At 39.9% G+C, this 143,541-nt stretch overlaps 13 protein-coding genes and 1 long non-coding RNA gene across 25 annotated transcripts in view; 5 read left to right on the forward strand and 9 right to left on the reverse strand.

The window, feature by feature from the left end:
• Positions 1-28,964, reverse strand: part of LOC111258912 (uncharacterized) — a 51,591-nt gene extending 22,627 nt beyond the window's left edge. Inside the window, exon 1 of one of the 2 annotated variants that reach the window (XM_022830491.2) lies at positions 27,335-28,964. In XM_022830491.2, coding sequence (XP_022686226.1) covers positions 27,335-27,598 — 264 coding nt within the window. In that variant the 5' untranslated portion in view covers positions 27,599-28,964. Of the gene's footprint in view, positions 1-13,039; positions 13,770-27,334 lie in introns of those variants that run through there. The other variant, XM_022830492.2, reaches the window with a different exon arrangement.
• On the forward strand, positions 15,809-20,981 carry LOC111258914 (uncharacterized). Of its 2 annotated transcripts, none has more exons than XM_022830499.1 (7): positions 15,809-15,842; positions 17,337-17,542; positions 17,865-18,034; positions 18,188-18,301; positions 18,541-18,604; positions 19,547-19,622; positions 20,154-20,981. In XM_022830499.1, exons 1-7 carry the CDS (start codon positions 15,824-15,826, stop codon positions 20,189-20,191), a joined length of 687 nt encoding a protein of 228 aa, XP_022686234.1. In that variant the 5' UTR covers positions 15,809-15,823; the 3' UTR covers positions 20,192-20,981. The 2 variants fall into 2 exon arrangements, with proteins under 2 accessions (XP_022686234.1, XP_022686235.1); XM_022830500.2 differs by lacking the exon at positions 15,809-15,842 and adding an exon at positions 16,390-16,481.
• Positions 28,965-35,307: 6,343 nt separating the features above from the next.
• Positions 35,308-39,712, reverse strand: LOC111258917 (uncharacterized). Of its 2 annotated transcripts, XM_022830501.2 has the most exons (6): positions 39,333-39,711; positions 39,085-39,141; positions 37,739-38,141; positions 37,282-37,441; positions 36,928-37,070; positions 35,308-36,726 (listed from the first exon to the last, which is right to left on the reverse strand). In XM_022830501.2, exons 3-6 carry the CDS (start codon positions 37,856-37,858, stop codon positions 36,640-36,642), a joined length of 510 nt encoding a protein of 169 aa, XP_022686236.1. In that variant the 5' UTR covers positions 37,859-38,141; positions 39,085-39,141; positions 39,333-39,711; the 3' UTR covers positions 35,308-36,639. The 2 variants fall into 2 exon arrangements, with proteins under 2 accessions (XP_022686236.1, XP_086823767.1); XM_086967641.1 differs by lacking the exon at positions 37,739-38,141 and having other exon boundaries at positions 39,333-39,712.
• A 1,491-nt stretch (positions 39,713-41,203) lies between these two features.
• On the reverse strand, positions 41,204-50,405 carry LOC111258919 (uncharacterized). Of its 2 annotated transcripts, XM_022830509.2 has the most exons (7): positions 50,298-50,405; positions 46,871-48,903; positions 45,627-45,686; positions 45,101-45,252; positions 44,612-44,737; positions 42,828-43,822; positions 41,204-42,307 (listed from the first exon to the last, which is right to left on the reverse strand). In XM_022830509.2, the coding sequence occupies exons 2-7, from the start codon at positions 47,132-47,134 to the stop codon at positions 42,183-42,185; spliced, it is 1,722 nt and encodes a 573-aa protein (XP_022686244.1). In that variant the 5' UTR covers positions 47,135-48,903; positions 50,298-50,405; the 3' UTR covers positions 41,204-42,182. The 2 variants fall into 2 exon arrangements, with proteins under 2 accessions (XP_022686244.1, XP_022686245.1); XM_022830510.2 differs by lacking the exon at positions 46,871-48,903 and having other exon boundaries at positions 50,298-50,391.
• Positions 50,406-50,453: 48 nt separating this feature from the next.
• On the reverse strand, positions 50,454-81,561 carry LOC111258918 (neprilysin-1). 6 transcript variants are annotated; one of them, XR_015310363.1, is made up of 20 exons: positions 80,959-81,561; positions 70,671-70,794; positions 70,132-70,339; positions 66,948-67,169; positions 66,387-66,470; positions 65,771-66,084; positions 65,487-65,555; positions 65,056-65,163; positions 63,989-64,113; positions 63,422-63,508; positions 62,313-62,416; positions 60,386-60,504; positions 59,738-59,911; positions 59,276-59,426; positions 58,085-58,215; positions 57,712-57,909; positions 54,383-54,529; positions 53,150-54,058; positions 52,626-52,889; positions 50,454-51,902 (listed from the first exon to the last, which is right to left on the reverse strand). XR_015310363.1 is itself a non-coding variant. In XM_022830503.2 (18 exons), the coding sequence occupies exons 2-17, from the start codon at positions 70,728-70,730 to the stop codon at positions 54,413-54,415; spliced, it is 2,271 nt and encodes a 756-aa protein (XP_022686238.1). In that variant the 5' UTR covers positions 70,731-70,794; positions 80,959-81,561; the 3' UTR covers positions 50,454-52,889; positions 54,383-54,412. The 6 variants fall into 6 exon arrangements, 4 of the variants coding, with proteins under 4 accessions (XP_022686238.1, XP_022686237.1, XP_022686242.1 ...); XR_015310362.1 differs by having other exon boundaries at positions 50,454-52,889; XM_022830503.2 differs by lacking the exon at positions 53,150-54,058 and having other exon boundaries at positions 50,454-52,889.
• Positions 67,515-85,483, forward strand: LOC147753717 (uncharacterized). Its single transcript, XR_015310365.1, has 3 exons — positions 67,515-69,450; positions 83,968-84,363; positions 85,145-85,483. It is a non-coding gene; the product is annotated as an uncharacterized LOC147753717 (long non-coding RNA).
• A 5,026-nt stretch (positions 85,484-90,509) lies between these two features.
• Positions 90,510-92,024, reverse strand: LOC111258927 (actin 403). The gene has a single exon (XM_022830519.2). The coding sequence runs from the start codon at positions 91,941-91,943 to the stop codon at positions 90,813-90,815; it is 1,131 nt and encodes a 376-aa protein (XP_022686254.2). The 5' UTR covers positions 91,944-92,024; the 3' UTR covers positions 90,510-90,812.
• Positions 92,025-96,558: 4,534 nt separating this feature from the next.
• LOC147753718 (actin 403-like) lies at positions 96,559-98,062 on the reverse strand. The gene has a single exon (XM_086967642.1). The coding sequence runs from the start codon at positions 97,985-97,987 to the stop codon at positions 96,857-96,859; it is 1,131 nt and encodes a 376-aa protein (XP_086823768.1). The 5' UTR covers positions 97,988-98,062; the 3' UTR covers positions 96,559-96,856.
• A 1,630-nt stretch (positions 98,063-99,692) lies between these two features.
• LOC147753719 (actin, alpha skeletal muscle-like) lies at positions 99,693-100,536 on the reverse strand. Its single transcript, XM_086967643.1, has one exon. It carries the CDS (start codon positions 100,489-100,491, stop codon positions 100,165-100,167), a length of 327 nt encoding a protein of 108 aa, XP_086823769.1. The 5' UTR covers positions 100,492-100,536; the 3' UTR covers positions 99,693-100,164.
• LOC111258925 (actin, cytoplasmic-like) lies at positions 100,536-101,278 on the reverse strand. The gene is given in 2 exon segments (XM_086967644.1): positions 100,536-100,693; positions 100,696-101,278. Coding segments are annotated over 2 exon segments (732 nt in total). The 3' UTR covers positions 100,536-100,544.
• A 6,632-nt stretch (positions 101,279-107,910) lies between these two features.
• Positions 107,911-109,386, forward strand: LOC111258923 (actin 403). Its single transcript, XM_022830515.2, has one exon. The coding sequence runs from the start codon at positions 107,990-107,992 to the stop codon at positions 109,118-109,120; it is 1,131 nt and encodes a 376-aa protein (XP_022686250.1). The 5' UTR covers positions 107,911-107,989; the 3' UTR covers positions 109,121-109,386.
• Positions 109,387-111,540: 2,154 nt separating this feature from the next.
• On the forward strand, positions 111,541-116,736 carry LOC111258920 (uncharacterized). 2 transcript variants are annotated; one of them, XM_022830511.2, is made up of 9 exons: positions 111,541-111,853; positions 112,070-112,117; positions 112,537-112,667; positions 113,004-113,116; positions 113,285-113,448; positions 114,744-114,957; positions 115,472-115,544; positions 115,640-115,805; positions 116,524-116,736. In XM_022830511.2, the coding sequence occupies exons 1-9, from the start codon at positions 111,554-111,556 to the stop codon at positions 116,632-116,634; spliced, it is 1,320 nt and encodes a 439-aa protein (XP_022686246.2). In that variant the 5' UTR covers positions 111,541-111,553; the 3' UTR covers positions 116,635-116,736. The 2 variants fall into 2 exon arrangements, with proteins under 2 accessions (XP_022686246.2, XP_022686247.2); XM_022830512.2 differs by lacking the exon at positions 112,537-112,667 and having other exon boundaries at positions 113,029-113,116.
• Positions 116,737-116,826: 90 nt separating this feature from the next.
• LOC111258921 (uncharacterized) lies at positions 116,827-131,894 on the reverse strand. 2 transcript variants are annotated; one of them, XM_022830514.2, is made up of 5 exons: positions 131,374-131,894; positions 125,320-125,861; positions 124,870-125,004; positions 124,552-124,667; positions 116,827-117,162 (listed from the first exon to the last, which is right to left on the reverse strand). In XM_022830514.2, exons 1-5 carry the CDS (start codon positions 131,612-131,614, stop codon positions 117,159-117,161), a joined length of 1,038 nt encoding a protein of 345 aa, XP_022686249.1. In that variant the 5' UTR covers positions 131,615-131,894; the 3' UTR covers positions 116,827-117,158. The 2 variants fall into 2 exon arrangements, with proteins under 2 accessions (XP_022686249.1, XP_022686248.1); XM_022830513.2 differs by lacking the exon at positions 116,827-117,162 and adding an exon at positions 121,445-123,893.
• LOC111258924 (actin 403-like) lies at positions 119,006-120,270 on the forward strand. Its single transcript, XM_022830516.2, has one exon. The coding sequence runs from the start codon at positions 119,086-119,088 to the stop codon at positions 120,214-120,216; it is 1,131 nt and encodes a 376-aa protein (XP_022686251.1). The 5' UTR covers positions 119,006-119,085; the 3' UTR covers positions 120,217-120,270.
• Positions 131,895-143,541: the final 11,647 nt, after the last annotated feature.

Genomic DNA, 143,541 nt, shown 5'->3' on the forward strand with positions numbered 1-143,541 from the left:
GATCTATTATTTTTCCCAAGATTGTTTAAAATTATATTGTAAAAGTAATTGTTAACCGAGCGGCTACACAGCCAGTGGGGCCATTGGCCGGGGCCAAGGTTGAGCCATTCATATAGACGATAAAAAATGTTGAAGACTTCCTCTTAAGGCTTTGACAAATATGATCATGGACCATTGATGAAGGTATTTGATAAAAACGGGCGTACCTTTGATATGTGAGTCCATATTAGCTACAGTAGGATAGTCGTTTAGGCCTCATGTTGTATATACATTTTTGACGCACAAGAGGAAACCACTAGGTCAATTTTTCATAGGTGCATGCAGATGACGTCAAAATTGTACAATGTTTTCAAGATTGAAAAAATTAAAGCAACGACGGTTACGAAGAGTACTAACTTAGATAGATAATAGAAAACGTATTTGTACTATGTAGCATGCTTCATAATAGAGATGTGAGAAAACTTTATTTACTATTGCGAAATCTTTGACAAGAATATTGACATAACATAAATTTTCGTATAATATTAACTAGGGTTAACCTTAGCAGAATATACCTAATCTGTGTCGGCACAGCGTCTTATACCATTTTTTAATCAATAGATAGAAAATTTATTCTATTTGGGTGATTTGGTTTGGTTCAATAACATATTTACAGTTAGAGAGAGCGAGAGAGAGAGAGAGAGACCAAGCAGCCTCTATGTTTGAACTTTCACGTCGTCGGATAGCTGGATAACCTAGGAAGACTAAGTGCTTTGTAAGAAGCTACTAATCTCGCCAATTTTTTAGCTCCAAATCACTTTCACGAGCAATATCGTATAAATTCGTTCATTATATATTAGATTTTTTACCTGCCCGTATTGTCAACGCGCTCAAGGCGCCATGTATTCAAGTATATATATATTGTTTGTTCCATCTCTGAAGTTGCCTTTATAGAAACCATTGCTAGCTAGGGTCAGAGAAACGTACTGTTTACCCGCCTACCTAAAGGCCAGGAAAAAACGAGCGGGAAAACAATCGTCAACCGTTAGCTAATTTTAATGATCTGGCTGTTTATTTGTGGCTACCGGCTATGAAAAATCTGTTTCAAACAAAGGTGCATTAACAGCACGGGATTGCGGACAAGCTTAGCTTGAACCGGGACAGAAAATTCAAGTCAGGAATTTTCCTTTACGCAGTAGGCGACCAAATGGGCGGCACACCATGCTGTACCACGCCCACTGAGGCTCAACTATGGCCTTTCGTGTCGACGTATTTGTTGGCGCCGAGACAAAAACGCAGACTCGTGAAGGGCCTCTAGATATACGAGACTTACCAGGTCGAAAAAAGGCGTCATCTGGTTTGTTTTAGCAAATCTAGCTTTTTTATATCTCAAAATACCTTTTTTTCACGGGTCACTGTGCCCGTAATGGAGCTTCCCTCATGTTCGCATAATGAACTAATAAGGAACTATTAACAGTGTCAGTTTTCAAGTCGCTATACCTGATAAATGGTTAGGTTATAGCTAGGTCTAGTAAGCTGATTCTTCTATAGATTACGCTAGCTTGCATTTCTTAAAACGCAAGAAATTAAAAATATTCGACGTCTTCGGGGTAGAAAAGTCCGCTTATCGTGAGCGCTAAATTATCTAAATATGTTAAAAGTTATGTGTATCTTCGAAAAATGTTCGAAAAATCTTTCAACAACTTTGCGAAATTCTATTCGTACCATTACTTAGAGGTGCTTAGAGAGAGGCAGTACCAGCGCATAAACGTCGCGGATCCATTAAGTATATTGAGAAAGGTGGCGCCACCTGACGACCGATTAAGCACGAAATAGTATGACGAAATAAGAGCTTGATCGCATCAACAATTTAATTGTAATACGCCATAAGAATGACCATCAGCCCATCATTATAACGGAAAAATAAGCGAGACTTTAGGGAAACCCGCTAACAATCCCAGCTGAATGAGCCTTGCCTAAGCCACATCAGATCTAACACCAATACACGGTCGCGGCATTTCGCGGAGTTCAATCGCAAAGTCAGCGGCGCGCTCCTAGGTCATTCCTTTTGGCAACAAGGACAAGGCAACACGAGGAGAACATAATGCTGCGGGCCATCAAAGCAAATAAAGTTGGTACAGGTAGCTGTCAGAGTACATATACGTAACGTAGGGGTATAATACAATGTAACAATTGATGACCCAGGTACAAATCATCCGCTAAAAATTCGAAATGATAATCATGCGGATGACTTGCATCTAGCCAGAAGAAAATGTGCCACACTTTTGGAGTCTGTGACCTATAGAAGCATTTAATAGTCCCTGTTATTATACTCTATCAGAGCGTAGAAGGCTACCAGAAGTTACGCTGTGCGCTTGCATCGTAAGTTTTACTAGATGCGCCTTACAGAAACCTTTCGCCCTAAGATACATTAATAGAAAACAGGATTATTGTTACAGGGCATTATCAGAACTCTTATGTCTGAGGGCTCTTGCCACAACTTTCAACGACATTGTATTTTAGTCAAATTGTTTGCATCGTAAGCGTGATCCGCCGACGTCCGAAAACATCCTTCGGCGTTATGTTTTACTAAATTCATACAATAAGCCATGCTAACACATCCTAACACTTCGATGACGACGCCCATATTTAAACTCGGACGAATTGATAGGCCTAGCAGTGAGGTAAATACAATCGAACTCATTCAACGTACAACGAATAACTTCACCAGTACGGAACAGTAACGATACGGGTCAACCGGATTACACTGAATAATCTAAACGACAATTAAAATCTAAAATATATATCGATGTTCAGCAAAAACCCTTATGGCCAAATTCTTATTTATTGAAGCAATGAAGTATCCGCTGCTTGACTATACGTAAATACACGGTATACTCAATGCATAGACAAATTACATCGGCTGAGCTACATCGATGTTTTGAAACTCGCAGGAACGTTAAAGAATTCATGGTAGATTACGCCCTGAATATTTGTTCTGGGAGGTGTCTGAGGTTTACTCAAACGACCTTAATTATGCCGCTGCAGAAATCTATCCCAGTAAGTATTTGTGCATGGCACCTTCTACATTTTACTGTAGATTGTATCATTATTTCTACAATTATGAGCACTAACATAAGTCATATGATTCTCTGTGCGAATGCTGCCTTTCAATCCGGCAGGCGCTATCCCTTGCAGACCAAAATCCAATAGCAAAGCCTCATAAAATCTGAGCCTGGAATGACAGAATATGTCGATGTGTTTGCAAAAAATACGACATTGTTTAGCACAGTAACTCCGATGTCACCTTTTTTTTCGCCGTAACACCAAAGCGACCTCAACTCTAAAACATTTCGGAGATACCAGAAATAGCTGCGGTCTTCACGTTGACACCCTTGACTAACGCTCGGTTGATGGCGGCTAGGGCATTTCCGACGAAATCTGAAATTCCTCAATATGCGATACATTATGGCGAGTTTATTGCAGAGCGCGTCCAAGGGACAGCAGGGAGGAACCCGTGAATCTTCTTCCAGTACCTCCGGTTAGTTATTCACAATGAAATTTCGCGTGACTACCGCCGCGATCGGGTACGACGAAGTCGGGTATATGAGAATAAACTTTTAGAGCGTTTCCGGGGGTGAGCGGGATGCAGACCTCTGGAGGCTTTTCCGCAACTCCAACATAGCGACAGATCTGAGGCATGGACACGGACAAACCACAAAATTCATAGTGATCCACCGAACACCTGTCTTTTTCAGCTCTTGATACTTCGTGAGCTCTGCGATGTGCTCTCAAACACCGCTGTGACTGTAGACTGGCTACCAATAAAAGACACACCGCCCCTCTGTCTTCCACACCGCTATGGTTTTCGTGATTGAGTTCGCTTATCAATAGGCTTCACTGCCGTTATTGAGGCCATTGATGCTGTTGTTATACATGAATTATACTAACAAAAGAAATCTGTCTTCTTAGTTGATAGGGCAAATCGTTTTCCCAAATTAGGTCGTGTCACGCACTCCACGGTCTAACTAGAATAAGTCACTTACAGATACACAAGTATAAGGCTTTCAATAAGGGAAAAGAATTTCTATAGTTCAAGAACTTGGTCAGTATACTTCCCCTCCCTCCCTTCATCTCCCACTATGGGGCTTTTTACGAGTCGTATTATTAATCAATCAATGTTCCTTTAGTTGAGGTAACGTGTAGCACCTGAAGTTATGATCACAAGTCAACGATTGGAAAGACTACTACCTAGTCTTGCTCTCTCGCAGTTTGCGAAAAATCACATTGGGTCGCTTAATGGATCGGAAATTGTCCCATCGCTGTTAAACAATAAGCGCAAAATACTTTAATAATTTGTAGATGCTGTGTCTGCCACTGGGTCCATCCAACTGCTCCGTAACCCTTTCGTATCGACCGCATTTGCGAAAGCCGAAAAGTGTTCGAACACACGCGTTCATCTCAAAGTATAACAGGGAACCGGTTTATCAGAAGAACAAACAGAAGAGGCGAATCCTGGTTGGCCAAAGCAGAAATTCGTAGTGCCTCCTACTATGACGGCCAGTACTAGCCTTTCGATAAAGAGGTGAAATTTAGAATTGTCAGAGCGGGAACAAATGAGCAAGGCCCGTATGAGTATTCAGCTCGATTATCGAGCGCACTCGAGACCCTGAACTGTTGTTTTATAGTCTCTACCGAGTATTATTTATATCATGGCCGACGATGAGTCAATCGAGGTGCGTCCCCTAAGCACGTCTCCCCGGATTGCGTACGTAGGAATAGTAAGTATCTATACGGTTAAACATGTAGAGTCGGTTGTACTCTACAGTGGGTGCTGACTTTGGCGAGCCGATGATGTCCTGCTTTTAGAAAAATACTTAACCAATGTCAACGTAGGAAGATTCGACAATGTTTTGAAGAACTGTATGGATCACCAAATCTGTCCGCATGGGCATGTGACGATGATCTGCAAAAAAGGTTCCTCACTGGCCAGAGAAGGAAGACGGTGACGTTCTTACAGAAGGTCGCAAGAACGGACTTTGCAGTTGAAAAATTGCGGGGCCTTCCTTTCAATCCGACTAAACGTTTAATCAGTTAAACATGGTTCAGCTGTCTGTGGATCAAATATGAGTATGGTTGAATCGACTGAAATAGAGCGCGCCCTTCAAACGGGAAGCCATATACGAAAAGAGCCTAAAGCAGCATGAGCCTGCCGGCTGCCTGGCTGACAAGCTGGCCAACGGATGAAGGAGAGTGAGTGTTGCTCGGGAAAGGGTACCGCATACAGACCGGCACGACGAGCCCGATGGGTAAGCAAAGGACTGGAGTGCCAGGTTGTCAGGTGAATGAGACTACAGCGGACCAACAGCAAGCGATTGAAGACTGAGACAGTTTGAGCAGCCAGGATGCATAATATGCACAACTGAACGAACGTAAGACGGCGAAACAACGGTTTACTTAGGACAAGACTGTTCATTTGGAGTGAGCACAATATCGAGACCCAAGGGCAGTGCTGATGACACAACAGCTAACGCTAGCGAACTCGCTCAATAAATGCGCTAATCAAATAATGATATAGAATTGAACAGGGAGGCATTGAGATCGAATGTTGTAATTCGTTAAGGATATTATCGTGTCATTTGCATTACAGAGATAAAGATAACAGTCTCTTCGCTGTTTGGCCATACAAATTACCGATGGGTACATCAAGATGCAGAAGAACACGTATTTTATGTTTAGCTTATAGCTAAGTTGATACTTAAGTTAACGGTAAACATGGGCAACACTTAAGAAGAAATAGCATCAATTTGAAAGCTAAATAATATCAAGTTTGACATTACTAGAGACATATGTTGCTGTAAAAAACTGACAAAAGAAATATATACATATACGAATAGATCCGATCGTAGTGTATTTCTCGATTGGTGTTTCGTTTTAGCATCGGTGAGTTGTCTCGTACTGGATTTCAACTGACCGGTGCCAACGCACATATATACAAATACGTCGGCGTTTATCGTAAATTATTCCTCCTAACTTAGTAATTAGTTGGTACTAACTAACTTAAAGGTTCAAGATACGTGTGAAGAACCAAGCAGAGGACTGGGGTACAAACATCAGTTCGACTGTATTGCCTTCACTACAGACGCGCAAAATATCAATCGGTCTCTACCGTAGCTAACAAGTGTTATTAGTTATTCAGCTCTCTCATTGATGATGAACAGGTATCCATAAAAATTTCAAATGTCAGGACAAGCATTAAGTTGCAGACAATTGCAGTTCAAAGGCGGAATTGAATCTACTAGCGAAAATTTCTTAACAGTCTATTCTTATGGTTGTGTAATAGCTTAGTCAAAGACTTTTTCACTGGTAGTTTAACGATGCTCTAGATAACCCAGTTTACTCTGCTTTAAATAGTCATTAAGAGAAATCATCTTTAAGCGACGATTTGGCGTGATCAGATGACGATTTTCAAATAGACCCTCGAGCACATTGTGTATTTAAGCATTTGTAAATTTTTAGCCAGCAGAACGCTATAAAGGATGCAGTTTTCTCCTGGGAAAATCTGTCGAATAACTTAGACATACGAGATGCGAATACGAATAAAAATGTATCTTAAGATGTACCGTTCTTAACTTCATTTGCTAACGATAAGCGAAGTAGGAATAAAGCAGATATATAACCCCAGACAGTAATAGCTTCTGCATTTAACTGCATACATGCGGTACATCATAAGGTCAGGACCAGAGTAAAAGAGCCAGAGCCCCTTATTATCCCTCTGAAAATTCTTACCTGCTTCCGGTAGACCCATACGACGACGATAATAACGCATAAAAATTCATACTTTGCAATGCGGCCTAACTCCCTCACGCTGCCCAAATTAATTCTTCTGTTAGAAAACAACAAACTTACTGAACGCTTAACAGAGGTTGATATCGTGCAATAATAATAATAATGCACGTACAATATTAGGGTATGCCTGAAACGGGCTCGTTTGGCCGTTACTGTTCAGGTCGCGTTGTGTTCATCATATGTAAACCTACATAATTAATTCCTCTCCATTCAAAATACATGTCACATGGACACATGTATAGATAAGCACATATACATATATATATATATATATATATATATATATATATATATCTATATATATATATGAGAACGGGCAGCACTCCGCGACTGACATACACAAGAGACTAGTCACAGCTCATTTCGGTCTTAGGCATTACCGGTCGACTGTCGCTCCAGCGGGTTAGCCATAAAAGCCAATGGGCAGTTCCAGTTATGGAAGCAATGTCAGCAGCAGCAGATCAGCCTCTACAAGATAATCAATCCGACAGTACCGCTTATATACTGTCAGCTTAAATTCCTGGCAAAAATACATAGCGTGTGCGTATGCCCATTCATCATGATCGACTTTAGTCTGGTAAGGTGTAGGTACCACAAGAAAATGTCTGGAGGTTGACATCTCGTACGACCTTGACAGAAAGATGAAGACAAGAGACCCAGCGAAGGTCCTGTCTCATTAAATGATTTAGAGACTAGACATTTTAAAGCTTTGATTAACTTATCTACTACTTCACTGGAAGGTAAAAACGTTCCGAACACTGGTAAATAGTTACGGATCTTTGTGTTGTAAATTCATTAATTTACAATGCACAGAACTATAATCGAACTTATTTGCGTAATTGATCCGCGCCTCATTTCAAATACCCTTCGTGCAGTTGTTAAATAGAATACGTTTGAAGTGCCTGACTAGACTATGTTATTGTGATGTTTAATTGTCCTTTATAAAATTTGGTCGAGATAAAATTAGTCACGCTCCAGTCATTGAAGGATAAAAAAACGTATGCACGTTAGCGTCCTGCAAAAAATATAAGCACTAAGTAACTCCGACAAAGGCAAAACATTTTGTATTATTTGTACATAACTATAATAAATATCAAGTCTCGATAAGGAAATTCGGGGTTGGTAGTCATGCCTTGGGAGGGGAGGGTCTGTGAAATGTGCCTTCGTTGAATTTCCGGTGCCCTTCTCCCTACGGAAAACTAATCCGTTATCGTCATTTCCTATGTTTTGATTTTGGAATATGATTGTTTGGCCGCCGTTTCTCAGTGCATCCCATAGGGCGAAAGCATTCTCAAAAGTGTTCGTTGACTTTGCCACTAAACTTGGACCAAACAAACATCGTTATAAAACTGCATTCTGTTTAAAATAGTTCTTATGAAATAGTGCAGAGCTGAATATATTATAGAGGGCGGGACCAAAGGTCACCATTCAGTTGGCTTTTCTAACTAGAAATAAAAATGGAGCTTTTGTTCAATCTCAAAAGTACTATGTCGAAAACTGTGTTGTCATGGCTTTGTTGCTGCTGTCAAGTGATGTCATAGCTCATTAGACGCAAATAGAAGACGATATTGAAAGTCTACAATCCTTTACTGCATAATGTTAGTTATGGAAAGATATTGCCACCATATACTACTAAATATGGTAAACTGCCGTCTTGGAGGGTCAAAAATAAGCTAGCTTTGCTATTAATGAACTGGTCTAAAAAAGACATGACCAATTACTTCAGTTAAAAGCATTATCCATGTAAAAATTGACAGTAGACGTTTGACGACTGATCTTTAGAGAAACTGTTTTACCAATAGGATATAAAATTTTTTCATACTTCAACGAGTGCTATCTTCCATGATTATTGTTCAGTAATACACCCAAGACGTCACATTTACGTGAGACTCCAAAACGCTTCACGTTCATGATATTTATTAGTATGTTTTGCTTTTGGCTAATGATGTTGCTCTTGACAGCATACGTTAGGATAATAAACGGAACCCTATACATAACTTGAGTGTATTGTCGATGTAGATGCAAACAGGTTTAACTTAATAGCAACACTGAACTTGATATTGGCTGCGAGGCCGAAAGTAAGGCGAATAAATACTTCGAAATATTATATAGCCACGTACAGTTTCATAGACTTACACCTGTACCGTCTCTTCACAGTCAAACAATGAAGATATTTCGACCTAGGTATGTTCAGGGGTGCCATGGAAGAACAGACATCTGCCTATTCGATTTCTCTGTCTCCAATCCACCAGCACGATCATTGGTTTACATGTTAATTACTGTCCATTTGCATAAAGGCAACACTAGGCACTCTCCTACTCCATTTTAATTTTAAATGAAGTAACAATTAATTGAATTTGGCCTGAGACTATTCACAGACATTGAATTCTTGTAACAAACTGATCAAAAGGTCACTCAATTTTCCCAAACGCTTTCGATGTTTTATTTACTGATTCTACGGATTACTACAGATTTACTGATCGAAAAAATACGTGAGGTTTTTCTGTGTGGACATATCTTACATCTGTTAGCAAGCAGACTATTCCAAAGCCCTCTTCAAAAACTGCATATATTCCCTGGTCTATAATGTCCACAGGTCCATCAGAGGCATGGCCGTAACTCTCCTTTATGTGCGTTGGCGACCTCAAAACACTGCCAAATAATTAACCGTTTATTCAAGTCTCAGCTTGCTTAGGATTTTCCATATTCCATTGTTTAATATACGACGTTGGTTTGGGTTGTAATAGGCACACCGAAGGCGACACGTATTTTGTTAAGGCAGGCTCTAACAAACGTTGTTAGTTGTTTCATGAGAGCAGGCCGACCCACGGGCGATTATCCTTAAGGGGAGCGCAGGTTCGTAAATGTTATCTCTTTATTGTGTACTGTAACTGATTTTTCAGCATCGTGCGGTCGTTATCACGGGTGGTTTGTCCAATGCGACGACCATCGTTGGACCTTGATAGGACACAAAGAGCCCAAGAAGCTTCGTTTTTTTTATATTCGTCAACGAAATGCAGGATACCCTCAAACAGATGCAGGGTTCAACAGGCCTGTAGTGAGTTCAGCCAACAGTGGGCAAAATCCCGCAAGCCCAACAAACATTCTTTTGCCTTCACTAGTCGTCCCAGGCAAACTGACCGTAGACTTTAGCTTTATGGCAGAATTCTGAATAATGCTATACGAAAGAGTGTAACTAAGACAATGTTAGTGAGTCCTAGTTTTTCTTTTATAAACACGTGATTCGTCAGGAACGAACGAACATTTAGCAGAGTCAACATCTGCTACTAAAAACAGCAGAAACTGCTCAACAGATCTGGGAGGGGCTGAATCTCTTGAAGTCGCTATCTTTGCAATGACAGAGGGCAGTAATGCGACGCCTTGTAGGAACCAGGACACAAATAGAGCCTTATTTGAAAGCACGATTATAAGCATTGTATGTGAATGCACTTAGTTTTTGCACAGTCGTCACACAGGGGCAAAGAATCGTGCGGAACAGAAAGTACATGCGCTTTTTATTGACCGCAGGGGCTGTTACAGCAATGTGTACCTTTAAAGTTAAATGGCCTTTTTATTTGCAAGCAGAATATCCATCATAGAGTATCAGTTTCATAAAACTAATTCATAACTTTATAAGTGATATTATTTTTAGCAATTATAAAGTAATTTGTTAAGTAATGCTTATAGCTAGAAGTACTTTGAGAGCGAATCACTTATACCTCAATTACAATTTTCCTTGATAACAGTTGTAACGGTTGCAGAGTAAACAACTGTAACAGTGTTTTACCATTTATCCTGCATTGTGACTAAATCTCTTACTGCAACCATCCAGCTTCGAAACCGATCTCCATCTGCTTTTAAGTAGACATATTGTCGCGTAGGCTTTTATGGTCTCGCAAAAGTTCAAGCACAGAAATTTTATCGGTAATCGTCGATAGAGGAAATCTGCAGGTAAGGTTCAACTGGTCCGCAGCTACCTACCTACAGAATAGCAATACGATGTTTCAGTTTTCAGTTCTGGATCTACGTGGTCATGGCATTAGAGAGAGCATGAAACAAATCTGTCGAGCCTAAGATTCACACGATCTTACATTCAGTAAGCACACACGTTGCCGCTAGACCGTCGCGGGCACCACCATATTGACCATTCGGTGCTATAAAACCATATCTCGTCACCTTTATATGTGTCCCTCGGCTATCGTTCGCAATATTATTGACAGCATTTCTTGTCATCTTCATATTCAACTTTACATTCTTCCCCCATATCATTTATGCCTGTACCTATAGTGGACTGAGCTCACTCCTACTCCGGGAAGATTGCTTGCCAACAGATATGCGACTCGCAACCAAATAAATAATTTGCTGAAATGATCGCCGTCAAAAATGCTTTGCACAAATGTCCGGTTTTGGACCCGCGACTTCTCCAAAGCTTAGCCAGTGATACAAGCGTTGTTACTGCCTCAGCCGTACAGAAAACACTAATTGTATACGTGCTAGTTTCTAATTAGATTCTCCTTGGTTAAAATGGCTTCACTGCGCTTGAAATAATGATCCAAGAGACGTTCTTCGACGTTTTTCCCATAAATCGTGACTGGTTTGATTTTAATTGATTTTTTCAAAAATTAAAAAAAAATCGAGACTTGATGCGAACATACACTTTTTGAAGATCTACTTTTTCAAAAAAAAAATTAGGGATTATAAAATATTGTATATTGGTTAAGTGAATTAAGAAAAACGAGATTTTTTGAAAATGTCGAATCGATTAAGTGGCAGTACTTCAAATCGCTCTGTTTAGAGTCGTTTTTCGAAGAGAGCAAAGTTTAGAGGAGTAACGGGATTTATTTCGAATGCGTACGGAAAATATCATTATAGTATGCTGAAGGTGTGTATACGATATTTTAGAAATCACCACTGTGAGGCAATTTCAACCATAGGTAATATACAAGCTCGACACACAATCGAGGAGCCCGATTTACATATTGAGAATCGCTGTACTTACATAGTGTGCAGTTGTATGTAAAGTACGCCGTATGCTACGTCAAATTCGATATGAATATGGTAAAAAAAGATATGGTTTGATGATCCCAGCCGATTCTTGTAGCCGGCCCATTGCCGGCGTCCATTGAATTGGAGCGATGCGGGAGATTGCTTTGCTAGAAGTGGGTTTCATGCGAAAAGTCACTCGCGTATGGGTTGACTAGCACAAATAGGCAATACCTTCAAGTGACCTATACCCCTGCAGATGCACTATAGCTTAGCTGCTTTGTATTTGGCTTATAAAAATATGTGAACAAGAAACATATTTCTCATAGATGCGTAGATTATCGAAGTGGGGCTGAATTTAATGACAAGAAGTTAGGCTGATATGATGATACATGTGCCAAAAATGCTACTACTTTTGGTTTTAGATCTCGTAAAAAATATTTGCTTAAAAAATTATTGAAAGGACTTTTATTCTCATACTTTGGGTGTAGATATTGCGCATCAATGATCTCACATAGTGCATACGTGGTTGGTAAAGCGATTGACACTTAGCGGCTTATTAAAAAGCAATATCCAATAACATTCAATGGCAAAAATTACCATAACGAAGCTTGATAAATGGATATTTGGTGACTGCAACCCACGGAATCTGACGAGCAATAAAATGACATATCATATTTTAAGTGATTTTCTAACGCCGTCTACTTAAATTTAAATAAACATTTCATAAATATTTTGTCTCATATTTTAATAATGAAGGGATTATTATTGCCAGCCCATGCCACTAACATCGAGGAAAGGCTCACCTTGAAGTCAGAAGTTTCATTAATGAATTGCTCATTCTTACATGGCTGTAGATAAAAACAAAAAAAAAAAAAAAAGAAAATATCCAGCTATATCGGGAATTCTTTGACAGGTTATCTACCACAGACTCAATTTTGAAATTTCATAGCCTTTATAAATTAAATAACTACCGGAACACAAACAGTTTATGATGTTAGTTCACGTATGAAGTCGTTCTTTCACCTCAAAAACGGAGCTAGAATATGCGTTATAGCATAGTTACAAGTGAGTAGCGTTTACCCCATACTTGTGACTGTAGTTAGTAACTTAATTATGTATATAATGTTTAATGTGTGTGATCATATGTTAAACGCCAGCATCCAATAGACGTTCAGTTCCAGGCCAAGTCCTTGTGTCTAATTACTTGCTTGCCAGATCCACTTACCAGAAAACAAAGATGGTTTTAATAGTTGTTTTCCACTCAAATCTGGCGATCGGGGGATTCCGGAACCCTGATTAATTGAAAGGTGTTTTTCGATACGACGATAGTCTTTTAACAATCCGTTAGATTCATCTTTCAGATGTAGCCTCTCTACAACTTTTTTCGGTAACAATCACGTTTCTGCTCACAACGCCAGTCGTTTCGACAAACGGTGCAGTATTCACTGTGTTTATTGTATCCTACTCTGTAATATCTATCCATCTATTTACTAGGCAAAAAGCTTTTGAGGCGTCCTTGCGAAACGGCTAACCATATGAACTGTGTCTCGTTTAATAAGCGTCTAAAGATTGCAATAAAATTTTTCTTGAAGCTTTCAACCTCTGACAGAAGCAGAGAACCACTTTACGATTTACACTCATTAAATCGACACTTATGAAACCTTGCCAATAATGTCGGCGCTTATCGTGCGGTCATGCTGAGAGTTCCTAGCTAAGCTCCGCGAAATCGAAAAACGTGATAAAGAAATCCTGCTTCAACCGGTGCCCGTCTTGACGGAAATTTGCCCTTCGTGAAAATGCTCGCGAAGGTTGGAAGGACGGATGTCTTTTGTGATCCAGAACACAGCACGTAAAGCAACACGTAGAGGAGCATAGCCGTACCTCAATGAAAGGACCGGTTGGAATGAGCCTGCAGACGTGAGTGCCCACAATATGGCTACTAACTCGGCTTATACTGCGGTAGGTACCGAAGCGCCGTGGCACTCCCTATAGTGCTACCAAATACTGCAGGCGGATAGCAATAGCAGGAGCGGACACGTTATGCTCAGCCTGACCTGTGGAGAGCGGAAACGAGGGAGTAGTGGCCTTCCCGGTGCAAAACAATCTTTGAAGAGAAGTTCTAACTGCGTGACCAGGGTAGAACGGACTACGCATGGACGTAGAACGAGTCGGTTTTGCGGCATCGATAGTAAGCTAGCTAACGAGTTAGCTCATTCCGCCACGCCCGCGACGTGACTGCCAAACGCCAGACTACCTTCTGTCCCGCCCCTCGGCACCATTCGGTGTTAGTTTCATTTCCCGGACGTTTGAAAGCATACAAAGATGAAGACCTTTCGTAATAGGGTGACGAAGAAGGATGAGTGGACACAGGAGATCGTATTGCCCTTGTAAAAAACCCTTTTTATTAGTCATTCTTTACAATCATTGTTCTATCGTTTCATCTATTTCCAACTCGATACCTCGAATTGTAGAAATTTCTACGGTGGATTCTATGAGCTAGGGCCATCAGATTTGAAATGTATTTCAGAGCTCACAGAAGAGGAACGTGTACATGTCGTACCGAACGAGGGCATATCAACACAAGCAATGTACGAGAATTAGCTAGTTAAAGTAACATGCAGTTGACCATGGTGATTACGTCTGATAACAACAAGTGAATGACAAGTTGCAGATAATTTATCAGAAGTAATGGGTTTTTAGTAACCGCGTAACAGGAATACTTAAACATAGAATGGAAGCTGCTTCGGCTTTGCAAATAAAAGGCTTATTAGTCGAGGCTTTACTGCAGCTGAATTTTGAAAAACGCACAGTTGTCCTTTCCCGCAAGATGGATATACGGAAATCGGACATCGAGCTTGGAACTCTTCAGAAATAGTCTTCTCGCTCTCGAGGACGAAGTTTCCCACGATCTCAACTGATTTTAATTAAGTACAACAAAGCATTCAAACCGACCCTTACAGCATCCAGAATGACAAAGCTAAAATGTTAGCGACAATAAGACGTATTGAGTCGGGCTCACAAAAAGTGCCAGAAAGACTTTTCTATTAGTTTACTAAAAAGAGAAGAAAAAGTACGGCTCTATCTATAAACGCCACTTTTGTTGACTCTGTAATGCGCGCTTTATCACTGTTTTATTCAGATCATATTAATAAATAAATTACTTAGCCACGGCTTCCGAAGTCATTTATGGCTTGCAACGAATTTGTGTATATCACTTTGTTTAGTTGTACACTGCTATAGCCACCAAGGCTAGGACGTAAAATTGGTAGATAGCTTCTGGCTTTTGGGGATAAGCCATAGATTTAGATCAATCTTTGAGGTAAATCGGTTTCATGCCCCTGACTCGAATTATGTGAGTGATTTGATGGTATATTCCATAGCAAATGCAGCAGGTTATCCAAAATGATTGTGTATACATAGAACACACATCTACACTGCTGTTCAATGATACACGATATGAACAGCGACGGGACACCTGATGCTTACCAGTTAGCCGCGCTAACGTTGTAATTAAGTGTGACGTTACGTTCCGAAAGCATACTGTATACCATGAAAGATCAAACCGCGCAAATTGAATCATGGATCAGTGGAGCATTGTGCGTCGATGCATTGATTCGAACGGATTACAATATAAATGAAGAAGCCGGACGGTCGTCGATATAGATCTGACCATGTAGATACCTGACAAAGAACAATAAACATGAACAGAGACAGGGTGGATAGAATTTTGTTGGCACGCGACTAAACATTACGCTTTTGATCAACTTTTCCCTTACTTCGCTGCGCCTTCATTTAAACAACTTAATTTCAATAATAGACGAACCAATATAAAACCGTAACCGCCCAAAAACCCCAACCGCGTTTCTCGCTCGGAAGTTTCTCGTAGCCATACCTTGCTATCTTAATATGTGCTGACCACGATCAGTAGTACACTCACATTTCTAAACACGAACCAATAAATAGTAAAAAGCTAGTAACACTAACAGCCGATATATAGAGCGTACTTTGCATGAATGTTTTGCCGCAAGGTAAGTACTAAAATAACAGTTGGAAACTTTATTTTACGTAAATTTGTTAGCTGGCAGAAAATTAATGTGTGAAATCACATATATGAAGAGATTGGGTTCTTGCCTCATCATCTCATGATTTACGGTGTGGACAAACTTGATCATTCTTGGTTTCTGAAATAATGAAAATTGCGGCGATATTTTGTAAAATTATCACCATTAAAAAGAATTTGGCTTCCAAAAAACAGTCGGTCTTCCGCGTTAAACTAACCAGTTTACGAAATATTCGAAGCAAGTATATGTTTGCAAAGAATGCTTTTCGACGGTAAATACAATGACCCAAGCGATTTGTTCCACTGAACAGAAGTTAACTACCTAACATTTTGCCTCGATGGCTACCATGCACTGTTTATTTGTAAAGTTAATACGTGGCGGAACATATTCAACAGATATATATGATAAAGACACTGTGTTGCGTGAGCGTGCCTGCAACAAGCAGCTACCACTTAAGTTTTCCCGGGTAATTTTATCTAATGTCGTCTGCTCTTAATGTGTTTATTAATTTTTGGCGGCTGCTCGTTCAGTTATGTCAGTTTGTTCTGTAACAAATTTTCAGTGTGTTTGTCCTTATTTTGTTGAGTTTAGTCGAAACCGGTTGTTGTAAGTCTACGCGTAAATTTGTACAAAACGTGATTTAATTAGATTCGTCTGAGCGAGTGATGGCTGAGACAAAATCATTTTGGAAGAATTTGAATACGACAGTTATTAGCCTGTTGCTCTTCCAACGGCTATCTTCAGCAGAAGGGTTGGATAGGTGCTGCTGGAGACAGCCCACAAATGATTAACGATTATCCTATGTAGTTCTAATAACCGAAAAATGATAACTGTTAAGAAGTGTAATTTATGTTCAACACTGCACACAGATATAAACTGTGCTTGTTTGGTCCGGTGGCTGGACTCAATGGGAAGCCACTCTTGTCTAAATTCATACTAGTTTTAGCAGAGGACACTAGCTTGAACACGAAGACGTTCCAATATGCCGACCGTTATCTCGTTATATAGCTATGCGCATGTTATTGTACACACGATAGAATAGTACTTTAAGCAGAAACTATGAGCGTCATTTTTGAATATGATCAGCAACTTTCAAGAAAAACATTATACTAATTAGTTAAATTCTGCTCACCTGGAGCCCTGATAGGTAATCCGTTCTGTGAAAGCCTAGACGTTTCTATTCATATAAGACCTTCCAGCACAAAGTCGATTTCCGTACAACCTTGAAAAATACTAGTACTACAATTTTTCATTCATGATTATGTAGACAACGTCAGCAGAATGAGTTAAAAAATATTCACTATTATTTCGTCTAAAATGTTTGCTAGCCTGAGATTAGGCCAAATCATTTAGCAAGTGGTATTATTTGACTAAAAAACGTGTCTTAACGAAAACATGATTACTTTATAGATGCTGCTATTTTTCGCAATATTTACTAAGTTTAATGAATTTCTTACACAGTGAAAAACGGAAGTTTAAAAAAGATTAGCAGGATGCCTCGGGGGCCTGAGCTGACCATGTTAGATATGTCGGTGCTCCGTCCGTCGACAGTACCAAACTCCGGTCATCTAAAAGTAAATAAACCAGAGAGCAAAGCCCGAGCTGCTTCAGAGGCACTCGACTTCAGCAAGCTTCGTGGTAAAGCCAAAACCACTGCCATCGAACATGTTTGTATTGCGACCAAAATGCTAAACCTCAGATTAAATTAAACAAGAATCATAACTGTAATAATACTGAATTGAATGTATTGCATTGAAATACATGTACTGGCAAGATTTACTCGTTGAACTTCTTCGATTTTCTGGTTCATTTAAATCAATACGAGACCGATTTCATGTGTGAAACAAATATGACCATAGGATTTTCTATTTTTGGGTAGAGTGCGAAAGAGACCTAAAAAAACACAGGTATGATTTCTTTTTCGCCACTTTCGTTTACCCATGCTTTCGTACGTCGTTGTTTCTTCTCCTATTGTTTCTTGTTACACAGCTCGAAGAGGTGATCGAATCGCTCCCAAAGATCGCAGAGGAGCAAGCTCGGGCTCTGAAAGTCCTTCAGGATCGAACAGCAGCGCTGCAACGCATTCTCTATATTCTTCGGGATGACGCAGACAAACTGCCAATGGACGCTCTTGGCGACTTCGGGGTTCTCGCTACGAAGTACGTATTAGGTAGATAAAACATCTGTCGGATTAATTGTGATGTTAGCTGTACTCATATTTATAAATAATGACTTTTCTTCAAGCAACCTGTATACATCCAAGCCATTATTCAGCGAGAAAGTCTTGTAATGAGTGTCTGTTTCTTTTTCAGTCCTGAACCATTTGCTGCAGCTTTGGAAGAATCAATGAAAAGTTATGAAAATCGAAGCCCTGATAGGAAAAATAACGCTATTCCAGGAAACTTACGCAAAATTCTAAAGACAAGGTGATAGGAATAGTGTACACACTTTGAAATTTTTTTATCTACTCTATATTTGGTGGCAAGCTCACATTAAATTCAGTTTAGAATCGTGATATCCTCTGAGGTTTTAAAAACTTGTTCTTATAGAGCCGCTTTTTAACTTACATATAGAAAGAAGTTTTGGAAAAGCTTTTATAAAAACACCAAGCGTTTTTTTTAGAGTGTTAAAATTACCTAATCACCTTGTATTTAAAAAATTTCAGCGCGTCACTCAATCGCACAACAGCAAGGACGAAGGCATCAAACACTTCTACAAGATCAGCGAAGGTAACATATACATGGCTGTTCGGTCCCGTTTTGAAGATACATTAGAATTATTTTTCTGCGTGGTTTACTAATTAATCTGGTAGTGGTAGAATATGCCACTTCCATTAGAAGTCAGCATACAATACAAGACAGCCTTCATTCCAAGATGTCAAGAAATCGTGTGTCACATATATACATCATGAGATATGATTCCACGGAGTGACTACCTGTGCTGATTACCGACTAGATCTACACAAGGCCTATGTACTTTCATTTCGAATATTTTTGCCAACATATTTGGTCGCTTTATTGAAAGCCCAAAATTAAACAAGCCAACAACGTTACTTTGGTAGCGAATACAGAACGCTTTCTACGTGCGATTTAGAGGGCAATTAAACTAAGGCATTGAAGAGGTACCCCTGCATTTTGTCATGAGGATCACAAGTATTTTCGTTTTAGAGATTTAACTACAATTAACATGAATATAGGACAAGGAATAAATTCATCCTCTACCCAAGTTTTATATGATTTGTGGTACATGCAGGGTAATCAGGAATTGCTGGCAAACTGGAAAATATCTCGAGACGTCCATCTATAATATACTGAGTTAACCTAGACGGGTTGGATGACTCGAATAATTTTCAGTGTGTGTATCAACGTTTACACAAAATACACAGCCGTACAATAAGGAATCCTGCGCCTCCTGAGTTTCAGATTATGTAGTCCTATATATATGGAAGCCAAGTTCGACTCTAAATATATGACTTGGTGTTTTTAAAAAGCTGTTTTCATTTATCGTCAAAACTTGATCAGTTCACAAAACTTAAAAGCAGAAGCAAAACAATTGTTTCGCGATTGTTTGGATTGACTACGAATTACTGACCCATCTATACTATATAATAATACCTATTAAGTTAATAAAAAAGATAATACTAATCGTGTCGTCCTTTGCTTCTATTCCAGGTGAACGCTTCGACCTTACGACAGAATCGCGCACCTTCAAGATCTAGAATTGCTGCTACCCCGTTGAACAAGCAAAGTTAGTATCTCTTGGCCGCATTATTTAAGTAAACGAGTTAGTCGATGATTGACTATTAACGAGGCTATTAGAGGGTTTTGCATTACCAGGGGCAGCAAAAATGCTTGTCTTTGCTTTTGGCGATTATCTTACACCATGGATATATTCAGGATATTAATAAAAAAAAAATCGCAATCTTTCCACATTATTTTTTTCGCCTACACGTCACCGTTTGTGTCAGCTGTATTATTATTTATATTTTCTTCTTCTCGATTACTGTGCGTCATGGTACTAACTGCTCCAAGCCAACTTTCTTTATGTAAGAAAGCTTTGTTGATTTTTTGAGGACGCCGCATTCGAGACAACAAATATTAAGCACATGTCACAACACAAATCTACATTTTGTAGTCATCGTTTCAAAGTAATCAGCTGCAGGTCAACTCCGATCTCACTAGTGAATATAATTAATTAATGATGATTCACTTACATAATTCAATATTAAGGAAATATCTGTCCTAATTGAGAAACAACGCTAAATTGTATACTCGGCAGGTGCCTTTCCGGCAGGATCTAAGAAAAAGGTGAAATGATATGCAGTTTTGCAAATGTCTATGTTTTGGCGCACCGGCAGACATCAGCTGATATCGACGAGAACCTTGACAAGACAGCCTGTTTTAGAGAACTATGAAAAAAAACCTAAAATTGAAGCCTGTGAAGATGCTCTCGGTTAAACGACTGGGGACCGAAACTCGCTAAGGCTATATCTCCCTTGTAATCATATATAGTAGTTTTTTCGTGTCTCCTTAACCACCTTATAGTGATTTATGAGGTGAAGTGAAAGGATGAGACCTCAAAATGTTCGTCACGAAGAGGCCTACAGTATCACAATATCATACGACCCAGTAGGCATATGTATATATCAAACATTAGTGGTATTGTTTTGGAATGTTCGGTTAGTTTATTTGTATTTATATTTGACGAAATTATCTTGACCTATTTTCGCTGAAAGCACTGAATATTTGGGCCGTGGCAGATGTTGTTCATATCTAAAGTAAGGTGTCGAGTATCTGTGTTATGTGCACATATTCAATATGAATAACAGTACTGAAACGTCTGAATTATAGAAACAATTTTCACAGATTTGAGGTGCTCCAGAAATCGGTCATCAGCTCTATTTCATGGACGAGAATAACATTCCCTATACTGTAGAAGTGACAACAAAATCAGGCAGTTCGGATACTATGTTGTAAAAGTGACGATTGAAAAGTATAAGGAATCGATTTATAAATGCGATAAGCCATACATATGAGGTAATCATCTGTACAGTTTTATGAAACAATAAATACATTTGCTTAGCCTGTAGTTGCTTGAATAAGCAAATATTGAAATATCTTTCCTTAGTTTAGTCTTAGCTTGACCATTTTCATCTGTTTTTTTCCAAGAACCAACGTTGACAAAGATTTTTCAAGACCCTCAAGCAGCTGAATTGCAGATTTATCTTATTCACTTAACTTTCATTCACTAACTTAGTTCAAACAGGTTATATTCTCTTACAATTATAGTTATATTTACTTGATAATATGTCTAGTCAATTTAATTAAGAGATCAATATATTTTGGATCATTACTATTACCATTACTTTTTTCCAATGGTTAAAATATAAGTTATTTAAGAACTGTGGAAGTCAATGAAGTGGCGCCACTACGCGGTCACATCAAGTACGATATGAGGTCAGTTTTATACATTACTACCCTTAAAGGCCATGGAGGGCGCTGCTATCTATACAAATGAAGTAACACTGGATCCGCATTGAAGTATGAACTGGACGATTATATAGATAGAAGTGGTCTTGTAATTTCACAGAAATAGCTTCAGCCAAATTGTTTGATTATTATTATTGTAGTCTAATCAAAACCTCTATCCCGTTTATTCATAATCCTGATATGTAGTAATCCTAGTTTTTGTAAGCTATTCATGAACTGATAAGTACGTCTAGATAAAGGTCGAGTCGAACTGTAGCATCCAAGCGTACCGTTGGCTCCCAACTTTAGAGGTCACTTAATAGTTAATTTAGTAGACAACTGATTGCCAAGGACAGCTTTTTGTACAGCATTCACAGTGCGTGGGCTATTGTTATCTTCTATACAGAAATTTAGAGTACGTGTCAATATATTTAGACGTCAAAAATTATTAAAATGAAAAATCGAGGAAAATATACTGGCCTGGCATACGGCAAAACCTTCAATAAAGATCTGATAAGTCATAGGTTCGATCTTTCAAAAATTATTAATTTTGTTAATCTTCAAATATTAGTTATGACACGACGCTGTCTCCAAAAACACAATATAGTTTGAGAAGATCTCGCCAACAACATACATTTTGAACCCCTTTTAACTACGCTGACGTTTAGGTTTTTCTCTTTGATGGGCCATTGAATTTGCTAGTGTTTTTATTTGCAATGTAGCCCTATATGAGTGAACGTCGGCTAAACAAAACTATAACAGTAAGAGTTGGAAATCTCGTCATAATGGCTCTGTCTGCGACTGATGTACGCCAAAGACACACACGTTAAATACAGATCGTTTGCTAAATACCGACAATCATTTTCCCTGTTTTCGGGGAGACAGACGCACCAATGGAACTAAACAAGCGACACGGCAAGCAGATGGGGGGACCGAAGAGGGGTTCGATTGGGGCGTCGTTTTGGCCAACCGAAGGAGACTCTCGGAGTGTATCAGTGGCGTCGTGCTTTGAGTGCATCCGGTTGGAACCTAACAGACTGACCGAGCAGGCCGGCCAAGTTTCCTAGGGTCGCACAGCGATTGAGGCCAAGGACCGATAGCTACAGGATAACTCCTGTAATTCTTGCACATTGGTGATAATCACATTTCTGTCTGCTGCACGCCCATGTAGAAAATGCAACAAATTACTCTAGTCAATATATATGAAAAATAAGATTTTTTGTAAACTATAAAACATCTCTTTAATAAGAAAAAATTAACCGTTATTAAACGGGGCATGTTAAAACTTAACCGTTGAAATATCCAATGGACTATCTCAAATAGATTAAAAAAAAATATTATGGATTTCATTTAGAAATGATATTGGTTATTCAAAGTAGGTTTTGAGCGCAAAAGTACTTTGCAGATATTAAGTTTTTGAATAGAAAGTAAAACTTAATATCTGCTTCTCTACATATATGTGTACACTAGGATAATTATTCTTTCATGCTTTTTTTTCATTCAGATACTTAAAATATTCACAAGTCATCACTATGAACTCATAAAATAGTAGAAATGAAATAAAAGCATCGTACAATCGAAGTTAGCAATTTACTTCATACCTCTATGTTTTATTTACATTGAAAAAAATGCTTAACCTACCATAGTCTTTAGGTGTAATGGATTTTATTCGCAGTAAGAAAACCATTGTTATTAGATGCGAACAACTCACTCAGTTTGTAACAACGGTAAGTAACAAAATAAGTAATCGTTGCATGCGCGGAACTTACTTCTGTCTTAAGCGGCCGTTTATACACAATACCACACGGCACAAAGGCCATTTGTTCATCTTCTGGACTCCACACGCTCACCGAGGGACCAAATTGGACCATCTTGCATGGATCTAAAATTATATTTCCTTTTTTGTTTTAGCTTAAGCAATAATATTCTAGCAATAACCCACGTGCAGTCTCAACGGGTAAGCAGGTTTTTTTGTCTGGTATCCTATAAGACTTCCACAAAGAAACCGAACGCTAATTTTCAATACTAATACACCACTTTTTACACACACAGAACTTGCTAAACAGTGTTTAATCAACAAATTGTTCAGATGTTACGGAGTCTGGACGAATAGATAGAAATCGGTGGGGTTCTTCATAATTTCGACGGATTCATTGCAATTCCTATTTGTTGGACTGCAAATTGGGTTTTACGGAAACACCAATACTTGATAACCACACTGGCTGCACCCTACCCCTTTCCCTATTTGAGTCACTGCCCCTACCAGAGCTCGATGGGAATACCCTCTACGAAACCAGATTTCATGGAAATGACTTGAACCAAACGCAAATCACGGGCTTCGTTGAAACGCTTCTACGTAGCAACTCCCTATCTGTAAATTCAGTGATGTCAACCTGGCTCTGCAAGCAGGTACAGCATAAGATAGAGGCGTTACGTTAAGTCTCTTGCTGTATACGCGCTCAGACAGTTTAGCCAAGCAAAAGGACTGGCTGTAAGCTGGATAACGACGCCAAGTATAAGGGAACCTTGGGAAATATTTTGCTGCACGATCCCATACATAACAGGAGAAAGGATCGTTACTGGACAGAACGTGTCTATACGTACGCATCATGACTGTATATTGGGCGAACGACGACGAGAGAGTTACACTATGAAGTTGTGCAGGTATATGCAGATGTCCCTGATCTCTCCAGATCAATGGAGCGCGAAACATTTTTTTTGTATCCATGTAATATAACCATGGGAGATATATACATTACAGTAGCAGCAATCCCAGGATTCTTACGACAGTGTACTAATATGTTCGACCATCTCTGAATGAATGTGTCGTATAATTTCGCCGGTGCCAGTTTACTGTGTTGGGCTTTTATCGTTACAGCGGTACGGTGTCTGTAGACTGAAAAATATCGATGAACCTATTATTGGACTACGATCATCTACATCTAATTGGATCGAATGCATTTCGGCTACCTCCGTGGATACCATGTACGAATGTGTATACCGTTGATATAAGTAGTTATATGCGACCTTGGGCTATTTTTTTTATTCTCCTCTATTTTGCGTGGTGCCAGCTACTTGTCGCTACGGGGTTGTTCTAAGAAATCTTTCACTGTAGATTGGTAGCAGGGCTATGTAATGCCTTACTGCACAAACATATACTAATGAGAGCATTACCTTAGAGTGAAATACCTTTAGTCTAAAAGTCGTGTATCGTTATGAGACGTATCCTCTGGTACCAAAATGATTTAGATTTCCTTGCGTACGACTACATTAAATGATAAGCGATATATTAGAGATCGAAACTCTGTATAATTACCTCATATTGAGTATCTTGTTTAAGGTTCTGTGAAGTGCTCTAGAAAAACGAAAAAAGAAAACTTTGAATTGATAGATATGCTAAGTTGGTGCTATGGATTCTTTATGGCAACCAAATATATAAGGTTCTCACTGTCTAATCGGTTTTTTAGATAAACGATCGAGCCCCTTTTAGCACTACTAAAAAGACGTACAATTTTCCTGATAAAACCATTTACCTATAACTCATTGTTTTTGAAATAATCGGAAAGAACTAAGATTTCAATCGAATTCGAGAACTAGCCATGTACAATACTAATACTGCTACTAGTAGTGATTTTGGAAGACGCAGTAAATATTAGATCTGCTATATTCATCTAACGTATTCTGAAGGCTTGTTACACTGGTTCGAGTCCTACCGTGTTTGTCTAGTACTTAGCTATAAAGGCTGAAATTACAACCCTGGCATTTACTAACTATTACTAACAGCTACCTGCATAATCATACCTGCATAATGGACGTGCGCACTTCAAGCTTTGCTTTACAAGCAATGAGATTATTTATATACCGTGCTATATTTATCGTTTCTTTCCTTTAGTACACTGTTCGTTGTTGCGTCTCTGAAGATCTTACAAATGCTTATCTCGCACATGGATTTCACAGACTGAAATAATTGGATGCGTTTTACTAAATATGCCAGGTAATCACTTCCGAGATGTATCTGGAACTGAAATGTAGTTAAAATTGGTCAATACCGTCTATTCGCTTATTCAAAGAACACGGCCTCGTGCATATCTGCGAAGTCTCATTATCACTGAAATATGTTTAGTTTCTACTTGCGTAATCTTTCGGGACGAATGCGGCTGCAGTCAGAGATAATCATCCATTTCAACCTGACTTATTTAACCTATTTGATTATTAGGGTGTTAGCTATTTTACTAAAGACGTGAGTAGTGAATTTACTCATAATAGGCATCGTCTAAACGTTATATGTACCTTTCTATAAGTGTATCCCTTACATTAACTAACGATAGAGTTCCTTGAGAGTATACAGAGAGAATACCATTTTCTAGGCGTTGCTGCCTTTTTTCCATTAGATCGTTCCAACGCTGGTTCTGTTCAAGACTTCGGTTTGTTATGGAGGAAATAGTCTGAAAAGTGATGCCCTTATTTGTTCTGCGTATACAGCCATGCTTTCGGATATTTCAAATGCCCGCCCCGCTCCTATCGATTTTCTATATTATCGTTAGCTGATGGTTCCGCACACTGTTCCACCGGCGTTAATTTATTTTCAAAGCTAACATGGGTTGACTCGTCGTGAATCTAAAACCAGATTTACAAGACAATGGCACATGACAACTACTTAACGTACACGATTCGCTTGTGAACTTTAAGGTGGTGCAAGTGGCTTTAGCCGATGTAATTGCCATAATGAAAAATACAGATTGTTTATGACTAATCGGTGCTTCCAGCAGCCTTTGTCGGTTCAGTCAAAGTTAGATCAGTCAATTTTAGCAAGTTTATTGTACCCATTTTATTCAAAAGGTTTTCTGTTGGGAGAAATTCTCAGTTGCATGCATGTGAAACGTTTTAACGGTTTCTCCTAATAACGCCTTCCAATTTATAAAAAGTCAATAAAATTATCGGGTTTAATCGGAACTAAAGTAAATATAATATAATAAAATTGTTTATTCCTTCTTTTTTATTTCTTTTTCATTCCTCTTTTTTATTCCTCCTTCCTAGTTCGAGTCTGGCTAGAGACGTTTGGTTCTGGCGCATGCAATAGCAATGCATGTTCGAGCGAATCCATTCATGAATATTCGCTGCGACTTTCTGCATTCCTACAGTTCGCATTTACGTTTACAAGGGTATCTACGCTGGTGTTCAGCTTGCTGTCCATATTGGTTGGAAATATTTGGGAAAACGACTTTGAATTATCAAATTGAAGTTTATCTCTAATCGTAAATCTTGGGTAAATAAATATTTCTTTGACGATACTACACCAAGTAACATTAAACGAAGCTTTTTTTGTCCTGTTGTTTGAGTTTTGTCCGGGATCGAAGTTCTGACTGCCTTGCGCAGAGTCTATTGAGTCAGAGTTAGGTGTGAAGTTAGCAGGTGATTGGAGCAAACACAGTTTCACATAAGTCTAAGTATTAGTTCGGCATCATAAAATCGGCATGTAAGAAATCAAGTCAAGCTAAATCAATATATATTATATAATAGCAAAGTGCCAGCTTAAAAAGAGAATTTTTTTTGCGCGTTATGCTTTTGAAGTCTCGGTGCGTTTTCCATGAGCGCATGGCTGCAGATGGGAATATGCGCTTCTATTTTTGTTCTAATATGAGTTCTGAAATTGATTGTTTCTCACAAGATTGGGTATAGATGGGATTAAGTTCGGATTTAAAATGTCACATAATTCGACAAGTCCAACTTTCCATGATCCTGAAGTCTAGTGAATTCAAGTTGCGTTATGGTATATACCTATATGACCAACAATAGTATGGAAATTAGGTCTACTCAATTTGCGACATATTGATGGGACGCGAGAAGTCGCTAATGAAAAGTTTTCAGGTCATGCTGAATGACCAATCGGCCGCTTAGTCAATTTTCAACACTCATCTATATCGTATAAGTAAATCGCTTTATATGTACTTTTATGAAATAGATCGCATTGCGTCTTACGTGAATACTTACACGTCCGCAGTTCTTCTGAAGATCTTGCACCATGTTTTTATGCCATTTATTTAGGTTGTCTTCGACAGCCTGAAGCGGTGGTCGTGGGAAAATAAGGTCGTGCTTTACATAGCCGCCGGGTCCGTCAAAGACCCGTGCCTGTAAAATGTCTTGCGCGGCCAATGGGAGCTCTCGCCAGGATCCTGTGAATCCAGCATCTCGTGGGTTGAAGCGATGCAAAGCAAGGGTTGAGACGTTGGCCGACATTACTTTTGCAGATGACATCTTGCCCAAAATGCTCGTCTGACACGTAGTCGTCAAAACACTTCGCTAGAGTCCTTTTCACTAAGCTAGTGCCAAAGTGCTGCAGCTGGTAATTTTTCGCTTACTATAGGATTGAATGTTTGTTTGAGTTACTTCGTTACAAAGAAATCCAACAGTCACTGAGGTTTGTAAAAGGGAGTCAACAGTCACTGAAGTTTGTAAAAGAGACTCAACAGTCGCAAAGACGCACTTTTGATTTTTTATTGACTCCACCTATGAGTTCACTCACAAATGCCACGATTATCCTTGTGGAAACACACTATGAGTTAGATAAAGGGTCACTTGGAGTGGATGCAACCCTAGCGGTAGCCCGATCGAACATGTACTTGTGGACTAATGGTTTTCGGGAGATCATTGCCAAGCCTGTAAACGTTGGAAAAGGTAGTTAACCAAACGTCTCGACTAGTCTCAGTATCGCAGTTAGTTGGTGTCATCCTAAAGCTGCCGGCACCGGCTCTACCAGCCACCGCATACAAACCGCGCGTCAACCCATGGGAAAGGGTAAACAAATGACCCCATTTCGAGACCCAGTTGTTGGAGTCCACCAACCCCATACTCCATACGGTTAGGCTAGTTTGCCTTGTCGCATTGATATCTTTGGATTACTGTTCTGGTGCTGTTTGGCGGTGGGGTAACTCTCTCGCGGGCCCGCACCACATAATGGTGCCACGTTGGATGGCTGCACAGGGTGTCTGATCCTGGACGTCAACTGAAGTTAGTATACGACGCTAACGTTTGCTACCGACGATCACGAGTTAGTGCTGTGAAGCACTGTATAAGGGCCGGAAATAGAGCAGCACCGTAGAGAAAATAGCGGGATAGGCCATACTAGCAAAGCGACCCGTTGCAGAGGTTTAGGTGCGTGAATAATTGATCCAGCAGGAAAAACGACATTGGGAGGCATGGTTCCTACTAGCATCTAGAGCGTGGGACTAAGTGCGGATAGTTAGATGCCGCGCTGGAGATTATGCAGCCTCTCGTATCAACAAGAGCAAAACCCTAGTAGGGTCGCATTGACACATATACATGTAGGCAGTATGCTGTGCTACAATCGAATAGTTAGTGGATACATTTAGTTTTTGGTAACGAAAATTAATCGTCGGCGACTGGATAGATTATATTCTTCTATAGGCAATTCAAATTGTAGCTTCTGAATCATAAAATAAAAACCAACTTGCTGTCAAAAATTAAGCCGTGTATTCCAAATATAAAAAGCGACTCTTCTCATTCATAGGAACTATATAGCTTTTACATTCGCATATTTTAGATGCATTTAAGTCATTTTAAATACTGCTTTGGCACTTTGGAAAATGGCGTGTCTAAGTGATCATGGATTCAAGGTTTGTGACACTTGGTCGTTCGGAATTCAGAGCGTTGACTTTTCGCCTGCAGGTAAGGCGCACTCCAAATAAAATCAAAATATTATAGCGAAAATACTTTGTGTTAATCAAAAAGTATGCAAATTATAAGAAAACACACATTTCGCTGGTGTTTTGCTTTGAATTAATCAGATTTTCGTAGCTTAAAGTCGTTTCCTATTATATGAATCCCTTTATTTATTTCGGATCATGTAAACGCCGAAAAACGATGAACACTGTTAATATCTGTTTCGGTCTCATATGGTATGAAGTTCTAACTTTAACTGCTTACAAACAATATACCTACAATACGTTTGTGCAAGCCATCCTTGTCACACACGATGTGTTTTGATGCTCCTTATTTAGAAGGTCATGCAATAGATGGCATAAATACGATGTAACTTATTCTCATTCTAAAATAAAAAATGATACTGGGAATATCATCAAGTGATTTGAACGGATAATATCAAGTAAATTAGGACTTATGGTTTTCCTGTCTGCATATTCTAGCGAAAGAAAATCACAAATACGGCAACAGTCGTTTGTTGATGTTTTCGGTATAAGCAAAAAGAAGCAGTAGAAACTGCAGCAGGGAAAAACTTCACTAGGGGTTCAGTGTATTTGGGTTAAAACCAGTCAAACAGTAACCGTCAATAAATCGTGGTCGTGGCAACCAATCAACAAGTACCAATATCGAAAATGGCGATGGTTCTTCGAATACAGCCACGCCACCACATTTGTAGGTTATTTGTTGAGTCTGTTGAATGCAACAATAGTACAATTGACTTCAATAGTAAGAATCGTTTGTTGAGGTATCGTGTGTATAACCTAGATAATCAACTCCTAAAAAGATAAAGCTGGACAGTGAGATATGCATATGGATATCGTTATATTGTACATGATATCCTAGATTAGAGAAAAATAGCGCGATGACGTTGGCAGTCGATCCCACAGAGCAAGCAGATAAAATACTTATGTGATACATACTTTTGCTTGATGAATATTGGATAATTCAAAAATTTTTATATAGATTTTGATGTAGCAGAATGTTACAACGGGTTCCTTAGAAAAATCGCTAAATTTCGTCTAATGAATGCCTTATTTATTTGAACGCCTTTTGCTAGCCTGATTCCGTATTTTCAAATCATATGCTTCCCATGATTACACCATAAAAATTTTTGCACGTATCATAAATCAAAATGCCCAATATGCCCCAGTATTCTGTTTGTGTTCTGAGAATGATTTCAAGCATGCATAACCCGAGAAAAACAGCATGCTAAGCGCGATAGTGAACATGATTGTGGGCAATGTATTTGACGTTGCTGTCGGTCAAGATATAATGGTAGCCGAGGAAGTGCCTCAAGTTTTGAAATAATACAAGTGATTTTTGTGTACAGGCAAGAACTACAGAATAAAACAGACAATTTTAAACGGCACCTTGAAAAAAAATCAGAATAAAATCATTTGTATCTATTGGGTACACTTTAATCCCAGCGGACACTTCGTGGGCGTATTGTTATTGTCTTCATAATCATTGATCCCCGAAACTAAACATAAGTGAGACAGAGCGGGTATGCGTATGCCTTTTTTCTATTTACAAGCAGAGACATTTTGATATTTTGAGACCTCATTTAGCTCATCGTATTAACAAATCAACGCTATATCCTCTTACAAAATACGCTTTTTTTCATCGTGGCCGCGTGAAGCTCTTATTCAAGCCATCAATCTCGACTACTCTAAGTGACTGCATTAATTATCATGATTATTTTTGAAAAATGGCTAAAGATTCAAACTTGGCCTCCCAAGCTGACGGACCGCCGTTACGTCATCTCTGAGATATATATACTCAAATAATACAGATTTTCTCGGCTGGGTTTGAAGTCTTGGACTGCAATGAGTTTTGGAAACCGCAAGCTTTCGCAGTGATCACAAGATAGTTTAAAAAACCTAATATACCAGTCGATTGATTCCGTTGGAGCAATAGGAAAGGCTTTTTTTGTTGCCTACGAGAAATGTGCGCTCTATGTCAATATGTCGAACGTGATAACACTAATTGTTTTCGAGTGTAGATGTTGCTGCGCGCTTTTACAAAGAAGTATGCGCAAAAAATTTACACAGGATAGCCATTCTTAAAGATAAGTTGTTTACAAAAAAAACTGTCGTTGTCGTAGAGCTGTCCCCTGAGTTGTTAATTTCCGTACTCTTTTGGTCAAATGGTGAAGCGATCACTTTCTCGTCCGTGAATGAAGCCCTACCTTTGGAAAGAAAGGTGCATTTGGCCCTGATACTGAAGTAGTAAATAGACTAGCGTGCTAATCGAATTTCTGAGCCCCTCTGGAAGATCAAGTAAAGCATTTTATGTTTTTTATTTTCATTGTCCTCCCATTTTTTAGGCCATTAAATCAGTGCACCCAAACGTCTGTGCAAAATTTTTTCACTTTTTTGATATGCGGTACCTACGTTATAACTCAATGCAAGGGCACTCATCTGTACTTACTCAGAATCGTAAATAATTTCTGGATATTTCGGCCTTTGCAATGATATGTCAGTACAGATTACAACAAAGAATAAACCAAATTAAGAATATCAAGCATGGTAAACAATTGGCGTGCAGTTCAATACGTAGTAAAGACTATTTGCTTTCTTAAGTTAATAAAGTATGGCCACCGTTTTGTGTCGTTGGTCTACCATATAAGATAGGCCAATTTAGGTAATTGTACTTTCATAATGGTGCAGTAATACCATATTTAGGAAAACGTAAGATGGTTTGTAGTTGAATATCGACGCACTTCGTTTCGTGCTAAAAGTAATGCATAACGGTTGAATAATTAACCCAAATTAGTTAAGTAGGTCCCTGCTGTTGGTTGTTCATAATTAACATTCTACACCGCCAACTTAATCATTAATCTTACTGCTAAGTCATAGACAGCGTTTTCTTCCGAAAGCATCAACAAACTCACACTTAATGGTCAGTTTAGGTATTTCCCGTTGAGAAAAAGCACCTTAATATGTAGGCAAGTTCAGTTAAGTTTGGTATTGATTCCGTACTTCAGGTATATTACAAAACGCACGTAACGCGAAGCTTTCTATATGAATAATTGCCAATAGTTTGTTTGAAATGTGACCAAGCAATTTTTAATCATTAATTATAATTACATCAACAATTACACGGATTGTGTTTCGAAGATCAATCGAATGTAACTAATCTTACATTTATTCCCATACGTTTAATTTAACACACTACTTAATTAATGGGTACATAATGTTGAATAACCTAATGGTAGCTAGCCGAAATAGTCCGACTACGAGGCTGATGACCCACGCCATCCATCTCGATCCAAAGTTTTATTGATTATCATGTTCTACTTAAAATAAAAACGCCAAAAACCCTACCTTATCATCGCATTTATACCTGTATAAATTATATGAAACAACAAGCCCTAAATGCACAATTGTACTAGTTTCTTTATTCGACAAGTTCTTCCTTACACTTAACATCTGCCGTAAACATTTCGATTAGGTCAACAGTTTACGAAGGTCCTATCAATATCACCAACTAAATTAAAGTAGGTTTTACCTTTATATTTTTTGTCCGGTATCATTTTCAGGCATTCCATCATTTGACTCTATGCTAAATATGTTACCCAGTAAGCTATCATGTAGATTTTACCTATAGAACGTTATGTTTTACACTTGAATAATTCTACAATGCGAATCCTGTGAGAAACCTGTAATTGTATATTTGTAGACAAGCTACAGAAGGCTGACGTTTCATCTTTGTCCTGTTGCTTATATATATGCTTATATGCCATATTGTTTTCAGATGTTTTCATATTAGATGTACTTCGCCTTGTTTACCAAGTTCTAAAATAGAATTTCTGTCACTTTAGTATGACTAATTATTTAGGCCAAATCATCAAAAATCGATTGGGTTTTTGCCGGTATGGAATACCGGCCTAGCTGACAACCTAAAATGTGGTAAATGTACTCTCATGTGATACATGTATAGGGCATTTGCGAGCCTACAACTTAGACGAGGCGAAACTCATTTATATAATACGGTCCAACAATGGTTATTCTTCGGGTCTTGTCGCTGCAACAAAGTAATTTATATTCACCGACGACTAAACTAATCGAACACTCCATGCTCTGAGGGAAAGTATGTCTATATTTAAATTACATTTCGATTATTAGAAATCTAGATCAGCAGTCTACGAAGGTCCTATCGATATAATCAACTAAAACGTATAAAAATATGTATGTTTTTATTTCAAGAATACTTCAGATATTTATTATATGTACATACTTAAAGCTTCAATTATTTACTTTTGTATATTTCGCAGCAAACGACAAATAGATGCTGAAAATAATGCAAAGCTAAGTAATATTTTCCCTCAACGTTCTTTAGTTCGTTAGCCGATCTGCCGTAGTGCAATACACGAGAAAATAGACACCGAGATGCAAATACACCCTGTATGTACATCAGTGTTGGTGCGCTACCAGATCACATCGTCATAAATATATAATATTTAAAACGAGTATATAAACCTTAGCACGCACTGAATGTTAGTTCTTTCTCTGCATTTTTCGTATTCAGTTTGTGTCACAGCTACATGTGGAACAGCCAAGCAAATCTCAAGAACACCCGTAAAGCTCTGGTACTCTCAATGAAGGCGGTCCAAAGCCAACCGTGACATAAGTCCGCCATGGACTTTTTTTAATGCTTTACTGCACTTCGATACGTCAAAAAACGAATTAAAGTGACAAAAATTCCTGGAACTGCATGATTCATGATTTTATAGTCGACAAATCCGTGTACAAATGTGACTACGAAACCTCGATCGTAGGCTGACGTTATCGTTACGTCGCAATCTGTACTTGCACGTAATGCGACGGCCATATTTACGTCTCGTTTTTCAGTTCGTTGACCAACGTGGTACGCCCTGACCAAGTACAGCACATTGGCCGTCTTCATAGTTGTAGGGTCTTAGATGAGTATATGAGTTGTAATCTCTTTTGGACTTTTAATTGTAGTCAAATAGATGCCAGCCGATTAAAATATCGTGGATTAATTATGATTTTTTCTGCTATCACCATGAGCAGTTAATGCGTACGAATAATTTAGTAGTCAGCAATCAAGGGTTGTTATGGTCATAGTCGATTACCGTATAGTCTGCCCTTTATATTTCGCGTTTTCTCAAGTAAAGCTAGTAGAGCAGAAAACATCATTTCTTTCCGGCTGTATCTGTTATTCATCGACATTAAAACTCAAATCAATGCAAAGATCTCCGTCTAAAAGTGGATACAATTAGTAGTAATCCTGTGCTAAACCATAAAGAAAGTAATTTCTGTTCATAGAATTAAATAAAATGAATTAAAAACTTAAGACTGAATTTTTTAAATTAGAGTATATTTAATATTGTTCTTCTATAAACAGTTTGGTAGCATTCTTTTTAATTTGTGTCAACAAATATGAGATTTTTTGTAATTTAATGTCCTTTATTCACTTACGTAATATACACACATGTTATGTATATAAAAGCAAAATAAAGGTAACATTAAGGCGATTCACTTATTTAAAATAAAACCTTTTTGTCGAATTTTTTAGCTATGTAGATTACGAAACGTTAGATAACTTTTCATTCAATCTGTTCAGATAATGCCATATTTTTTTTCATTTTATATGAAGATATAAAAAGTAATGTGAAGCTAAGTTTCTCAATTTCGCAAAAATATCAATTAATTTCGGTTAAACCAAAAGGACGTATCTCAAGGTTGAAAACTTTCGAGACTATTATTAAATACACTTCGCTTTCAGTGGTACAAAAATCGTCAGACTCGAGGTTCTTGGAAAACGCGAGCTTCAGTAAAATAACCCTCTGGGTCCACATAGCAAATATTTACATTGATTCGCGATACGTTCTAGTGGGCTCAACAGGGTATAAATGAAAACCTAACCTAACCTAACCCTTCTGTCTGCTAGTAAGTCCGCCTTAATCACTTATGAGTTTACAAATAACTTTACAGCTTTACAAGCCAGCATCGGCACGTGTTCGCCTAAAAACTAACTAAGTAATCTTTATTCAGTGCCAGAAAGACTAACAGGTGATTAAGATAATAGGAGAAACAATAAATCTACAATTCACCTTTTTCTCGATGCGATGCAACACAGGTCTATAAAAAAAAGGCCACTTTGTTCAGACTAAGTCCCAAAAAAACAGTACGCTAGTTACCGATGGATACACGCTCTGTTTACCTATGGGAATTGGCGATTACGAAAATCGCGATACTAACAATAATTGTAAATATTGCTAAAATAGTAGACAATAATTTGATTTTTATTTTGATTTCGAAAAATTAAACTTTCAAAGTAATCGTGGCATGAATATGAACAGAAAACTAGCGATATACAAAAGGGCATGTTTTTAAGTGACTATTTTTACTACATCTCATAATAAGATCCAAGAATCTTTGTGTCGCGCATAGCTTAGGTCTCTCTGCACTATTATGCCACAAAGTAATAGTAACGAACCTTTGGCGCTTCATCCCTGTGGCTAAGGGAATCATTCCGCGCATTATATATGTACATAGGATAAATATGTCTGACATTTCTTGGTTCATTTTTTGTTTTCTAAATATGAGACAAAACTGCCGATTCACGCCATGTCTTGTTTCTAAAATAATAATATTTTTACTACTACATTAGTGTCATATTATTATAAAAGTGTAGCCTCGCATTGTAGAAAAAGGATTACTGAGGTATTTTTTGCATTGTTTTATTTACCTCTGATTTTTTATACTATTTTCCGGATTTACCTAAGCAGCTGTAATATGAAACTAGTAACTTTTATTACTGATTAAAATCTTTTTTCGCATAGTAATCCAAATAATGTTGGTTCTGTGTCATTCTAAGTTATCCAAAACTAAGTAAAAAATTGTATGAAGATTATAAATAAACAAGCATTTGTGGTACGCGAAGATGCAAGCGCTATGGTTGGTCACATACTCATACAAAATATCATCTGACTATCAAAATACACAAATAGTGAAGAAAAAGAATAGCTTGAGTGAAGAAAATACATATAGCGAAGATAGAACAAAATTGCCTCAATGAATGAACGCGGGAAGGATGTTTCTACGACAGTTAGGGGCAGAAACGTTGATAAGGGCGCTCTATGAAGACCACGCCAATGAATGCTTGTATGCCAATTGTCCTAGTGCACCATTACGGTGCATATCCAATCCTTAGAGCGGCGTCTTTTTTTAAAACTCACGCATACTGCCTAATACATTTAATTACACTTTTCTAAAAAGCATTTTCCAGCAGTTATTATAACAACGTTTATTTATGGAATGGCGCGCACCTAGAGGTTTTTTAACTTTTCATTAAGATAAACGGAAGTAATTGTATGTAAATTCTCACTATTCATATACTGTTTATGCAGTTTTGTTGCCTTCTCACATGCATCACCTTTCATCTTCAACAAAAGTGGCTCTAATCGTTTTCCATCGAGCTAAAATAGAGACATATATATGTTCGCCAGTTGGGAGCAGAATTATACTTTGTGACTCCGTCTTCAATAGTGGAGTTCATTTACTACTTCGTTTTAGTAAAAAAAAACAGTATGAAATTAATTCATAGGCCTAAATGTCAACGAGCATCTGGTTGACTACAGTTTGCCGAACCATTTTTTCACACTGTTGCAGTCTTTTTCGCATGCTCTCTATTTCCTAAAAAAAAAAGGCGAAATTGTTTTAGTAAGAAATCAGTTACACCACGCTAAATACTATGGCTCTTAGGATACCGCGCAAATACTTCTATGAGTACTAGCCTAGACCGCGGAATTTAACTACTGTTTATAAAAAAATGTTCTGGACAAAAAAACTCATAAACTTATTATTGCCTCAACTTAATATATATACATATAATACCTTATTAAGAGTTATTATCTCAGGGCAAGCGTCATCAAATGAGCGCCAACTATTTGTCAGCTGATCGAGTTGCTCAAGAAATTCTTGTGTGTCGACAGGTTGTGCATTTCGAATAGGAGTTCCATCGACCAATTTTAGCAAGTCTGAAATTCATTTGAAAGCTTTTTCGTTATTGACAGCTATTTATGCAGAATATAATTGCGTTGCACCAAAAAACCAAAAGCATGAAGGGAAACTGTTTCAAAATTAGTTCACACGTATCTCGTATTAGGGAACTGTGCTACAGAAAAACTACGTGTGATATTTATTCTTGATGAATTTTCTTCTCAGTAGATTAGAGTGTCTCGCACTTACTAGAAAATTGAGTAAGTTGCTGTACGAGATGCTCTAAGGCCCCGTTGAAATCTTCGCGTTGGTTCAATCGCCTTAAAGCTTCGATAACTTTTGAAAGGCGGAGGCGATTGAGGCTTTCTTCGAGGCTACGTCGCTCTCGTTCGCCGTCTAGAATCCCACCCTTAAATCAAGCCATACAGATAAATCGAGTTAATTGTGAATAGGCCTTTCCTCGTCTTAGGTCAAATTCTTTAGTGCGCTTAGACACAATTAGAGTTACTGCTTTCATTCATTCATTGCTATAGCTGCCTATAACTTATCGCAATAATTAAACGTTCCTTTTTTATTAAACATAGATTTAAGCATTCTCTCTTTGTCTACATACTATGGCGATAGCGGAGTATCGTTCTTGCGAATCTCAGCGGTTCGCACATGCTCATGGCTTTTACTGTTGTTTACAGCGATACCCCGTACTTACTTTTATCTGTTCGAAAACTTTGTTGTGCTCAAGAACTTCTTCACGAAACTCGTCCTCTTGCTGAGATACTTTTAGTTGTGCATCTGCCATCTTGAGAAATTCGAAACGTGCCTGATTCATGTTTATGAATTATTGAAACTGATCGAATCACGTTCAGAAAGTCTTTCGTTCACTAAACCCAATGCTGACGTTTCATACAAGCCAGTAGTCGTTTATTCGTCAACTTTTCACAAGTGGATTGCAAAGGCTTTTACGGAAGTTCTCCCTACAGGTCCTGAAGCAGATACTCAACGTGTTTGTAAATGACCTTGTAAAGCAAACATCCCACGAATCCGAGAAAGAACAACAGGCCCAGGCCGAAGAAAAATTCTTGCTTGATCTCTTTTCGCTTTTGGGCATCGATCTGACCATGAAAATGAGACAGTGAGATAAGAAAAAATGTAGTTCTTGACAATTTGCAGAAGTCCTTAACAGAAGTTAGAGGAAATACGACTCGTTGTACGAATAGACAATAGATACATCCATATTCGAAGTCATCAAAACCTTATTTACTAGGTTAGTTTTGGACAAAGAATGGTCCGGGCTTCTGGGTATCATCCCATTTGTTTTTTATATTCTATACGAATTGAACTGGCTATAACTCGTTACTATAATAAAGGTAAAAGCAAACAGGCTGAAAAGTCAATATCATTTAAACCCTTCTCGCCTTCTTCTCTAAAATCAGCCAAATTGAAATTTTCCTTTATTGCTACGTAGTTTCCAAACTTCCGCCTCTTTTCTTGTACAAATCTAGAATGCTTGCACCTAAATATATGATGACTAATAAAAAAAAGAACACAAAAACACTAGTGATTAAATAACTGAGGCAAAAACTAGCCCCATCGACAAAAACCCTACAGTTTATTATCTGTATCTATTGAAGCTGCTGGCTGAAGGTACAATCATGACATACGAGCCGTCTAACGTCTTACTGATAAATTTGTAAAAGTGAATTAAATGAAAGCTTTTTTCATCACTTATTTTCTATACGGGCTATCGCATTCAGACTGTATATTTTTGCTTCTGTTTTACAGCCACTCGACAGCGAAGGCCTGTCGTAAGTATTTCTCCTTAAACGTGACTTTGCTCATTTGTTAGTGATATTTTGAGTTCTTTGACAAAATTAATGGTTTTCCGCAGTTTTCGAAAGCAATTGGAGTAACCTAAAACGGCCAGGGTTTCAGAAATTGCGCAGAGTTTGGTTCGCTTACTACCCTTTAATTGAGTAAGATAGTTTTCATTCTATTTAAAATTAACGACTAACACGCACGCAGAATCGATACATCGATACACAAACTGTTCCTCACCGAAATGGGTTTGGATGTTTTCGCGTTATCATAAATTTCGGAACTCATCCTGACATCCTGAAAAGTATTAGCATAATAATTATTAGGCTATTAGTTACTATATATAACTGAAATTCTATCAACATAAATATTAGTACGCCTAAATTAAAGCAGGCTATACCTTTCATTTAAAAATAATATTTCTTGTTGGAACAAGTCGAACACATACGACATCTATACACCAACTTCAAATACAATCGAGAACTCACAGCAAAACAAAGCTGTCAACGCTGCTCTAATCCCGCCCGCCTATTCGACCTCGGCGTCCAGCCTGAGATCCTAGAGAGAGCTGATCCACGCTCGTCCGGTATAGTCACGTGAAAGTTCACACTGTCACGTCAGACACAGCCATTTACTCGTTTTGTCTCTCCTTGGAAAATATGAACTACAAAAGCATCGCTGACGCACAATGGAGCCTAGGTAACTTGTTAGATTCTGTAATATTTGCCGGATACAATGAAAGTCGCACTGTAGTAGAGTACCTGTTATACGTTGAAAAGCATAAAACGTTAGAATGCAGCATTGACAGGTAGGCTGCAACCAGTTCGTCCGGTGAACGGACCCCGCTCCGGACGATTTTCGAATGTTTCGATTTCGCTGCGTGCGCGCGCTTTCAAGGAAAAGGCGCGAAACAAGATAGAAGCTTCGCTCATGTTGCTTTTCTCTATAATAGTATTTCAAGGAATATCGTTCTGTTGAACAAAATGCTTGAGATCGCTTGTATAGTTTACGGAATATAAAGTATATAATTATAAAAAAGAAGAAATGCTTGTATAGTTTATGAAACGTCACTTCGTATGTCTCTATAAATAACGTTAGCACCGAGGGGTTTCGAAATTCGAGTGCATCGGTCTATCGTCCGTAATTGGGTGTTTGAACGAATTGGCGAAATTGAGCCAAAAGTCACTACGTGCTTTTCATTCTGACTGCATTATGGTGCAGCGATAACGCGTGTGCCTTCCAAAGTTAGAAACGCCGAAAGTGGTAGAGTTTCGAGACCAAGCACTGACACACTTTGCTTATTGCTGGGGCCGACAATCTAAAATAATCCTGCATGTAAACAGAACGTTTTTCTTAATGTTTTTTATTTTACACCAGTGGGCGTAATTACGCTTCGTATCGTGTTGCGAGGTCAGTCGTTTTAAGCGATATTCAACAATAACAACAACAGATGTAACAACTGAAGCGTTTATTCGTTAAAGAATTTCCCGTTCTTTAGCTAATTGTTTACCGAATACACCAGTGTGATTTGAATAGGTTACCTCGAAATTGCACTTGATTCATGTGGCACAAAAATGAAACCACAGAGAAAACTTGCGACAGTCCTTGTATTGCCTTACTGCGGTAAGCTTACCACGAATACATCTTATGAGTTTTGGCTCATTCTATTCGGTATAATTAGCTGAAGAAGCTGCAATAAACATTTATGTACAAGGAATCTGCAAGAATAAAATACGCTACACAAGACTGAAGCAGAAATACATACTTTTTTGGCCAATTCAAAACCATCCATTAGACTCTGCGACAATTTTCTATTGCACTTATTATTGTTTTCTATTATTACGTTCTGCTGTTAGATAAGAGGACAAACATGCAGTCACTGTTTATAAAAATATAATGAAAAGCAAAATGGCATTTCAAGAGAAAATACATTGAAAAAATACCATTGCAGTGATGCATCAATGGGAAAACCCCGTTCAAGTCGATTTTTCAAAGGCACAGGCATCGTTGCCATTATCTAAACTTTAAGCAGCATAAATAATCATACTTGCTTACGTGGAACTTACACAAACACTAAATTTGAAATTTCATTTCTCCTTATTAAGACGAACACAACGGCTACTGTTCTACACGTCAAGAAGATACAGTTTTACTTCTTACAGTCAGGCTGAGAAAAAGTTATATATATGAACTTTTCGTAGCCTGTGATAAGTAAAAGTGTGTTTAATAATTTGACTTTGAAGGTTGTGAGCTCATTACGTTATGATATTGCCTAACGCTTCACTTTGAAAGCAAGAAATATGTACATTTAGTATGTTACGGCGTATCACGAACTGGGCAATGAAAACACACATGGAAATGAGATATCTGACATGTTTTTTTATTGGCAAGTCAAACCACACCTGCACATTCCGGACGAGTTTAGGGAGCTCAAGCACATCTTACGTGAATTGTATACACATATCGCGTTCTATACACGGCTGTTGGCCACTGACATCTTACTACTCATAAGTGTATTTATCACACCTATTCGTCCATCAGTTCGACATCGAACCTCTTTTTATTTTTATTTAGTCCTCTTTTTCGTCTTTCCCTTTCGCACTGCTCAACACTCATTCTCATTGGTTTGGTCTGGTGTTGTTTTTATAGTAGGTACAAATTATTTACTTTTTTTCCGTATCATCTAAATCTATACGACGTGTAAATTTTAAAGTATTAAATCTCTCCGCGCTCCTGGTAATTTGACTACTGTTATCATTAGACTGTCATCGTATCGTAAACCTTCTCGCTGCGTTCATGTATCAATATACTTGATGCGTATGCATACCTACGAATTTATACTGCAGTCTTTTTTCTTATACCCTATGCTTTCAGTACATGCGTATATCTATGCGACACAGTTGTTCCCTATAGCCTTTCTCTTCCTTATTCACTTTTTTTTTTACTTATTCACCTCAGTACTAATGCCAATAATATTATTTTCGGCGTTTCGACAACTTCCCACAAAAGGTTTTGTCATTTGCTTCGAAACTATTTTTCGATTGATCAATGGAAGTTCGTTCTTCGGCATTAATTCGCATTCGTTACAAATGTCTCTATCGCTACTTATAAAGGCTATGGACATCTATAATGTAATAATGTAATAATTATATAGACAATATAGAGCTTGATACTCGAGCTGGGCAAGATGAATAGGTGAGACCATATGGCCCCGAGACTTTTTTGCTTTAGGTCTCCTGCCACAGAATAAGTTAGTTGATGCTTATCAATCTCTGAGAAAAAATACCGCAGTGTATGTAAAGATATGGGTGACCTTTAAGTGACCACCTAAGATCCATTTAGCTGCGCCAATAATTATATATGCGGTACATCAGGATGCCGGTTCCCATAAGAACTACGAACCCGATTCCAAGTTTCTCAAACAGACCTCGCCTTTGGTGCGCTGCCTCAGAATCAGCAATGCCTAAAAATATAGATGTAAGGTAAATCTGGTTAAGGTATGCCAAACTTAAATTTAACCAACTAAAATGGAGTTTTCAAGAAAAACGCTACTGTTACTTAAGCTCTTGTTTTTTGCTCTAATCTAAAATGACAGATAAGATTTAATGTTATTACTTCAATTAAGTTAATTTTATGTAAAATACCCACTAGCTGCAACCGACTCCGAGTGCCAAATATTAAATCTCGTCGTTTGCAATTATTACTAGCAATTGATTTGATAGAACAATCTTAAGGTACTGCCTTGCGGCTATAAACATCTACGAACCTTTCTTTCAACTAGATTTGTATTTCCCTTTTATCTTATTGACTCCTCTGTTTTTTTATTTAATCAGACCAGTCATATGGTATATGTCGTGTAGTATATTTGTTAGTTGCTATTTTGAATATTGTGCACCGTAGTGTGCGTGGTTTTGATGAGATGCTAACTGCTTTGCTTATATATTATTAGCAACGGAAAAGAAAAACAGCAAAGATGATCTTACCTTTCTTAATGGCCTGAACCTTGTCCTTGATCTTTTGGTCGCGTTGTCGCTTGCGCTGACGCAAGCAGGTTCTATGCTCTTCTCCTGATGCATCGCCGTATTCATCCTGCTTCTTGCTCGACTGGCTTATGTCTGCTGTCTTCTCAGCGTTGCCTCCTTTGAAAGGCTTTGGTTGTTGCATTGTTTCTTTCGAAAGAATTTCCTGTTCAAAGCTCTGAAGATCCTCAGTAATTGTTTGCTGTATGGAGCTTGGCGTCGCCGTTTGGAGTGCGGCTTTAGCCTGAAGAGCCTTCTCGCTTGCCTCCCGATTATTTTGCTGAAAATCCTTTGAGAGATTTATATTGTTTGAAATTTGTTTGTGTGTTTCTTCAGTCTGGCTGGTTTCTAGTCGCTGTTGCGACTGTTGTTGTTCAGACCTTGCCGGGCTGTCTTCAGACGAAATGGGTGAATCCGCTGCAAAAATGTGCCTCGGCGGTAGAGGGGGTGGTATGTCTTCGCTGCTTTCATCGCCGCTGCTCATTTCCGAAGAGACGGCCGAATCTTGAAATCCACTTAATTCAGCAACTGGTGAATTCTTGTCGTTAATGTCGTCGTCCTCATCGTCGTCACTTGATGACACCGCCGTTGAGTTGACAACCATAATTGGCATATTCGAAGATTTGTTACCAATGCCGACTCGGTGAGGTGGTGGTGGAGGGGCATCGTCGTTAACGCCCCGCCGGCTGAGATATGGTGACCTGCCCTGTCGTCTTCTCAGCGCTTCAAGGATTGCTAGATACGAAAAACGCAGCTGTTCGGCAGTTTGAATGAGCGACATTCGGAAGCGCCGCATATCGATGAGAACGTCCTGCAATTTGATATCGCTTTCCGCTCTTCCTTCTTCGATCATTTTCAAAATTGAATCGACGACGCAGAACGTTCCCGAGCGGCCGATACCAGCTGAGCAGTGCACTACGGCGGGACCCACGTTAGCGTCTAAGCAGCCGGAATATCTCCTGGTGTAACAGGAAATATATACAGGGCAGTTTTAATAAAACAAACTTCCAAAAGCGTTCAGTCAGTAATTACAAATATAGCGGTGATATCGTTGTTGTTGCTTGTGCGTTTTTAGAGATTTATTTATTTTAAAGATTATTGGTATCTGTGTAATTATATATAAGAATTTTAATAACCTTTTCAAAAAACAATTGTATAAATAATTTAGTAGCCTTTCTTAGAATTACTTCATCATCACTGTTATTAATGTTTCGTCACGCATAATTACATATATGTATGTTCTCCGTTAATAAGTGGGCTGTAATCTGAATGACCTAAAGACAGGTTTTCAATTGAAACTATTCGAAATATATGTTCCCAACTTCCTTGAAATTCTTCTATTTTCAGCCCACGTTTCGTCTGCAGACGTTTTTTAAAAATCTAAGTTGCATTTTATATAGACTGTCTTTATGTCTACTCAGGATCTGAGAAATTTCTAAGTTGCACGTCGGTCAGGAACTATTTTTTATATAGCCCATGCAAACGTAAAACCCGAACCACTTAATAATTTTAAAAAAACGTTTGAACCATAATAAAAACTGCCACATTTAATTTAGTTATGGCTTCCTTAACAGATAACTCCAGATGAGTTTCAAAGGTGTTTTTAAGGGAATGATCAATCAGGTTTCAATCTAGGAACAAAGCCCTACGTTTCCTCGAAAAGTGGCGCACTTTAAGATATTGCCATGGCAACCTACGAAGAGCCATATTTTTCCGTAGCCTATATATGGTTAATGATACAAACTTACACATCTTCAAGGAAGTCTAAAAAGTCATTAGGGCTTCGTGGAACTCCGAAATCTGGCCAGTTGACATAATGGAAGTGCAGGACGTCTCTAGTGGTATCAATTTTGCTGTCATGCAACTGGAAAGTCCTATGAATCAAAGGAAAAAAAATTAAGTTATCACAATATGATTCCGCAATAAGCAAGCACACAAAATATAGGTATCCACATTATCGTTGATACACAGTTAGATATGTGAGAATTACATGATGTATCTAATCATTACAGCTGGCTTGAAACAAAATACCAGTAGTGGAAGCTCCAACACTACAGGGCAGTCTCAGGTTTTGTGAATTACTGGTAACTTGGCTAACTTTTGATGGTCTCATAGATTCGTGGCATACAAGTATTTATTTCTTAGGAGATGTTTTCAATATCAAGTAGTAGTGTTTCAGGGGAGTTATCAATGTGGAGCATTAACGTTGCAATGTAATCGATCTGGGAATTTCTAACCGGCATATGTAGCTCTCCTTGGTACTTTCCGAAACGAAACTGACTCGAAGATCGACACCTTCGAAAGCGATTTTTTTCTCGTTCGCGTCTGGCCAGTACCGATGGCACTTCTTTGCGTCATTCTCAACCAATTTGTTGAGCATGACGATTCCCTAATAGATGTCAGACGCATACAATCAGTACGTTAGAAAAAGATTCGACATTCGGTATACAGATGGTGGCGCTGATCGTTCCTCACGTTGGCTCATACGTTGTTTGGTTGAGTGTTTTGTTTAATCAACTACACGCGTATTTACACAGAATGTTTAATTCTGTATGCCATAAGTGTCGATTGTGATAGAATTATCAATTGTCTCGAAACCCACTAAAACGTTCTAGAGATTTGTTAAAGATAAATATATAAAATAATTGTATGTATAACGCATTTCTATTTTCTGTTTTTTTTTTAAAACAGAAAATAGAAATGCGTTATAAATACATTTATTGCATATTCAAGATACATAAAACAAAAATTCGGCTGACCAACCTTTGTATTATTTTCCCAAACCATGAGCCAAAAGTGGGGTAGAGTTTCAGCCAGGGGTCCCTGTGAATCAATCAGAAAGATGATTGCACTACTGAATTATTCGTTCGATGCCGATTAGCATAATCTGCTCAACAATAATAACTATAATAATAGTACAACTTGAGCACCGCTCTGTGGCAATTACTGCCTAATATTAAGCTGCCGTCGTTTGCATGTCCGTTCCTGATCTGGTCGTAGCATTATGTGCATAGTGTCGAAGAAAGTTATGCTGTTCATTGGGTGGATGTGGCTAAAGCCGTAAACAGTCAAATCGGCCTATTGACCACGACACGAAATTAATCAGTTATTCTCAAGGCCAAGGTTTCGCTCATTTAAGCGTGTCCTAGATATACATCTGAATAGGCTACTGATCTCTAATTAGTTAATATCAGTGTAAACACCGGCCAAATGCACTGTAGGCAAGTATGGCTTTTCATACCTCGAGAGTCTATACTGGTCTCATTGCTGAAACGTATCACAATGAACGTAAAGCGTATTTTCAACTTATAGTGCACTATTATATAAAAGAATGTGAGTTTTTGATTGGAATACGCACTTTCTGTAACACCAAAACTACACTAGGACATATAAAACGTTCGGCGCAAATAACTATTACCGAAAGGTTGAGGACCAATTTTCTACGGTCGATAATATGCTAGCTGCTGCGCTTGGCGTGAGCCTAGTTGTGTAGCCCTAAAAACCCTAAAACTGTTCTGTATAATTATGCCTAAAAAATTGTCTTTGTCAACATTATGTTTGTTCGATAGTTCGGTGAACCTTATTGCTAGCCACTCATCGGTTTCGAGGATGCTGCACATATCGTACTGGGTCAGGCGAAAATAAACGATAGCAATTAGTTCGTTATTTGAAGCAGTTTTACATTTATATTTATGAGAATGAGTACCACGCCAAAAATACAAAAGCTCTGTCCTTAGTTAGCCTTCCTTTGTGGAGCAGGATTTTACACATTGGAGACAAAGTTGGGCACAAAAGGAAGTCATCCTTAAAGCACAGATCGGCATAATGTTAAGCCATTAATCGCAGAACCCGAACAACCCATGTTAATTGTAGTTTGTTACTCGAAATTCTCAGCTAAGACATTTTTTTCAATTTCGATTGAATTCTGTAGAATAAATATTTAACATTTAAATTTCTGTGACTATCTCACAATGTAACACTAATGAACGATAGGCAATACCAAATACCTGAGTCAGTATATATTCCCGTCCAGCATTTTCCACCGGCACCACGCTCGCATTGATATAATTGACATTGGATCTGTGTAGCACCACCCTAGAATGATCGTACGGGCTGACGTCGGCGTACCGATTTAATTTAAGGTTTTCGGCCTTCTTAGCCTCTTTCGTTGAAAAATCATGCTGCGATGAACGAGTTCGAATGTTTGCGAACACCTTCTGCCAGGAGCGTTCCTGTTCGATTGCGTCGAATTCGCCTTCGATAGTTGTCATCTTGAGTTACTATTTCCGGACAGCTAAACTCACTGCCTAATTGCCTTCCAACTATTTTATGAATGTAGATAATAGTTATTATCGTTGCTCGATCACTGCTACTCTGGAGTCACAAATAATTGAGCATTACTCACTTCACTTGAAGTGCATAAAATACGAATGCGATAGTATTGAACTGGTACGAAAGATTGTCGCGTGCACAACTCCACTAGACTCGCATTAATTTTCAACAGTTGTACCCTTTTCCGAGATGGAAAACTATTGCTTGTATTGATTAGTTTGTTTGTTGCGTTTCCATACGGAAACCAACGATAAAAGGAAGTAAAGATCTCATATATCTGTTAGCTGTTTCTCATCGTTAGTCTAGTCTCAGCAGCACTCGTTGGTCTCTCATTTCTATCAGTAGGTGATCGCTCCTGACGCAAGGCGGCTGCATGCGTCGCTATAGGTGCCAGTATTCCGATACTGTTATGCTGCTACTGCGATTAGTCGCTTAGCTTAAGCAGCATACATATAGTTCTATGCTATACAACAATTAAAACCCCGGCGAAGAGTACAAACATAAAGCAGAGACGTGAGATAGCGCCGTGGCAGATTCGGTGACCAGCGATGCAGCAGAGGCGGCTGTATCGAGAGCGATAGCGCAACAGGTCCCCGCTGCTGTTATCAGTACTGAGTACTACTGAAACAAGCGGTGGCTACGGATCTGCTACAGTGTTAACCTGCGTTTACTATGTAATGACGATGCCTGATTGGCAGTAGTTTGTTGGCAGCTGGCCCTCCTCTTTCGTTTAGTTGTGCAGATGGATGTGTTGTTACCTTGTCCGTTTCTATTGTTCTTTCCCTTTTGCGCTTTCTGTCTCGCTCCCTCTCCGCCCCTTCTCGCCCTCATCGGTCCTACTGTCACTCACGGAGGGTCAAGTGGCCACAAGTCGCCGGATGTCTGCTGTCGGTGGTCACAGAAATCATTCAACCAATTTGGACAGCCGGATCGTCGGGTTACTATTAGACAGACGCAGGTGTCTGGCGGGTTGGTTTAGTTGATAAACTGTCAGTACTGCAATGGTAGTTGTATACCGCTGCTGTAGCAGCGACACGACGACAGCAGGTTGAGAGAATGCAGATTGAAAGCCGAAAACCAAGAGTCCACAGCCGGTAGCGGGGGCGGCCGCTGCTGACGATGGTGCTGGCTGAAAGAACCAACGATGACGGCAATGGCAACAGCACACGATGATCAGGACGATGGCTCACACCACTGCAGCGATTTAACAGTTCCTACTACGCCACCGTGGTGAACGTTGTTCTCCGCCGCCGCCGCCGCTGCTGCTGCTGCTGCTGCTGCTGCTGTTGCTGCTGTTGTCGTTGTTGGTGTTGTTGCCGGCGCCGCCTCAGCCAGCGTAACGGCCGCCTTATTATATAATTCGCTCTGCTTAGATATTATATAGAATATATTTGGTATGAAATTGATCATATCGCTCGGCATCCATTACTGCTACGATTAGCACGCAAGCAAAGCTGTGACGATGACACAATGTTCTTTGCGGCGCTGAGCGATTGCTGAAACGGAGAACACCCGCCCACAACAATGGCAGCACTGGCGCCCATAAGGTGCGAGACGATGAGCTACCGAACTGGCAGCAAACAGCGAAAGCAGCGCGAAACAGCAGCAGACCACAAGTGACAGTTTTGAGTAAACGGTTTGCTGGCTAACAAACTGGTCATCTGTCACTGGTTGAGGTTCCCCGATCCACTGTAACTAATACGTATACCTGTAAGAAGAAAGGCCACGTGAAACGCAATGAGAACGAAGGCATTGACAGCCTTTCTATCAATGACCAGCAATTGAAATGGAGCGGTTGGCTACATGCAGCGCTGCGCTGAGCCGTACCGGCCCCTACTAAGGCGACAACAGCGACCAAAAAGACACACAATCGAGTCGCTTAAAAATTAACTTCTTCTTCGATCATTAAATGCTTAGAAGTTCACCTGCCGCTGCTGTTGTCAATTATGGTCATTATATATACGCTGTTGGCGTCAACATACCTTCACCAACAAGCAACAACAACAACGGAGCCATGCAATATTATATACATGTCTATATAAAGTGCCGCCTGCCGCGGGTTTCATTCCGCGCCTGTTTTGCTTGTAAACACATTTTAGTTTACCTGAGAAGAGATGAAAGACTAATTATAGTTATAACGTTGGGTAGCGGCTAGCTATACTCTAATAGCTATAACCCTATACAAAATACTTTAACATACGTACAATACATGCTGACCACATTTGTTCAAGCATCATTTATAGAAAAATATGCATTTGCAAAATATACACTTAGAGATATATCAGTATGAGCGATGCTAATGTACGTCTGCTTAGTGTTTTTAAAAAGTGGTACGGCGTAACTTTCAAACGTGGAAAAGGAGCGTTGCTGGTTTTCATTGACGACTAACTATATTTAAACGCTCTACGGGGGGAAAAAAGCTTGTATTTTAGAAGCAAGAGTATTTGTTCGATTAGCATCCCTTGGATAGAACTTCAGCAAGCCAACACTCTTAAGAGAAAAACCCGCAACCTAGATCTAGTAGTATAATAATGTAGTTTATATATATATATATATATACATAGAGAGAGAGAGCTCGAGGGAAAAAAGTGTATCATTAACAACTTATTTAGATAATATACGTAATAACAACAACGTGATTTAATATAAATGTGTGCGATCAGGATTGCATAATTTATGGTTTCTATGACGCCGCTGTGCGAAATCTTTTTACTCGAATCTTTCATTATAGAGAGTGCGTTTATGTTTGCTTATTAGAATATACGAGCACGTATGTACGTGATTATTTCAGCGTTGCGTGGCGAATTCGACATTGCCTATAAAGATGATATTAGTAATAACAATAGCATCGATTGTCGAATACCGAAAATGTCGACCAGGTTCGTTTGAGTATTGTCCTTGATCAATTTTTGACAATCGATTATTGGCTACAGAGAGTGTATGACCGGCCGGCGTACACTAAATGTTATGCAGTTTCCTGATTTCGCGATAGTGTATGAGAATAGTTCGCTATAGTACGTACAATATATTCGTATGTACGTTTCGCTGCATACCGACAATAATTACGTCTCAGTTATTTATCTCATAACTATGGTCACTAACCCTTTACTGAAACACTGCGATGACTCTGCTCAAGCAGTATCGAACAATGGTATCGATACAAGCGATAACGTTACTTGCATGACCGTTGTTGAGCCTGCTTGATCACTCCTCATTTCTGTCGCTGCTTACGCAACGAAAAATAACCAGCTCAATTCATTTAACTCTTCTGTTTATTCTGCACAATACGAAGCACACAAACACATGCATACAAAACGAGGACACTTGTGCTTTACACGCAAGTCAAAAATATATGCATCAAATAAAGGCACACACTGAAGCTTCTTTTCTCTCCATTTCTCCTGCTTTTTTTCAGTTGTCGTCAGCCGCCGCCGCCGCCACCACCATCACCGCCGCTGTTGCCGTGTCGTCGTTTTCGACAAACAAATCATTCATCGATTGAGAGTGCCATCGAGAAAGTACAGGATACACTTTTCTGACCGAAGTTGGCTGGCGGGACCAACCATGAGTGAATGATGATCCGATTTCTACGAGTCAGACGATGATCGACTTCGCTCGCTCGACTGACAGTGATCGTTGTCGCTGACGATGCTTCTCTTTTCTAAAGCGGAACACTGCTGATGCTGTCAATCCTGCTGCGGTTCCCTGTACTAATTGTATTGATGATCGTCGCTGCTGCTGCTGCTGCTGCTATGCTGTACCATCGATGACTAACACAAACATCAGACACAGCAGCAGCCGCGACCAACTCACTCCAAAATATTATTGCTCTGCTGATGCTGAACTCGCGGCGGCAATGGCTAAGGCAGTCTGCTCCCGCTATCCGTAGTCAATACTAGTTAGTAGCGGCACTGATCTGCAGCAGGGAAAGCGGTAGCGAAAGTCGTCGCAGAGATAATCGTTAAGCTCTTGTATCAGTCAGCTAGTCAGCCATCGACTGAAAGGGAGTCGAAGAGTGAACAATAATGGGCGAACGACGATGACGACAGGGTAGCAGACGTAATAATAATGGAAGCCAGTTAGCAGAGGCGAAGTAGCTAACGAGGCTGAGAGCCGCTGCTGTTAATGCTGCGCTGACTCCAACTATGTTACTACTCTGCGGTCACTGGGTCCAACTCTAACGCTGTTTCGTAACGGAAATCACTATAGTTGATGTTTCGTCCAGCCGGTGCTAGCCGAGCAAGAATAGCTACAAGAAATTACGGCAAGCTAACGTCGACGATAGGCCATTGTTAATATAGGCCGTTGCTGTGTTGCAGCGGCAGCAGAAGCGGCAATTGCCTCTCCGTAGCTTCGACCAGCGACGGCCGCACAGCGGATACGGCTGTATAGAACGGCTATTGCCCTTTATCCCTTTCTTTCTTGTTCCGCACACTTACTGGCCTTCTCCTAGTAATTAGTTGTGCCCTTCCTTGCTGCTACTAGCTTGCTCCCGTCGTATTGTCTTCGTGGTAGTATCGAAAGTTAATGCTCTCGGATGCAGGGCGCACATGGCCGGCTTCACATCAGATGCGTTTCTGGTAATACGCCGGCAACTATAAATGAGCCACAGCTCAACGGTAATAGCACTGGTTACCGCAGCTCAATGGCAATCCAAAGACAAGGATTATAAGACGAGATGATCCAGAGAAGGTTTTTCTCCCATGCCTAGATGGAAAAAGAAGATCCGAAAGGAAATCGGCATGTATGGCTTTTAAGACAACTGCGTCAGTCGTTAATAATGAAAGCGTTAGGGTATACAATTATGAAATATCAATGGAGTGTTCATAGGAAAGTTTGTTGTGTCACACGCTCCAAAAGCGTAAACAAGCCTGTAGCGGATTCGTTGTAGGAGGGGCAATATCGGAAAACTTAAACGCAAAGCGAATTCCGTGAATTAAATACACCACTCCGGTAGCACTTAATATCCGCTTTAAATTCAAGTATGGGTTATGAGTTCAACTAGTATTAATAGTTAACCCAGTCTCTGCGTATGAAGGTCATAGAAACGGGCCCCTAGTTTAAATTGTTGTTATGTCTAATGATTAAGAAATATTCTATATATTTTTTTTAATATAAATATACTTAAATCTACCCTACATACACCGCGCAGTGAATTCCTTTTCAGAAAAAATAGGTTTTTGATCCGCGGTTGGCTCTCTTCATTGTATAGTGATTTTGCACGTATCTAAAACACGACGTGTTATCATGAATGTCATCCAGGAAACGGTTCACGGCATAACTGGGTGCAGATAAGTAACCCGTCGAAACTCACGTAGAGCAGGCTTACATTGTAGAGAGTTAGTCCCGATTTAAGGCAGTATATGCTATGTTTCTTTCCAAAGGTTTTTAGCTGTTCGGTCTATTTCATCAGTTGAGATACGGACTTACCATGCTTATCCTCTGCAGATGAAAATAGGTATAAGACATCTTCTTTACAGCCATGTTTACCGCCACAGTAAGGAGATCTATTTAGATAGAGATATGTCAACAATAGAGACACTTATTAATAAAATTTTTTATTGTTTCAAAGGTTTTCTAACATTACAATGTATCGCAGTAGACTACGATGTAATATCTCAAGTATGATTTAGTCAAGCTACCGGTGGACGAATTAATCGAGCGGCCAAATTAGTTCAAGACGCGTTCGTCAACCTGAAAGACATAAGAAAAAAGAATGATCTTGCCTTACTCGACAGATCTTACCTTGATGAGTCATACCCTCATGAGAAAGTCAGGTTGGTCTGATGATTGAGTCTAATTTAATTCCATAAAATGAAAGTCGACTTCAAGACAGTTAATTAATAAAGAATAAGAATACTGTGAAAGGAGTGACGACATTGCTTAGTGAAAGGTGTTTCTTATCTAATTAGTACGAATCTGCAGTCACAGCCACCAGTCGGTCTGACCATCACCTGTCGAGTTTATAGTATCTGCGGTCACACGATCACGACAAAGCGGAACTTCTCTGCGGCTAAACACATGTCGATTAGAATTCAGACTGAACATTGATGATTCAGAATTTTCGCCTCTCCATTTTGTAAAAGCGTTTTAATCGTTTAGAGCTTACTATCGAACAGTCAGCACGAATCATTTATTCTTTGAATGTTATTGTATTCAACATATTGCACGCAGCGAACTGCAATGTTTAGAGCCTCATCGGGCAATTATGTCGAACAAAAAGATTTACGCATAAATACTACTGCTACCAATTGCGGTCTCATGCGAACGCTTACTGGAATTTTGCCTGTATCTTGGTAACCGATATAACTCTCCGGCAAACACGTTGAATAATTATAGAAAATCGTAATCATAGTTCTCTCTAAGCATAACAAACACGTCCACAATATTGACGCGTGAATCATTTCAAGTAAATTTTAGAATGACCTTAGATGATTTTCATCTACAGTATACAGAGTGGTTCAAAAGACTCTGGACAGTTTGTTTTTGAACAGTTGGCCATAAGCTTCGTTGCAAAGTATGAAAAAAATTGAAATCACCCTGTAAATTCGAGCTGTCACGCTTGTTCTTGGAGCTAGTTATGACTATGTTTTTAATAACACACTTGCAATAATAAAAAAAAAAAAACAATCTTTCAAATTTCAGCATTTTCATTTATTCTAGTTGCAGAGCGATTTCATTAATTCAAAATGAGCAATATTTGCTGATTTTATCTACACTACAGATTCAATTTCGCATCGGTGTTAAAGCTTAGGCATCCTGTACAGATGTGTCAGCCTTTCTTCGGCCTGTTCGTACGTCACAGATCATCTGTCAGCATTTTCATTATAGCAAAATAGTATCATGACAAGCATCATGATAATCTGTAAATAAGCAAGCCACCACATTAACAGCCAATTCATATCTGATTCGGTAAACAGAATAATGATAATTACACACATAATAATAGAAATAAGAAGCTGACTATGCAACATTCTTTAGTCTTCAATTTACAATCCAACGAAGACCTGTATTGTTCGTGTAGTAACGTGTGACCCGTTCGGTAATTTCTTTAATAATGAAAAAATAGCTTCGTTGCTTATCATGTTTGAGGGTGAACTGTGGCAACGACAAGATAGATAGCCTCTATTATGCTACACAGAGTGTGCTATGATCGCTGTATGTGAATTGGTATTTCGCAAATTTACCTTTTTAACGTTTCCGTTCAGTGCTGCATTTTATTCAGAGCTGCACGAGGCGGTACACACACGCGTTACGCCCACCAGACGATAACGGCGAATGACTTCGAAACGCGTTGCATTTACAACGTTACGGCCAGCCGCGTCGCATTGCCTCTGTGTAATGTGTTTTACAAAATCCTGTTACAACTAAGAAAATATCATTTTCGTCTATTCGACGACCCTCGCGGACGATATCGACAATTATAGGTTAATTAAAGCAAGCGACTAAGTACAAGAGCAGCCATGCAGCACGTATGTGCATGATACATTTTCTGTGCGGATTCGGAAACAACTGTTCTCTTATTACTGTTAGAGTTTTTTTCCATCACACTTGTCGTGTAGCTTCCATAATGTAGCACGTGTTAGTTTCAATTCGCGTTGTTCTATCTAAGTGTTATGATGTAAGAATGACGTGGCTAAAATCTACGCTGTACGAAAATGCAGCCCAGTTTTGTCCTGTTTCAAGCCGCCAGTAAAAGCAATAGATGACAATTACATTTTGTGGTTAATTGTCCATTCAGGCATTTATTTGATCATTTCTGATAGGGGAATAACCAGTACTGAAATGTAACAAAATCTTCGTAGAATAGTTTAAATCTAAATTTTATAGATTACCTGTTACAAATGAGCTTAACCCTATTTTTCCTCTTTTTTTTTTTAAGTTCCTTATCTCTGTGTTGTTTTTACTCATATACTAGCTGGTATGTTTTTCTTATGCTACATTGCTTTTATCGTGCTTAGCGGGGTCTAGCGTTGCAACAACTGCTGAATTTATATCAGCACAAATATGGCAGTTTATAGTGTGTATTTGCAGTACAAAAAACTATGCTTAATAATTCTCAGTAAAATATGTTTAACTGAAACATTTTCTGTTTCGAAATGAGTTGAATATATATATATATATATATATATATATATATATATATATATTTCTCTTCTAAGACTAGACAGCGCATATTCGGCTCTGTTGGTGTTATTTAGTTGCTTTTTATTATTGGTAACATATCTGCCTATCTTGTTGCCAACATTTGTAGAGGATGCCTTGAACTGGTATGCGAGGTAGAGGAGTAAATACACAGTAAGTTTCACAGGTCTTATATACATAGTTTTTTTTTAATTTTTTGCGCGCTACAACATTCATCCGCCATAACAATAATAATATAATACAATAAATATTTAACTTTGAAGAGTATCATTTAAAACGATGGATTGTGCTCATTCTGTCGCATCTGCGCGTTTGGTTACAATCGCGCAAGCTCATCGGATCTCTACACTGCTTAGACATGAATGCAAATATTATTAATACACGTTCGTTAGCCTAAAAAATCATAGTATTGCTTTGTTCACAGTTAAGAGCTATCGTGTAAGTATTCCACTTTGTAATTAATGATGAACTTAACGCCGACAGTATAATAAAGTATGCTGTGTAAAAAACTTCGGTGATAATTTTGTTATATCTAGAATAACTGAGCTAGAAGCTTAAAAGTAGAAGTCGAGTTAATAAGTGTATTGCCTCATAGCATCACGTGTACTCGACAAGCCATTACTTGGGTTTCTCTAGCAAAACTGCCCTTACTAAATCTTTCGAGTTCGCCTCTGTGTTATGTCACCTGCATTTTTTATATAACTAATACGAACGTACATCATTGCTACTTTTACCCTGCGTTTTCGTCGCTGTTCAAGTTGCAACTGATACATTATATCCATCGAACAGCCGCTGACTGGCTGCTGGCATCAATACAAAGCCTTTCCCACTATCAGTTCTAATATTTGATTTCTGATCACTTGCGGCCTAATGTGTAACGCTCGGAAAATGTATTTAACGTTAACCTGTGTTATTTTCTAGCCGGTGTCGAAACTGTTGTCATGAGTTGGCGTTCAATAATACCTTCGTATGTGACAAAGAATCTGCTTCAATAGTTGCCGATGATGGTGACTGACGGAAGGCCCGAGCCCATTTAAAATAATCACAGCGAGTCGTTGCCACTCAATGCTTTGTGTGTGCTTCTGTATTTCGATTGAAGTCGCTGTTGTAAAATCTAATTTTAGCCATTGCTACCTTGTCTTTCTCATCGTGACCATGGCCTTTGAGAAAAATCTATGGTTATTAATACTAACTCTGACCGGCAATCTCTATAATAAAGTGAAGAAACGAGAATAAACTGTACGAAAAACCGGTTGATATTTTCGTGCTCGTACACGATCTTGGAGGCGATGAAATGACGTTTATGTTTTTATCCGTTCAGGAGCGTTAAGCTTTATGATCCACCAATATTTAGAGGTTCACTTTAGCTCACTTGGGTCAATTCTACCAAACACTGCACTTATTTGTGGGGTTCATTGGAGATGTAGTAGGGCATCTGAACGCGGATGAGAACTCGGCCGAGTTAGACAATACGCCAATTACTCTGTGGAGGAGAAAAAGTTTAGTTCTTGAAATTAACCAGATTATTTTGATTGCGTGGGTCTGAACGCATTTTCTGATGTTGGACTTTTTTTCAGTTGAATGACACTCTCCTTTAAAAGATCTGGCATGTCCAGTTATATATTTATAGAGCCTATAACACTAAATCATATTGTATTTTTAACTCTTTGCCTACTTAGTTATACTTTATGTTGGTACACCATATTTTATTTTTCTTTTTTCTAGCAAACTTTGTAAAGTGTGTCCGTCTGAAATGACGAGTACTGTTGAATCAACGGAACCTTTTCACAGAACTCATATGCTATCGATGTTATGAGACATTGAACCTGTATTTTGGCGCTGTGTGATCACTGAACCGGACTTCATTGATGGCACGCTCCAGAGTAGAAACACCACACCAGATCTGTGCATATGTGACAAAGAATAGCTGGTCATCGGTGAAATTTACTCCAGGTAGGCGAATATGGGCAGATCCACTGACAGCCTGACGTTGTCGAAAGGCCTAAAGCAGGTACCAGGAGGGCAAATGTTGCAACGTGCACCCCAATATTTCAAGCGTCAAGTTTAGAAATGTCTTAGGTAATCACCAAAATATTTCCCGATAACAACCCGTCGGGGCACATTAATTGTTCCTGTAAATCTACATTATATTCATGAATAAATGTTGCATTTTGCCGCGATATTTTCAAATCTATTGATATGCATAGATTGCACAGATGTTGTCCTTTGGTGCTGCGGCTGCTGCCAACTTTGTATCAACTAATCAGCCATATAATAGCTATAGCTCGAAATGTACATCTTTTGCTGCTTATAAGTACAGGTTATCGGGGCAACGTTAGTGAAGCTTCGGTATCTGAGCTTAATTACTCACTGCATATGCTTGCTTAAGTCCTCCGTTATCTGCAATGTTTTCGCCTTGTGTCTTGAATCCGTTCACTTTCATGTCGACCTCGTGGACCTTATAGGATGAATATTGCTCGACCATGCAGCGGGCCTTATCCGAAAACTTTCGCAACGCTTCGGGTTGCCACCATTGTGCAAGATTACCTAATCCATTAAACTGTCGGCCCTAGTTGTTTTCAGGTCCCCACAAAGTACAAAATAAAAGGAACTCTTAACGTCAATTTCGCAAATGCATCACTGCAGTACCTTATGATGTGAGGATTCCAAAATCCCTCATCTGTATCAATGCAAACTACGCAAGAGAAAAGAGTGACAGCAAAAGCTCGTCTGTGGCTGCAGACCTTATCGTCGAAGCCATGTGTGATCTCGTGTCCGATGACAACTCCTATACCGCCGTAGTTCTTCGCGGCTGGGTAGCTCGGATGAAACATTGGTGGTTGAAGAATGGCAGCGGGCAATGTAATAAAGTTACCTTAAACAGAAGAGAACATAGTGTTGGCAAAAAAAAAAACAGGCATTCTCAGACTGAATGATGCTATGGGCCCTCGCAGGCTAAACATTTTAGCTCGTACACGACCTTAAGAGATCCACTGAATTAACGATAAACTACTATTTTGAGTTTAATTAAAAAAAACTTCTATTTTCACAAAGGAAATCTACACATAGTAGTTTTGGAGCTATTTTTGTCTTAGTTTTTCGAAGACTAAACTTGATGAAGTCTTTGTAGGGTATATTTTATAATTTTTTAATCATATTTGTGATTTTAAAATAGATTCGATCACAGAGCAGAAGCATGCAAGGGTTGGAAGGAGGCCAGTAAATTACGCGAACGAATACGATTATTTCCAAAAAGACACAAAGACCGCGTTTATTTGAGACAAAAAAAATGTTATGAAAACTGAGCAGTGAATTTATTGCCCATCCAAGTCCACAAGGGTACAGTTGGCAAATTGATATCCCCAGCTTTGTAGTTGCGGTTTTTGTAGTACACAATTTTTTTATACAAAAGACTTCGCTACTGAAAATTACATTGGTTTTTATCGTACAAGCACATAACTGCTTCAATGGTTTGTTGAAAGGTTAAGTCGGGTTTACTAATAAAATGATATATTTGCGAGTATCAATGTATTCAAGGCAGGTAGTACCAGGTGGAACGTGGTAGTCGATTTCAGAATATGGTACGCAACAGTGGAGAATTACTACTGCTCTGGGGAATACTGGATGCCGGTTAAAATAATTCTTTTTCTAAAACGGTATAAATTTGCGTTTGAGAGGCTTAACCAAGCTATCAACTAGTCTTATATATATATGGATACTAGCTTCTAATGGGAAACGGCTGATTAGTAAATAGGTTCAAACGAAATCATCTACCAGTAAAACAGGTATTGATGGCACAGGAGTCCGTCGTACAGGATATGCGAAAGCACACCGAAGAACACCGTTTTGATAAAAAAAATCTTTCACCAGTTGTGTACCGTTAACGTGTATTTCTGTTAAAAAATAGGTTGGTTAACATTAACATCTATTTTTACCAGTTCTTGTGTAGAAAGCATTCACAGTTCCAGGGTTCATTATCCAGCGTTTGAGGTCATTGGGCTTGCCAAATCTTTCAAGCTCCTTCGAATAGCGGAACCGGCTTACCAATAGGATGTTAGTAAACACATCATCCGCTGAGAAGTTCAACTGAAACGATAACCCGTGGTTTGTTCTTGTTTGATTATGAATGGCGTTGTGATATAAGTTAGCATTGTGCTGATTTATCATGCGTAAGATCATTCCGTGCTATTATGTTAAACATCTAGAGCGAAAGAAGGATCCACCTCTGTGCTCGACGTGAAAAACTGTTTAGTATCAACATACAGCCATTGAAAGCAACATTAACTATTAAGTACTAAGAATAGCAAAAATAAACAAATTCTACAACAACAATAATTGAACTCAGATTCGAGGAATTTTTGATAGGTTCTTCTAAACTAGCCCATTATATTTCTTACCTGGTGTTCCTTATCGAGCCAGTTCTGATCTAATATTTCTTCAGGGTAGGCGACCTTGTATCGCATGCTAATTGCCTTATGCCTTGCGGCAGCTTTGGTTTTGCTATCCATCCAGTCGAGGTCATCCAATTGTTTCAGAAATGCTGTTCGAATGTCTCGTATCATAGACTCAGCCTTAGATGAATAGGATTGTTGCGTTTAATAGAACAGTTCGTTGCTCTTTTTCTTAAAGATCGAGCGTCGCGTACGCGTATCTTTAAAAGACGTTTATTCTTTTAATTAAAATAAATTGTATTTTTCTGTATGATTTCGGTTAAAATAGTCAGCATAAATGAACATCGTGCCTTAGCATGTACCATTCTTTTTAGATGTAAAGTTCCTATTTCCAACGTTCAACTTTCTAGACGAGGCTGCAAATACGAGACTGCAGCTAATCGAGTTCTTCTGTATGGAATCAAAAAAACTGAGGCCTTATATTCCTGAACAATAGATATTCCCACACAACTTTCTACTGGACTTTTTTTTACAGCACCCGTTGCTATTTGCTTTAAAGCGCGTGTTCTCGGTTAGTGGGAATTGTATGTGTTTCCTAAAAAAAGTGTAATTTTAAACGGCATATTATGACATTTGTCAGCAGTTCTCCCTTACCGAGGATTTCATGAAGGCTGTGTAGTGATTCGTCACGAACATAGCTCCCGTTACCATGCCCAGGTTGAGGTTTACGAGAGTCACGCAGAGGCGCCACCGTGGAATCGGATGACTTGTTCCTAAGGTTATATTAGGGCGTTTGCAACCTTTACGTGCGCTATGTTTTCTATATTTTACATAAGAGCTAAAATATTCTGGCATTTGCCTAACTTCGTCCTGATGCTTTAAGGGATAAAATGAATAATTAGGGTGCATTTCATAAGGTAACGTTTTTATATATAGTGTGAGTTCCACTACTTTAAGCCGGGGTTTTCTCACATTAAAAAACCAAATGAAGACAAATGTATGCTTCTTTTTCTATTTTCAATCATCTACTAATTCTGTTTGTTCAGTTTTGGCATAAAACTTTATTTTACGTAGACATAGCTGGATTTCAATATGATACCAGTCCAAGCAAAAAGTCGATTTTCAAGTATGTTCTATAAACCGTCAACCAGTTCAACTTTGCGCCGTTTTTCGGCATGTTCGGGCCTTGAATGACAGTACCCACTTAATTATACGATTATTGTTCATCCACTACGATATCGGTCAGCACTACATTTTTAATGTAATTTTCGCGAACCTAAGCAACGTTTTTGTTTAAGACTGAGAAAAGCAGGCTGAGATTACGTCTTATTTTCAGAAACTCTACCCCCTCCCCTTAAATTTATTTCTATTTATTTATTTCACTAACATGAAAGCGCTTTCAAGTATTGAATAGAATCACTAAGTCAGGAACTCATATCAACGACGACATTGTGACGACATCTGTTACCAATAGCTTACAAAGGAACCAGATTATCTAATAATTCCAACGAAAACAATCCTTTGCATCACGCATCATAATAGTTTATTTTTAGTTTCTTTCTAAATACATTGCAGAAACCCATTTACGATGTACAGTTTTTTTTTTTTAACTGATTTTGAGAAAACCTCGTTTAAGGTTTCTGGGCAGCAGTTAGGTATCCTTGACTACACTCGGAAGCCCGCAGGTGCATTTGACAGCCAGCTTCAGCTATTTTACATTCGTAAAAGTTCTAACGCTCGCAGATGTGCGTATCAAACATATTTACGGAACGCCCTAAGCAAACTGACGCAAAAATCGCGAACGCTGGCGATAGGCGATGGGCGTTGTGTATTTCAAATAGCTCTGATATCGTTGAAGACTGATAGCACCAAAAGGAACTCGAAAGTAGCAAAATCAAATATTGTAGAGGGCAATGACACGTACTAACACGATAACGTAACTAATCTTTCAAAGTTTCTTTAGCATTTTGGAACGTACGAGTTGAACCTTTATCCTTTGCTCCGCCGTGAACTTCCCCTTGGCTAAAATGACTATTTCGAAGGAAAATTCTATGCTTTTGAGTAACGCCTGACAAGAATAAATGCTAGATACGCATTAGTAAACATCTGACTGTCCCGGTGACAGCTTATTGGGCACTGTGTGTATCTGCTAAATTTCAGGAATACGTAGCGGTCTGAATTTGAATCTTATCGTCTATACACTTCGCTTGATGTTGAGAGCCAGCCGTGTGATAACTTGCCGAAGGGTGGTACGGGACGTGAAACTTGAAAGATTTTAGAATTCACAACTTCGCACGGACAAATTGGTTAAAACGTAACTATTATGATGCCAGGTGCCGAGGACCATATTGTTATGTTGCTTTATTGTTCGCTAGATTTCTACCACGATTTTATCTTTTGTCACATTGCTTCATACAAACCCCACCAATTTTGAATACAACACAAGTCTGTGTGATCATTTGAGCAGAAAGAAAATGGCGTTTAGTTGACCTGATTGACGGTATGCACGACCAAGGTGCACGTAAGCGGAACTCAGCGCCTTATTACCTTGAAGACGTTTCAGAACTCTACATGTTATTACCTGCGAGAATATTGGCGTAACGCTGCCGCAGAGTCACGAAACGTTTATCCATGAAGTTCATTAACGTGTACACGACTCTCCAGCCCATGTAGTTAGCCACTGTCCTATGAAAATATTTATTACGACCAGCACACTGTCTGAAGACATTCGCTTTTGAAACTGTGTGCGATTTTCAAAAATGTATCTAAATATTGGTTCTGTCAAATAGTCGAGTTTCGGTTATTTATTCGGTATATTCTACAGTAATGTTGTACATCGATATTTTCACTGCCTATTATGTAGTAAGGTGGTACGCATTTCACATCTTGAGCGGCACGCACAACGGCGACAGTAATGACGGTAGTGTCTGGCCGTATTGATTCAGACGACGCTCCGTTGTAAATGACCGAACGGTGCCTCAAGGTGTATCTCTTTATGAAGTAATCTGACGAATAAAAAGTTGGCCATAAAAGAACTTTTTCGTGGAATTTGTAGCTTCAATAACGCTTTGAAGATGTCTTCGCAAATTTCGAGTTTGGCCAATACTGGTGAATTTGTTAGTTAACTCTTACTACCTAAGTCTCGGAATGCAAACTCTGAACCTAGTTAAGGCTTAGCCCACTGTTAGCTTTACAATCTTCTTTACTATCCATACATGTAGTAGAATTAAATTCTTAAAAAAATATTATTAATAAAGTTAGTATTTTCGTCTTTTTGGTCAATAATTACGTATGGATCTGATTGTCAGGTATAGTTCTCTGGTCAACCTGCGCCTGTTTACAAGGAACAGTCCGGCATGCGGCGTAAATCGCGTTCTTCACTGGTCTACATTTTATGTCCTCTAGAACGGACGCAAAGTCTGCGGGGTTAGGGTCTTAGGTTATTTCAAGATCTAGAATAGTTTAAGGTATACTGACGTACCGATTATTTGTATGTCCATTGAAATAAATAATGTAGAACTAAAACTTAAATCAATGCTTCAGTGTTGCTAGATATTAAACTACTATTACGATGCTGATATACATACGATATACGAGGCTGCGAATGGACTCTACTATAAAGCGAGACACACTTGTAGTGTGTCTCGCTTTATAGGGTTGTAAAGGTGATGTAAAATTTAAGCTACTCACTTCTTTGGTGTTGACTTTAAAAGCTCATTCAGCTTTTTCAGGTAGTTTGGCGCATAGACTACAAGCCGTTCGTCCGGGTCAAACTGTCTGCAAGTGCCATTATTACTTGAATTTAACGCAAGTACTTTCGGGGATGGACTAGTGGTAGCGGTGCCGCCCAGCAGCCTAGAACGCCGAATTCTAGCCCACCACTGAACCTTCCCAATCTAAACAGTCGCTCCGTTCATACTTCGTAAATAGAAAAAATCCTTTTGTTTCAAAAAAGTGTCTTCCATTGATACACAATTAGAATTGTAAACAGAAGCGGAAACCTACATTCTATAGATATGGAAAAACATGTTTTTTACAATGCAGAACCAATTACAACAACTAACATACATACGCAATATAAGAATCTAAACACTGCTATAAATAGCCTAATTTTATTGAGTGCCTCTCTATAACATTACGTAATGCGATGAGTGAATGAAGCTAGAGGGGAAAAAAGAAGTTTCATATTATAGCAGATCTAATTCCCTGCGTAAGTTCAATATCGTACGTAAGGTATAAAAGGAATAGATGGCTTACTTTTGAAAAACGACTGACGAGAGCTTTCTGATACGTAGGTGCGGAACGAATGCGTCCAGCTGGCCCAGTGTCATTCGGTGGTTGATAGCCGTGAAGTTGCGTCGTTCTTCACTTGGCTCCATGAACTAATAGGAAAATGTATTTTACTTATGACGAAGTGTACATGAACTAAAAACAAGCACAGAAGTTTCTGAAAAAATGCTTAGTCCATCACGGCGATAACCACACTTTAGCGGCTGTGCATTCCCGAGTAACAACGGATTTCCACAGTGAAATATACACATCCATGCTTCCACACGACTTTTTTGGCCATTTTGTATACTATGTTTCTAAGCACTTGTAACGTAACCTGTAATAGTTGGCGACTAAATTTTGAACGAGTAAGTAGAAAGCGGATCGAGTATTCGCATCATCATAAATTTGAGTCACGAAGTGCTACGACCATACATATACCTCGAAAAAACAACGATTTCCAGCTGCTTCTGCAAAGCTAGTGCTAGTCATGCTAGCGCCAAATAGGGTCCACAATTTACTACGATTCTGTTTAAATCATTACATGGTGGCTATTAAATGCAGGTAACCTTGTCGGTGAGGGGCGATGCGATCTAGGCGGCTTATGCATATCCCTTTGCGCTCGTTGCAATGGTAAGTTTGAATATAGGGTCATTGCTGGTTCGAGTTGGTAGACAGTTACCATGCCGTGTTCTCAGTATGCTGGAGAAACCCCAAGGGAGTTCGGCAAGACCCACCTCGATTAGACTTTCTAGTGAGAGAAAGATGATGAACCTGAGGACTGGCGATTACTAAAGTGATATTGAATACTTGTTCACGCAGTAAATATAGCCGAAGGTATTAAAAAAATAAGCGGTGACGTCTTGTCAGTGTAGGCAGTCAACGTTGTTGGGCTGTAGCGAAATGCCAACCAAATCGGTCAACGTGTTTCTCAACAAACGGTTCTAATAAACATGGATCGTGGAATTAGCAATTCACTCGACTCCACGATACGAGCTGGTGGTTGATTATACCGGTTACTGCCTAAAGCTCGAGCTCGGGTGGTAGCGGCATACCGTACGCATGCGCAGTTCAAATATGACAACGTCTTTCATGTCGACGACGGCTTGCGTCCGATTAGCTCCTAGCAGCTCCGCAGCTAACACCATTGTTGTATGGTAAGCCTGAAATCATACGATTCAATTAATAGTTTTTTTTTCTTTTTAGCCTTTTTTCTGTGCCGCTTCATATTTGCCAACATGCAACCGAACTTCTGTCACCTGCTTTGGTCTCCCGTCACATTATTTAGTAAAGCGTACTATAAAGTGATTTCGCAAAAGGGTATTGTCAGACAAAATGGGCCGCCATTGGAAATGGTTGTACAGACGGATAATAAGTAGTTCATCTGTGGTTAGCAATATGCACATAACGGTTAAACGACAATATAACCAATAGCTTTGCGTTTTAAGTTTATTTCTCGAAAAGCTTTTTTTAAAGCTACTCTGACCTTGATCTGGCGCCGCCCTCTTGCCGAATTAAGGTCTACGTATGGCACTGATGGCTCATTCTGGTCAATCTGAAAAGTTTATACATCATGTACAGCACTGACGTAAGTGATTATGCACCATCTGAGTTCGCCCATACCTTGAGAATTACCTATGTCCACATTCACACAAAAACGGCTTTTATGCAATTATATTTTTACATACATATATCAAATTGTTTGAAGGGCTCATAACCCCGAACAGCAAAAAAAAAAAGGACAGAACCGTACTATAATTACAACTTCACCTGAAGGATCGTCGCGGAAGAGTTCTGCTGATCAGCCTGCGAGAAAATCATAAAAAAGGTCTCGAGTTTCATCTGGCGGAGATAACCGAGAGATCGGTGCCAATCAAACGTGTTGAGAAAGTTCTCATTTAAACTTCGATCAGGTAGAGATCTGCGCTTGTTCGAAGTTGGTAACGAGATATAGGGAGACTCTGAAGATGTGTTATTCAATTCATTTTCTGTTGTATATTGCAAAGGGTCAACCAATGGCCATCGAAGTCCCAGACGCTCAAGGAGTGACAACAAGGGCTTTTCTCGTAGCCTTTCGGCAGTAGCTGAAATTCAACTTGATCGGATTAAAATACATCAGTGCACAGATCAGCTTACGAGCGAAACTTATAAACTAATCAATAGAATTTTTCTGCGGTATATTGTTAGTCATTATACCGGTATTTAGAAACAGTTATACTGTCGTTATGCGTATAATTGGGTAATCAATTTCGGCACTTTGTATCACTTAGACACATTCAATAGCAAGCGCCCATCCAAAGCAATAACTCCATTGTGACCAAATATCTTACTTTAGGCTGAAAATGTTCCTTATTTGAATATTATACAATTTACACCTGACACTTACTCTCATTCATGCAAGATTTGTACAGCAGTTTGGCTTGGGTTGTGGAACTACTATCATCTTTGGTCATAGGAGCCTCGAGGAGTTCTGCGAGGGTCAGCAACACCAGTTAGTTCTTAAAAATGAAACCTGCAATGCTTACTTGTACCTCCATATGAGGGTGGCTACTATTATCGATAGTTCTTAAAAATGAAACCTGCAATGCTTACTTGTACCTCCATATGAGGGTGGCTACTATTATCGATATAATACAATGGAAACTCTTGTAGCTAGCATATGGACACGTATACCAAAAAATTGCCAGTTGAGACCCAGTATCGAGTCTGGAGTGAGCCTACAGTTCAAAATCTAAAAGTGTGACTAGCGGCTCGGTACTTATACAATTATTTAAATAGTAAAGTAGTTGACAAAGAGTTTTTTTTTTGTTAGCTTATGGACGCTAGGCCCTGCTTTAAGCCTAAACAATAAAATCTTGTTATTATTTCGCCATTCGAACCTCTGTTAACACTTGACTATTTGACTAATTTGGTAGAATAAGCAAAAAATAGAAAATAATACTCATACCTTTAAAAACTTGACGCATATCATTTTTTAGCAATGTTAAAGTATCCAAATTGCTTGTGTCTGGCCTTAATGGATGATGAATCGGCCAGCGGCCACACGCAAATTGATAGAAATCCTGGCACGGATCGACAGACGGATCAATTGAACGCAATATTGACGACGACGCGTAAATGCATTCAGGGCTCAAGCACAGTTCTGTCGTACGAAAGGACGAGTTCTCTCCTGACAAATTAATACCCATAAAGACAGATCAATGGTCGGATGCTAGTATGGTTCATACTTATCGCGATGGTTCCTTTGGAGACAGCATGTTCGTTAGGGTAACGGTAAAAAAATTGTTGACTTTGCATGGAGCGTATTAACACCCATATATTTGATTGTCGTATTGATTCGGGCTTCTGACATGTCGGATCAGACTATTATTAATCAATTGTCGTATAACATAAACGAGCAAAGGGATTTGCATTTATTTCTTTCGACATTGTAGTTTTAGCTTTTTTCTGGTAACGAGAAAACACCTTGTGTAGAGTTAGGTTGCAGCGTGTAGTAAGTCATGTCATATGCGGACAGTGTTACATATGTCGTCGAAAGATATCTAAACGGTACATTTTCCATTTTGTTTATTCAAGTCTGTAATGAATGAAATATAGCGTATTACTGACTATAATAGACTAAAGGATAATGGCAATATTCCTGGTTCTGGGCCCAATGTTCTGTATATACAATTATGCATTTGTAGAGCGTACTAAGTGCGGCCCAGTTTTGGCGTTGCCTAAAAGGTCGAACTGGCGACGTTTTTTTATTAGTGTTTGTTTTCACTTTTCACTGATACTATTCGCTATCCGGAAACTGTTCAGTCTTTGCATCTGTATCGTATCGGTTGTACGTTCTGTATTAGTTCAGCAGCGGCCTTTACACAACGACGTATCCACTGGTGGCTTAGGGGGCGAATCGTGAATGCTCAGACGTTAGATATTAGCGGACTGCTACCTATCAGGCTGGAAACGACTGCCTAAGAGCGGTCGGCGCCCGTTTCAGTTCATGATGGCTTTCAGTTTGAAGCAATGGGATTCAACAACAAATTCCAGTGAATTGCAGCGAGCAGAGAGTAACGAATCTCTAAACGTCGTCGAGGATCCTATCTCGCCCCGTGTGAGCACTATTACAGAGCCTTCCAGCAGACGTATCTTAACATGTGGAATTATGTGCGGCGCGGCCGTCGTCTTACTGTTGGTCGTATCCACGTTTGCAATACTCTATGTCACACGAGGAGATCGGCAACGGATACAAATCAGGAATTTTAAAAGTGTCATTGATTCAACTTTGGCCCAGTCAAGGACGAAAGCTAGTGAAGTGCACGAAAAATTTTATACAAGACCTGACAATATTAGTAAAACTCTCGATCGACAGCCACTTGTGAACGTGACAATGGATGAAAGCCATGCACAAGTTCTCGAAGCCACCACACAGACAGATAGTGCAATAAAGCATATCATGCCTAGTCATAAAAATCAAAAAATCAATTTGTTTTTTACGCGTAGTACAATATTTACGTTCGATTTAAAATGCCTACTTTTAAAAAATGCCGCGTCAAAAAAAACTGAGTATAGTGCACTTCAGTACAAAATAGTTGGCCGAGTTCCAATGGCGGCTAGAATTCTCATATATGAACAGAGCGAATATCTGTTCCTAGAATTTGGCTGCACCCCGAACCTGAATGCTACTATAAACTGGCCGTTAGAGACAAATATCAAAATCGCTCTTTTAAGACCAGACAATAGTGTTTTTAGTAAATTAATTAACGGATTTGAAACTATCGGAAGTTGCGTGGACCCACATTCGAGGTCATCGGAAGTTGAAAACTGGTCCTATTTTATTCCAACTGTGCGTTCCTTTTCAATGGATAAAAGTGGTCAAATTCGCTTCCTGTTTGAGATTGTACCTTTCGAACAAAAATCGTAATTTGCAGTCAGCGCTTTGGACCTGCTGCTTCTTAAAGCCGCTTACGTTGAACGATGTAAAAAAGTGAAGCTTTAACAAAAGTGGAGGAATTAAAAAATCGACGATTATGACGCATTAGTATGGCAAGGCTGAATACGAGTAAACGTCACATTGGCCTTGAGGCTGTGGTAAGACAGTGATGAACCAGATCGAAATCCATTGCGTTGCGTACATTAACTGAAGGGAGTCACCTACATTGGATAGTACGTATAAAAATGGAGATCAATTCGAAAAACCGATAAATTCAATTCAATCTTCAAGTTTTTCATCAGCTATTACAGTTAAGGATTGCTTTAGACAGCTGTTCCCTATCACGAATAAAAGTGTATCTGCCTTAGACGAACCTAGACTGTGTGGCATATCCGTTGGTTTAGAAGATAAACACGTTGTTACAGCAACATGATGGGAACAAGAAATTAATTTAACCAGAAGATTTTAGGTACTTCGCGTTGTATGAGCTGAAAAAAGAAGATGATATCTAAAGTGAGAAAATTACGAATACGTAAGTATTATGCTGTAAATTAAAGGAATATTTACGATGGAGAAAACAGTAATGAATTGTTTTTAATAAGCCTTCGAATAATATGTTTATATAAAACTGATATGTCATAGAAAAGAAGGAAGCTCAGAGGCGTAATGGGGCAGTAAAAAAGAATCGAAGAGATACATTTGTATCCCGTAGCTGGTGCGCCGATAAACCCTCAAAATTTTTATTTGATGAAGGGAATGAATGACTTAAGAAATACTGATCTATGCAAATAGATCCCACAGAACGTTGAACACGTGCCGAGACAATATCTATCCGAGACTATATTAGTTTTTTATTAGATAAACATTATGGCGTCAGGTCATAAAGCTGACAGCAATATAATATGCATGACAAGGATTCGACTGTTTGGTAAATGGCAATGACTACCTTTTCTATTTCACTCCAAGTGACGATTGATCCAGATATAATATATCATCTTCGCTATCTCACATAATTTAATCGCGCTTCAGATCCTCATTAATAGTAATAGTTACTATTACTACTATAGATTAGACATACAAACATATTGCTGATGTTAACGTCTATTATACGGTGTCTTCGAAGGAACTTTTTCTTGAAACACGTCGCATGTTGTAATTTTATAAATGAGGCGCCTTATTAGAACTAAATGTAAGTTAATGGATATTTGCTTACCATGGCGTTCGCCCCTGCCGGTTCGTGCTATAGTTGATTCAAAGATAGATGGAATCGAAGTCGTGTCTTTTAATTCACTCTGTCGTTGGGCTATGTAAGCTTCCATATGCGATGCCCTGATGAGCAATAGAAGAATGAGTCCACAGAGAACGGTCAAGATCAACACAAGAAGGACCAGGCCTCGTTCCAAACCACCATTTAATTCTTTCTGTCTCGACACAGAAGTGTAGCAATAACCATGTTAGTTTGCAGAATTCTAAGCTAATCAGACTTAATCCTTATAGAATAATTATCTCACTTTATTTACACGTATTTGCATGTTCATACACATGTCATTTTGCGTATTTCTAGTAGGATTTCAATTTTTTTTTGCAATGCTGACAAACCCATCTCGGAGACCTCAGATACGCAATACTATCTCTGTTGTATTCGAACGTTTGCTTTTTCGCAAAAAACTATAGCGGGGAACATATCCGTAAAAAGATCAATAAGATTGATGCCAAAAGCACCACTTTATTTTTCTAAGCCCGTTTTTGTACCTTAGGCGAAGGGGACAGTGGCCGCGGGGGCACTGGAGACGGACAGCTTCCGCCGGGCATTTTGAATACTGGGGGCAGGATCGGCGAAATTACGTGGGTTCCATTGATGTAGCCAAGACGAAACCTAAAAGTACTCAATTGATAATTTACTAGTAGTCTTTATAGGAATGGTAGCCAATCCATCATCTTGTTTTCCTCACACAATTTTGTCTTTGTGTTGAATGGAATGCCGTCGTCTTAATGATTGTGGTCGAGTTTCATATATTTTAACTAAAGACATCGTATTGGTGACAACGACTAAACTCGGTTCCGAATTTCCGTCAAAATGCTGGCAACATATTTGGTAATCTCCTGTAAACATAGTACTACTATTCCGCATATCAATTTGTATTCCTTCTGTTGAAACGCTCAAATTTTTCAGGATTTATATATATATACTTTGTCATAAGAGCGTTAAAAAATAATAAGAGTCCCAAATAAACTTTTTTTTTTTTTTTTTTTTGTCTAAGAGCTAAAACCACTTGGTACCTATACAACTACTGAAAGTTAATTGCGTATTTTGCGGTAGCCATTTAATTGATAAACGTTTACATTCTGGATAAATTGGCTCCATTCTATTAACATGTTGGCAAGCTGAATTTTGCAACCGTTACAAGGTTAAGTCGTGCGTTGGTACTCCCTGGGTTCATAACCAGAAAAAACAAACCCGTTTATTGGGTTATATATTGCATTAACTATATAAATTTGTTTTGTTTTAACGTGTTTCGAGTTTCGAAATTTATGTAGATCCACACATGTTTTCTCTACTATGTTATTTATATCAGCCTTTCAACTATGCGTTACATGTAAGCCCGGTTTAGATACCTCACCGTAAATTGCCCCGAAACGCTCTGTTTTTTGTCGATTTCGGTAAATATTCAAAAGGGCCTCGTTTATAATATGTTCTAATACTTTGCACATAACAATACCCTTTTACATATAGTTATGTTTTCTACATATATTTTGCATTACTCGTTTTTAGGTGTAATTATTTATTATCGAGATAATAGTTTTAAGTTGTATATGCCCTGAGGGACAAACGTGGTTTAAATTTCGCCAATTATACCACAAGACAGGTGTGAGTAAGTAATAAAGCAGTGTATAGGTATGATATCCACCACTACCTAAAAAGACTTTAAAACGTACAGAGACAGAATAAATAATACCCAGTCTCTCATTTTTCTGTACATAAGTATTGTACTCAGCGGTTAGCCGCAGAGTAGTGCTTAATAAATGAATACGAATAAATGAATTACGTTGACGAGCTTGAATTTGTTAACCGACAACTATTTACTTAAAAGTCTGTGAGATGATGCGATGGTTATGACATTTGTTCCTATCAGTTGACGCTAATTGGCTACACAATTTTTTTTTTTTTTTCTATTTTAATCATTTGCTAAGCGGTCACCAGAGATTCGATCGTGCTTCTACCTGCCTAATCCTCCTGGACGTCTCAATAGTGTCGTATGCTTATCCGTTCCTAAAAATTCTCAAATTTAAATTTAGTTTTTCTAGATGTTTGCGACATGCTTATTTTAATAGCCAGCAAGTGAACTTAATACTATACTTAAGATTAACTTGCTTGTGCCTTCGCTGAAGCCTGGTAAGAGTGATTAAACGTAACTGTATAACCATGTCATGCCAATGACATCTTGTGTCGAGAAATGCATGTGGAACACATTTTCCATGTATTTATGGCTAGAATTTTGCACTTAGCACAAGAACACCTGACGAACGGAATGGACTTGGGAGTTTCCCTGCATAAACTTTGTAGTGAATTATTTACTTCAGTAGCATTTGCAACATATATATAGTTGTAGCTGTTGATACTTGTTCCTGTCATTTTCTAAATCAATATAAGTTACCTAACAGATAAGTAGTCATCTATTTTACGTTTGATACTTAGGCATGCTTCTAATGGCTGGCACTTAACATGAAGCAAAATATATTCCCACTCAGATTTGAGCCTAGACGACTACGTGTTTTCATCGTTAGGAGACAAACGAGTTGTCCACTCGGTTATTACGAGGTTATTTTTACACATACATATTGTACACATTTCGTTTTTCTCTAACTGCTTACTGTTCACCTTTCAGCTCTCCTTCTTTCTATTTATACGAAGCGTATAAAATATTAGTTTACTACGTAATTTTGGCAGAGGCTTTCGGGTAGGGCGTACGACTCAAGGTAATATTAGGTATCGCGCTAAAGATAAATACATAGTAGTTCGTGAACATATCGTCGAAAACGATCTATCCGTATCTTGCCCTCGAAGGCGCCCTACCATCGTTTATCTCAATTCAATGTTTAACTTACTAAGCATATTTCTATATTTCGTAAAATTTGCCACTAAGTTAGTGTAATAAATTGATCTGTTATGTGTGAATGAATATTTCACAAGTAAACAGAAGTGAAATAAGTAATTCTTTATTTTTAAAAATATACGCTTGGCTGAGCCTTTGGCATTTTGCAACGCATTTTTTCATGCCATCGTTTGTCTATTTCAAAAATTCTAAGGTTTTTTGGCGAGGACAAAACTCTGTTAGTTAAAAGTGTAATAATTAAGCGAGTTCGAAAGCATAGCTATATCACTCGATCCTTCATATAACTGTTATTTTATTTGCCATGAAGCCAAATTACTATTATTCTAGAAATTCTTTAAGTATTTATTGAGGCTGAAATCCGTGAAAAGGTCCTAGCAAGTTATTGCAAGTTTGCTACTCAGATAAGAATCAATTTTAAGAGACCTCTAGTACGACAACGAAACTAATTTTCGTATTCATTGGTCACCATAATGATTTCTGATTTATCAGCTTATTTTTATGAGACAACTCCTAATGCAATGCTAATTCGAACTTTTAGCTTAGGATTTTCCGGCACCATTTCTCTGTACCAGCTCATAGTCATCTTCAGCTTCGGATATGTGTTACATTACCCTCCCTTATTGGTCAGTTTATGATTAGTTTTCTTGCGACAATTGCTTCTTTTCCGGAAGACTTTTTCGCGCAATGTCTGCAGCTAAGCATGCTATTATTAGCACTGTTGCTAGTTGTTTCGAAAATCGATCACGCCTGCGAGGAGGCTGTACGCCACAAAGCAGCGATAGTCCCCAATAAAAGCGGACTGGAGGACGGCGATAGTTCAGACACACGAACCGATCAGGAACGCTACAGAATACAGAAACCGCTGCAGTGGAAGCGGCGACCGGCAAATTTGCCGTTGCCACCGCAGAACAACTGGGTGACGTAGGGGTTGTTGCTAAGCTTTGCCAGCTTAACCACTCGGACTCCGGGTTGAAGACGGCTAGGTCAACCCATGTGGGCTTGGTTCCGTTTTGGGTTGCCTATCGAGTCAACAACCTTCTCTTTTTAACAGCCCTCTTTACCCTACTGGTGGAAACAGTAGCAGCTTGACAGTGGTTGGCGCTACGCGCAGGCAGATATCGTTTTAGTACTATACAGATGACGGCTAAGGTAATTTCGAAAAGCAAAGGAAAGCGTAAAGGCAAAAATCAAATAAAACATAATGGCTTTATCATCGTATCGCTTATTTCAGATTTAATTAAGCAGCAATTATAAACCTACGATTTGCCAATTGTAGGTTTACGATGCAGGGCTGATCATATAGGTGGTACACTTTTTGATACCTATAAAGATAACAATCGTGTGCACAAAAATTGATTTTTTTCTCGATGATACCAACAAACAGTGTGAAGCATCACTGCGATCGAATGACATTTGAATGGGAAGTAAGAAAAACAATTGTATTTTCGAGGTATTTTTCAAACGATACAAAGTTTTACGGGTTATTCGATAGACTGTTGAAAAGAGTGCTTATTATCGCCACTTCCAATGCCGAAGCTATAATTACGTGGTAATTAGGTACCGGAAGCTTTGACTTCTTAACAATGTCGTACAAATGACTCTACTGCTGCTGGCGAGAGTTGCATTCAGAATAAATATATGTAATAAGAAAGAAAGAACTTGATAAATATTAATTTAGCAAAGCCTAGATATAATCAGCGCAAACCTGCCTTTATTTTCTTTGTCACATATCATATTTTTTCAATACATTTCTGAACCGTTACTGGGCTTGACCAAGAATTCTACGATTTTTATCAGAAATAGTTAAAAAAAAAAGGTTACTTCAAAACAAATAAGATGGCTGCACTTGTAGTAGCTCCGTTAGGTGGAGTTATTTGCACTATCTTTTTTTGGCGATTTTTCTTTTTATAACATATTTTTATATGGATATAATACGTGTCGATTGTGTGTTTTGAACCAACGATCTTCGCTTCTCAAGAAAGATTAGGTGGCCAAGACAGCCTGCATATAATATCCAATGTATAACAAAAAGTAGTTTGAAAATAGATCTTCGGAAGTATATGCAATCATGTCTCATTTAGAAGGCTGTAAATTTTGCAATGGCATATTTAAGAACAGATAAAACAACAAATATCCTTGTAAGCAGTATGTATTATAATAAGACACATTGCTCATCCATATCTTAAATAGAAATTTTTTCAGCGGAACCATTATATATTAAAGAAGAGAGTTAGGACAACAATTATTGACGCATTAGCGAAAAATACAAATAAGCTGTCTGGCTCGTTTTTATACGATTCCACCGTTCTATTATTGTTCGAAATCAAATACGACCGTGACATGAAGAGTCATGTCTATATCTAAGCCGTAGTTTGATAAAAGTAATTTAAAATCGTTTAAAGAGTCAAGTGGTAACAATTAAATGACCGTTTTCATAGCACTGAGTGGCGCCTATTTTCGAACGTAGACCAATAATAATTCGAGAACTCCTATTCCTATAGTAATACAGAAATCACGTGTTCGCCCGCTAAACTTCGAAATACTCGATTATTAAAAGATATCGTATGATCGAAGCTAGAAATTGGGTTTAGACAAACAAGTGCCTCCTCTATACTCGAAGCGGTCACCAGCCGTTTGAAAGAGCGAACGCAAACATCAGACTTCAAACTCGAAACCGTTTTAAAACATCAACCAGTGACCAATATCAATCTAATCGATCCTTCGTTAGCTCGGAAAGCCGTCCCGACGCTGCTGTGTAGAACGCAGAATTTGACAAGTCTTTCTTTCGATAATCCTTTTCATGGAGTTGTTCATGTACTTTTTATGGAGAAGGCCGCCTAATTCTCCGTTGAATTATCATTGGAAACTTCGCGAGTTGTTCTTGAGGTGATCTTGTAAATACTACTCATTAGAAAATCTAACAGTAAATGGTCTTCGAGCCGGAGAGGGTAAAAATTGAAGAGAGCAGAATGAAATATCAAATGGTAATGTTGTCTTTGCAGGACGAATAGGTCGGACACTCCACATTGCTCTTCAATTTCTATTCAGTCAAGCAAGAAAGGATACACGCATAACTATTTGCCGCCCCCGATGCCCTCATGTAGTAGAAGCTAGTTATATATATATATATATATATATTCGAAACTCACACCACAACGAAAACATTAAGAATTGAACTTTTCGTTCAAACAACAACTTTCTCAAGTCTCAATGACCGTCTTTGCTGTGCAACGATTTTTTTAGACTGCTTATGCCCCCCACATGCTGTTTTTACTGTACAACTATATTACACATATAACCAATATTGCGCGCACTTCGCTAATTGGTTTTCACTTAAAAAATTATTTGAACGAGTGTTAAAATTAAATTTGAAGGCGTCTGGATCACCGTATGTGATCTTAATGCTTTGTTTAGACGTGAGCTGCTTGCCTCGTGAGGTAACACTTTGGAGGGGGGCGTTAGTAATAGCGACATCTTGTGTGTATTATATATGATCTCCAACAAATGGCGTCAATCGCGATGTGTTGATTGCAATACCTATATGTTTACATACGGAATAGCCTTGACGACTATCGCATTAGACGTTGTTTCTGTCGGTGCTGTGGTGACCACTACTACAGTATTCGTTTACGACGTTTCACAGAATACCAATGAGAAGTGGGCCCTTGGGCGTACCTATAGATAAACGCGCCTTTAGATATTGCTATATGCATAGGTACTTGTGCATCTATCAGAAATTGGCTGTACGGTCAGAATAAACCGTAATTATTATTCCACCGGGCAACATCAGATTCGGATATGCTGCGCTTTTCATAGCGCAGTAAACGATGTAGGCCCATCAGGACAAAAACAAGTTCCTGTACGCTTGTACTTCAGCAGTAAATGTTAATTCCGTTAACAGTAGCGAGCGATAAAGCACAGTTCGCAGCGCAGCGAACACGAAATTCAGGACATGGACAGGCTTATCGATGCTGTCAATCGATTGGTAATTGAAGATCACGGGTAGTGGCGGAACGAGTTGATCCATTTGAATGAGCGTTTAATACAGCTTAATATAAAAAGTAAATTAAATTTTGCTTATGGAATAGGCAGATCTTTGGCTGTCACTGATAGTAAATAGAGAGGGGCCGACGAAACTAAGCTTACAGTTGATCTAGCTCTTAAGCAAGTGAAAGAAATAGGCCTGCAGTGGGCGATATGATCGAAATACTTATAGCTAACGATTGTCTGTTTTAACTACAACCCCTATTTTAATTACTACCATTTAGACCGATTCTTAAAATGTAATTAAACAAAAAATAGTGGAGGTTAAGGGGATGAATGTTTCAGACTTTTACTATAGGGATTCTCTCTAACACAGCGATATCTGTCCGAAGCTTCCTTTACGATTAGCCACCATAGTACGGGAAGTACATAGGTTAAAGTAAAACAATATACAAATAATGTATTGGAAATAAATTGAAGTAAAAGGAAACGGAGCAAGGTGATGACCACATATGCTTCCCTAGCTATCGCTCGAAAAATTAGCGGCACCATAATATGGGTAGAAAACTATTAAAATTGAAATTGTGGGTCTATAGATGATGAAACTAAGTATAGACTACACCTAAAAGTTGTTAATACAGTCTTATCATAAAGCACCAGTCTAATGAAAAGGCTGTATAGTAGGCAGGCTTCTACTTGTTTCTTCTACTTGGTAATCCGGCATTTTTAAAGCTGATTCATAATAGATCTGATAAAACACTTGGGTTTCTAAATGATTGCATGTATCGGTCGAATACTATTTAGCGACGTTAACATTAAACGTAACAATGACGATTATATGCCTCTCTGAGCGTAAGTAACGCAAATATATGGGAGCAAGATAGCGCAAGGATAAGAAATTGTGGGGATCAGTTCGAGACGACACATGCGTATATAAAACTCGTTCCTTCAGGTATCAGAACGGAAAAGGTATGCGAAATATATATACATTTATGGTGGATTTGCAACCATGAACCGATATCTTAAAGGGCGCAGACCTTGTGTAAGCAGTTGTTTAATGTCTAAGCCTTGCTGGTTTTTCTTGGGTTTTTATTATCATCAACAGTTTCGCGGTCTTAGGTACAGCGTTGGTTCTTGTGTCTAGTGACGGACTCTCAAAAGCATTTACTGTTGTTCGATATCCAGCTAATTTTAGGCCTTTACGATCTACACTCGAAGTAGGTCGCTACATGCTTAGAGCTGACCGTTGTTTTATCTTCTATTCGAAACGTCCCATTCCTACATTTCACGTAAGTCGGAGCACGATTTCTAGAAGTTGAGACTTGATATAATGAAATATTGTCCACAAAGCCAACTTATCTACAGATTTGATGGCATTGCGTTCATCATGTTTGATGTTTCCAGATACTCCGTAAATATTATTTCTCCAGATGAATCAGCAGTGTTTGCCGCGAATTAGAATAGAATAAGAAACACAAGGATAACCATTGTGTGGTACTTTCCACATAAATATCGACAAGTGCTTTTTTCTGCCCAAAAAATACTTATCAGTGGACAGTGGATTAAAGGGGACAATTTACGGTTACATTCGAAGCAATTTTAGTAACTGTTGTCCAATGGATATTGTGCACAATATATGTACACCATTATAGATGTGGTCAAAAGAAAAGCAAATCCCACCTTGCGTTTAAATGCCAGGTTTACGTTTATGCGATAGTATTGTCAAGTAAGTCTCACATATCAGGCTAGACATCTTGCAGCGAGTCAGGCGAAGTCTAGCAGACGGAACAGAAAACCGCAGAAAGATAGTCGGTCGCCATGTTTGTCTCTTTTGAACATACACCAACACCTACGGATCGACAAACAAATAGGTTTCTATTTTTACGCCAGCATGTACGGGACTCGCTATATTGGAAACGTTTTGAAAGCCAGAACCATTTGAATACGTTGTTCGCGTATAGTACAATATGTGTAGTCTCAGCTGCTTTCAACCAGTCGTTTTCGACAGAAAAACGGATAGAGGCTTGATTATCCAGTAAGCAAGTTGCGTAATTTTCATAATCGATTCAAATTTGAATTTGTTTTAGCTTAACAACAACTTTAATGAGTTTAGGTCAAGACGTTTTCTCCACACCGAAAATAACGTTGAACGGTAACAACGTGAGAATAAAATAAAATAAAGTGTCTTATGTATAAACGAAGAGAAACAGTTCTTCCCAGTCGTCAAAGACATTTGGTCTTCTCGCTGGAAATTTTCCAACACAAATCCGGTTTGGCTCTTTAAGCGCTGCTTACAATCAGTACTTAATCGTTAAAAGGTATCGGTAGGTGTCACGAGAAGGTTCTACTGATTGATTTAATCTAATTTTGCCAGTAACAACGAAACGGGCTGTTCTTCACAGAAGACAGGCGTGAAAACTATAACGGAAAAGACGTTATTATCGCTATACGTCCGCTATACGTGCCCTCGGTTAAGTTTACTACAGTAATAAAATCCACAAACAACGTTATTGTGACAGTCACTCAGCTCGCACGACGATATAGCATAGTAATACAATAAGCAACGAGACTGTTGAAGGGCAAACTTATCGAAAGCGAAAAAAAAAAAAAAGAAATAAAAATAATTAAATTCTCAGAAATGTTTGCATCTCTTCTAACCATTCAGTAATTTATTATCATTTTCAATCAATAGATAAAAACTCAACCGTTTAGTGCGTTCTGTGACAATAGCTATCAGCAAGCTCTACGTATCTCTGTTACTGTTTAGTTAAAAATTGCTTCAGATTCCTCCTGTGCACCTGCTTCTGCACACAATGAAGTTAACTGACATGTCACAATGACCGTATCACACGACCGTTCAACAAAGCGTAAATACGTTTGATGATTACAACTATCTATATATGGTATCCAACGGCACACATCAACTCTACTTTTACCGATAACGTTTAATTGAGCTGATGGTGCCTACAAGTTTCCCCCGAACTTTTCTCGCTCTAAATACGGTTATCCAATGTTATGACATTATTTTTGACAGTGGTAACAGTAACGCGGAGCGTCGTGATATCGATATTGAGATATAGCAATATTTTTGCGCTACGTTGGTGGGTAGCCATCGACCATTCCCTGATTGTCCATGGGTCTGGCCCGCCGCCGCCGCCGCCGACGACTCGGTCACACTACGGAAGTGTCCTTCCGCTGTAATCTCTGGATCTCTCTCAAACAAAAAACAGTTATTGAACATGCTTTCTACAGCCACTATATGGCGTTGAAGCGTTTCAGATGGCCACTTTAAAAAGCTACTCCACAAGAGAACGACCCCTAAACTAATTGCTAGGTAGATCGATACACCTTAGCATTCACAGAGTCGTTATCTGAACGTTATCCGACCGAACGTCGTACAATGGACAAACTGGCAATGTTTGTTAGAAATAGCATCGCTAGGGGGAGAGAGAGAAGGGGGGGCAGAGAGTTGCATAACTTTGATACGGAATTCTAGAAAGATCTCGCCTCCGCAAAGCTTGTATCTATTGGTTATCATTTAGAATGTAAGACAATCGTTATAATGAGGATTCAACAGTTAGATCTAGTAGACACACCATCTAGATAGTTTGCTATTCATATATAATAGTAGAGCAAAAACATTTGCCTAACATCATGGATACGCGTTTGGGGGCATTTGATCGTTCTGAGCGATCATAATTCTACTTATACGTCACTAAGTACATTTAAGTCTTTAGCTGTAACGTTCTTGGCTTCGTATAAGCACAGCTCATCTCACACAAGGCGAAGTCCGTTGAGTTGAACATGAGTATATACCTTAGCTACCGGTTCCAAGCTCATTTTCTTACCACATTACTTACAGACATATATATATATATATATATATTCTTTTTTTCCTTAATACAAACGTATATATATACAGTCATATTAGACAAACTTACCTTTGACATACACTGATGAACCTTTTCGTTACAAACAAAACGAGCCGGTCGGCGTGGTCAACGCGAGGGACCGATTCCTCTATTTCATTATAACAACTGTCTCAGCCCTAATTCTCACTGTAAGTAAATCATGTCGAACCTTTCTATCTTTGTCTTTGTTCGCCCCGACGTGCTAGCTAAGCTTACGAAGCCTCACAGGGATGCGTGTCGTACAGACGGCATAATACGCAAAAGTCGAGCTTATCCACAAGCATGAGCATGGGCATGTAAAGCAGTCTCCTTTATTCTTGACATTCTTCGTACGCGGTGGAAGATTCGCAATAAAATTCCTGTAGATCTGGAGTGAAATTCACGCCACAGCAATTGCTTACTGCATCTATAGAAGTAACTAGGCGAAATTTTCGTCTCCGTTTATTTGGACGTTCTATCAGATTCCGTTTTAATTTTTAGGTAAAATTTTCTGGAACTAGGATGATTTCAGTTAAGGAAGCTTCTGTTCGCACACTTATTGCAAAATCTATTACTACTATGGTACCTATGTTTCAAGGCATATATCCGTCGCTAGTCACGCGTAGACGTGTATTGCAGGTCACAATGCCAAACAGTTGTGATCAGGCGGGATGCTTTGGTCGGTAACCGCCGTAATGGATCAGCGCGCCATTGCCCTTACCAAGGTTGACCCGCCCCTGGAGAGAGGGATAAATGTCCAGAAAAAAAATATATCACAACAATAAGCATCACATTATTGCACACAAATGATATGGGCTGAACACAGATGTTTCCTACGACGATCGAAGCCAATGATGCTAACTCCCCCACCAAGTACATATACGCACATATAGCACACCCTTGACGAGATTGAAGACAAAGTATTCTTTAAAATTCGGCCGAGCAATAAGCTTATGTTCATAGCACTGGCTTAGAATAATGTAATATTGCCATTTTGTTGACAATAACGGTTTCGTGCAAGTCCCGTCAATTTAACTGTAATATATAAGCAATACTATATGTGCATGTTCTGTAATGAGCGACTGATGTGCTTACCCTAACATTTTTTTTTCGATTTCATATTATGGCGAGGCTATCGAAAGAAGGAAATCTTCATTACTACCTTTGGGTAGAATTCATTGTTTTCCAAGTAGCTATTGACTGTTATATGTGTCGGCAAAAATGAACGGGTCCAATGAGCAAGTTTCCGCGTAGGCCGGTATAATGTCTAATTATGTCTATGAAAATAGTTTACATCACTGTGACGTATTGGATTTGAACGAAAAAGTCTTTGCTTTTTAGATACCCTTTTGTTATTAATAGAGTTGATATTCCAGTCGAGTAAGGGATACGCTTTTTCTGAGACTTGATGTTTTTCCTCTCGGAAAAATAAGGTCCTTGAAGTTGGTCATTGTTATTTCCCTATAGTCTCATGTGTTATTGGCTTATGCAAAGAACAGCTATTAACTGGCTTAAGTGTGTAGGATTCAAGTTGGAGTTTTGTAGCCAGAACTGGCCTCGAAATGAGTGGCGCGCGTCATTTTTCTCTATGCTCCTAATTATAGCGTTGGCATATAACGCGCTACCGTGCGGTTAATCGGAATGAAAGTGTTACAAATTTGAGGAGACTCGCTGTATATTTTCGAAAATTTATTGACACATTAGGAATCCTCTGATCTTCTTCAGATAGCTGATTTTTCCAATAGAGTAAAACGGTAGGAACGATACACACACAGAGTTAGTTGACGACCAAAAAATTGCCTCAAACGAGTAAATTTGGTGAACCGTGCCACGGAATCATTGAATACAATAACCGACCCGACAAGGATGATCTCATGTCTGATCTGTATGATTTGTTTCAGGACACTTGCGACTCGGAAACGATGTAACAACCCCTGAACTTGTAGGAAGTTGACTAGATGACGCGCTTGAATGTACTGAGCTCATATTAGGATAAGCTTGACGTACTACGTAATACAACAATGGGCCGTAACGAAGAATCGTATACGAACTCTAAAAAGCTGACAAAACGAAATAGTGTTACAACATGATGTGGTATTGATTCGAGCTGGATTGATATGGACCATCTATAGTTAACGTTTTCTTGGTACTCGATCGTGTTTTTTTTTGTTACTGTTAATCCAATCGAATCGACAAGCAGAGCCAAACAACGTTGCTCGATGCTAAAAGCAAATAGTTTTTGGTTAATCTAATTCGAAATAGGCCCAGGATCCTAAACATTCGTAGGCCATTAAAACGGGCCATATACCTTCATTCGATACAACTAAAATAGAAACCCGAGTTCCGATTGTAATGGTTGCTGTTCTTAAAGCGTTTCATTATTTCTTCACGCAGTACAATACATTGCTGAACATTGTCTTGCTATTTTTATTCTGAAATCAATTTCAACTATAACAGTCGCGCAGCAATTGACCTAACGCCCAGAAACAGTCTCATTTGGCCTTACCCTCTGCCTGGCCAGAAATACTACACTATTACGACCGAGCCCGACACTCTGGTCACATAATTCTAGCTTTCGTAACGAGAATTATGGGCCATGTGCTTTTTTCGGCTAATAGCAGATAAAGCCAATTAGACGGCTTCATTGTAGCTTGACTCGCGACTTTAACACCTCAGGCTCTAAACGGACTTAATGTGCGGTAACCTCGACCCAATACGGAATAAATTGTAGATTCGCTTATTATTGCTAATAAAGAAGAGTGCAGGAGACGATAACCGAGCCCAGATTGTAGAAACTGCTGATGGACCCAAGTAATTTTGCTACATCTTGTATCAGTAACTCCAAATAAGATCAGGCAGAATTCTACTGCCAGCTGTCTTCTGGATGGATTTTAAAATCGCGCTGCTGTCGATGTACAGCAACAGACTACGTTTTCTGCTGCACAGAGCTTGTAGCAGACGACGCAAGACGGTTAGTACTTTTGACATATTTAATAGCCAAAAAATTTATGCGTGGCTTAATAATAATGATTTGACCTTCTTGTGGCTGTCTGATTGCAGATGTCTGATTGTAGTTGAAGACATATGAGAAGCTCCGGCAGGGCTATTGACCAACAACTCGAACTCGAATATTTGATCAGAAAATCTCGGAGGTGGGTGTCTAAATAGTAAGGCAGGTGTCAGGCTGATCATTTGTGCATCTAATAAGATAGGCAAAGAACGGAGTTTTATTTGAAAACTACAACGAGCTTATTTGTTTTGCTGGAATTGCCTCCGGTAACCAAGTCTTGCACCATTGAAAACGCTCAAATGCTAAAGCATCAATCTTCATTCTTTTTGCGAGGGCTTATTGGCTTCCAGATGCCTTGCAGAATAAGCCTGGAAAGTACGAGAGTCATAAACAACTAAAACATGTTGTTTCACATCAATTGAACCCAATGAAGCCATACAAACAAGGTAAAATGTTCCTTCGTCTTTAGATGCGTGCTTTAGATGAGCCAAAATGTGGGCAACTTAGCCCAAAACTTTTCTGTAGATTCTGAATATTACCCGTCCATTTATGAAGCAGCCACATTGCCGAGAATAAATGAAAGCGAGTATTCTTGGCATTCGGAAGTCATTTTCGTCGTAAATTATGGTAAAAATAGATACAAATATGCCAGCTTCTAATCCTTGCGGTAGGCAAGGAGCTCTGTGAAATTCTCTTATAGTTTTAAGTGTCAGTTCGGGTAGACATTGACATAGTACAGATTTGTAGCGAACGAATAGGGCTCAAACGACGCAGATAAACTTAGCGAAAGATAAATTTCTTCAATAACACGTTCTTTACTGTAAGCTATGGTAGCAGTTTCCCTTGAACTTACGTTTGACAAGCCTGTAACCCCGACCAAGTTTACCATGTTCCATTCAACCCGGCGAAAAAGTTAGGTACAATACACAGAATGTTTAAGGATCATATTTTGTGTAAAAAGGTAACCTAACGAACCACAATTTCACAGTTGAGCAGGGAATGTTTCAATACAAGTCATCGATGATTCTTACGAACCTTTAATCTTGTTTAGTAGATAAATTCACAGCGGTTCAAAACGGCCTAAGGACAAGAGAACCTTGTCATCAAGCCAAAACAGTTCTTTCTGATTTTAAGCCTGAAAACGAGGTTTTCCAGACCCAAGTTATTCCGTGAAGAGTTGTTTAATAATGGCTAATAATTGATCAAAATCATTTTGCCATTTTCCAGGTTGTGAGCACCTACGTCTAAATAGACTTATATGGCCCTATATCAAATAATATTTCAGAGTGCTAGTCTCAGATGGAGCGATACAAAGGGTCCAGGGCTAAAATGTGCGGCTGATGCGTTCATATTAACATGCATAGAAAACGGTATCACAGTTTTTGTTTATTCATTCATATTAAACAAAAGATACATACATCATACACCATATAAGATATGCCATGGTTCTCTATAACACAATATTTAATCTTCCGCATAGATTCGAACTGTGGTGCATTTATTTATTTCTAATCATATCATTACTTGTATTAATAAAAAATCGCAATTTTCGTGCCGAGAACAACAGCTGAATAGTGGTAGTATTTCGTTTTTAAGTTCATTGATAAACTATAGATTGATAACAAAGTATCACGATGTATATATGTGTATTTGGATATTCGTATGATCTATTTAAATGACGCGAAGATTATCCAACAACGAGCCCTTAAAAGAATCTATATAGCATTTCACGATGTGTATTGGGCTATGATTATACAGTCTCTACTTTTTGCCCTCTAACAAAGATACGTCTAGCTGATAAAGAAGAATTTAGATCGATTTAGGCGAAAGCTGGACTGCATATAACATAGATTAGGAAAGATAGATTACGAGTACAATCTGGTCTTCATCGCGATAAGAACGGTAAGGCATTTTTCAGGTTGTAGACCTCTTCGTTCTTTCCTCGTTTCAGCCGTTATTTAAAATATAATCAACGAGCAGCATGCAACGGGCTTCAATCTCGAAGGCCATTATGTCTACCGTCTATTTTTTGTTAATACCTACCCGAATTCAAGGGAATCAATAGAAGTGAAAGCAGGACTGCTTGCTCTCGTTGGGTGGTAAAAAATGGCCACAATTTAGGATACAAGTGCTTACCACTGAATAGAGGCAGGCACGAAGGTGGAATGAACGTTTGAACAAGAATTCAAGTAGCTTTTTGAGAGGTGTCCTGATTATGGGGATAGGACAACATGATAACTATAGCCGTCTTTACCTCTGTCGCAATATTCAACCTACTTATTAACCTCATACGGTGTTTAGCATACGCGTGCAGCGTTTTCGGACAATTGAATTATTTTATTAGGCAATTCAATACATGTTTTATTTCTCCCAGTTGGGATAATGATGAGATAAAAAATATATTACGCAATTACGCAGCTTCCAGTTGAGCTGTGGACTTATTGCTTATTTGTTGTTCTGAGACCTAAAGAAACTCAAAGGCGATCACGAGCGCTTTTAGATATCAATTGAATAAACTTCTAGAAGACTGTGTTCTGTTATTGCAATCAATGATCTCGGTCAGAAATTTACTTTTTGGCGGTCAAAAATTTTACCACATGACGGCGGGTGCGCGTGCTGTTTGCGAGCTTTTATCATAAAAAGACAATTACGTATGTCATAAGTGGAATATACTTACAATAAGTGGAACTATTTAACGAATGCGGCAAGACGCGACCTCAGTTTATTTCCAGTTTACTGCAATAAACATGTATATATAAAATCGGGTATTATCTCTTTATAATTAATTCGACATCATTGTGGTACGTGAAACTGTCGCGTGTTTTCTATTCTTGTTATTAGTACAAGAACGTTGTTGCTAAGAGAACGCTGCATAGGTGAAAATCAGCGTTAACACTGGATCATCGAACAGAGCTTCTAAGTTGAATGATGTACTCAAATCAGTGTTTTAGGACCAGCCGCTGGACCTTTTCACGTTAGCGCCCCATATATAGGTTTACAACTGTTGCTTGGTTAGGGCCGTTTTCTGATTAGATTCTGGTTAGTAGCAACTTCGCGTACAGACGATATGTTGCCTGGACCCCGAGGTCAGATCACGTTTTGTCTTCATTCAATACGTTAGCGTTATTAACGCCATGAAGAACAAGAATGACAACTATTTCACGCACACTTAAATAGCTGGTTGTACTTATCATTCTACAGGCAAATCAATATCGACGAAATTATATATATCACAGCCTGGCCCGCACCATGTGTCTGCAAGCGGAGTGAACACAATACTGAAAAGGCTCATATAAAAAAACGTAACAGCTGATATTCCACATGACGCCGGTGTTCGTGTATTTTGATCGACTGAGTAAGCAGACAGAGCACAGCTTTCTCCAGCAAAATCTCACCATGCTAAAGATTTTGCAGGCCCTTAAGAGCCTGAAGAACAATAAGTCAACAGGTCCAGATAGGGTTCGCAGTCAGCACTTCAGGAGCGCCCTTAGTATGGTCTCTAGCTAGACTGCACTTCTTAAGAAGCGCCTATGCGCTAGTACCCTCTTCGGAACGTTAACAGGTTCACGCATCGCAGCATACTTATCTCCTTTAACGTCGTTAAGCTTCGGCCTACGCACTACAAGAAGATGCGGAAAGCGTTGAGTGCATTTTGTGCGATATGGAGCTTTTTCGCTTGGATAGCTTTTTCCTCTACGACAATGCTTTGCTGATTCGACTTCAAAGTGGCACCGGTTCGGTTTACGGGGTAAATATAACCTCGAAAATTCTTCAGTAGGAAATCTTTAACTGCTTAACCGAGTAAGGGTCGTTAGAATAATAATACTTTAACCTTTTTGGGTTGTACTTGTGATTCTGATGGCCTTTGGCGCCAGCTTGTTCAAAGATATAATCGATAGATATGAGCTAACGTTGCAGTTTATAAAGGTGATAGCGCGCGAGTGCTTGGCGGTCAAGCCTCTAGGTTTCGAGCTTTGCGTCCAGTATCGCCGTTTGGCATCCGATCAGAAGGCTGGCTCCCAGCTCAAAATGAAGTGCCTTTATGTGCGGGATCGAACCTAGACCACGACGTGTCCCTAGGATTAGCAAGCGATTACGTTAACTGACGCGGTCTCGGTCAGTCAGGCCTGACGAAAATAGACAGAAATAGCGAATCAAGTCAATGGTGGTTTGTGCAGCGACGCATCATTATATCAATTCCATGGTTGAAAACTCTCCGAGTTCATTGTTTGCTGTCGCAGCATTCTCTCCCACAACTACTAGTGATAAGCTCGTTGTCTTACAAGCACTTCACCATTTGGCTTTTAACTAGAAATTTCGTTTGTGCGAAATTAACTGCTTCTATTTTTCATGTTTACTTACTCTCTGGAGATTTTTTCTTTGCCCGTCTTTGGGCAACAGGCGAGGACAGAAGGAATGGGCGAATATGGCGTTTTCGTATGATCCTCAGAGAATACCGAAGGATAATAGAAGATCTTATACCTAGACAGCGCAGCACCGTTAGTCAGTTTTTCTTATTTTTCGGTTTTTATGCTGGTTCATGTTTGTTAGTGAAAGTATTTAAACAATATTGAGCTGTTAGGAACGAAAGAACGCAAGAGCACTACGAAGGAAGGGATTTAAATTTAGGTAGACGGGATATAGGTCTACCTTTCTATTTAACCAGCAATGACAGGTAACAGGTATCCATTCTTTACAAAGAGATTTTTATATCTCTAATGAATTATTTAGTCCGATGTACTATAAACACTGCTAACCAAAGATGGTCGTCATTATTTAACATTCTGTAAATTTCAATACCACACGATACCACGTGAAATACCACTGTTCGTACATATCTGTACATAGATGAGTCAATGCAGATATCTAAGCTTCATTCGAATGTACGTCTTGTTGCCAAGAAATCTGAAGCAGACATGGCGGAAATGTTTCATAAGAAGTATAAAGGGTGACTTCTGACTAAGATAAGGGCCAAATTTCGGGACGACCTGTTTCTCAGAGCATAAGTGTCAATTATGTTGAGGATGTATTTGTGCGTTTCAGATATTCGAAATAGCCGTTACTTTGCCACGAACATGGTCTTTGGTGGTAATATTGGTGCTGCGAGGCTTTAGTTTGATACGAATCTTCTAGATCTGCGCCTCCAATGCCATCTAGCTTCCTAGATCATATGATGAAACTGAACGCTTTACTAACGGTTCCTAGGTTAACATTCTAATACGTTGTTTGAAAGATAGATTTTTAAAAGATTCCTTTTTGTATAAAGAATTTCTAGAGAGACGTGTCTATGGATATACTTACTAACGTGTGTGAAACACATCAATGGTAAACCCAAAAGCTCTTGATGGCCTTTTACCTCACGCCTGGTCCAGCGAATCAAAGACTGAGCTCGCCTTTTTCCTCTGCGAGTCGACTAAAATGCGTTAAAAAATTACTGGAGCTGTTGTGAGCCGCCCAAAACTTTTCTACGTGAGTTGAGTATGAGAATGTTATGGCCCAAATGCAAAAAAAGCAAGCACGTGTGTGTGGTGTGCAGATATCCTCGCTAAAAATGGTAACAGAGAATAGCTATGAGAAGTTTTTTAGTAATTTTTTTTAGTAAGTAGTTTTTTTTAGTAAGATATCAGTCTGACTTACGATAACTTAGAGAGATTATTTGCTCCTCTATTGAAGAAAAGATGTTCTTTTTATCAACGTTTTGTTGTACTTGTGAGTTCGTTAATAGAGTTTTGTATTATTAATTATTTTCTATTATAATTTATGTACGCGCAGTCGCAGTATGGTCTCTGAAGTCCATGCAAGACTGATAACACCGTAGTTACAGTGGGTTTTATTGTGATGTCACTTTGATTGCTTGAATTTCATCTTATTCAGATATTCTACCTCGATTAGAATCGATAGAAACGATTTAAAGTTGCGGTGCTGTTTGTGATTAAAAATAGACATTTTTCGAACAATTTAACCTCATAAGCGACGCTATCCACGAAGCGGACACGCTTTTTGAATCAATTTGAAATTAAACAATAAACTTAATAGTTCAGAATCAGTAACTCACAGAAACCGCGTTCTTCATCTACCTAACCATTAGCAAGGATCTGCTCGTTATTGTTCTAGTTCGGCTCCCATATGTCGGCGCAAACATCCGTTGGCTTTCGCTTTCGATGTATTTCTGGTGGTATATTTTTGTTGTCTCCAATAGCTGTTGTTGTCATATCTCAAAAGCAGAATGTGTCAAAAATAGGCTAGAACGATCCGTATGTTGGCTTCGATTTATTTTGTAAAGCAGAACACTCGGCATGTACTGCCAGCCGTACATTTAACTGAGAGGTGTTTTCATAATGTATTTATTGCTTGATAGTGTTTGTTGCCACGCCGTGGTATAAAACAGCTATAATGGTTAGATACTATAATAAGCTAGCAATTCGATTTTGCCAAAAGTTACTAGCTTCACTGAATTCTATTTCTTCATCTAAAATGTTGGATAATGAACTAAGGCGATGGGTGCATTGGATGTTGAAGTTCCCCGAATAGGTACGAAGTAGCAATATATCATAATAGGAAACCTTACATAAACAAGGATGAGAACACTCGGTGATATTTAACGCTGCAAGGTGGCTGTATTTATTATTTGTTCATCACTGATTTACAACATTATTTGTAGTTAATCAGTAAATTACATGATAACCATTATGCCGTGTTCTAAGACTTATGTGGACGTATCTGTGATGAATAGCTAAGGCTATATATATATATATATATGCGTATATATAATAAGATACGATAGGCAACGCTTGGAATGCGAGTGACGACTTTGTCAGGAGATAGTAGACATGTGTAGGTAGTTTTTATCGTGAAAACGCTCAATCCTTGTCGACGTCGGTTGTTATTTTAACATTTAGAAGCACTTTCTGTGGACGATGGCAGGGCCGGACTCGTCGTACTCCTCCTTCGAAATCCACATCTGCTGGAAGGTGGACAGAGAAGCAAGGATGGAACCGCCAATCCAAACGGAGTACTTCCTCTCGGGAGGAGCAATGATCTTGATCTTCATGGTTGAGGGGGCCAGCGAGGTGATTTCCTTCTGCATACGGTCAGCAATACCAGGGTACATAGTGGTTCCACCGGAGAGCACAGTGTTGGCATACAGGTCCTTACGGATATCAATGTCGCACTTCATGATCGAATTGAATGTCGTTTCGTGAATACCGCATGACTCCATACCGATGAATGAGGGCTGGAAAAGAGCTTCGGGGCAACGGAAACGTTCGTTACCGATGGTAATCACCTGACCATCAGGCAGCTCGTACGACTTCTCAAGGGAAGAAGACGAGGCTGCGGTGGCCATTTCTTGCTCAAAATCAAGTGCGACATAGCACAGCTTCTCCTTAATATCACGTACAATTTCACGCTCAGCCGTGGTCACAAACGAGTAACCACGCTCGGTAAGGATCTTCATAAGGTAGTCAGTTAGATCGCGACCGGCAAGATCAAGACGGAGGATGGCGTGTGGAAGAGCGTAACCTTCATAAATAGGCACGGTGTGGGAGACACCATCACCGGAGTCGAGCACAATACCGGTGGTACGACCCGAGGCGTACAGGGAAAGCACGGCTTGGATGGCAACGTACATGGCAGGGGTGTTAAAGGTTTCAAACATTATCTGGGTCATCTTCTCACGATTAGCCTTAGGATTAAGCGGAGGCTCAGTGAGCAGCACCGGATGCTCCTCAGGGGCAATACGCAACTCATTGTAGAAGGTGTGGTGCCAGATTTTCTCCATATCATCCCAGTTAGTGACGATTCCGTGCTCAATGGGGTACTTCAGGGTGAGGATGCCCCTCTTCGACTGTGCCTCATCGCCGACGTACGAGTCTTTCTGACCCATACCGACCATCACACCCTGATGCCTGGGGCGGCCGACGATTGATGGGAAAACAGCGCGGGGAGCGTCATCTCCTGCAAATCCGGCCTTGCACAAGCCCGATCCGTTGTCCACAACCAGAGCAGCAATATCGTCGTCACACATATTGAGACGGTCCTACGTTCGTGAGCCTCCGAAGCACTAAAGCCGAGAACTACGACTGACGGTGTCAGCATGAGCATGGAAGATGCCTTTATAGAAACAGCGAGAGGATGTTGCGTCTGCAGGAGAGAGGGCTGCTACTTGGTACGGCCGCGGCTCGAGCGCCTCAGTCGAACCAAGTTTGGTTGGCGAGCTGAACACTGTATTCTTGTTGGTCTTAGCAGCAAGACCAGCAGGCCAAGCCACAAGGCGCATTACTGTTTGCGTAGTATAAGGATGCTGATCAGAACACAACAGGGGGGCGTGCTCACGTGAGGGCAAAGCCTCGATGAGGCCTTACAAGGAAACGTGACGAAGCAAGCTCACAGTGTGATCATTTCCACGGCAGCTGCCAATGGCCCGAATCATTAACCTAACTATTTCTAGGCCCTTTTATTTGTTATTGTTGCTTTTGCTCTTGACCTGATATGTGGCATTTACAATAACATTCGTATTATAGTATTTCCGAAAAATAGAGTGTGTATTTAGAATCCAAGATAAATAGCTTTCAAGGGTATTTGTTAAAGGTGATAATTTTCCCACATCAACTAGAATGGATACAAAGATTATCTAAGAGCGCATTTAAAGCGTACAACGGTAGAAACGGGAGATCTCAATGTGGTTGCTAAGGACAAAGCTCCAAAAATGTGTATCACCTGCTACACAAATTGTATAGAGTCCTACTTCTTACGACGTAAAAAGAATTTCGCCGTGATTTCTTTTCCTATGGAGATAAACCGAAAAACCTAACCTTTTGGCCAATTAGCCGAATTTAAATAATTAGGGTGATGAATACAATATTTATGCAGGCATAAATTATTCCTTTTCGACAATAGTTTGGACGTCTCGCGTAAGTAAGCCATGGACTATGCGGTTAATCGGAATCTGACGTAGCTGAGCAATATATAATCTCCGTAGGGTTATTACCACGTATTCCTATTTGTATTTTCTACTCGATGTTCTAACATAACGAAGACAATTCACCCTTGTTTCATTTATTGCGAGGTTAGAACACGAATATTGTTCTAGTCCACAATTGAAAAAGTCCGTCTCTAAAAGGTATCACTGCCTTTTCGTTTGAACGACTAATGGAAACCCTCACTTAGGATGCCTAAAAGGTTTCGGTCTTGACTATAGTATAAGATCAAGCATACCCGGCCATCCCCGGTGCGCGGAACATTACAGGCGGAGACCGGCCAAGTTGAAGTACTGATGGTGGTACGCTGCCGCGAAAAAGCACATCATCGTTGGAAGAGAACTCAAACGTTACGTCTGCGTTCGCTTTCACAATTATCTGAAAGCATATTTATGTAAATGCTTACTGAGGAGTCATGAAAATGATTCAACGGCCTGAGTTTCGGAATATTCAGAGTATTTTCATTCAATAGACTGTTGTGATCAGCAGATGTAACATATATAGTAATAGAGAACAGATACGGAGAGGAATACGGTTTTACAGCAGGGATCTCACGTTTAAGCTAATTTTGCCTTATGTCAGATCCCCTGTCTGTGGACTACTTGAAAACAAGGATAAAGAGCTTCTTTCTGTCTGTCTGATCTCTGATACCAAAGGCTAGCCCATTAATATTTTAGTACAACGAATTCTAAATATTTTTTAATCGTGGACTGGGTCGAGTAGACTATGTAAGTAAATGTAAGAGCCATTGTAAAGAGTTTTATGAATGCTGCGATCGACGCAGCAGAAAGCGTCAAACTCGAAACTGTTAAATCACCCGGAGGTGATTCAAAAGAAAATCATGATAAGAAACACTATTTTATCTTTTGACAAAAGCAGCCCTGCAACTTCCAGTGTTTACATGCACTGGAAACTCCGCGCCTTTTTGTAGCCCCTGCGTTCTATCTAAACGCGGACTCTTATATTGATGCGAATGCTTCGTTGGCGCTTTGTGAAACTAGGTACAATCGAATCCATTTGCGTCAACTAAGGATCCTGTATTCACACAAGCAGATAATTCTAGGCCACTTAATCTCATTTTTGTCCTATCTGTTATAGTTAATAGAGCGTTAGCACATCTTGTAAATTTGAATTATGCATGCGTAACGCAGACTACGCGAACCAAATTGCCATTTGGTTGCTGCAAGACAATTTCCTCCCATCGTAGTACAGCGTCGGATGACAATCATACCCTTGCGCTAGGTAGCAGAACTGAATAAACCTTTTCAACTTTACGCCAATTAATTGCAAAACTATATAACGTACCCGTCAGCCAGACAGGGTGACGTTCAAAGTTCCGACTTGCGGTTATTTTTTCTAACAAGGGCAAAAAAAGTTTAACGCTCAAAACGACAAAAATTCAACTCTGCAATTGTCAGCGATATCCTTTTGTGGTATGTTCGCTCAGTCTAACTATTTCCGCGTATTTTCTATACGTGAAGACTTGGGTATCTCATGAGCCCATCGGGCTCTATGTGATCTCACAGAACATGCTACTTGCTCACGTGCATTAAGATCCGTTTATTCGCACGAAATAGCATCTCGAATTTCCGGTGAGCCTTCTATACTAAACGTTCCCATCTGTGCGTTCGGAGTTCTGTTCAACGTCGTTCTTTTTGAAAGTGGCCTGACGTAGGATCGTGGCTGGACTGCCAAGATCAGTGTAGCTCTTTGTGTTCTTTCGAAATTCTCGTCAATCTAATTGTAGCCTACATTCTATTCAGTGTCCTGCATGACCTTTTCCTGGTATGCGTGTCAACGTACGTTACGAATGTGACCCTGCTGTAGGGCTTAGTTAACAAAGACTGGTTAATCAAGTTTCTGGACGTGCTGTAGCGGATATCGTAAAGTCGATGTTGAATGCTATAACGAAATGTCGATTTTCCCATTTCCGGTTGACGATCTTAGTTAATCAGCCGATGGGCTTATGAAACTTTGGCCAAGTCTGATGAATCTGAGGTCTTCGACTTGTCGCCGAAGTTTTTTCCTGGCCGAAACTTAGTTTCGAGTACTTAATAGCCTTCCGGTCCTGTACCCTTTAACCCGCTAGTGACCATTTGCAATTGTCTTCAATTATCGACACATAACGATGACATCCCTGAACAACAGGGTCCCAAACGCCAGTTCTGGACAGTGGTTAAACCACGGGATATTAGGTGGTGTATGCCGTCATCATATTTAGGGAGGTTCATCGATATTAGTATTGTGTTTTCATCATAATAAAACTACTATTATTTAGTAGGGTGCTATTTTAACAAAAAGACCATCATTGTCATAATAAGCGCCTTTATTAACCAGAATACGCTGCATATAAACACTCCCGTTACATTTGCCAATATGCCTAATAAGATGTACGAATCGGGACAAATTGAACCCATATAACTTTTGTTTTGAATTCACTTAAACTCGCTTTTGCTATATGTTCTAGCAAAAAGTAATCTGCTCTACGGCACCTACCATATGCAGGGCTTGCCCAGAAATTTTGGGAAATGTCAAATTCTTACGGTGTGAAACCAGTTGAGCTTCGGCTATTTAAATTTAGACGCCAAAAAACTTATAGTTTTTTTTTAACAGAAAGATAAAATACACTGAAAAAGAGAGGTTCCTCATTATGTACCAGATTTCGATTAGGGTTTTCTATTAATCCTACTAATTTTTTCTTTAGATGTAGAATTTTCTGCCTCCATTTTTGGCCATACCTACACTGATTTGTTAGAGGCTTGATTTTAGTGCTTTTATAATAGAAGTGAATTGCCCGATCAGCCCCCACTGTAAAAGTCTTTGGCGTCAATCCCATTTAAGATTTAGATATTATTTTAATTAAGGTAAATGAGAAACGCATGCTTTCTACGCAAAAAAGCTAAATATAAATAAAATGTTTAGAACTCTTTGGTAATTCCAATTGGCAGATTTTTTAATCTCTATTGGAATTCTATGGCAAAAAGCTAAGTGTAAGTAAAATGCTTAAAACCCTTTTGTAACTCTAATTTGCAGATTTTTAGCGTTAATTGGTGATTACAGGCCGTGATTCCAGATTATATATCTTTAAAAAAAAAAAAATATATATATATATATATATGTATATATTTTTTAAAGATATATAGTTTTAAAGATATTACACACGAAAAATATAAAATAATTTAAAGCAAAACAACTTGGAAGAAGCTTTGTCGTCTTTTTACGATGAAGTAGAGATTTCCTAGATTTGGAGAGATGAAGTAGAGAAAACATTTTAACTATATTTATTTACTTAGGCTTCAATTGAGGCCTGCTGGAAACGACAGCTACTTATTGTGTTAACTATGGCAAGAGCAGTGTAAGTCGCGGATGCAATGACGCCGTGCTACGCCTACCATTAAAGGACGCGTGTTTGCTGGTTTCGAATCTAGCGGCCACTCGCAGCCATATTGCCAAGGGTCATCAGCATGTTCCTAGACATATACCGGACAACTATCGTATAAATCGAGCTTGCTTTATTCTTAATTCTATACTAGAATTCTCTTTAACGATCATACCAGTGTTTGGTCGGGTGAAAGTTCTCTCTACGACATTTCCTATAAACGAACTAAATAGAATACGCACAAAATCGAATTGTACATAGACAAAATAATAAGGCCCATAAAATTATGCGATTCACCCATGTGGAGCTGTAACACTTTATTTTACATTTTACCCATGTTACAGACATTGGTCAACCACGTTGATTTGATTCGTTAGCCCTGGGATAGGTGGGCCGGAAATCACCAGCGAATATACAACGCACATTGGTAAACGCTGTTGGTATTAGCAGTTCTGTTGTAGCTCGGTTTGCGCTATTGCTTATCCAGTTGAAGTTAAACAACTGTTGGAATGCGGAAGGCAAACTCCACTTGTGAACTTATGATAGCAAAAACAATGTACCAGAATAGCTTTGACAAGACGCTTAGAAGCACTTCCTGTGAACGATAGCAGGGCCGGACTCGTCGTATTCTTCCTTTGAGATCCACATCTGTTGGAAGGTGGACAGAGAAGCGAGGATGGAACCGCCGATCCAAACGGAGTATTTCCTCTCGGGAGGAGCGATGATCTTGATCTTCATGGTTGAGGGAGCCAGCGAGGTGATTTCCTTCTGCATACGGTCAGCAATACCGGGGTACATAGTGGTTCCACCGGAGAGCACAGTGTTGGCATACAGGTCCTTACGGATATCAATGTCGCACTTCATGATCGAATTGAACGTTGTTTCGTGAATACCGCATGACTCCATACCGATGAACGAGGGCTGGAAAAGAGCTTCAGGGCAACGGAAACGTTCGTTACCGATGGTAATCACCTGTCCATCAGGCAGCTCGTACGACTTCTCAAGGGAAGAAGACGAGGCTGCGGTGGCCATTTCTTGCTCAAAGTCGAGAGCGACATAACACAGCTTCTCTTTAATATCACGCACAATCTCACGCTCAGCCGTGGTCACAAACGAGTAACCACGCTCAGTAAGGATTTTCATAAGGTAGTCAGTTAGATCGCGACCGGCAAGATCGAGACGGAGGATGGCGTGTGGAAGAGCGTAACCTTCATAGATAGGCACGGTGTGGGAGACACCATCACCGGAGTCGAGCACAATACCGGTGGTGCGACCAGAGGCGTACAAGGAAAGCACAGCTTGGATGGCGACGTACATTGCGGGGGTGTTGAAGGTCTCAAACATAATCTGTGTCATCTTTTCACGGTTAGCTTTAGGGTTGAGGGGAGGTTCAGTAAGCAGTACTGGGTGTTCTTCAGGGGCGATACGTAGCTCATTATAGAAGGTGTGGTGCCAGATCTTCTCCATATCATCCCAGTTAGTGACGATACCGTGTTCAATGGGGTACTTTAGAGTAAGGATACCCCTTTTCGATTGAGCCTCATCACCGACGTACGAGTCCTTCTGACCCATACCGACCATAACACCCTGGTGTCTCGGGCGACCCACAATTGACGGGAAGACGGCGCGGGGAGCATCATCTCCTGCGAACCCGGCCTTGCACAGGCCCGATCCGTTGTCCACAACCAGGGCAGCAATGTCGTCGTCACACATTCTGGTTCCGAGTATAGTCCTGCAGACTGGGGCAGCAGCAACACGCACCGACTGGTGGTTGAGTTAAGTGGCAAAATAAGAGATGGTCTTTATAGTGCGTGGTCCACGCCCTCTGGTGAGCATTGCCCTTTCATTTTTTGTGTGAAGCGCCACTGCCAACTAAGCGGACTACCCAAAATGGCGCTCTTCTCAGGGTCTGATGCACAGACACTACACAAGTCAGTATTTACCTCTTGAAAGCGCGCGTATGGACCCATTGGTGTCTTTCGCTTGGTGCTGTATACTGGTCCGACATGTAGGCTCAGTTTAAGGCTGTCCATCTAACAGGCTTGGTATACGCTGGCCATTAACTACTAGCACAGAGATTCGAAAACGAGAAGATCATTTCTAACACTGCCGTCAAGAATACAAAATGGTTGATAGGTTCTCTTATTGAACCCGTCACCCAGACTAGACAACTATGTTTTTCCACACTGTGGGCTAGATTCAGCCAAGGAACGAAATAAGACTGCATAGTTGGTCTCCGACTATAACTCTACACGACGCAAATCTGTGTTTACATAGAACAAAATAGTCGGATACCATGAATGCATTGTTGTTCTAAATATTCAACGGCTGATCGCATTGTAGAATATAGATCGCCTCGCGAACAATAATTGCAGTGTTTAACAAATGCTTTATAAACATAAGCCATTAACTGTACTACGAATCACTTAGCAAGCGGATTCTTGTAACGATATTCACAATAAACATTAGTTCCAATATCATTGTATTATTTTTTGTCTGACGTCTTAGATAGCTTTCGAGCCTTAGGCAACAATGCAACAGTATTATTTGAGAAGGACGAAGAAAGTTCAAAGCACCTGAAGTTAACACAGCTTTAACTTACTGTCGCGCGTAGTCGAACGATTAGACATGTTCGACCGGTACTAGCATTGGGCATCGATGTGGCTATCGTCGTCCACACGTCCCAAGTACCTCGAGGAGATACGCCACTACCTCACCATTATGCCGGCACACGTTGATGTTCCGTCATAGTGTTTTGAAGAAGATGTCCAGGGGTTATCGAAACAGAGGAAGTTTCGCCAGTTAATAACCTATAATAACCGTACGTTTTCTAACTTGATTGGACAGCTTGTAGAAGTATAGCTAATTAGCGTTGAAAAATACGATTGGTATTCGAGTGCTTGAGCATACTTTGCGACCGAAGAAGACAACAATTGTGATTAGACACCTATCCTGTATACCCTCAAACACATGCTCTATTCGTTTTAATATATGAAACATTAGCTGGTGTAGTCTTCATTCACGACCTGCTATTCGTATCTCTATTGTATACGCTTGTCGTAGTACCCGGCTGACCCAGACAACACGGCTTATCGCGGTGTTGGCCTTACTCGCTTTGCGTAGTGCGTACGACAGTGTTGCAGACGACAAGATATGGTAAGGTTATCGGTACTACTAAGTTTTGCTACCGAGTTGAGGTTAGCGTCCTTTTGTGTAAGAGCGCCCCCTGTTAATCAAACTCTAACACAACAATGAGGAAGATTCTGAATCGCTTCGAATGACTAACGTATTTTGAAGCGTGATAATACTACAAGCAATGCTTTACATGCAATCGCAGTACGTCTGTAATAGCACGGTAGTAAAGTCTAAAGCAGCCATTTAAAGCAGTGCTCACTTGCAGAATCGGACGTGAAATTCGCTCAAAGATAACCACACCAGATGCTATGGAAGTAGGATTAGCATTACGTTTAATAGATCGATTAACGTCTAGCGCTGTCTATGAACGTACGAGCTGATCTCTGTTTTTATTGAAAAATGTACATCATGTACTTCAAAAATTATATGATTGAATTTTCATGAAGCTTTAACCGTTTCCGGGTGAATAAATGCGCTGGTTAGCTTGTGCATCTCGCACTCTGTAGCACTGGCTCAAAACTAATATCAGTGAGTGCCATTATTTGATGAAGACCTCAATGGATCATCGACTAAATTCCACTGATATGTACTGAACCTTTAGAGTGGCATACTGCTCGCCGTAAATGCCACGACCGGCCGAAATGTTTGTTTAGTTGTCATATACAGGCATACTAAGCACCTAGGCAAATCACAGGGTTTCAGAAGACTACTTTTTACTCTATATACATAATTATGAAATACTGCACCAGCATTAATCAGAAGCACTTTCTATGCACGATCACAGGGCCTGATTCGTCATACCCCTGTTTCGAAATCCACATTTGTTGGAAAGTTGACAACGATACGAGGATAGAAACGCCGATCCAGACGGAGTACTTCCTCTCGGGGGGAGCGATAATCTTGATCTTCATGGTTGAGGGGGGCAGGGAGGTGATTTCCTTCTGCATACGGTCAGCAATGCCGGGGTACATGGTGATTCCACCGGAGAGCACAGTGTTAGCGTACGGGTCCTTACGGATATCAATATCACACTTCATGACGGAGTTATAGCTTGTCTGTTGTTGAATTCCACAGGATTCCATTTCAATGAATGATGGCCGGAAAAGTGATTCCGGGCATCGAAAACGCTCGTTACCTATTGTAATGACCTGTCCATCAGGAGTTCATAGGATTTCTCCAACGATGAAGATGATGTGGAAATGGCCATCTCCTGTTGAAAATCTAGAACAACATAACATAGCTTTTCCTTAATATCACGCACAATCTCACGTTCGGCTGTAGTTAAAACGAATAACCGCGTGCGGTAAGTATCTTCATTAAGTAATCGGCTAAATCGCGTCCGGCCAGATCAAGAATAGCGTGGAGTAGAGCGTAACCTTCATAAAGGGAGACGCCCTCACCTGAATCAAGCATAATACCGGTGGTACGGTCAGATGCGTACAGAGAAGGCACAGCTTGAATGGCAACGTACATTGCTGGTATATTGAAGGTCTCAAACATGATCTGGGTCATCTTTTCACGGCTGGCTTTAGGATTAAGAGGAGGCTCGATGAGCAGTACAGAGTGCTCTTCAGGAGCGATACGCAACTCGTTGTAGAAGGTGTGGTGCCAGAGCTTTTCCATATCATCCCAGTTAGTGACGATACCGTGTTCAATGGGGTACTTTAGAGTAAGGATACCCCTTTTCGATTGAGCCTCATCACCGACGTACGAGTCCTTCTGACCCATACCGACCACAACACCCTGGTGTCTCGGGCGACCCACAATTGACGGGAAGACGGCGCGGGGAGCATCATCTCCTGCGAACCCGGCCTTGCACATGCCGGATCCATTGTCGACCATTAGCGCTGCAATGTCTTCGTTTCACATTGTTCGGTACGGTGTATTCAGCAGCATCACTACTCTACTTCTCGTGTGCCAAGCCAAAAGTAACATTCAACAATTCCTTCTGTATAATATGGCTGGAACACATGTGAGGCCATCGGCGCATGCGCCTGGGTGATCCAACTAGGCGAATGGCCCAGTCGTGCCGTATATAGAGCTATAAGTAAGTTTGGAGTAAGAATTCATGGTTTCTCTCCCTAATATGGCCTGTTTGGCTTCAAGAGATGCGTATAGTAAGAGTCTATTCCCACACTGCACACGTCAGGCCCTTCGTGCATAAGTCGGCCGTACCGCGCCCCATCTTTTCTACAGTCTGGAATTTTAGCGCTATTCCAAACTGGAGATACAAGAAAGCACGACGAAAAGTATCCGAACAAACGACGACTCCCTTCCGTTAATACCCATGTTCGAAGCGGGTTTCTTTGGGTGACTGGTCTATCCCAAGCGTACGACATTGAAGCTTATAAGGCCGCTCGTTCACATGCGTATATTATGCGACTTAGGGTAGTTTGCGTTACAATGGTGGTTTACCATATCGTTAGCTGAGATAACGACATCATTTTTAAGCTCTGTAAAATTGAGAAAATTGATACACTCACAAAGAACGTGTACGTTTTTGTATCAGCTTGAGGAGACATTTTTCCGGTTATAGTTCGTTATCGCTAAATGTGTAAACTTTGTGTCCAGGTTTGTTTCGCCTTACTCAAATAGTTTGCTGACATATATATATATTAGCTAACCTCCCGTTAGAAATCTGTGTTTTGCCTCCGCACATAAACGTATGAAGTCGGATTGATATTTAACATGTAGTTTGCCTTGGCTTACGTGCCATTGAGGTTCTTATTTAACGTACATTGTAGAATAGCTAATGATTATACAGGTTATTCTAGATATTGGTGTCCAGAGAATTGTTCTGAGATCTTCATGTATTCAGAACAGTTTCCTTAGAAAGCAAATTCAACTTAACAAATTCAATTTAATGATTAAGACAATTTTTGCTCTGATTTTCTAATTTGTTAACTTCAATTTGCTTAGAAAAAAAGTTCGATGGAGACTTGTTATCAAGCTAGTGCTGTAACATTATTTATTACGCTATGAACTGTAAATACCCAAAATTATTGGCCATAAATCCCTCAAAGGTTATGATTTTGAGTAGATATTATATAACATCATAGCAAAAATTGTTATCCAGATAATGGTCACCACCCTGTACAAATCGGCCACAACTGATCAAATTCTCTTTAATAACTAATGACTTAAAAAGGGAAAAGGCCAAAAGTAGAGTATCGCCCATAGAACATTTTTCCTCTTACCCACAACAAACATTCTTCGTAGTCTTTGCAAATGAGTATGCTATTATCAAATTTTCTTGAAATATTCCAGCGTTTATTGGTGTCAGACGCATCTTCGGTGGTACGTCACTCGATACGTGGGCGGGGGACGTAACAGTTAGCCCGCGTTGCATTCCAACAGTTGATTATCAGCCATCCAATTTCTATCGCGGTTCGATCTTGTTCGACCTCTCCCAATGGCTAAGCTTTCTAGCACTCTTGCTTTTTCGCGGTACTTACTTTGCCAGTGATAAGCCGACGAAAGTTGTAGACCCAAGACGAACTCGGCAACCTACAAGACCCTATAAGTAGTGACCTACAGTGTTATAAGGTTTCGCCGGTCGGCCGGCCGGCCAACAATGACCGTTGGGTTTATGGCCAAGCTATAGACGGCGGGCCATCGTGTTCGCCAGACGCCGGACTTAGCTAGCGCAAACATGCGTAATGTGCGAATTCCGGAAAACTGAAGACAAATTCCGGCAGGCGGAAAAGGGGGTGAATACGACCGCAAGTCGGTGAGACGAAATTCTCATCTTTGCCTGCTAGGGCTTATACTAACAGCATGGCTGACGTTGAACGCAGCGACCGCTCTCGTCAGGCAGAGAATTTCTAACGAGTCATACGTGTATCTACCCATGCCGCGGCTACAGCTGCCGCCACTGCCGCCGCTGTGGGTACCTGATCATAACTAGCCGATGGTGACGACGCGACTGTAAGGCCACAGCCAAATATCGTAGACGGCTGCGCGAGGGCTGTTGTATAGTAGGATTAACCAAATGCCCTGTGGCTTGCAGTAGCAGCCCTCGTCTATAGGCGAAACTAGTCAGTTTTTGTTGGCCTCAACAAGTTTCCTATGGCCTTTGCTTTACCAGCAGCTGTACCGTACGCTTTTGAGAGGGAGGAGACGCGACAGTTATGGCCGCGTAGCCGCCTGCATACATATGTGTTCGAGTCATGCTAGCACCAGCAGCAGCGTTTGACCACGCGAGTATAAGCAGTGAAAAAAAAAAAGGGATAAAGGGGAAGACATAAAGCTCGACTTGAGGAGGATATAACAAAATAAATCAAGCAAAGTCAAAACACTAGGCTGTGTATCACGATTGGACGCGGCTGCTGCCTGTTTCTAACGAACGAGCCTAAGAGGAAGGACATGGAGAAGGCACCGTTGGGACACAGGCATCGCGCCGACTAGATGCCTAAACGAATTTACATCAATGGTAGCAGTGGTCAGCAGGGCTGTAGTAGAGAGTTCGTGTGGTAGAAATCGCATGATAGAAAAAAGAAAAAACAAAAAGTGAGAGAGACTAGCTAGAACTAGCCAGAGTTAATTGTGTTGAACTGGTCGCTAAAGTACGCAAGAATGCTTGACGTAAAATGTCTTTTTCCAAGCATGTCGCTGCCTGTGCCGTGCGTGCTTAGTTGTATTCTCCCTCGCTTGTCTCCTTTATTTATTTAGCGGGTAAGCTTGCCCCACCAGAAAAAGAACCAGGATAACGAGAGAACCAGTAATACTTGAGCCAGTGCTAATAGAAGGTCCTAGAAAAGGAAAACCTGCGCGACGGGGCCCCGATGCTTAAGAAGATGCTTGCTTTTTTTGACTAGCACACCGAGCACCGACTCGTGAGGCCTCGTTCACACCAGACCAGACCCAACTCGCTGAGCAGGGTTCCTTTCGATGCTTACTGTATGGTCCCACGCATCAACACTATGAGTTGCGCCTACTGCTGCTGTTACGGCGGCTGCCGCTGCTGCTGCTGCCGTCGCCATGATCGCCACAGTTTCAACAAGTCGCTTACAAAGCGAGGTAGGCAGGAAGGCGGTTAGTTTCTTGGCTAAGGCTGGTTCCCGAGAGAGCCTAAACGACCAGGCGCTACTACTTTTGTGCGTCAAAACATTACCTTATATGTATATTAGGTAATAGCAAGATGGTAATGCACCTCTAGCCAATCCCTCAGCGGATGCTGTTAAGGCATGATTTGACATAAAGTTGTATAGAATTAGGCCATTTCCTCACCTCTAACGTCGTCCAACAAGCGGGGTTATCTCGAACCATATCTATGTCTTTACGAAAGCTTTATTGGAAAGGTGCAGAATATAACATACATTTTCGAATGAAATTTATACACGCGTGCGGCCTAATCGCACCTATACCTCTAAACAGATATTTTAAATACCTTTGATTCGTAGAAAATCAAAGGCTTATTACAAACTAAAACTAACAGCACTGACTACTTACGCTGAAATCTGTACACGCAGGCTTCTTTAGACAATAAAAAGACTTTAAAAATAACATAAGAAAAAGGTTAGATAGAAATTTTCTTGATGCATTAACAACGTGTTTGCCTACCAGGCTTAGAAATACGTGAGATAGTCTACATTCGAAAGACCGAGTGTGTACATAGTTTTGTTCTACGAAGAGTCTACCGTTTGAAGCAATATTTAATGGCTATATCGGCCGTAGAATCCGAAACAGTGTTCTACAAATGATCAGCATTGTGGCAGAATAATTGACCCGCTAACGAGGTAGGTACCTGGTCAGTTACAAAAGTTTTATTTATTGTTTGCAGGGCCAAACTTCTTGCTTCAGTTGCTTTCTCGGTGTATTTATAAGCTCTCCATGTCATGATTACGTTTTCTCCTATGTACGTATAGCAGTAAAGAAATATTTGCAGGTCGCTGGCCGTCAATAGGTGACAAGCCGGCATTAGCAACTGAGGAACATTGCAAAATTTGGGATCGTTATAGGTTTTCTTGTTAATTTGTACAGTTATGATCGTAAATTTTTGGTTAAAATCTAAGTCATGCTGTTCTCCTGGACTCCTCTAACCGCTCCCTAAGCCAACTCCTACCACCAATAAGTAAAACCTCACAACCTGATATGTAGCCTCCATAGTACGAAAATTTATTGTTATAGACATTTCAAGTCAATTTAAGTCTGGATCCGTTGAATTTATTCACGCTCCACTGTTTACCTACATATCACTCAGTCTCCTAACTTAAGGGAAGAAACTAACAGGAAAAATAGTCATCCGCCTGATAACAGATTTAACAGATGGACAACTTCACCCTGGGTGTATATATACTGTAATAGCTATTTTGAACCTATCGACCTTTGATTTCTACCTCACTAACCTACCATACCTCTACTCGAGACCCGAGTGTCTACTAGTCAGTCGGTTTAACGGCTTTCGACAAAAGGACGAAGAACGCAGGTAAAAAAAAAGCGCACCGTCATGCTGGTTTTTGGCAATTGAAGCTAGGTATAAGAGGTGATTGTTCGGGTGGTCTGGCGGAGCGTTTTGGGCAATGCTCTGTTCAGGCCTGTTGGGCTAACAGATATACCTGCATTAAGAAAAAAAAATTGCCGTCGCATTAACTTAATGTAATTTAGTGAAAACTATATAAAAATGTGTTACTACGTATTAGGTTGAAAAAATTAAAATAATACGACGAAGGCTATAGCGACATTACTGATAAATCCGTGTTAATACTACTGTTACACCCGGTCATATTTGATAGTTAAGACTATCCTCGTAGAAATCACATAAAACTGCGCTCAGGGGCAACGTACCACTTGTACGTTTACAGGCAGACAACTAAACGAGGTCGCTTGTTCTATAAAAACCTATGGCAGGTTTTAGACGCTTGGCCGGCAGCTTGTATCTGCGCAAGCTGCAAGGAAGCTTGCGTACACCACCACACCGCTGCCGAAAGTGTTTGGAGGCGCCTGTGAACTACGTAGAGCGCCTTGCCTTTATAGGTATCATGACAGCCTGAGCTGCTGGCAAAGTTTGAGAAGCAAAACACAGTCAAATAGATAATCTTAATTAACTAGTATTGAAATCAGCGTATATGTAGCATTTTTATACGATATGTCCAAAATATTAATTTAGCCGTATTTTAAGTCGTCTTTAGGCACTTGATAGGTGTCATGGTATACTCGGATTGAGGCATACATATTCCTGAGGGTTGGTGTTCTGATGAGTTTCAAATTAACAAGCTTGTTATAATTATTACGGTTATTAGTGCCTATAGAACGTCTTGAGATTGAACAGACAGAAATTTATGCTAACCGCTTCGCTGAATCGTGAACTGTCATTTTCGGAAATGGCGTGTCCTCGTTGGATAATTAGCACTGGAGTTTCGTGCCCAACTAAGTTTTCTTTTATTTTTTGGCAAATACAGAGTTTTCGCTAGACGCCAAGTGGAGATCGGTGATGCCTACGTTTCTATGATTGGATGTTTGTCCGTCCTATCAAAGGCCTTCGTAATGCGCGTACTTCACCACAATTGTTCTCTAGATATATACATATATAATTAGAATACTTAAGAAACTATATTTGCATGTCTTGCTATATGCCTCGCTATACTAAAAGGTAAAATATATGTTATTTTTTAAAAACGTAGCCTCCTAAGCGAGAAAAAACTGAGATAAGGGCGTAGCTGTGCAATTCAGCTAAGTAACATTGTTGCCGCTTCCATTATACACTACGATCGTATCAGTAAGTATGCATCAGAAATTTGTTATGCCGTCTTTGCCGGAAAGAAAACTTATTATGATGGTGCACTAATTCGTAACAAACATTCTACACTCCTAATATTTTTCGAAACATGTACGCTTATTTTAGTTGAGAAATCGCATCTAGACAAAAAGTTAAATCAAAAAAATAGAACCGCCGGTGTGCTGCACTTAACTTGTCTTGAAGTGTGCCATGAATTGCTTAAAGTTTATCGGTTATCCTTTGGGCGCGTGTTTGTACCAGTGCCTTTATGGGTTACAATTATGGAGAGAAAAAAAAAAGCATCGATTTAGTCTAACGCTAATCCGACATCTTAACGGATTCGGCGGTTCTCATTGATCTAATCTAGCATGTTAACCAAAGTATCTAGCATCCGCTTCCAGTAGATCCGAAAATATCTAAACACTTGCACAACGCTCGTATTATGACCGTTGCAGTAGGGTTACGGAATGGTGATGTACGTTGCACTCTTCATGATTGACGAAACCCTATGTGAGATTTACTAAAGCCACGTTTACTAGACCACCGTTTGACAACACGTTTGAGTTCAGCAATTATTACATTGCAGAACTGGTTAGTCGTTGCAAGGGTGTTAGTTACCTCTAATCGGCTGGCTGCCGATCAGTGTTAGCAAAAAATGGTCATAATACTGCCCAAAACTTCCAGCATGTCTTCGAATTCGAGGAATGCAGGGCCCATTTTTGTCTTAGTGGGAGGGCTACTAGGTCCGCCAGAGGGCGTTTTGTTGCAGTACTTAAGCCCTAAAGCGGACCCTTGCCACCAGTGTTGCTGAGGCAATCGGTGTGTTCAGTGGTGTTCGTTGTCTGACTCAGGACCTACTCAGAATGTGTGACGACGACGTTGCCGCCCTGGTCGTGGATAACGGATCAGGTTTGTGCAAGGCTGGATTCGCCGGGGATGACGCTCCCCGGGCCGTCTTTCCGTCAATTGTAGGTCGCCCAAGGCATCAGGGTGTGATGGTCGGTATGGGTCAGAAGGACTCGTATGTCGGCGATGAGGCCCAATCGAAGAGGGGTATCCTCACTCTGAAGTATCCCATCGAGCACGGTATCGTTACTAACTGGGACGATATGGAAAAGATCTGGCACCATACCTTTTACAATGAGTTGCGTATCGCTCCTGAAGAGCACCCTGTACTGCTCACCGAGCCTCCTCTTAATCCTAAAGCCAACCGGGAAAAGATGACCCAGATCATGTTTGAGACTTTCAACACGCCCGCCATGTATGTTGCCATCCAGGCCGTGCTTTCTCTATACGCTTCTGGTCGTACCACTGGTATTGTACTTGATTCCGGTGATGGTGTCTCCCACACCGTGCCTATCTATGAAGGCTACGCTCTGCCCCATGCCATCCTCCGTCTCGATCTTGCCGGCCGCGATCTGACTGACTACCTCATGAAGATCCTCACTGAACGCGGTTACTCGTTCGTGACTACGGCTGAGCGTGAGATTGTGCGTGATATTAAGGAGAAGCTGTGCTATGTCGCCCTTGACTTTGAGCAAGAAATGGCCACCGCAGCCTCGTCTTCTTCCCTTGAGAAGTCGTACGAGCTGCCCGATGGTCAGGTGATTACCATCGGTAACGAACGTTTCCGTTGCCCTGAAGCTCTTTTCCAGCCCTCATTCATCGGCATGGAGTCATGTGGTATTCACGAAACAACGTTCAATTCGATCATGAAGTGCGACATTGATATCCGTAAGGACCTGTATGCCAACACTGTGCTCTCCGGTGGAACCACTATGTACCCCGGTATTGCTGACCGTATGCAGAAGGAAATCACCTCGCTGGCCCCCTCCACCATGAAGATCAAGATTATCGCTCCCCCCGAGAGGAAGTACTCCGTCTGGATCGGTGGTTCGATCCTCGCTTCCTTGTCCACCTTCCAGCAGATGTGGATCTCAAAGGAAGAGTACGATGAGTCCGGACCTGCTATCGTCCACAGAAAGTGCTTCTAGACATATTCGTCACAGCTTCAGATCATCAAGTCACACTGAATGTATACCGTCGAAGCCGCATCACATTGGCGCACCAGTTGTCCGCAACACTCGACCGCAACTGTTGTCTGCCATCTGCGCCATCGCACGCAAGCAGTACGTTGGATACGTGCTTACAGTTTCTGTATCTCTTTATCGTTTGCACGCTTGTTGCACGTTGTTGAAAGGCCCATTTAACGTCAATGGAGGACTAGGTCAATAAAGAAAATCTGCGCGTTCCATCTTTAGGCGTTGACTCTTTACTTAAAATAGCTATAGGTAATGTATTGTAAGATTTATATAAAATATAAAAGACAAGTCATCGCATTGTATAAGAACACGAGTAGCAGCAAACATGTGTTCACGGATCATTTTATATTACGATATTTTTATTCTACTAGGCGTTTTAAGTTTAGATAAGATCCTACCGTTCCAAACTTACCCATAGCGCTCTCTGTGTCTAGATAAAATGGTCTGTCTATTTTTGGCATTGTTCAATTTGTTTGTGTTTTCATAGCCGTTAGATATACTGATCTGATCATTTTGAGCTGTACATTTTTCCGCTCTAGGTTTGTGTGTCGGCTAAGGTGGGAACAGATCAACAAATTATCTTTTTCTCAGAAGCTATGAGTGATGAGAACGTCTCGAGTGGCCGGCTTCTACAGCCTAATAGGGCGATGGGACGATAGCCTTTTTCCAGCCACGGGCGCGCTATTCAGCCGTTTTGAGCGTTGGCTGTTAAGAACCAGTAGGGTCTGGGCGTGTGGGCGAAAGGGCTGCGAAAGCAATGAGAGGAATGTCTGTAGGGCCGGTAGGCCTCGTCATCATCCAAGATTCGCAAAACAGACTTAATCTGCGCTGGCCTCTCCGATGAGATCTCTGACACCGTGCCTTTTTTCTACGGGTCTCTCTGTATATACAGTTCGGGAGTTCAAAACAAGCATTCTTTCTATGTCGTCAGGTTCTTACCGAGCTTCACTTCTCTGTAGGTCTATCAGCTCTGTTTATAAGTAGGAATAACTGGTTGAAACTAGAATTACCTGCTGCTGTTACATATTACTTAGATCGTGATTAAACAAATGTTTTAGACGTAGATGGTTGATTTAAAAATGACTAATATATTTCACATATTTCATATAACTTTGTGTAATATACAAAATCGAAAAGTGACGAAATATTATCGACGTGTTCTGGCTAGCTGGGTATAATGAGTTGTAACTTAAGTTTAGATTACCTTAGCTTCGTATTTAAAACAAGGCAGAAGATCAATTAGTTCCATTCCACCGTTATGTCCATAAAGGCTGAATGTGGAAATTGAAAAAAAAAAAGGATCGGTTGCGAGATCAGCTCTTTTCTGCTTGCTAGTCGCTTACACAAAAGGAAAGCAAGTTCTAGCGACTGACATAAATCTCCGTTTTTTTTTTTTTTAACTAAAATTGGTTTCATATACGAAGTTTTATTTATTTCATCCAAGAAGTTAAGTTATTTTGGTTTTTGTACGAATGTTAAGGCTTCTTCTATAGCCCTGAGTAATAATGATAAAGCTGGCCATTTTTTTATCATCTAAATTAGAAAAGCTTTGATTGAGCTTGGATAGCTGTGCACCTAATAAGACGCACACCCTGCATAGCTGTCTCAATCGGCAGACAACTAAATCTCACGGAAAAGATGATGCTCTTCTAAAGAACGCGTTTGAAACTATTGCTGGCAAACAATAACATGGAGCCTACTTTTGCAAGAATTGGCTATGCGTTACTAATAATCTTATCATATCATTATACTTCGATACCTCATATTCCAACAACAAAAATCTACAGCCCACAAATAATGGAGTACGTTTTTGTGTTCTAAAAACAACTGATGTTTCGCATCAAAACATCAATATCTATTTGAAGTACACGTCTAATATTAATGAAGTTACGGCAAACGAAGTTGTTGTGAGACTTGCGTGGTTTTACAATTAGCCATGGTTTAATATCATTTTCCATACGTTTGTCAACATGCTTCGTAACTTTTATCAATTAATCTTTGTTTCACCAGTCAAGGACCGAGCCGAATACTAATTTATATCGTTCGATAGGTTGGACCCTTTATGCCTCAGTCTCTAATGAGGCAGCAGTGTACGGACAATAGGCGACGTTGTTTCATTGAATCTCTTTGTTATATTCATAAACTTAAACACGTGAGCATTAGAGTGCTACTGGAAGCCCGATAGGTAAGTTCTAATTGTTACAAACTAGTTGCCCATTTGCTTAAACCCACCTATTAGCCTTTCAGGTATTTTACAATGTTTCTATGTTTAGATTATCTTTTCCTCAGCAATGCTTTGGAATGGGAAGTTCCTATGAAATTACTGCGTGCTAGAATCATTGTTATTTTCAATTATGTATGTTAACGTTTTGGACAGGTACCAAAATGTCTGACCGCTTTCGGCGTACGAAGGTTTCATCGATGGCCACTAAGCGTGGCATATCACGGCTGAACCCTCGTTCTTTTATCGTTAATCGCTTCCCTGGGTGGAGCGCCTTGTGCCATTACATCAGATGGTCACTTATCGCCATTGTGTGTCTTTGTGGATTAATGTACCAATCACTGAAGTCATTTGAAGCTTTTTTTGAATACCCGTATGAAGTGGTCGTTTACGATAGCAGAGGCTCGAATAAATTGCTTTTTCCATCGGTGACAGTCTGCCCTGATATTTGGGTTGATTCGCAGGTAACTTTAACTAGTTTGTCAAATTTAAGAAGAATGTTTTGAGACACCTCTGGTTATCATTTATAAACTAGAGATTTCTAGCAGGCCATTCGATAGATGTCCGTATATGTAATGGTATAATTAAATTAGCAAAAAATCATCGCTCGAGAGCCTCGGAAGTATTTCGAAACGTTCTAAGTAGTACGTAATGACGCTTGTCGTAACGAATATTTTCAGACAAGATACTGCAAATCCGATCCCCGCGTATGCACTTCTATGGGTCAGGTATAGATCAATGTTATTTTGATATTCTCAAGTAACTGCAGTAAAACTTATTTCCTAAATTCACTAAAACTCAGATCGGAATCAGTTTCAACGACGAGCATCGGCAAGTTGCTCATCGAAACGATCGATAGCTCGGAAAACTAGTTAACTTAATTTTTCTATGGTGTATCTCGGCAACCCGATAAATATCATACACATGAATCGATCAGTAGAACAAATATGGCGATTTATGCGGCCATCCAGTTCAGCCTTAATAATCAGTGTAAATAAACGTTGCTTGGATAGAACGTTTGCCATAGTAGGACCACTTGACGGTGCAGCAGAACTTAGAGTTTTGCGTTGTTCTCGTCTTGTGTTGTTTAAGCCTTAAGTTTCTGTCCAGTATTGTGGCTTAAGTTCGAATCGAACATTTTATTCAGATGATCACGATCGGATTCTATCACTTTCAAAACAATGCCACTATGAGACATCTCATGCGATTCGCAGCCCGTGATCTATTCTCATGTAAGATGGTGTCGTCGAAATGTCCCAGCTTTGATTGCTCAGACTTGTAAGTACACCTACCTAACTATAGTTACCTGTGGACTGCCACTACTTAGTATGTCTAGCTACGGTACGTAAGACTCTATAATGGATTACGGCTGCGTTTTGTCTAATGAAACATATCAACCATTTTTTCATGACTGGTACAATGATTGATACAAAGGTAATAGTCGCCTAGGGAAACCATAGCAAGTACAGGCTCATTAAGAAAAAGTAGTTCATCTCATTGCCATAGCACGGTGTATTAGAAGTGTCAAAGGATAGTCATACAGGCATTGTCTTTCATATATATATATATATATATATATATAGCTATGTCAATGATCTGATTTTTACGTCATAGCATAAAACCGTCGTATTTTCGGCAGCCCCGCGCTCAGTGCTACATGTTGGATGTTGTGCAGTTTCTCCCAAAGCTTCATCCGTTTCACCAGTGCAACGACATCTGGTCATATAGTAAGTCAGTGTTGAGGCTTTTTCCATAAGAACAACTGACCCATTTGACGACGGTGCCGATCGTAAAATATTGGTTTTTATCTACAAGAGTACTATATCATTTTTTTCATTGCCGCAATATCGAATAATAAACTAGTTATAATTTCGACCTGTTCTGATCTCGTTTAGGACTAGATTTATACTCGCAGTGGAACCCATCTCGAGCAATGCGTTTGGCCTCAGATACGATGGATACAGCAGTCTTCGTGCAGGGTCCAGGAAGTTCCACTCCATCACGACAACCCGATGTTGAGTTGCCCACTGGCAGAACTTTGCGTATTGGTGTACGGCAGGTAAGTATACACATTCACTTAGACTGCGGTCAATTCGATCGCGGAATTGAGTCGCCTTACGTTCTAATAAAATGCAGGGCCGTGGTTATATTGGACGTCTTTTTCCAATAGTGACTCAGCTCGTCGACAGTGTAGAAGAAAAGTTAGGGCTCAATTGATCCCCCGTCTTAAATACGCAATCGGCAAATCAGAGTATTTTTTTGATTGGCTGGAAAATTTATTATCGATTTAAATAATGCGAATTTTCTGCTTTCAACATAATAGCATCATTGGCAATAGTTGGACAATATTGGCAATGTCGGTACTTCTCCAGGAGCACTTAAAACAATATATTTTAGCTATAATTTTATAACTTTTCGTTGTGATCGTATCGGCCTACCATTGAATGAACGTTATCACTATTTAAATATTCGATAAATTTATGGTGCTCGAAGCTAAGGTTCGCCTTTTGATCTAATTTCAAATTCGGCTAAAAAATTCTATAGAAAACATGTGCATCGCTGCAGGAAAGAACAAACTTTCTTAGCGTATGCGTTGCCTCACATAATATCCTGCCTATAGAAACTATTTCGGTTCTTTTCTTCCAAATCTGATGATATTTTCTTCAGAATTGTAACTTTTGGCATTTGACAAGCAAAAGGGCAATATTGGCAAATCCGTTTCACTAACCAAATGATGGTAAGTAGGCAACTTTAGTTCTGACAACGATCTAAAGCAGCTCCTGTATAATGGAATTTTTACTTAAAAGATGTCTCGATCTTTTTGGGAGCCTAGGTTGCCTATACTGTAGATGTGATATCCGAAAAGGTTAAAAAAGATCGCTTAATCATAGCTTATATACTATTAGTAAAATAACTTGCAAAAGTTTTACTGTGAATGACTTATAAAAAAAAATATATATATATATATATATATATATAGAGAAAAGTTAATTCTTTTTGATGCCAGATATCTAATGGCTTTTAAAAATATGGAAATACGTTACCAAATTTAAAAAAATAAAAACCATATTTTAAAAACAAGCGAAATGTTTTGCGCGGCAAAACGCTCTGTGAAATCGTATGCGCACTGCAATATATAAATTGAATTGTAATCTTCTTTGATTGAATTTTCAAACAAAGAGACGGTGAAGAGTCGACTTTTCTTGCTAACACTAGATAATTTTAGAACGATAGTATTCACTTTGATGAATCAGCGATGAAGACTAATTGACGCGAAAAAAAGATCGCTTCCGCATTGTCGATTTATCTGTTTTCTATCGTATTACTCACGCATCTACGTTTCTCTATTTTCAGTTGGTGACGGAAAGGCTACGATATCCGTTTCAATCCGACTGCCGTACTTATGAAAGGTTTGGCCCGGCGTTTTTTGGTCAAGAAAGTAGGGAATATTGCGCTCAGAAATGTATGATCCGTGAAGAGATTGAACTTTGTGGATGTGCGCTAAACTTACACGAGTTCGCCGAGACAGTCGTCAGTGCAGACGTCATGTGCAACATACCCCTAACATGTAGGTACTTACCTGTACATACGTTTCTGTGATTTTATACAAAAGTGTAGTGCACAGATAAAATAAAAAGCGTAATCCAAACTGGACAGTTATTGTGCTTCTCCTAAAATAAGCCCCAGGGCAATAGGTAATTTCACTTGGTTGTGTTTACTAAACTTAGAAAACCACGCTGCATGGGAGAAAACGCTGGTGATAGGATCATTCTAACCGAGCGAAAGTAAAATCTGTTTTAGCGCTCCATGCATTTCCAATCGAGCGATACCTGTTTACTGCTGGTCGAGTGTTCAATCGAAGTTGATTAAGCTCTTTCTTGCCTCTAATACGTTTGTTTGGACGCTTGATGACGTTTCTAGAATAGAAACCGTCATATGTATGCTATTCTGGAATCTGTTGGTGTTTATAGCACGACAAGAGCATAGAAGGTTGGCCACTTTGTTCCTTTATCTAACATCTTAAGGGATGGTTCAGAATATAAAACATATGTTATTTTCTATATATGACGTTGATGTTTCAGTCAAATGTTTCCAACAAATATCGAACTCGGATGTCGTTGCCCGCTGCACACGACAATGCAACATCCACTGCCGGTATGTCACAGCTGAAGATGTATTCATTAACATCTCCTTGCTGGTTCATATTGCGTATAGTTCATAATGGTACCCCTCCGTTTGATATACTATAGGGACGTCTCATATGATATTAAGGTTTGGTCCGTTCGGGGCTTGGAATACGCGTCAAATGAGATGGGGGCGGATGAAAATTTAACGGAACGTGAAAATGGATATCGTTTACATCTCGAGTTCTACTCGGATAGAATCGAAATCACCGAGGAGCAGCAAAAATTGTCGGTACGTAATGCCAATCGCGTCTTAATGCTCATTTCGTCAACATAATAGCTACCTACTGTCAAAAGAATTTGCCGTATGGGATTAACACGGTCATATCAGAATGTGCCTGAAAAAAAAGGAAAAACGTATCTCGGAATAAACACTTTAATGGAGTGCTTTTAACAACAAAACTCTGGCTAGTACGAAATGGCCTCGAGTAATGTACTTCATAGTTGAGCTTGTTTGGTAGTACAGGCATTGTTCTGATGAGAGTTCTAAATCAAATGACACGAAATACGGCCATATCAACAACTAACAAAAACCGGATACGTACCTAGGGGGTACTGATCAACAACTCAACACTTACGGCTATCAAAAAATATCTTACGTATTTCATAAGAACGAATCAGTTGTTGACACCTACCTGCTGGAAGTAAAAATGAATCCCTGCTTGTTTAGCTAGAACAACGCATAACGTATATAACAGTTGTCTACTCTTCCTTTAGTAATTCTCAATTTCTGGCATGATTTTTTACTTTATAGTTTATCATGAATATAAGCCGTCCCATTTTTAACCAAGGATATAATCAGAGGTTCGTGTTATACAAGAACATTATTTTATGAGGTTTTTTTTTTATCCGCCTTTATAGGACAGCTGTCGTGTGCATGTAAATATACAGATGTACATAATTGGAGTCAATAACTGTTTGGTTTTATTTTTGGTGTGACAAACCCGCAGAGTATTGAGCTGCTTGGACTTTTCGGTGGCTACGCAGGAATGTGGGTTGGACTATCCCTGTTGGATACTCTCGAATATATAAGTTTTGTTTTAGTTAACAGAAAAAGTTGAACGATACATAATTCTGAAATTTACTGAGAGGGATACGCCCTTTAGATGTCGGAACTGATACTGTCGTAATAAAAACAACTAATACATGTCTACATAACCGTTTTCCACACCCTTTTTCTTTCCTATCTAGACAAAACTCAGATACGTTTTCCGATGCTGTATATATAGTCTAGTATTTATTTAGTATTATTATATTAGTAATTAATTTTTCGAATCAATAGAAATAATCCTTTCGACAAATACGAATCAGCAACAAGGGAAAACGTGGCCTCGCGTTTATAGAAATGTTTACCTTGGCGCACGAGAGGCGAAGATACTACATTGTTGACTTGGCCTACGCAAAGTAGGTGGCAGCTATAGTCCAGGAGATGCTCGAGACGGATACCATAGTTTCGTAACTAGTTATTGTTGCACCAGTATAGTCGTAATACAAGTTAGCTTCAGGATTTTATGCTGTCGGAAAGTGCCTCTCCTTGTCTGGAAGAGGAAGCGCTGCCTCGTACGCACCGGAACTGCCACTGTCGTTAGCTGCAACGTCATCAACGAATACATCAGGATATCTCTCCCTTGAGGTGATCGTTCCAAGAACGTCCTGACTTACTGTGCCTTCGCTGATCTTAAAAAAGCCTTGTCGCTTCTTCGTAACTTTTTTTATTTTGGACGTCCTTAGGTATATTCGTTGCCGTTATCCAGTGGCTTCTCTTATTTGAATCTAATATATACGACTCTTGAGCCTTGACAACAGCGTAAATAAAAGGGGTTTCGTTTGTCATTAATAGTACTTCGCTGTCGCCGTGCGGAGAAGGTAGCCCCAAGCGAAAAGCATTGAAATTAAAGCTTCTCGCAAAGGATCTTTTAGCTCGGACCTCCACCGTGCGAATCTACTTAATTCTGCTCTCACGGGTTCTGGAGAACGTATTCGGTTCTAAGTTCCTGACTTAAATAAAATCATTTAAATACGCTCGCACGAAGAGCCAATTACAAATGCCTAAGAAGCTTTTTTACCAACAAATAGTTAGAGGATGAATATATATATATTTTGCCATCGTTGATGCTGGTACATTAACGTTTTTTTAAACGCAGCTTTACTTTTAGTAAAAAAGATCTTCAAAAAATGTGAGGATAAGCCAAGGCTTTAAGAACCAGGACATAGTACTCGTGAGTTCAAAAATGTTTTCGTCGGTCAGAATTTTGAGGGTATTTTTGACTTTAATTCCCGGCTTGTTGTTTGCATTTTTTAATCACAGAACTTGCTGAACTTCTGAAAACTGAATTACGTACATAAACGTGACCTTTACTACGTCGTCCATTGTAGTCCACTCTAAGAATTAATCGATTTCACAAGTTCTTACCGTACGCGCTTTGTTCAATTTTATACCTTTCGCCCCTCAGATGAGGAGCCCTTGTTAGACGTAATTCTCATATTTGTTTGGTAAAGGTTCCAAGTGCATCCAAAAAGTATAAATTTGAAATTTTAGTACTGAATAGAAACATCTTTCATCAAGTATTACCCTTCAAATTTCGCCATATTCTATTTACTTGAAGAGCATCATTTCATAACTTTCAAAGCGTCTATAAATGAAATTATTTTTACCTGGGTGCAATATTTACGTAAAAGCACAAATACTCATCTACATTAAGTAACGAATCCTATGATTACATTCGATATTGGTGTCCCGATCGTCCTGGTACCCGTGAGCCCACAAGCGAGTCATCATCGGATGCTTATACGCAGTGTAGAACTGATATTAACCTCCGCGAGAGTCAAGCGAAAATGAACCCGCCCACCAGGAGACGTTTTTGACCGAGCTCTTAAAAAGTCATTTATAGATTTACACGCTGCCTTTGACACGCTTACTATTTTTATTGTTTATATGAAGTCTATATCGACTATATCGTCCATTAAAATAGAGCCCTGAGGTATATATTGATATCACTTATTCCTTATGCTAAACGTTACATGTTCATTTAACAAATGGTCACGCTAACTTAGAATAGTGCTAGGCTTGTTTATTAAAGTACCCTTACGTCAACGGTCGGTGATATCTTTTTTAGGTTAGTATCACAAATTCACGTTAGAATCACATGGCTTCTGTGCGTTGGTCAAAAATATCGCACGCTTGTTTGAGCCAAATAAGCCAACTCTTGTCAAGTACATTGGCAACATCAGGCACGTCGAAATACTTTGGTGGACCTACTCGGTTATTGACTATCCTTGACTTCCCGGTTCTATAGCAGTCTTCTGCGGTATCGCTACTGCTGGGCAAATTAGGCTGCGTCAAACGTCGACTCGTCGCCTTGTAGGGCGCTGCGAGAGCCTCGACCCTCTCCGACCTAGCCTGAGGGCGCAGTAGGTTATAGGCCTATAGAAAGAAGTTGGCCGTCGCAGAGTGGTTTCGATCGTTGGTCTAGCCATCTGGTCTGAGAAGAACCTATACAGTTCTTGACACCATGTGTGACGACGATGTTGCCGCCCTGGTCGTGGATAACGGATCGGGTCTTTGCAAGGCTGGGTTCGCCGGAGATGACGCTCCCCGGGCCGTTTTTCCGTCAATTGTAGGTCGGCCGAGGCATCAGGGTGTGATGGTCGGTATGGGTCAGAAGGACTCGTACGTCGGCGATGAGGCCCAATCGAAGCGGGGTATCCTCACTCTGAAGTATCCCATCGAGCACGGTATCGTTACTAACTGGGACGATATGGAAAAGATCTGGCACCATACGTTCTATAATGAGCTGCGTATCGCCCCTGAAGAACACCCCGTGTTACTCACTGAGCCTCCCCTCAACCCTAAGGCTAACCGTGAAAAGATGACACAGATTATGTTTGAAACATTCAACACTCCCGCCATGTACGTCGCAATCCAGGCCGTGCTTTCCCTGTATGCTTCTGGTCGTACCACCGGTATTGTTCTTGACTCCGGTGATGGTGTCTCCCACACCGTGCCTATCTATGAAGGTTACGCTCTGCCCCATGCCATCCTCCGTCTCGATCTTGCCGGTCGTGATTTGACTGATTATCTTATGAAGATCCTTACTGAGCGCGGTTACTCGTTCGTGACTACGGCTGAGCGTGAGATTGTGCGTGATATTAAGGAGAAGCTGTGTTATGTCGCCCTTGACTTTGAGCAGGAAATGGCCACCGCAGCCTCTTCTTCTTCCCTTGAAAAATCATACGAACTACCTGATGGTCAGGTAATTACTATTGGTAACGAGCGCTTCCGTTGCCCAGAAGCTCTTTTCCAGCCCTCATTTATCGGCATGGAGTCGTGCGGCATTCACGAGACAACATTCAACTCGATCATGAAGTGCGACATTGATATCCGTAAAGATCTGTACGCCAATACTGTGCTCTCCGGTGGAACCACCATGTATCCCGGTATTGCTGACCGTATGCAGAAAGAGATCACTTCCCTGGCCCCATCAACCATGAAGATCAAGATTATCGCTCCCCCCGAGAGGAAATACTCCGTCTGGATCGGCGGCTCCATCCTCGCTTCTCTGTCCACCTTCCAGCAGATGTGGATCTCAAAGGAGGAATACGATGAGTCGGGCCCTGCTATCGTCCACAGGAAGTGCTTCTAAATACCTTCGTCGCGTCGCCGGATTATGGACATTCAATAAACGGCACCATTTTCAGTCTGGCATTCTCATTCTAAGTACTTACATTTTAAGTAAGATCACCTAGGCTAAATGGATATTGTGTGCTACGTACGTTTGGAAGATTTTAATGAAGGTAACCAATTTGCATTAAAAAAAAAAGTCTTTTAAAGCTTAGATTATGGCAGGTATTGTACAAGAAAGCTGACGCGAAGGTGGTGAAAAGCTTACTATTTTCGATCGATAGTTGCTTGACAAATTTAACACTATACAAATGTACTTAACGTAATTATGTACTCGTTTCATATACTGAACGTAATCTCGGAGATTGTCCTACGTTTGCAGGCAATTCGAATCAACTACACACAATCAACCATAAATTTGAACCACGTAAACACATATAGACTAATCCTAGATCAAATGCGGCCTAAGAATTGCATTAAATTTTGCTATCTTGGTAAACCAATTAAGAACACGGTTTTCTATACATATGTATCACTGCATCAATAATAGTTTGGCCTACGTGTGCTTCTAGTTAAGATGCCTTTGGAAAGGCACTCATTTTAACAAAACGCTCGAGCTGACATACACGGTGAAAGAACGTGTTAACGTTTATCGACAAGCCTGCACACACATATATTCTTTATCCTGTGACATTTTTGTCAGGTATAGGACGCTATACCTTAAGCACTTACTTCAGTTAAATCACAATTTTTCTACGACGTGGTCTGCGTGACAATATGCTCGATGGCCAGCTTTTAGAGTAATTATATCGATGCTATAATAGTAAGACGAAGTAGCCGAACAAAGTTGCTTTTGTGCTTGTTGCCACGTGTTACGAGTCTCGATGTGCACAGGCAACAGCTACGATAGAACGGAATATTAACATTTCGGTAGATGTAATATAGTAGTTTCACAGAGTGACAGGATCTGATGACCTCTTTTTCTGTGTCGAGAGATGTATGTTGGTTCAAAAATGTCCGGCTAAAAGCTATGAAAGTTTAGAGAATTACCAATATACGATTATATAGCAAACGTATGACGGCAGTTCGTACATACAAGCCCGCTTTCAACCGATTAAACAAATAACTAACTGCTAATTATATAATTGCGCCAGCTGTTTGTACGTACCAGCGATAGTCCACTAAGTCAGAGTGGCTATCAATATTAATTAGTGACTGCCGTGACTATATACAAATCAATACACCGAAGGTCTATTAAGAAGAGCAATAAAGTGTTGCTTTATTAAGATTATTAATAAATAGAATGATTATATTACCTTTTGGCCATTTACGGCCTTTAAGTACGATCGTATATTTTATGACAATAGATTTAAATAATGAATAGGTATGGTATCTATTTGAACGTCTCTATTATACAGCGTCGTACTTCATCTGTTTTTTCTTCTTGTCCCTATTTGTGGGCGTTATGGATATGGATGTTTGCTCTGTAAACTGAAACGTATCTGCTAGAAATTTATTAGAAGCAATTGTTATTGGTCCCGACCTATCTCAGTGATATAAGTACGTCCTAAGACTTTAAAAGCTAACTATATATACATATAATGTACGTCTGAACTTAGTTACCTCTCATAGTCTGCTCGTGATTGCAACGAACGGCTTTCGGCTTCAAGTGACACTTTACCGGCCTTGATAATATTTTATGGCTGAGTGAATGAAAACTAAAATTCACAGTGGATGTGTACACATTAAGTATAACATTGTCGCACAGATCGGGCTTCGCCACATCTAAAATATAGCACATATGGCACCCAAATACAATTACGTATAGAAACCTGAACCATTGATTCTTATATGAATAGCTGCTGTTATTCTATTTCAGCTTTCTACAACACGTCTCTGCTAATTGATCCTCTGTTTATCTTGGCCGACGATCATAGAGCCCCTTTGTAAAACAATACACCCAGAATTTGTCAGAAGTTCGTCAAAGCTAGATCTAGCCTTGCTTTCTGTTGCGTTCGGCCGCGAATCGAGGCTCGCCAATGAAAAATAAGACCTACTGAGACACCAGTCATTAGTTGACCTTAGCTGCTTACACAGGGCTCTTTCACTCTAGATATATATATATATATATATATATATATATATATATATATATATAGCGTTTTTAGGGCTGATACATTCTTATATGTAATTATGTTTCCATTGCAAATGTATGGTATATAAAGCATTTATGCAGTAGGTAGATGTTCAGGTAAGGAACGAACGCAAATCGCGGTACCATCATCATATCAATTAGGCTGAGTTTACACGTAATATATATATACGTCGCTAGCTGTAAGGGCGTGGTATAAATGGATGGCATCGACAAAGCTTAGGTAATTTTTCTCTTGTATTCTATTATGACCAGCGATCACTCGGTGGGATAGGCTTAGGCCAGTCCAGGGGAATATTTACTGTATAAAAAATATAATAGCTACTGGGCGTTCAAGTGAGAGGTGCGCTAGTTTACGTTTTCTTTATTCGGAAAGTGTTTTTAGTATCATGCTTGTGGAAATGTTGCGTCTCCAGTAGTGCTATGTAGTTAAGAACCGCATCATTCAGTGGCTATTAACTGTATAAGGAAACACTGAGATTTTCCTAGCAGTCACTGAACATGGCTCAAATAAACAAAGGACAGATAATTATCTAGGAGAGAATCTGACCAGTCCACTTTGTATCTTAAAGTGCAGTGCGCCCGTATAACGAAGTCGCTTTGCGTCAGGTAACGCACCTCCCTTGAAAGTAACACTACATGCCCAGAAGAACATCTCTAACTACCTGCTCAACAAATGATCTTGGTCTACCTATAACGAGTATTTATGTTATAGTTGCAAGTATGATCAATTGCACACGCACCCTAAAGTCTGACCAGTTTGAACAAATGGGCTGATCTTGTAAAGTTCGATTTGCCCGTCGAAGAGTACATTTCGTAGATTGAGAGCATATGACATAGACGCTGGCTGCCACTCATGTGAAAATTTTCTCGAGATCGCAATAGGGAAACAACGAAATCAGGATCGCATATAATACTGTAGTTCTCACAAAATGTTAGTCCAGACACGTATCAGTATTTATACACAATACAATAGTGCAATAATTGAACTCTGTTATTGAATTTAGAACATAAAGAATCTTTTAACACCTGTGACGTTTCGTTTAGAAACAGTCCCAGGCTGTGCCTTTTCAAAATCTTGTTTTTGTAGAACTGACCTCCATGAGCCGGATCGATAAGCCAGCCTCATGGCCATAATTTCTAAAGCTTCGGTTCATGGAACAACATGCCAAACTTAATAGGGAATTTCTGAATAACTCGGGAGCTAATACACAGTAGTCGTGCATAAACGCTACTTGCAGACGCCCCGCTATGAACGAAGAAAAAAAATACCTTTCCCAAAACAAGACCGAAACATAACCTTGCTGTTTATATTTACAAAGGCTAATTTTGATTTGACGATTTGTTGGCAAACAATTTACTTCTTGAGGCAAGAGCTTTCTTCATGCTTGTAGAGATAGCTTTTAAGCGCGAACGCCTTTCCACATCTCCCACAAGTGAACGGCTTAGCCGATGAATGAGTTTGGATGTGCGCGCGAAGATTCGATTTATCGGCGAAGGCTTTACCGCACTGAGGGCAAGAGAACGGCTTCTCGCCAGTATGCGTCCTATCGAAGGCATAGGTTGAAACCGAATTCGTTAACTTTTTGTGTATTTGATTTCTCATATCATTGTCGTATATGATGGACTGGGAGCAGACAGACGGGTTCTTATAATCTTGTGCAATTTTGGTTGTAACAAGAAGCTATCATAATATCAGATGGAGCATGTACTATTTCTTAACGACTTCGGTCATCCACAATTACTATGAGCACAGCAGTAGCTCTTATTCAGTATACAGAAAGTAAGAGATTCCAGTTAGATTTTCAATTTGCCCCTCTTCCGTATGCTGACTGCTATCCGGGAACAAGAGCTACCTAGACTATTGAAAGTTCGATAAGGACCGTACACTTAAAGGTTACCCCCTTCATATTAAGCTTCTGATATTTACGTAAACTTATTACCGACTTGCGAAAAAAAATATACTTCTCGCTAATACAATCACACTTTACAAACTGTCAACTGTAAGACGGAAGTACATTCATCTTATCAGCTTCTAAAATAGGTTCGAAGAAATTCTTTCAGAACGTGACATATATGTAATATGGACTTGGCCAAATTGGATGGCTCAGCTCTTTTAGTCTAGGGAGGCATTTACCACCCTAGACATCAACTGATAGCACAATGGGCGGCCAACGTTGGCCAACAGTTATTCTCGTTACTCACCGAATATGTCCTTGCAAGAGCCATGGTCGTGAGAAGCGTTTCCCGCAATAGGGACATTGGCACCCAGCCCCATGAGTTCGAATATGCATCGACAGTGCAGGAAGAGATACGTACATCTGAGGAATTGCATATGGCATACGTCTGTATAAAGCATCAACTTTAGCCGATATTGACCTGTGTAATTTTGACCGATTTAGCTGATGTTGTACTGTCTTTTACTAAGTATGAAACACCTCGCTCTTTGTGGAACAGCGCAATATAACCTGCTCCTCGAACAATTTAAGCAACCCACACAATCAATGACAAATGGTATCTCACCTTCTCACAGTGGGGGCACCTACGTGCCCTCTTGCATGAGCTCTGCTTCTTGCTTCTATGTGCCTCCAGCTCAGGTACAGACTCAAAACTATCGCCGCAGTCACAACAGCTATGGCCATTATCCTCCGTGTCACCCTATAAAATAACAGAGAACGCATTGCTGGTAACCTCTCATAGATTCAATAGCCAAGAAGATCAAAGTCAGTCTGGTGTAATTTTCTCATCCAAATAATTATTGGCAACATACGTTCTTCAATCCAGCTCCAATGTGTTCCTGTGCTATGGAAAGAAACTCATTTCGTACTCCATGCTTACAATTTGTTTTATCTCTACTACTTGATTGAACGAAATGTATTCAAGCTCAGCTCTAAGTCACTTGAAAGCACTCATGGAAGTACTGAAGTGACCTACCGTGAGCTCAACCCTTAGAGGTCCCATCTTTGTACATACCTCTGTCTCCTTCATGTCAGTCTCATGAGGAGGACTTATGCAGAATTTAGAAGTTGATTCTAAAGCCCTTGACTCATCAGCAGGACTTGAAGTCACACTAACGTCACGCTCCTTTAAATGAGGAGCTGTATCAGGATCATTATCTCGAAGGGCCTTTCGAGCAGCGCGAACTTGTTCTAAAAGTGCATCCATCATTGACCCACGCTTCAATGAATTTTCAATTGCCTGCACCTGTAGAGAGTCATCCACTGTGCCTACTTCGCTCGCTGTCGGAGGCGGCAAAATGCTCTCTACCTGGGGGACTTCAATTGATCCTTGGCCTGGCAGTTTCTTAGCGGTGTCGCCTTCTTGCATATTTAAAGGGTGCGTGTGCACGTACCGGTCCTGTCTAGGTGGCTCTAACGCCATAAACGGGAAACGATGAAAATTAACTGAAAGTGCTTGCATGTTACTGGAAGCCTGCATTGTCGGATGATACAGTTGAGGAACTACGCAATCTCCGCTCGAATCACTGCGAGGGCTCATTGCTGCTGGTTGGAGATCTAAATATAAAGGACAATAACAGAAGAACCATATAATAAGATGCCACTGTACACGAAAAGGTTAATAAGCAGACACACTGTTTATTTAACAAGATCTTTCTTTTTTTTTTACCTATGATTACCTAAGCTATATGCTCCGGCAGAATCGTACATCTTGATTCGATGCGAAATGGCATTCTTAGTTGAGTGGTACTGTGGAAAAAGATGTAGGCGGGCTGGTATTTTTTGGCCTACGATGATATCATTGTATTCGAGTAACGCGCTTGAAAGTTTACATTTTTATTATTTGCTTTTACTCTCGATTTATATGCAAACTGAGCCTTTAAATTGCTTATTAATTGTATTAAAGCATTGTAATATTCGATTTTAGTATAGTATACGTTTAAAAAAAGTCAATTCCTACATAGGTACTTCGGCTTTATTCTAAACAGTCTACGAACGAAACAACCAAATATAAATAAATAATCCGAATCTTCTCTCGCGAATCATGCCCAAGCTACTACGCCAGCCTTTTCGCGAAACGCTAGCTGAGAATAGTACCGCGATGTGTAATAGTTTGGAGTCGATGAGTTCGGCCTAACTGAGAGACAGCTCGAGACGCGCTCGAGCTTACCAACATCACCAAAAGTCGCCACGAGCCACAGGCATAAATTGCCCTCGAAATCTTTCATTTTTTGCACATCTGGTAACCACCCCTAGCGGGAACCCGCTACTAGTGAAGATAACAGCGTCTAAACGGAGCTCTAACTGATGTACACGCTTTACTATGGTCACGATTACGGAGTTGCCTAGATCTAGAGCATCCGGTTGGTCATTTCCGCCGTCCAGATCTTTCGTTGCCCGAATCAAATGCTTGGTAGACAGTGCTGTCGCTCGGGTCACCTCGAGGTCATTTCTTGTTAGATATGCGTTTAGTAGCGAGTTGAAAAGATGAAGGAACCAACCCCGTCTAGAGTCGAACATAACCATGTTCGACTTTGCTGTTTGGCGACGCATTGGGATATGAAGATTTACACCGGCCGATCTAGCGGGAAGATCAAGTTCACTCGAAAATCGAAAGTGTTTGCAGCGCCGCCGACCAGAGTGAGAAGGATAGCCTTAGATAGTAAGAGTACTTTCTTTGATTCGTCGTTTGCGATCCTTTAAATATTCTGCCTTAGGGACGTAAAAGGATCCAGAATAGCGAAAGCAGCAGTCGGCTTGAAACGAACGGACTTCCGTTACAGGGCAAAGGCTACCACGACGGCTATAAACGATAAAACAATAACAATTACTAAACGAACTCCTCGAGACAACGCGAGCCACGTAAGATACTACTGGTAGATGCTCCTTGATCTTGGCACGCGAACGCTCTCAAGCAGATAGTAGTTATACAGGTTAGTACCGGAAGAAAATAAGGACCGCAAACTGATTAAAGACAAACAAAACTACACACAAATCACGTTCACACTAAAGCTATAAGAATATACTCAACAATGCATTGTTTCGAGAGGTAACAATTCATATGACAATAAATTGATAGCCTCGCAGGTCTGCTCGTCATAGAGCAAATAAAAGTACACGGAGTAAAAGAAAATACCAAGCAGCACATTAAGGGGCAGTTTATAGGGGAAGCCCTTCGGCCACGTAAATACAATCTGGTTAGGAATTGCCCTTAATTTGTTCCAATAGAAAACATTATTAGCGTTCAAAAAGTTCGACCGTGGCAATCAATTAATTGCATCTTGCTTTTCTTATTGCCGTCAAAATATAAATAACAATGACCTTCTGCTGTTGTATGGTAAGATAGTAGTAAGACTTTGACGTCATCATCGATATGTACTGAATTACGTTAGCTTGAAAATAAATAAGCCAAATTTTAGATTAGCAAAGTTGTGCTGAGCTCAGCTCTTTAAACATAGTTGTCTTTTTTCATCTCTTTCTTTAATCAGAAATATTATAAGATGTTATGTTGTTAGAAACGAACCTGGCTAACTTTGAACTTCGAATGATAGTTTTTAAGATGTGTTAGAGGTGCTTTCCTTTTTTTTACCGATATTCGGATATGTTTTTCCGGTAGCTATCTGTTTAGGGTACGAAAAGCCCCATAATTTCACGGAAATAGATTGCAAAAATAATCCAGTTTAATCTAGCGTTGGATACCCAAAAGAATGCCAAAAGTTAAAGAATAAGCTAGCTGGAATTTTCAGCGTCCGAGTTATAATTCTATAACGCGTTACATGTGAAAGGCCAGTGGGACTGACCGAGCTCTTACAGAACAAGCTCGGCTTTCGTCTAAAGTCTCTTTGATCGGGGCAACGCGTTCTCGTCCTCGGGTCCGGACATGTCGTTGCTTCCTCGCTAGTCTTCAACACTTCACTCTCCGTTCCTACCATTTCCGTACTCTGCTTTGGCTTAATACCTTTTAGCTTAATATCTTTACCTATCACTGATGAGTTTCCGTGACGCACCCTTCGAGGAATAAGAACTTGGGTACTAAGCGTCGACTTTTTAAGACTCAAAGGTTCCTGAAATAAGTTCTCCTGGAGGAAATTTCATTAGTTTTCGCTGACAAATTTCTTAAAAGACTGAAATATTGACCAAGAAAATTTCGTTTCCTAGTGGCGCATAGTTGGAAACACTTCGAAATCTTCTTGTATCAGCCTAATATGAAGATTTCGCATGCTTCAAGGAAGTTGATTAATATTTATACCTTAACGCTTCAGATGTCGTCTTGCAAACGAAAATCAGGTTTACGCAAAGATTGTTGTTTCAATTATACATAATAGTTTAAAAAAGTTTGGCCTATAAGAATACGCTTGAAACGAGTCGTTGATACCGCAGTACGGGATACGTTAGGGAATCTCAACTTATCGCCGCAACAACTGGGCTCGTTGTATGGCACCATCAAGCCTTCACTGCAGAAAGGTCTCGGTGCTAAAAGAACAGTTGCAGTGCAATATTAATTGGGATGCAAATAATCTCATACGATACAAATACCTAATTGAATCAAAAAGCAGGGTTGTTACCTATGGGTATTCTCACGAGCATCGTACTTAGGTAACCATATGACGTAAACTTTAGATAGGAGGTTTTATCAAGTGATGTTCATTATGCTGAATGACTTATTATAACTGACGCTAGATAAATCAGCTTGGACAGTGTGATTCTGGATATTCTTGGATTCTGGACAGTAAGATGCTGGCATAACGTATTCGAAGCTTTGAGGTCACTAACAGAAAAGCATGATGAACTGAGCCTCCCAAGAGTCATCATTCCAGACTCGCTTCGTTTATGCGACATAACCCAACTTGACACCTTTCAAAGATTTTTATATATCAGCTGACTACACGCGGAACTTTTCACCTGAGCAAATGATGAATTTTTTCAAAGGGAGTAATGAATTTAGAGAACAAATCATTTTCGGCTGCCTGTCGATAACCAAAGAAAATTGTACATATTTCGTCATGTTCTATGATTCATCATTATTGCCTATAGGCCGGCATCTTTTAACCAAGAATATCTTGAAACGACTGGTTCCTACGCGACACGCATCGAACTGTTTACCCATTATTAGCTGGCAAATACGTTACCTACTAGGGTACCATGAGGATAATATTTATCCAACCATTAACCCAAATTACCTCAAGGTGTCAAGATCGATATATGGGATGAACCATGGTTGACATGACTCTTCTAAGGAGCCCTCTTTTTATTTTTAAAATACACGAGCCCAAGTCTCGACAGAGTCCTAATTACGCATAAATAAAGAACCAGCGGTCTACCATAAGTTTTGTTTGATTTAATTGTATACAGAAATCTTTATTAAAATCATCCAGGACTTCGGATCGACTAAAATATATTGTAACGCTTACTGAACCTAACATATGCTAAAGAGTGAAAATACTAACGACTTCTGGTTCGGACCGAAAGCTCGTTGCAGAGCGCCGTTACGCGACGGTATCTGGGAGACGTATTCAGAAGTGAACTATGTAATGATTATTGGCAATGCATTAATGCCATAACTTTCCCTTAGCGACAGGTACCAGGTACATGTAGGTGTAGATTTAACGCCTAATGTCTGGGCAGGGCAATTGATACAATAACTATAAGGAAAAATTTGCATGCGTGTGGGCTTCTCACCCAGACATGAGCAAAGCTCTTGATCTGGTACCTCATTCACGTTTATTTTCTACAGATTATATGTAACACAGACGACAAGGTGTTTATTGTGCACATATAGGGAAGAGCGAACAGCCTCGTCAATCGGCGCCGCAGTCGACCTTCTCCGGTCCAGACAGAACAGATCGACGGCTGGATAGTACAAACGTCATTCTCTGCGGTTTACTTGTGGGTGTTCATGCTGTGTAACTCACAGATCGGCCCATGTAAACAGGTTCCATTGTAAACACATCGGCCGTGCTTGCTGAATACAGTGTGGCAGAGGACCCTCGGAATAGATGTACAGTGTGCGATGACTGCCTAACGCGAAGATGTGGCTAATAATCTAAACCATATGGGGGGGCCCTCACCCCAATAACTGCACCCACTAGTCTATTACATGTTGACAACGTGCAGTATGTCCAGACTGTACGTTGAAGCTGCCATTGAACCCCATCCTCTGCAGTAAAACAACGATGTATCGGATGACCAATATCAAAAGAAACTGTTACCACTAAAGAAACAAAAATGCCGATTATTACGAACCTTGTCTGTCAGGGGAAACGTTTCAATAGCTCATAAGATTGTACATAATTCCATGAAACTAACAATTCGAAGTTTTGTACATGCGCCTTTCAGACACGAAATTGTACTTGTTTGTTAAACACTCTGTTATAAGGTCCTGTAGTACGAAATAATAACAAAAAAAATATAGATCTTAAATCGCTTTTTTTTCGAGACACTTCACATCAAGTTTAGGAGGGGAAGCGCCACGGTACTTCACATGAATTAAAATGCTACCGATCTCGATTTAAAAAAAAACAACCATAATGCTGTTCGATACATTACAATATATAGAAAGACAAAAAACAATTACTTCATAAGGTGCGTAATAAAATAATGAAATTGCTAATTTCAGCTGAGCAACCAAGCCTTTGTTTCTTCTATGACGATTAATTTCACATCTAAATTGTTAAGAAAAAGGGATTTTATATGCTACAGAGGGAATATATGGAGATTTTTTACACACATCTCAAAAAAAACTCCAACTGCTGCACGGATTGCCTTTCAGGTCTATTATGTGATCACCTTCTTCCACGACATGGATTTAGACGGAGTTTTCTTACAGCTACAAAGTACTCGTTGATGATAACATGATGGTTGGAAAATGCTCATATATTTTGGTTGGCCGTGATTAAACCTCAGTTAATTGCAAGTGTCAGTGCAAGACTTTTGAATTAATCTATTTTGGTTATTCTGCCTACCGCTAACGCTACATAAATAGTGTGTAGATAAAGAATTTTAACACACGACTCAGAAAAGATTCCGACGCAAAAGTTTTATATCATAGGCGTTAATCGACGAAGCTCACCTGTGAAACTTTTTGCAGAAGTCGCTGAATCATAGCCTCCAAGAGCATCATCATCTTCATGCCACACTTCGGGGTGGCTCTTCGATAAGCTGAATGATGGGAGCTCTCCAGAGGGTCCAAGGCAAATCTCTGCCTCTAGACCTTCGACATCAAGAGCTCCCATTTCCTCAGCAGCATGTCGGAGTGCCAATCGCCATTTATGCTTGTAGCGTCGATGACACAAAAGAAATGAACGTGGCATTTTGCTGGATCTGCACTTTACGAAGACACAGCTTTAAAATTTGTTCGGCACTTTTTTGAAAATCATTTTAATAAATTTCGTTAGAGTTCACACGTTAATCTGAGCAATTTATGCGTTCATTCGGACAAGTCGATTTCGTGCAGAAACAATTCTTTGCATCTCAGTTCATTAGGTCTTTGGCTTTAGAGGTTACAACTATCCCGACTGTCACTGTCCTCTATTTCTAATTGTGGCTTTCTCTACTCGACCTTCTTTAGGTTACGATGGGCGCCCTGTCGACACCCAGCCGGAGCCAAAGTTGGTCTCGGAGTGAGTGTCTCTCTGGCGTTCGGATCAGTACCGTATCGGTACATGCGTAAGGCACACACAGCGCGCAGCCGCTGCGGAATTGTCGGATGGAGGACTCGGTTTGGTAGATGAGACAGTGAGTTCGGCGCGCCTTATTTACTTCTACGCTACTCTCTCCACTGTTGCGGAGGTGCTACCGTTCAGGACCAGCCGCTACAGCATTGAACACGGCTACCATGAGCATTTCTGTCTGCTGAGTATGAAAAGGAATTCGTGGAGGAGACCATCAAGAGGGAAGGGCGAGCCTGCTTCTGCCGTTACTGGGGCCGTCGCACGGAGACCACTGCTGGGCGCCGACCAGCCGACGGTGGAGAAAATCCAAGTCCGAGAAGACTCTTCGTTTAGTCGGAGTGACAACGAGACACGGGGAGACTTCTGCATTTGAGCTAGAGTATCCTTGCCGCCATGTGTTCATCATACTGATTTCTTCAGTCGCTGGTTGAATTCTCCGAGTAGCTTATCCGAAGCACAGCAACAACATCTTAGTAATTGCAATAGTTGATACAGAGCAAGCCTCATATGAAGTCTGCGCTAACTTTAGTAGTCGATGAACGAAACGCACGCAGAGAGGGTAATTACTAAATTGCATCCTGCGACGCGTTTTCTATGAGATTAGAAACCCGTTCTGCCCAAATTTCAAAAATCGTTTTAAGTACGGCAGACAGATGCGTCGAGGCTGATTTTCGTGTGTTAGATTTTTTCCCTGCTAAAAGAAAACGTTTACAGTAACGCATCCGGGTGTAACAAGAATACGATGGCTCTTTTTTTACTCTACGTGTAGCATTACAGGAGCTTTGCTTAAAATTTTATCCAAATAATTTCGGCAACCAAAGATTATAAAGATAAACATCTTCGGCAACCGAGACGTTCGACAGTTAAAGCTTGATTATCCCTGTATTTAGATAGATCTTTTATAATCGTTACCTAATTGATGAGCTAGTTAGAAGTTCTAATTTTTCCATGTGTGAGTCGGTCGAACAACTGATCTAATGGCTACTGAGACACCCTATCCTTAGTGGTTTTTTAACAGAGAAATCAAGCTTCGACCACAAAGCCCTCTTTACATCTCCACTAACGAAGAGTTAAAACTTAAATTGATAACTTGAAAAAAGTGCATTTTTTGGACGCGTCTGTCTCTGTCAGAAATGAGTGGGACATACGACAACGTTTTCTGTGTAACCCATAACATAGAAAAGCAAAAAGGAAAGAACTACATGTCTCATGTAACTGAAAACTTTTTCCATATTGTCACAATAGATGACTGTCTATCCCACAATGTACAAAATAGCTTGGTACACTATTCCGTGTGATTTAGTCAGCCTATTTTAATCACTTACTGTTCTGGAGTAACTAAGCGCAACTATCCTCTGAATGGATGAGTAATCATTTCGAATAATTGCGCCTTTCGGAATACTGATCTCCTGCAGACTCGCCATGCGTCCGTGATCTGCCTCGAAACTGAGTCGGCCGAATTTTGTAAATGCACGGATTAGCCGAATGTAGAGTAGACGCAAAATGATGGTGGACCTTCCGTGAAGCATTACAAGCGCAGTACGATTGCCTATCTTGCCAAGCGGTCCACCAGTCTCATTTCTTTGTAAAGTTCTGCCAGTGGCTATGGCGGTGAATGCGACGGTATGTAGCTAGAAAGAAAAAAAAAAAACAAAAAGACGAAAGAGCAAGAAACGAAAGAATCATTATTGGCCAAAACAAACCGATAACAATATGTAAATCATAAAGTGGTTTGCCCCCGCCGGCAAGAGTATATGCCAGAGGTAGTGACCGGCAAAATGGTTCACCGGTCTTTGCGTATATCGTTTCATTGGACATAGATAGTAAGAGGGCTTACGTGTTAGTTTATTCTAATGCTGTATGCTGGCCTTTAATCCTATTGCGTCCTATGATGCATATACGCTGCGTATGACTTTATATTTCGATACCAGCTTGCAATTTGATTCTTAATTATATGTAAATGTATTTTTTACGATTGAGCTTAAGATGAAGCGCTTGTTGTTGAGTCCGTGCTCGCTATCTACGACCAGCTATACAAAGTTTTCAGTAGTTTAATTAATAGCTAGACAAACCTTTGGATAATATCATACTGATAATTGTTCCGCGCATTAACCGTGTTCGTGAGCGAAGTCCGTGCGTTCTGTATTGCGGACTGCCTAGACAGAGGACAATATTACAATCCTATAAACACATCGCTAATGTCAAATAACCAGTGTTACACCCCTAAGGTTCTGCAAAGCCGGCACGACCACTATTCGTTCGCTGATTGAAGTGACAGAATCCTTCTAAGATTTCCTCTTGCAGCGCACCTGGTGGAACCTGGTGGTCGCTTGAGGCCCTGTTCTAGGCTACTCAAATACCTAATCACGCACGCACGCACGCACGCACGCAGGCAGGCGAACGGCTATGTAGAGAGACGTTAGCACGAACGCACTCGTCCTCATCCTCCCTTACTCCCACTTGTCTTCTAGTCGTACGAAGCAGCCGCCACCGGAGAAACATTTGTCACTACACGCATGAAATCCACCGTTAGATGGAACCAGAGCCTAGGGAATATATTCATTTGAGTGATCTGACCGATTTATAAACGAGTTGCGGTTACAATCAGCTTTGTCCAACGTACTCCAAGCAACTTTGGGGTACATATCGCACCACTCTATAACAATATGCAAATGTATCCGGTCACAGTCAAGTCAAATTCATTATGTTCACGTATCATTAGACTAATCTAAATGTTACAGCTTGAATTACGTTTAAATCCTAGTTTTTAGGTGTAAAAGGTTTCCACTTGCGTAAAGAAGACATTCCACTTCCAGCATAACTATAATATAATGTACTTTGTTTTTGTGCTGTTAGTAGCGCCTCCTATTTGCAGCGTGGTTTCCTGCTCTTCTCGTGCCCTATTTATAAATACAGTCACTGTTTTCTGTCGTTCCTTTGTCTCTGTCGCTTTTTCTATCGCAAGTGGAGTTTTCAACAATTCGGCAATGAGACGGCAGCGTCGCCGCCTGCCATCCTAGCACTTTTGGCCGCAGAAGGCACGCTAAACCTAGAAAAAGCTCATCTTTGTTGACGCGTCTTCGCTGTTGCGTGCATAGTCTCAAAAACAGTGCTAAGCGTAGCAGCCGCAACTATTGCTGGGTCTTCATAATGTTATGCTTTTATTATTTCGACTTGCCCTGCTTTGCTTTAATAGTCTCGAGCCCCTTGTTGTAGCGAGGAAGAGCCACACATAACGGCTGTTGCTTCCTCGTCGTTTTGCCCGTCATCCAGTTTGTGCTATGTAACCCACTGGCTGGAAAGGAAACAGGGCTTGTTCAGAGCTAGCTTGGCCGTATGCCCTATTGCAGCGCGGGGCGTTCCGATACGTCGACTCGGGTTCGCTCCGTTTTTCGTTGTGAGTTACTCACTCGTCTGCATAATAGCGCTGCTATCGCTACTGCTGCGTAACCGGCTGCGACGGTCTCGATCGTAGCGCAGCATCGCTCCTACAAAAGCGTTGAGTCATCACGACCCTATCCGAGTCTTCGTGCTACTCTGTCTCGAATCGTTCATGGAGAGGCAAACGCTCGCTCGTATGCACGAAAGTCGGCGTCCGAGCGTTAGAAGCACAGTGCCTATTTACTATAATTCTACCACCACATATAACTTGGTGGTCGTTCGTTTTCCGTTCAGCCAAATTTGGAAACGGGGCCTCCCTCTGCGATTCCGACTCCGGCCCGCAAACCAGTCGCGTCGTCTAAGAGAAAGAGTGAGAGCCAGGAAAAGGGAGAGAGAGAGAGAGTGAACGCACCGAAAAACAGTGAAAGAAGATGCAGAAGCGACCGGGCCAATAGAATCAGCGTGACACTGCCGACCAGCTCAGCTAGCCCACACGAGTAGCGAACAACAGCCGCTGTCTGTCTGCGCAAGCGTCACGAAGGAGCTTACAGCAAACAGTTTGAGATGAACTCAGCGAGTGGTATCAGCAGCAGAGGGAGAGAGAGAGAGAGATGGGGGAAAGCTATATATAAAGAGAATAACATTAAGAGCGAAAAAAAGGTCCTTTTCGTGTGCCTAGCTAGTCAGTGAAAGTAAGCGTGGAAGGGGCGGACGAAGGTGCATAAAGTCATTCGGGTAGCAGCGTAGTACACGATTCAAACGAAATGGCCATGACATTACGGCGACAGTAGGAGCGGATAATCACGGATGAGCATCCGGAGGATCCGGAACCTTACGAGTACATATCTATGCGCGTAATCTTTCGTTCACCTTTCACTCTCCCTATACTCTAATAGAGTAGCTACGTGCGACTCTATGAATAACGTATGCTAAGTTGCAGCATCGAATGGCGACACTATACAGGAAAGCAGACGAGATAGGAAATCTGTCGGTGGTTGACGGGGAACGCTGGCCACGGAACACCGTGCGAACAAAGAAGGCCACAAGAACAGATCATACGATCGATGGACATACGCGCATATTATTACATATCTGAGCAGTCACACCGTAGTTTTTAGCTATTCGTATAGCAGTTAGCCTTTCTAGATAATCTCAAACTGTTCGTGATGAACGACAATTGTCCATTTGCGCTAAACCTATTCTGTTTTTGCTGTTATTGCAACTCAGATTCAGAGTCTGCTATCGGAACTATTTGAAAAAAATGCACACGGAAATGTTCGATCGATCTTCCACGTCGCTGCAGCACGGCTGATGCCTGTACCATTGTAAATAACTAATAGTTATTTTTGTCGCCTTGCCAAGATACAATTTCTATAAGTTAACCTTGTTTGACAGTGGCAAAACTGGCTTGAAGTTAATTCTCTCTCATATTCCGGAAATGATCTGTTAACTTAGAAAACCTTCAAACGATTAATTTGAACTAGCAAACCTAGCGTCATTGGTTTTTTTCCTAGCAAGGAACAACAGAAACCCACTCGACGAAGCATTATTTATTTAAAAATTAAATGGTATTTTTTATATTTCGTTGTGCTATTTTATCCCATTGAAAAGAAAATTGACATTTATAGAATATCTTTAGGAAATTACGGTCTTCACCTTAGCGATTCTTTAATCTCTTCTCAATTTATAGTGAATAATGTCTACTATATAAGCTGCATACTCAGCAAAGAAGAACCAAAGATTTAAATCTAATATTAAAGGTTTACGAACTGGGTCAATTTACACTAAAACAGTAACTAGTTATTGTCATCAGGTCGCTAGGGTTAACCTCGGCAGATTTCTTCGTGGGCCATGGCAGTTAGTGCGTGTTTGCTCGTGATATAGCCCTACAAACGTGAATATGGCTTTACGAGACGATAGACTACCTATTAATAGTAATAGGAAGTCTGCGAATTTCGTGTTACATTTTCGGACGCAAACCAGGTTTCTTCATGATGATCTTAAGCAATACGTCGTATCCGTTTCGAATGAACTTAACAACTGACCACGAGGAAACAAGACACACAAGGTGCTGATACGGTCGCTTCTGGATATGTCGATGCCCTCCTCCTGTGACGGGAAGGAAGTACACGTAGCGGCAATTTCCTGTCAGTTGTATTTTGGTCAAAGGAAAAACTTGCATTGCATGGTAATCGTACTTAGTACTGATGTGGCGTTCACGCTTCGCCACGGAAGAATACTGGTTTAAGGAACGGCTTACGCCAGGGGCAACATTCGTTCGTGTCCAAAATCCTTGACGGATATGTTTTCTACGGCTTCCAGGTGCCTCGTTCGTCAACGAATGCAGGCTATATATAAGTGATGCAGTCAATTAGATTAATTGCTCTGTTTAGTGGGTTCACTATGCCTGCGAGCCCATGGAGCGGTGTGCATTTTTAGCTGGCTTATACCATCGTAAGTAAGTTCACTATGATATTATTCTACAAGGGCAACCTTTCCCCCATTCACATGTATCTAACGTTTTTTACACCGAATATTATGTGTCGCTGTGTACGGTGCACGCGCTAAACGTACCACACATAAAGCCGGTTGAGCCATTTGCAACTAGATTGCTTTAAATACTACTTGATTTATGTTACAGTTAGCATGATTCGGTAAATTTGTATAATCTTCAGTACGAACTTTAAAAAAATTCTAATATCAAGATTAGCCTCAACCGCTGATGCTGATAAGTGCAAAAAAAAACAAAATGAATACATTTCAAAAGCCGTGATGTAACCAGCGCACAAGCCCCTACCGAGTTTTAAATGAACAGAAAGCTAGCTAACTAACTGCCCTTTGTCTCAGTAAAGGGCTATCAATTGTCCGTCCGTTATAAACAAGCGAATCAGTTACTGCCTTTAGGTCGATAGAGTCTGCTGTGAAAAGAACATATTCAGTATACTGTTCTTGTCCATTCATTGTAGCACACGTTGATTTAACCAGACGGTAATTGTTTCGTTATTTATTGCTTGACGTGTGCTTGTGAGTTTTTTTTTTTCAAGCTTGTATTATATCTATTGACGAGAAAATGTTATTTAAGCGGAATAGACTGTAAAAGCTTTGGACGCCGAGTTCACTACTTGCAGAGACTTAGAGACTGCCACATTAATTTTCTTGTAAGTCCTCACTTGTAGTAGATTTTGGTCCACCTTACCCATATGTCATCAATAAAGTAGTAGTGGCTGGTGGTACGACAATTATCTAGCAATAATTTGATCTATAGCTGACAATATTCGTTAACATGGGAACTAGCACTAGGACAAAGTTAAACTTCAAGGTCAGAGTTAGGCAAACGACAATACAGTAATATATATTCATAGAAACTCAGTTTTACCTTTCGGTAAAATAAAACTGCCACTTATACTGTGTTGCTGGCATTGTACACTTAAAGTTACTGGAAATTAACGTATTCCTAACTCACTCACAAATCACTAGGCGTATGGACACATGTGTTCATAAGTGGCCTGAACACTGTGGGGGTTCAACAGAGTAACACGTGGCAGATTTTGACAAAACGCTTTCTAGGCATTGGACAGGTACACAACAATAATGCAACAAGATGGCCAGTGAGATGTCCGACGGTAAAGCAAATATTGCAGCCGTTCCACCGATCAATCAGGAGACGATCTTCTCGCACTTTTATGAGCTCGTTTAAATGAACGATGGCTTCACTAAAACCGTGTTCATATTCGGGTTCAAAGCCAGTGTATTACCACGACACCTGCCTTCAGGCAGGCCACAAGTCCTGACGTGAGTTACTTTCAAGTTATTCTGGCTTCGATTGTTTCTGATACAATAAAATACACAGAGATTAATTACAGGCCTATTTCAGCGAAGCGTTTTCGGTTTACTGGAGTTCAGATATAACTCATTTATACAAATCAGTCCTTCATGGGTTAAACGAAGCTGAAAGTTTCCGGCCGCTTGGTAGAAACGTTTATTAAATACAATGTTTATCGACCCTTTTTTGAATTTTTAAAGCAGACCTGTATCGTTCTTTTTTGTGCGCCGCCTACGCTCATCGTCCTGGCAATGATGCACCGCCGCTACATCTTCCCCCTGGAGCAGGTGACACTTTTGCTGACCCTCACACGGTGCCCTTTGACGTTCTTTGGAATACCCCTTCAAGAAGGTAGCTAAGGCCTTGCTGTCTTCGAATTCATTAAGACTGGAACTCACCACTATTATGATAAGACCAACCATCCAATATCACGATAGACTCTTAGGACACGTCTGTTTTTGCACGACATGAAAAAGACTTATTCCGGCAATGAAAATTACACTCACCGCTTTTGATTAGCTTGCCCGGAGCCCTTCGTACCATTAGCGATTAACCAGGGAGACGTCGTGGAGTTATTAGGCTGTTTTTTCGATACCCAATCCGCGTTATTCTCTTCAGAAGTCTTATATAGGCCACGATCAAAGGAAATATATAATTCGAGCTAGAGACGTTACTCCGTTCATTTTAATACCATAAATGCGTTGTGACCGAAAAGGATCGTGTTTAATCAGTTTGATGATAATAGTGATAACAACGACTTGTAATTTGCCGTGTACTATTTTCTCCTACGCCATCAGCAAAGTGGTCTCGTTCACGGTTTGAGCGGCGGGGTCTGGATGGTAGGCTTTATGCTGTTCACTTCGAGCGAACCTAGCTGTGTTTACACCAACCATATGTACTAATACGATGGAGACCTTTTTGAGGCAATTGGACCTAGCCATTTTCTATAGGGACGCAACTTCTACTAAATGGATTATGGAGACGAGTCAATCAATACACGAGTCGTTCTTTGTGTTTACTACACTACATCGGAGCACTTCCTATCGATTAAAGTGCCAATCACCACTTACTCCGAACGCCTAAGGCAGCTTGCATGCAGGCCAACAAGTATATTCAAGTCATGAATAATGTCCTGGAAATTAACCTTACGGTGTGAAGGTTTTTAACAACATCGAGTTTCAGATTACCGAGAAATACTCTTGCATACGATCCCGTTTCGTGAGATTTGCCTAACGCTTCTCGATTTATTTTGACACCTATGCAATGCAAATTATAAGCAGCACGGCACGACCTGTAGATGTGGCTGGTAATTTCGTTCATCTCCACCTTATCGCAGACCTACACTGGACCGAACAAAAACGAGCTACGTGAGCATTTTCGACGGAACAGGCTTCCCATAGATCCGTTCACGAAAATTTTCTCCGTACCAATCATGGAACAAATAGTTGGTGTCTATATATCTATGAATATATTCTTTCAGGAATGATCCATTACGAAAGCGACATCGTACTGGTGCGTTGTAGCGCCGTACGTTTTTCGTATGATGCAAGAGCTCGTGTCCGTAATCAATGGTGTCATAAACGCGTCTAAGACATTACCCAAAGAAGAAAAGTACGAATATTTTTTATAGTACCAAACATTCGACATGTTGTTTGGCACAGTCATATAAAGAAAAATGCTCTGCATCTTTCATAGCGTTTCCATATTACAAATAGATGATTCCCGAGTGTGTTCATGTAGATTTCTTTGTGAGAAAGAAACATAGAGGATACAATATGTAGAAGATCCATGTAATAGGGATACATTTCCTTTCACGCCGGAAGAATGTATCGAACAAAGCTCAGGTCTAGGAAAAGTACGGTCTTCTAGCGGCCTGCCTGACTAATTAATGGAATAAAATTTCCTTGTCCCGCAAAAGGTTGTTGATTCAACCAGGTATATCTATCAGGATCGTGCGCACCAATACTATATATATAAGACTGCTCTTAGAAATATATCCCAGAATACTGGAAATTTTGCTCGAATGCTCAAGTTGAAGAATAACTTCAAGGGTATGGAGACGCTGATAGGTTTTAGATATGTACTATTATCTAACGGGAACAGAGTGTGTTACTAAATATTAAAAAAGGCATTTTTTTCCCTGAGCATCGTTATAGAATTAACTGGATTCAATCTTCGCTGTACCGTTTATGCGTGAGCGTGAAGTCTTCGGTCGGCATTGGGAAAAAAATTCGGAGAGTGTGAGAATAGTAGTGGTAGTAGTCGAAGATTTCGTAACGATCAACGTTTCGTTGCTTGTCGATCTAGCTCTATCGATCGCAGTGTTTTTCTCTGAACAAATTTTCCACAAGTGTTACCGATCATGAACAATGTTGCGTAGGATTATTTCGCGTAGTTAATCTGATTCCGGCACACCACAAGGCCATACGCTAACAGACAAGCAAAAAAAGCAGACCGTTAACCTCGCACCCGTTCCTTAAATCTTATTTAAGTATTTAGTCTAAACCTGATAGACTAGCCATGTTGAATAAAGATTTCCTTTAATGGCCTGTAGGCCTGTTAATGATTATTGGATCTTCATGAAGAAATGTAGCTAGCCGACAAAAAAGTAACTAGATTCGTTAGCTACTTGTTATTATATAAAGAGATATTTCCCTTGCTCAAATAAAAGACGATGTTTATTACAGATATTATTTACGTTACATAAATAAGTTAAATAATATTTTTATATAGCGTACATAAATATGTCCCTTAGTACTTTGAATGAAGTTTATATGTTACCCCAGTCCTCGAGCCCAGAACTCGCCGGAGGCTCATGTTTATTGTTACCACAATTTGAAACATTTCGTTATGGTTATCCGTCTGTAGAAATGCATCGAACTAACCTAGAGGTTCTCTACGTTTTCGAGCGTCTGAGGTTGTCCTTAGGGATAAAAAAAGCAGTTTTTAATGATGTTCTTTGCCGAAATTTCGACGGGTGGTTCAATGGACAGCCAGAGACAATTACGTCGAAACAAAATGTTTACGTGTTTACGAGTTGTTGCCGTTCTCACTTAAATTTTTCAAGTTGTTTTTCAGGCTGTTTTGAAGCACTAATCGATTACTCTACCCAACAATCGTCGAGTGCTAATATTTAATTGATCAGACACTATATAACCAAATAAGCCCTATAGGGCATATTAATAGAGACCAGATGGTTCTCAGTACTGAAAATCAGTGAGATGATTCATATATAATATACGCGCTATTTAAGGTAATATCCAATAGACCTAGAGATAGTAGTTGAATTTCTTATATTTGCACACATTTTATTGAAAAGGGGTCACATTATAGCTACGCAAACAATTACCTAAATTTGACAGTCCTATTATGGATCATTATTATTATTATTATTATTATCAAAGGCTAGATTCTACATTAAACAACGAACATGAGGTATCGCAAGTGAGCGATCGAACGCAACATTTGCGACGATCTCTGGTTGCCATGACTGGGGGGCAATGGAAAGTGCTTATTGGGCTTTGTTGTGAATTGACGTTCGCTCTCCGCGCTCAACAACGCCTTCAGTACTTTTAAGCATCTTATGGACCCGCAGTGGCTGAAAGACCAGCCGATCTTTCTCTAGGTTCCAAAGGTCGTATGATTATATCGTATGTTACAATTAGCCCATTTGCACGATGCCCTTTTGGATAGCAGCTGTGTCATAATAGATTTGATAGAACCGATATCACGAATGAGCTTCCGTCACCACGCAGTTGAACAAAACACACTATATTACCATTGTCTTCCATCGTAGAGTTTACGGGCACATAATGTCTCTGCGAGTTTGTTGGCTTACTTCTCGGAAATTTACCTAAGTTTTTCAATTGGACATGACTACTACATTGAGTACCTGTCTTGAATTCGGAACTAAGCTATTTCTAATATTATGTTTATGACTAGCTTGATACAGTTTTTTTAACCTGCTTATTTTAACAATGATAACTTTGTTTTTAACCCTGTGAATATGAAAGTTAGAGTGCCTCTTTGCTATTCGATTGGACAGTGTTACATTTTTCGAAGTTTTCCCAAAATCGATTTTCGATACACCCCATTGTTTCGATATTGGCAAGCAGTGGCAACTAAAGAACCACCTGGACGCCTTATCTTTTTCAGTGACTTGGTACTGAATGCACTATATGTGTGACGCTTATTATCAGTGTAAAAATTTGCGTGCGTACCTAGCAATAGTCTTTACAAGTACCGGACGTACGTATGGAACGTGATGGGCTTGAATTAGAATCTGAAGCACCACCGTCCGGACGGATATCCGCATATTAATTATATGTATGTAAGGGAATTTTTTCGATCAATACGATTCCTG

Source organism: Varroa jacobsoni, unplaced genomic scaffold, assembly GCF_002532875.2.
Source record: "Varroa jacobsoni isolate VJ856 unplaced genomic scaffold, vjacob_1.0 scaffold_275, whole genome shotgun sequence".
Lineage (NCBI taxonomy): Eukaryota > Metazoa > Arthropoda > Arachnida > Mesostigmata > Varroidae > Varroa > Varroa jacobsoni.

Coding starts and splice junctions, on each gene's coding strand:
- LOC111258914 (XM_022830499.1), top strand. Junction 17,543..17,864: donor AAACCACTGCCATCGAACAT/GTTTGTATTGCG, acceptor CTTGTTACACAG/CTCGAAGAGGTGATCGAATC. Junction 18,605..19,546: donor CTTCTACAAGATCAGCGAAG/GTAACATATACA, acceptor CTTCTATTCCAG/GTGAACGCTTCGACCTTACG.
- LOC111258917 (XM_022830501.2), bottom strand. CDS start 37,858: ATGAATCAGGCACGTTTCGAATTTCTCAAGATGGCAGATGCACAACTA. Junction 37,442..37,738: donor AAGTTTTCGAACAGATAAAA/GTAAGTACGGGG, acceptor GCTTGATTTAAG/GGTGGGATTCTAGACGGCGA. Junction 36,727..36,927: donor AGATAATAACTCTTAATAAG/GTATTATATGTA, acceptor TTTTTTTTTTAG/GAAATAGAGAGCATGCGAAA.
- LOC111258919 (XM_022830509.2), bottom strand. CDS start 47,134: ATGACAACTATCGAAGGCGAATTCGACGCAATCGAACAGGAACGCTCC. Junction 44,738..45,100: donor AAGGAGAGCTACATATGCCG/GTTAGAAATTCC, acceptor TTTGATTCATAG/GACTTTCCAGTTGCATGACA. Junction 42,308..42,827: donor GGTTCAGGCCATTAAGAAAG/GTAAGATCATCT, acceptor CTATATTTTTAG/GCATTGCTGATTCTGAGGCA.
- LOC111258918 (XM_022830502.2), bottom strand. CDS start 70,730: ATGCCCGGCGGAAGCTGTCCGTCTCCAGTGCCCCCGCGGCCACTGTCC. Junction 59,912..60,385: donor CAGCCTTCATGAAATCCTCG/GTAAGGGAGAAC, acceptor TATTCATCTAAG/GCTGAGTCTATGATACGAGA. Junction 57,343..57,711: donor GACTTAAGCAAGCATATGCA/GTGAGTAATTAA, acceptor TACCTGCTTTAG/GCCTTTCGACAACGTCAGGC.
- LOC111258927 (XM_022830519.2), bottom strand. CDS start 91,943: ATGTGTGACGACGATATTGCTGCTCTGGTTGTGGACAACGGATCGGGC.
- LOC147753718 (XM_086967642.1), bottom strand. CDS start 97,987: ATGTGTGACGACGACATTGCTGCCCTGGTTGTGGACAACGGATCGGGC.
- LOC147753719 (XM_086967643.1), bottom strand. CDS start 100,491: ATGGAATCCTGTGGAATTCAACAACAGACAAGCTATAACTCCGTCATG.
- LOC111258923 (XM_022830515.2), top strand. CDS start 107,990: ATGTGTGACGACGACGTTGCCGCCCTGGTCGTGGATAACGGATCAGGT.
- LOC111258920 (XM_022830511.2), top strand. CDS start 111,554: ATGTCTGACCGCTTTCGGCGTACGAAGGTTTCATCGATGGCCACTAAG. Junction 115,545..115,639: donor CAATGCAACATCCACTGCCG/GTATGTCACAGC, acceptor GATATACTATAG/GGACGTCTCATATGATATTA. Junction 115,806..116,523: donor AGGAGCAGCAAAAATTGTCG/GTACGTAATGCC, acceptor ACAAACCCGCAG/AGTATTGAGCTGCTTGGACT.
- LOC111258924 (XM_022830516.2), top strand. CDS start 119,086: ATGTGTGACGACGATGTTGCCGCCCTGGTCGTGGATAACGGATCGGGT.
- LOC111258921 (XM_022830513.2), bottom strand. CDS start 131,614: ATGCCACGTTCATTTCTTTTGTGTCATCGACGCTACAAGCATAAATGG. Junction 125,862..131,373: donor TTCTGCAAAAAGTTTCACAG/GTGAGCTTCGTC, acceptor CTTTATATTTAG/ATCTCCAACCAGCAGCAATG. Junction 125,005..125,319: donor CTGACATGAAGGAGACAGAG/GTATGTACAAAG, acceptor GTTATTTTATAG/GGTGACACGGAGGATAATGG.